The sequence below is a fragment of the Lipophrys pholis genome (assembly GCF_963383615.2).
Source record: "Lipophrys pholis genome assembly, chromosome: 11".
Classification (NCBI taxonomy): Eukaryota; Metazoa; Chordata; class Actinopteri; order Blenniiformes; family Blenniidae; genus Lipophrys; species Lipophrys pholis.
The window spans coordinates 14,904,797-15,048,975 of NC_137631.1; the positions used below are offsets into that span (position 1 = coordinate 14,904,797).

General features: G+C 41.8%; 3 protein-coding genes across 5 annotated transcripts; 2 read left to right on the forward strand and 1 right to left on the reverse strand.

The window, feature by feature from the left end:
- Positions 1-26,700: 26,700 nt before the first annotated feature.
- Positions 26,701-90,015, forward strand: znf469 (zinc finger protein 469). 2 transcript variants are annotated; one of them, XM_080475802.1, is made up of 3 exons: positions 26,701-26,834; positions 49,198-49,401; positions 76,856-90,015. In XM_080475802.1, exon 3 carries the CDS (start codon positions 76,952-76,954, stop codon positions 88,859-88,861), a length of 11,910 nt encoding a protein of 3,969 aa, XP_080331928.1. In that variant the 5' UTR covers positions 26,701-26,834; positions 49,198-49,401; positions 76,856-76,951; the 3' UTR covers positions 88,862-90,015. The 2 variants fall into 2 exon arrangements, with proteins under 2 accessions (XP_080331928.1, XP_080331929.1); XM_080475803.1 differs by lacking the exon at positions 49,198-49,401.
- A 21,114-nt stretch (positions 90,016-111,129) lies between these two features.
- Positions 111,130-120,825, reverse strand: kras (v-Ki-ras2 Kirsten rat sarcoma viral oncogene homolog). Of its 2 annotated transcripts, XM_080475007.1 has the most exons (6): positions 120,153-120,825; positions 118,024-118,141; positions 117,135-117,313; positions 116,591-116,750; positions 114,999-115,123; positions 111,130-112,403 (listed from the first exon to the last, which is right to left on the reverse strand). In XM_080475007.1, exons 2-5 carry the CDS (start codon positions 118,132-118,134, stop codon positions 115,004-115,006), a joined length of 570 nt encoding a protein of 189 aa, XP_080331133.1. In that variant the 5' UTR covers positions 118,135-118,141; positions 120,153-120,825; the 3' UTR covers positions 111,130-112,403; positions 114,999-115,003. The 2 variants fall into 2 exon arrangements, with proteins under 2 accessions (XP_080331133.1, XP_080331134.1); XM_080475008.1 differs by lacking the exon at positions 114,999-115,123.
- A 7,324-nt stretch (positions 120,826-128,149) lies between these two features.
- rassf8a (Ras association domain family member 8a) lies at positions 128,150-143,827 on the forward strand. Its single transcript, XM_080475003.1, has 6 exons — positions 128,150-128,501; positions 133,913-134,114; positions 136,954-137,753; positions 137,913-138,110; positions 138,785-138,929; positions 141,713-143,827. The coding sequence occupies exons 2-6, from the start codon at positions 134,012-134,014 to the stop codon at positions 141,832-141,834; spliced, it is 1,368 nt and encodes a 455-aa protein (XP_080331129.1). The 5' UTR covers positions 128,150-128,501; positions 133,913-134,011; the 3' UTR covers positions 141,835-143,827.
- The last annotated feature ends 352 nt before the right edge of the window (positions 143,828-144,179 follow it).

Consider the following 144,179-nt stretch of genomic DNA (forward strand, 5'->3'; position numbering starts at 1 on the left):
GTACTTTGCTAAAATCATGTAACAGCGTGACGCTTGAAGGCAGTTGCTCTCTCTGTTCCCGTAAATTTTCACGTTGCAGTATGTTTTAGTTTAACATATGACTCATACTCAAAAGATAAACATTAAATACAGTGAAGGAAAGGAATCACCTGTGTTAATGCGACAGGACAGCTTGAAGCGAAGACAAAGAAAACAAAGCTAAACCACTCTCTTCCTTCAGTTCCAGGAATAAATTCAATGGTATGTCATTATAGGTTAGCTTCTCCATATCTCAGCCCGTCTGATGCCAAACTCCTGCGTTAGCAGTGTTTGGAGATACACAGCAATGACAATGGGGGGAAACACTAATGACAACAATTTCTATAGCACAGGGAATTAACCCAGTCACATTCACTATTAGGATGCCTGGCTCTTCTAGCTGTGGCCCATATCGTGCTGGCATTACACTCAGACAGACTGATTGCATTCGACAGCCCTTAAATCATCTTAATTACGACCTGGCCTGGTGCACAGTCGCAAGGCACTGTGAGCTGCATAAAAACTACCCTCATTTGCTTCAGACACACTGCATTGGGAGTCTTGAGCTGTTCAAAATACCGTTGAGTGCTTTCCAGGTCATTTCGTGGCTCTTAATTTCTTGCAGTACATACCTGCTACTGCTACAAATTTGGCAGATCATATAAAGTGAGATAAGATGGTGTGGCTCCTGACACACCTGCTGCTATCGATAGTTTAACCAGAGGCGGTGATGCTATCAGGTGATGTGGTTAAAGAGACTCCACACTTTGGTAGAGGCTAAGAGGATATGTGGCGTGATAACAGCTCGTCCTGTCTCTCTCCCACTTAGACAGAAACACACACACACACACACACACACACACACACACACACACACACACACACACACACACACACCTGCTATTCCCTAAGTTTGTTAAATAAACACACAAGGCCGCACGTGCCCTATTGAGCACTTCCTTATGTGAACACACACACACACGCACGCACACACGCAAAATAATTGCCCAAGACTTGCTTGATTACAGTGTGCCGAATGTAGCAGAGGTAGTAGTTGACAGTCTTTGTCCTACTTTGAGGTAGCGGCTTCGCTGAAGTTGTGGGTGGGCTCTTAGATTGTCATGCTTGGCAGATGGTAATTTGGGGTTGAGTCTGTGGTTAGTATTGGGGTAAGGATATAAGTTATGGCTGTTGCTGGGTTGACTCAACGGAAGTCAGCAGTAGAAAACAGTGGATGTGTCCCGCTCTCTGACCGTCTATTGCAGATTAGAAAGTTTCCTCCGGCTGCCAGTCTTTCCTTTACTCACTCTTCCTGTGTTAGTTTGTGTCTGGATATTCACTGGAAGAAAAGAGAGAAATAAGAAGGATGTAGAAGATATACAGAGGCAGAGAGTGAGACAGGGGGACAGCGAGGAGGGAACAGGACAGGGCAGGAACCAGGGAGAGGCCGTGTTTGAAGTTAAACAAAACTGGTTCGTATCCTGAGGAAGTGGCTGCTGCCAAAGACGGGGATAAAGATGTGACTGTTCCTCATACTCATGATTACATGTGTTGTGTGTGTGTGTGTGTGTGTGTGTGTGTGTGTGTGTGTGTGTGTGTGTGTGTGTGTGTGTGTGTGTGTGTGTTGTTTGTTCGTTCACACACATCCCAGTGTTTCTGGCTGCATTCAGCCGCAGTTCATTTTCACCGCGGTCTCATCGTGCCCTCTGTTTAGCCCTCTCCTCTGCCCCGAGGGTAATAAATTAGGCTAAAGGTTTGCATTCACTGCTTGTCTGTTAAGAGCCCAGAGGAGTGGTTTAGTTTTCGCTAGGTCCATATGTGAGGACTTGATTGGGTGCTAACAAGGAACACTTTATGGATTTCAGATAACATCGCTGTGCCTTAGTACTCGCGGTTCATGGTCTCTAAGGTCGCATTAGTTTGAATCAGATGAGGTGTGAGGTGTATGTGCATGTGAAAGTTAAGACCATGTTTGAGGTCAGAAAAAGGTTCAGGTTAATTTGGGGGGCGTTGGGTTAGGTGTGAAGATTGATGTCAGGGTGTTGGACCAGGGACTGGGCCATGTCTAAGAGTAACCTCACAAGTATAGTGATATGTGTTTGTTTGTGCACGGCAGACTGAGGTCAGGCAGTTCAAGTCTTTGCTTGCTTTGCCGTGCATCCTAACAAGATGAATGAGCTCCAGTATAAATGCCTGGTTGTGGTTTGAGGTGTATTTGCACGTGTGTATGTATACAAATACCTCGGGAAGGATACTGAGGATATGCAGAGTGGCATTAGCTTCGCTGTAAAGACAAACGGTGGTGGAATACCACAGACGCCTTGACAAAACTCGCACAGCATAGCTGCTCGAGGCATAACGCTCCTCCAGATTATACACAAGTGTGAGTGTGGTTGCGGGGTGTGTATGTACTCCCACCTCAGTCTACGGTTGTCTAGACTCTCTAACAGCCCTGCAGTGGAACGGCTAATCAACACAGCTGATGAAGCGGTGGGAATGAAAGAGAGCAGCAAAGATTGCGATCACAGAAGATGGCAAAAGTACACCAAATCCTCACTTCCACAGAAGTACAAATACTTGTGTAAATAAAATCTGGTTCAGGTAGGAGTAATGATTTACTCAAGTACTCAAGTAAATAAAGCACAGCCACTATTTTCCTGAAAGATTTAAAGTAAGCACCCCTTTGAAGGACATTCCTTCCAGCTGTTTCTGTTTTTTGAGTCATCAACTTTAAGCATGTCTCTTAAATTAGGCCATAGATGGGAAATCTCTTGCTGTTCTGACTCTGCTCCTTCATCAATGTTATCTGTTTCATTTTCAGCCATGTGGAAACTTGTTCCTCTTCCACAGACGTCACACTCAAAGGTGCCTTGATTTTGTGGATATCTGCCTTTTATCCACTGCCTTCGGGTTCGACATTTTTCACACATAAAATACTGGGATGGATGCTGCCTTTTCAATCCGATATTTTATTAAGCCATTGAGGTTGTTGAGGCATTCAACGGTGCAACTGAGTAAACATCCTCTTAAGTTGCAGGTTTCATCTAATTTGCAAAGAACAGACTTGGTTTGAGAAATCACGCGTGCATCCACAATGTAAAAATATACTTTATACAGAGATGGAGAGAAAAGGAGAGGGTGAGAGTGAGAGTGAGAGCGAGTGAGTTACAGAACGACCCATGAGGCTGCTCTTGGAAAGATTATTGACTTCCTTGTAGATATTCAAATAAGACTCGGTGCGGTTTGGGTCTGATGCAAGTGGTGAAACCACTCAGATTGTTGTCCAACAGGACGTGACTTTCAAACAACCAGCAAATCAGTTTTCCAGCTAAATTAAAGGCTTTCAGCCCTCTCAGCAGATAGCACAATGAATATGCCCCGGAGGCTGACTGCCAGTCAAGAGTGGCTTCTCCTCCCACTGTTTCGGAAAAGTCCTTTGTTTTCTGGGAGCTGTCAGAACAACTTTATGTAGATCGGACCACATGCTCCACAGGCTGAATAAGAGGAAAATAATTTCTGAAAACCACATCTGATAGCTGAGTGCACATCTGTTTAATAGTAAGACCAGTGAATGTCTTCATAAATACTATATATATATATATATATATATATATATATATATATATATGTGAAAGTATTCTTCTGTCTATTACCACTGTGTGTGTGTGTGTGTGTGTGTGTGTGTGTGTGTGTGTGTGTGTGTGTGTGTGTGTGTGTGTGTGTGTGTGTGTGTGTGTGTGTGTGTGTGTGTGTGTGTGTGTGTGTGTGTGTGTGTGTGTGTGTGTGTGTGTGTGTGTGTGTGTGTGTGTGTGTGTGTGTGTGTGTGTGCAATTATAAGCACTATCTTTGGTCTAACATGTTTTTCCATCACTCCACAGCCTGCTGTGACTCAGAGACTTGGAGAGGGTGATAGATAATGTCCTGTTTGTTTTGTAATTAGGCTGTCCAGCCAACTATTGCTCATTCATTTAAAAGTTACTTCTGCGACAAACTTCTGAGTTAGCATGTTTAAGCATCTGAGGCGCATATTTATGGGCACAGACATTTTCTTTGGCAGTGGAGCACGACAGTGTTTCGAGTGTGTCTGTACTGTTTGTTCAGGAAATAACTTTTCATTCTCATGTGCCCTCTGAGATTCATCTGTTTTGCTGTTTGTCAGACAGACACAAGAGCTCGGCTCAATTCTCTGGCTCATACTGAGGGCTCAGCTGCTCAGGGGTGTAAAGCAGTCTCACACATGACTTGGGAAATGGTTAGTACAGAGATAGTTGGACAGTGGCATTGAGGGACTGACTGGCATCAGTATTTTTTGTTCTGGCCTGAGAGTGGCTGGAGCAGCCACGCAGACTTTTTTACGCTGTGTTTATGATTTCGGCTGTGTGGGTTGTGTGTTTTTGTCTGGATAACAGCAGGACCCACAGGCTTGAGCGTGATAGGGAGGTTAACCGAAGTATAGCCAGAGGGATGGAGTCTGGTTGTGTGGACTAAAATGTTTTGATGGTTTGTGTTATCTGGTCTGAGAGCCCCAAAGCTCACATGATGCGGCCAGCGTTCCTTGGAGGGGGTAGAGCAGTATGTGTGCTGTGGGGCCTGTTTGCTTATGTATGTGGCAAAGGGGAAGTGTCATGGACAGGTGTCGGGAACCTCAGATCCTAAAAACACAGAAAACGTTAGCCAGTGCCCCCCTGGTACTGTTTAGACTTCCGTCTGTTTTTGCTCTGCAAAGTTGTCAGAAACACACAGGACCAGTCATGCAGTGGTGTGGAGTTGTATTTGAAGGCAATGACATCAAACTGCCTGAGTTTAGAGGCGCGATGAGATGAAGCTTTCCAGAGAGAGCGCTGAAACAAATCAATAATGGCACTAGAGGCTCGTGCATTTGATTCTATTGGCCCAGATGGTAGCTAATGCAATGTAAAGGTCATGGCAGGTCCATGCCATGGAAAACCTCCTCATCATAAACAAACAAAAAAAAAAAATGGTGATTGATTTGAAGGCTAACAGAAACATGTCGTCGCGAGACAAACAGACACAATTTTATTTTGGGAAGATTTTTTTGAATGGTATGATTGTGCTCTTGGAAAATTCTGCAGTTGGTGATCGTTTGAAAAAAGGCCTCTTATTACTGTTAGGTGTGAGTCACCATTGCTCACCTTGCTATCAAGTGGACATTTGTTTTTGATGACTGATTAAAAAAGGCAATGACGATAGTGTTTCTTTTGTCCACTTTGAGTGAGAAAACAAAACTTGCAGAGAAAATGTGATGCCAAAACCTCTGGTGTGTGGTTGTTTATTTACACAGTGAGGAAGTGACAAAACTTATTCCTGTCATCTGTTTGTTTTAATAGTTTATTTGTTCCATCAATACTTTAATCCCCCAACCCTTCTCCTTGCACCACTGTTTTCTTTGTTCCATTCCAGTTGGCTTTTTTTATTTGCAGTTAGTCTAAATGCTGAACAGACGGAAACAGTAAATGGTGTCAGACAGTCTTTTGAGACAGTAAAACTCTGGCCAGGCACCTTTTTAATGAATCATTTCTCACAAGAGATGAGTCAAAGAATGTTCTCAATATGGGGGAATACAACTACTGTGTCAGCTGGGACGTATTTGTGAAGCCAAAATTTGTATGTGTATGGGTATCCCCTCTACCTCATTCTCATTAATCCTATATGTGTCTCCTAAGCACATTTCTGGCACTACACATTAGATCCACATGGGTTACCTGCGCTCAAAGACAAATGTCCGTGATGTTCGTGACCAAAGTTGATCTAGTTAATATTTCCAAAGTTGTCAAAAGTACTGATATTCGTATTAAAAAGTACAGGCAGTTGTGTAAAGAAAAACAATAATGATAATTCAGCTGCTTCCTCTGTATAGGGGTTGCCACAGCAACTCATTGTACCTTCAACGGTAGAGTTGACCAGTATACCTGGTGCATCCAGATTTCAAACCTTAGGTCCTCCAACAATCAAGATTAACTGTACTTATGACTCACCCTCCATAGTAATTGTAAGAAGGAACAAGACAATTTTGAGAATGTTATGATTTGAACTTACAGCTATTTGTGTTTAACTGTAGTTACTAACAGTAAAAATTCACATGAAACAATAACAATTCCAAGTACACATACTATACATCAGAAATCTACCAGTAAAATAACAAAGTACACTCACTGTGTTACTTGCACGTCTGAGCACATCACAATGTATATTAAATGACTGAACAGATGCTAATGTCAATTTCAGCTAGGTAAAGCACACGACTGCACAGTTAAAATTCTAATCATGTATAAACGTTATACAAATAATTTATAGAATTTGAAAATATAGGCTCTCTGTCTGTTCAATGTCAATCCTGGCCACACGCCTCTACAATGAGTGTGCAGCAGGAACATGGATATGAATTATTCAGCATCATGATTAGTTGTGCCAAGTTCATAGACGATGCCTTCAAAATTAACTGAATGATAAAAAAAAACACTTTTAAGTCAAACATTGCAGAAATTTAAAAATGATACCTAGGATTAAGATGAAGATTGTGTATTATACAAATTAAGAATTTGAAGCCAGACTAGTGGATCACCAAAGGGAAAATTTCAAGTAAGACAAAGTGACTTTTCAGTTGAAAATCATCAACTTGGTAATCAAGTCAGTGGTTCACGAGCCAATCACAAACCATTCATGTTTGTAACCATCTTGGGACGCTGATATTTTCCCAAACAGACAATGATGTGGACACACATGCGGTTCTGCTTAGGCTACACTGTGCATCTGCGTAGCACTTTTGTGCACTCATAAATTCTGGGCAGCACGTGGACGTCTGCACAGAACTTAACTCGCATGTGGGGATGATAAAAGTTTGTATAATTTTACATTTACCCGTACCCAACTTAGTGTGAAACTTAATAGATAAATTACATTAAAGCAGCATTTCATCCCAGTTAACTATTTGAATTAGATTTTTTTTGACAAAAATCCAGAAGAACTACCATTAGAATTACTCTGTATATTGTGGAATTCACAGAGATTGACATGGATTGATCAGCTGGATTGTTCATTTTTATATGAGCGTAATTGGCCCATTGGTTAGTTCCTTTACCAATGACAGTCACAGCCTGGATATAGCTCTCTGGTTCATGTCCCAGGTTTATTCAGCAATTTAAATAAGTCTGATGTTGTTGCCATTGACAAAGCAGGAGTTGGATGTTTGACCAATCAGTGCATGGTAGCTGGGATAAGAACAGAAAATGATCTGTTTATATGGCAAGATGACAATGTGATCATTAACATTGATTGGAAAGCAGTCGTGTAGAGTCATCACAGTCCAAAATGAAGGGGTGTTTCTAATAATGTAAATGATTTGTCTGATTCATTGTATTGTAACAGCGAGCCACGTGTTTGCAAACATTCATATTTCTGTTGCAGACTTTTCTAAAGTAAGTGTAGCTGGATTACATGTATTGACATATCAGAAGCTGCAAAAACAAAAAACAACAACAAAGTTTCCAGTCATACAATCCCAAAGTGGTGGGGAAAAAGCATGGTTTTGGACTAATGTCCTTCTCTAACATGATGTATTGGTTTTATTCTCTCTGCCTGGTCTCAAACCAAATGAGACCAGACCTGGAAAGTGCACTATAATGCAGTTTGTTTGTTTGTTGGTTGGTTGGTTGGTCAGACGGTTGTTGTTTTTCTCTTCCCATAATTAAAATAACAATTTCTTGTTGATTAAAACCCAGTTCTCCAAAAAAAATAAGTCATTCACGAAACGAAGCAGTCGCGGAAGATTACATAGCACAAGTAGAAGATGTTTTAAAAAGCTGTTTCCACCAGCAGTCAAAAACTGATATGCATGCTTTTTTTAAATGTTGTTAAATACGAAGAAAATATGACACTGAAATAGCCCTCAGTGGCCCTCCGACCCCTGGACTATGCTCTATTCGGTTTCATATTAGTGACTGTGTTAATGCTCACTATTCATACTTATGGTGAACAAAGCAAAGTAATTAGACTCTTCTGAATAATGTTTTTTGACGAATTTCTTTTGCATGATATCAGCGGAGTGAAAATGAGCCCAGCTGCTAAACAGACTGATGCTTTTTTTTTTTTTTTCTTCTTGTATTTTTTCTTGGGTTTCATCTCTCTCGTGCTGGAGTGTGGCCTCTCAGAGTCCCCTGGCTCTCACGTTGACTGTTTAGATTGAGTATAGCACTATTTGGCCTTCATAATGCAGTCGCACTCCAGCAGTGCTTTCCCTTGCCTGAATTCAGTGAGAAATGTTTACCTTCACTCTCTACCATGCTGGGGTGGTCTCAGAGCACAAGGTTAATGGGCATAAATGGCAAGTGCCAGCTGTGTGTATACTCTGATCCAAACACCAAAACACAGACGTGTAGAGGTGTTTTACCGAATTCACAAGCTAAACACTGTACATGTGCAAGAACACAAAACAAAAAAATACAACTGTTCCAAGGCAGCATTTAAAGTCCCCGAATGTGAAATTACCTCCAACTGTAAAGATGGTTATAATTCTTGAGAAAGCCTTTGGTATGTGATACAATATGTAGCGCAGATGTTGAAGTTCTCTTTTCAAACATGTACAAAACCATTTCTTATGTCTTACTGTGTGTGAGTGTTTGGATAGTGTTTCTGAGAATGTGTTTGAGTCTACTTCACTGAATAAATCAACATATTCTACGTTTCACTTTGTTGTAGCCTCGTGATTTACTCTCCTCTTAGGGTAATCCATTTTACATATGATCATTGTAAGTAATATTTTCATCCAATGAATTACGTCAGGGTCCTGCTGCTTCTTTCAGTTGTCATTGTGCTTCATACATTTTTTTATAGACATTGATTTTTGGAGGGATCTAACACCACACTTGCACAACAGGGCACTTCTTCATCACCCCTCTTTGTAGGTTATTTGTTGTCACAGATGTTCCAAAGCACTTTCAAGCTGAAAACAAACAGGCTCATTTCAAAAACGGTATATTTTTTTTTATGTTTTGGATGGCAGTCACTGGATTATCTTACAGTGAGAGTGATGAGAAAGGTCTTTAGATCCAGTTTGATGTCTAGTTGAGACTCGTGGTGTGTTTGATGGGTGGATAGGAGTGGCCTTTTTTAGGGGATGAGTACCTTGTGGCGCTCACTGGCAGTGGTTTGGGTGCATGTTTATGGTAAAGCATGTCTCTGTGTGTTTGCTGATTTAGATGTCAGACTTTTGAAGTTTTCTAAATCTGTCTAAATCCATGTCTCCTGTTTTAATGTTTGGTCTTAGTAAGCGTTCCGCATTGGTTGATGATCAACTCTTGGGTGAGGTTCACAGGGGGTGATGCAGCTGTGTGAGTAATAGGAGTAGCCGCAGTGGTTTCCCAGTCTTATTCAGCAAACAATGACAAAAGAAGCCCATTCCCTGCAGGGTTACTGACCTCACCAACACCCACCATTGAAATGTGAAGTATATTATCCATATAAATACACACACACACACACGCGCGCGCGCCACTGGTAAAAAAAAAAGCAATCTTGCAAGTTCCCAGAGACACAACACCCTCAAGAACATTACTCACAGTCCTTTCTTTGCTCACTGCCTTTGTTCTTTGGGTCTCTTTCTTTTATTCTTCTAAACTCTGTTCAGGTTTATGCCACATGTGGACAGGCTGAGCTTTGAACCTGTGTAGAATTAAGCGTGTCTGTCTGGCTGAACTCATCTGTAACCAGGGCATGGCACTGAGGCAGCATCTGACTTGCTCTTCGGTTAACAGCTGTTTTTCCATCTAGATTGTCTAAAATGATCATGCAAAAGTTAGGTGAACACATAAAAAAGAAAATTCAACAATGTTTCCACATAATAAAGAGATTTTAGTCAATTATCTTTCGTACTTGGTGCTAGTAATGGTGCTGCAGTGCTGTTATGAATTTATAGCGCAAATTGCTCATAATTAGGCATGACTGTTAAAACCAGATCAGCCTGCAACTCATGTACAGGTACCTAAATAACAATTTCCCTGTCGTTTAACTATGTTTTGAGTGTTTTTTTGCACAAAAAAAAAAAAAAAAAGACAAATGCAGTTCAATCTCAAGGATCTATGGTTATTTCTTTCCAGGAGGTGAAAGGAGGCCTGTCATGAGTAACGTCTCATAGTTTCACAAAGAACAAACAGTAAACATTGTGAAGAAATAAATAAAAGTGTAATAAAAGCTCTATAGAGGAAGTTCTAATCATGCACTAGTTGTTATTTTATATTTCCAATTGAAAGTGGAAATCTGCTCAGATATCAAAGACAATCATGCAGGAAAAACAAAAATATAGGGTTTTACAAAATAACCTCAGAAAAATAACCCGATTTCTTTTCCAAGACCACAGAGTGACATTTTACAAACCGTACTTACCATCTGCCTTTGCTTTTGTTTATAGGTGGTATTTCATGTCTCACAGAGGGCTGATGACACAACATGCTGCCAGTGGTGAGTACAACACATTCTTGATCCTTTATTGAGTTTAAAACAAAAAGGGGACTCTCAATAAACCCGGGCTTACCGTGTGACAGCAGACACAATAATGTGACACAGTCCCAATGTGGCCATTGTTTGCCTTTTTCATTTTTCCCTGTGTGGTTGTGAAATCCTGCGTTTGATATAAAAATTTCTCCCATGAGTAAAACTTTGTCTGCATCGCTTCGCCTTCGTCTCCCACACGTTAACGCCCATCCCTGACCACAGCCAATAGGGGATAATGCATGGTTGATGCTTGGCCCCTCCCTGCGAGATGTAAATTTTGTTTTTCTCTGCTGACCGCCACGCTCCCAGGAAAAGACAACAGCCTTCCAAATGACACGGTTGTAGACTTCCGATTACAGCCCTGTCACTTACTCTACCGTGTGTAAACACATGATGGAGAGACAGACAGAGCGAGAGAGACACAGGGAGGGATGTGCCGGGGTGCGTGGGCTGCTTTTTGTTTGCCTCCAGACATAAGACCTTTGGTTGGAAAGGCCAACATAAAACAGTCGAACCGACATGCTGTCTTTAGTTTAGCTGTCTCTCTGCACGAGGTCTTGGGTTTGCAAGGGGCTTTGTGATCATCAAACAGTACACATAACTCACTTGATGACAGTGAACTGTCATCAGACTTTCTCTACATTTCACTTTTACTGTTTTTTTCTCTGCTTCTTTCATTTGCCCCCCTACTAGAAGTAGCTTAGGCAGCAACATCCTAACATTTTGATCCCAGTGAAAGAAATTTTTATTGACATAGTTCTCAATTACAGCCACACAAATTATCATTACGGAAGTTTAAGGCGTCCATGGCATCTTTGTGATCCTGTGGCCGCAGAGAAGACGGTCCAAACTGGCTTCGTCTTGGCCTCCTGACCAAAAGTGTGATAATTTTAGACTAAAGTCTCTCACATGGTCTGGAGCAAGGACGGCATTTGGAAATAAACTTGGAATTTAGCTTAATTGCAGTTTACAGATTTAGGAGGGGCAGCGTTCTCTTCTTTATTTTCTTGCATAAATAGAGAGTGACTCGAGGCCAAAGACATGAGGTTTCAAAGCCACAAAAAGAGGTTGAAGAACGTCAGAGGCAGTGAGGACACTTCTGAGCCTGGCTTCTGAGCTCTCCCCAAGGCTCAGCCATGCTCTGCCCCTTATGTGAGATCCTTGTCCCCACTCTTCAAACTCGTCACGTTTATTGTCCAACCCAAGCCATTAGGTCCCTGCAGTGAAACTCATATGTTACTTTTTAACGGTTTTATGCACAGCCAAGTTACAAGGTCTGCTTATTTCAGATGCTAATTTTTGTTGTAGGAGGTGCAGAAGTTTCAGAACTTTCTCCATTTTCATTCAGCTGGATCTTTTAACAGCAAATGAATCATCCACTGAGAACCTCAAACTTCAACAGCTTCCCATCTCAAACTGTTGCTGTGCAGATATTTCTCATTTCCTCAATACCATTACATTATGTTGCTCGCTGTTATATCACAACCCTCATTAATCTTCTATCAAATTTTTTTCTATTTTACAAAACCCGACTCCGTCACCTGACAAATATTTTCCCTGTTTGCTCATGTTTGTGTGTTGAAATAATAATAAACATAAATAAAATGTTTGCGCCTACATTGAGCAGTTTGACAGCGTTGTGTAATCTGCGACTCTGAAAGTGATATTGTGAATTGCCTTGCCAGGATTTAGAAGCCAGGCAAAGGGAGGAGATATAATAGATGAGTTTCAGGTGGGTCAGCAGTGGACAACACAGCAACAGCAATAGTCTCTTCCCTCCCTCTCCTGCTGTGTGTACATATTGGGGATTCCCTAATGTTTAGGCTGGCCCTTAGACATTAAACACAGATACATTTTCCATTAGAGCACATAGTGCATTTATAGACTGTGCATTTACACTCTTGTTTGAAAGGCTTACAAGTGGCAAACACTCACAAATGCAGTTGGATGTTGCATGCTATGGTATGCAAGCACACTGTGCATGAGGGAGGAAGTGATTCTGCAGATGAGAAAAGAAGCCACATTGGCCTTATGTTGAATGACGAGAATGAATGTTAATGGCTCAAAAGTATGAAAATTGAAAGGACAGCATACCCACACTGAGAACTCATCAACGCCCCCCAGACTTGGAAAAACAGTGACTTCAAAGAGCAGCGAGGCCACAATGAGGAACACCAACCTCGACACGGGACATACATCAGTGTAGAATAGTGGTAGGTAGACAGGAATGGGGGGTGATTAAGATGCTTGCTTGGAAGAATAAGTCAGATTCAAGGCATGAGACTTGAGTCTTGAGTTAGGACAAGCATGTGAAGCTTTTGAATATTCCCAAAGGATAAGCCCATGAGAGGACATGATTTGGGTCTGAGTGATTCAGAGAGGAAATGGGGAGTGACTGCAGCCTATGGAAAATGTGTTTAGTAGAAAAGCAGGAAGAAATGGGAGGAAAGATGGAAAGAATGAATAGCCTGTAGGAGTTATTACATTCAACTGGTGGCCATATCAGGTCAGTGACGACGATGTGTAGATGTGTCAGTTCATGGGGGATTAGTAGGCTTGTTTGTGGGATGTATAAATCTGTGCCTATAAAGTAATATTGTAACACTGTATATGTGAATAAGTTGTTTTAGCTGTACAAATTGTCCTTTGTGGGTGACAGCATTTGCAAGCCATTTTTTAATTGTGCCAGTACTTTAGTGCCTGATTAAAAATGGACTCCTCCACCCAGCACTTCTCCAATTCGAATTTGGCTGAAAATCAAATGGAGGAAGGAGACATTTTATTGACTGTTGTGTTGTATTTATTGCTGTGAAATGTCTTTTTTGTTGCCCAAATATATTAGTGTTAGCCCTCCTCCACCAACCAGTAAAATTGCACTTCACATTAATATCTGTCTCAATGTACATTTATACTGTATTAAAACATGGATAATATATAAATCACAGTGACAGTGAGGTCAAAGATATTCTCAGTTGATTATTAAAGTACTATACATACTCCAACAATAAGAGATACATTTTTGTCACAGGGCTGTGAGAAAATATTAACGTCATTGTTTTCTCACAGTCCTTGTTTGGGAGTTCTTGCGACTCGTTCTCAACACGTTATATGGGCAGAGGATTTTCGCACATTGTCTCCAACAATAATTTGAATTTTGAGGTGGCCTTGGTTAATGTGGAAAAGTCCTAATTGCAGATTTTCACAGGCACAAAGGCTTGTATAGCAATGGGTAGTTTTTGTTGAGGCAGTAAAGAAGTAAGAAAATGAATATATTTAATCTGGGAAGGCATCGAGAGGCATGCAAATGGCTAAGGTTGTAAGTATTTTCCACGAGTTCCTTGAAGTTTCACATCAAGTACAAAATGTTCTGGGCAGAACAATTTTCTTTTCCTGCCACTTAGAGAAAACAAACAAATTTCACTGTTCTAGCAGAGTATGTATCCAGATAGAAATGTTCTTTCTTAAATTCTTACATTTCATGTTGGTTTTTAACCAAGACCCTGATGTTTTTCTGGTCTCAAGGAATCTAAATCCTGACCATAACAAACCCTTCTACGATCAAACAAATGCTTTGTGTCGCGCATATATAGCAGGAACAAATGTGAGGGTACAGTCATGCTAGCGGCATTGAACAAAGTCAACCAATCTACTATATAGCGATTTATTTCAAAGTGGTTTTGTTGGTGGTGGCCGACCAGATGACTGCTGCAGATGATCATCTGACAATATATCACAGGAAGAGCAAATATACATGCATGGCAGGTTAAATAAGCCACAATCCATTTGAATTGATTTTGAACATGTCGTCGTCGTTACATAACACGCCGTATCTATGTATACAGCCGGAGACACTTTTGGATCTTTAAGATCAGCCTCAGTGAAAGTGATGTGCTTCTCTCAATCTCTTCCTATCATTATCTCTTTGTTACACTATTTGTTTGCCATTTATGTTTTAATCCTTTTAACTATTGTTGCATCTGACATCTGTAACTACATACTAAGTATGCTAAGCTGCCACCCGACAGTTTCAACTGGACAGGTTGATGTTTACCAAGGAGGCTCTTTTTAGTAGAATCTTCTTAACCTGTCAGTGTGAATGCCTGCAAAATACACCACATAGAAGATTTGCTGTGAGCTCTTCTTGATATTGTGTTTGGCCTTCCTGCTCACTAAACCCTCCCCTCATTGAGCGCATGCTGGGTGACTGACAGATGAGGGTGTTTTCAAGGGTCATGCGGTGTGCAGACCTGAGGCGAAGAACTGATTTCGTGACCAGACATGCAGGCTAACACTCCAGTCTAATGTTTGCTGGTGACAGACAAGTGCTTTGTTAGTGTAGTAAGGGTGTGGATCTCTGACCCAGATCACTATCTGCAGCACATAAGAAATCAGGATTAATCAGCAATCACAGTTTTCTTTTTCAGAGTTGTAATCAGACATTGCATTGAATGAATTCTGTCATCAATCAGATTTGAACTTTATATACAATACTCATAATCATCTGAAATTTGCATGTATTTTATCTTCACGAGAAAGAAAATTGTCCAAGGCTTATTTTGTATCAACTGTTCACTTTATCCTCAGTGACTTATTTGTTAGACCACAAAATGTGGCTTTAATGTACTGCTCTGTACTTTTGTAATTCACCACGATACAAGCATGACTATTCTTGATCATATATTTCACATCTATGGATGGCACATATAGATAAATGTAGGTCTTTCTTAGAAACATTTCTTAACTAAATATCCTGAACATTTCCATTTCCTGAAATATTTTTCATGCTTTATTGGGATGTGACGGTCTCCTGATACTGGCAGGTCTCAACAGAGCATACTGTAGTATCTTATGCAGCACAGTCAACCTTCCTCAAATCGTCTTTATACTGAAAGCAGACATCTGCCTTGAACTTTAGCTCAGTCAAGGCTGCTCAGGTCATTTTTGTTTCTACAAATGTGCCAACTCTGTAAATCCTTATAAATACAATGAAAAATCCATGAGTCTAGATTTTCCATTGAGTTTATAATGACGACAGTCCAGCTGTCAGATATATGATGAGTGTAAATTACAGACATGACACCAGTGACTCTACTGTCACCGTCAGCTTTACCAAAGCTTCAACAATTTTCAAAAGACCTCCTCTCCATTTCCCAGAACAGAGACCTAACTCATGCATAGGTTTACACCAAGGGTTAACCTTTAGCTATGAAGTTAAACAGGTAAATTATATGTTTGCAAAATTACAGTCTTTATGCAGCTTTGATTTTATGAACTGCAAGATGACCACAGTGAGCAAAAACAACAATGACAGCTGTGTTCTGGAGAGCTGGTTGTAGCTCTGAATATACATTCTAGTACATTTGAAGAGGAAATAATGACTACCTTAATAGTCATTATTGACTTGGTTCCACTCTGTTCTAATATTTGAATGAATACCATTTAGCCAATTCTATATTAAGTCCTCAAACTGAGGAATGATTCAAAGTTCCCACGATTCAATGCAATGCAATGCAATTTGTTTAAAATCAACCTTCACTTCTGAACAATAACTGGTTGATGCACAACTTTAACTTATGAAACTGAAGCTATGCTCACACTGCAGGCACATTTTGCTTAAGTCTGAAATCTGATTTGTTATTTCATGACCAAGGGCCGCTTTCCTGTGTGGTCTCAAATAAGAGACAAATGTATCTGATGGATTTCAAACTATCCTCAGTCAAAATGGTTATGTTGAAATTCTGTATCCATACATATCTCCTGTACATTTAGTTCCAGCCATTTGCTTCATAAAAGCCACTTGTGCTCTAAGTTCTTTTTTGACCTTCCACTTCAGTTCATCACTTTGTATTTGAGCAGAAACTCAGAATAAAGTACAAAGGTCTTCAGGATGAATGAAGCCTAAATATCTCTTTGCTTGAACTCCATTGTACAAGAGAATTTGCTCACTTTTGTAATGTTTGATTTGCCACGAGCTTATTACTAGCTGTAAAGAATGAATCTCTGCTGGTGTATACAGTAATACAATGGACCTATGTGTCAACAAACTCAAAAAAGGGTTAAAATACCATAAACCAATACCATATAAATCATTTAAATGCCTAAAGACCTAGAAGTAGTCTTCACGCTTAAATGTGTGCATCACATTGTGAGAGAATGTACATAGCTTCAGTACAGCATGACCCTGCTTCACCGCTCCCAACTGCAAAGATTGAACAAGAAAGAGAAGAAAAAACCTGCAGCACATCTCTACATTTATTTTATGTGATTTTGTCAGCTCTGCTGGTGAAGCAGCTACAAAAACCTCTGATGGCGGAACCGTTTTGTCCCCACGGGTGATGAGAATTATAGTTTTAGACAGGGATACATCGACTGGGAGGATTATCAGGACATAATCATGCTTCTCGACTTTTGTTTATCATGCAGACTGATATTCTACAGGACACCATGTACTCTAATGTTTTAAAACAGATTTATTATCTTTAGTTTTACAGCTCACTGGCAATTAAATCCAGTCACCATTCCCTATAATATGTATTTATCCATCTTGAACATGATTATGTACTGATTATTGCACTAACATTTGAAACTTATGTGATTATAAGGTGCAACTTTTCATATGGAAGTTCTGTCACGGTCTCAATTGCCTCCTCATTATGCATTTCTGGCTTCTTTTCCACCTTTTTCTACTGGTGTCATTTACATCATCAGATGACAGGCTATCAATGACACCATCAGTACCAAGCTTGGGCTTGTTGCGATATCCCTGTCTAACACAGAGTTTCACCTCTTCTAACTTCTTATCGCTCATAGCCACAGGCGGGATTTTAACCCTTTTTTAACATGCTTCTTTGAGATCGTTATATAGCCTGGCCACAGTTATAACAGTACACATTCACAGGGTTATTGTACTTTACTCCTAAATACAAAAGAACCTGAATGTAGCATTTGTGAGAGCATTTGCTCATGAAGTGTCAAACAAAGCATTCACATGTCATGTTTCACCATAACCCTCTTCTCTGTTTCCCCCCAGGTGTTGTAATGATGGTACGTTATATGACCTATACAACCCACATGACAGCTGGAGATAAAACTTGCTTTTATTGCCAAAGGTGATGAACCTGACTGAAATTATGACACAATATATGTTAAGACTGGAGCTAATATTCACTGAGAATTTCAGGGTCTTTACTCAATCTCCTATTTTTCACATATTTTCTGTATGCAACAGTTTTCCCAAGCTCAGAGAAGAAAATATTTTATTTTGCTTTCCAGACGTGCACAACACGTGTCAAAACAGTCTGGCACGTCAGATTAACTGCAGCTGGGCTCAGTCACTCATACCCCACAAAATAAAAAATAAAAAAAAGCAGAGGTTAATATTTTGACCCGTTGATGACAGAAGAGGAAAAGCCAGAGCATCATGAAAGTCCTCTTACAAACATCATCTGTGGTGGTTTCTGAAGTACAAAGATCAAATGAACTTGTATCACATCCACAAAGTTCTGTCAGAAATACAAATGTTGACATCACTCATAAACCTAATATCCTCCATGTGGAGAGCACATCTCTATAACGTTGTATGATTTTCATCAAGCATTATGCCAGCACATTTTCACAAACATGTTTTTCCCGACTCATACTCGTTTCTGCTGGACAATTGAATTCTAAACTATATTTTTCACAGCTACTTCAGAGTGCTTTTTAACAATTAAACCACAAATAGCAATCTTCACTCAAATGAGACAAGTGTGTGTCATTTCTGTATTCTCCTTGCGTAGCGTTGCATTTTGAACTCGGTACCATTATATAACCCCAGATGGTTGTCTGGCGCCTCAGCTCATCTGTAACATGTTCAGGGGTCCAGCCAGCGTACACACCAGTGAATGCTGACAGACCTTTGATCTTTCTCCCCTTCTGGGCCTCCACAAAAGGGTGAGCCTCCTCAAGCTTGTCCAGCCTGGATGCATCTAGCAGGATGTCCTCCAGGTCTGATTGGGGAATGGAACGCTTCAGATCTAATTCATTGCATCTATACAATGAATATTGCACTCGTAATGCACACTTACAGGTAGGAAAACACCTGTGCACAATACCAGTGGCTGCGTGCTCCATTTGACCTTCAGCAGTAACTCTGAAAAGTCACATTGATCATCTCTGATACATCAATGCTTGGACTTCACAAGCTCCTGAAGTTGTGCTGAAGATGTTATCAGCAGATATTTTAAGATGTGGAATTTGCGAGATGGGGCCACGGATCAGATGTGTTTGTCTCCCACAGATGTATGATAGGGAAGTTAACACTTAAAGTCATTGCTGTGTTCTTCAACCTATTATCAAGACCCAAGGAAATCCAGTAGAATTCTATCAACAGCGTCACACTAGCTCCACTGGCTTGCCTTCTTCCCATAGTAAAGCCCCAAGCCATATGTCCTGCAGATAAGCAACATACACACACCAGCTTCCCATGTGATCAAAGAAAATATTATTTGTTGGACCCAGACAGTTTTTATTGCATTTATTTGCGTTTCACTTCAGTGGCTCATCCTGTGTTGCTACATTTGGTGGTGGGTAGAGGCACCCTGACTGCTGTATAGCCATGAAATCCTATATACACTGTGTATTTTGACAATTTAATGTCAGAACCAGCATTAAAATCTGCAGCCCTCTGAACTACTGTAGCTTGTTTGTTTGAACGCCCCCCACAAGACCGGCAGTTTTGGAGATGCTCTGATCCGGTCTTCTCGCCATCACAATGTGGTCTTTGTCAAAGTCAGTCAAAGCCTTATACTTTGCTTTTTTTCCATTATTCTGACACATGAACTCTTTAAAAAAGTTGACTTGTCTCCTCATACATTCAACCCACAAACAAGTGCCATGAGGAAGAGCTAATAGGTGTTATGCAGGTTATTCCTGAGCATATGCTACACAGTGGATCGTCAATGCTCTGATATTTATATACAGTGTTTGCCTAAGGTGACCTTTAATAAGAAAATATTTGTGACATTGGTTTATCTATGTTGATGGATGTTTGCATCAAAATTTTGATAGGCACTCTAAGGAAAAATCGATGTTTATATGGAGGTATTTCCCTGCAATGTGGCACCACGTCAACTCAAAAAATATGCAGTGGATTATCTTTTGTGTACATGTTGCCCTGTCTGTTTTATGTATGTATCTTTGTGATCCAGGGGATAAAGGACAGTAAAATATTGTGTTGGCTTTACTCTGCTCTGCTTTCTTAGTGAGAGGAGGTTGGCTTGACTCTCTTGTTTTGGATAATTGTACACTGCCGAGGTCTGTGGTCCCCTTCTCTGTCTCCCTGTGGCCAAGGCTGCAAGAGCCATATTTAGGTTGCACGTCCTCTTCATCCTATCCTGTCTCATCCCCATCCTGTCTGACACACCCCCAGAACACAGTAGGGGGCAGATAAAGATACAGAAAAGCATCCAATAATAAAACTGCAGGTAACTGTGAGGCTTGTACCGACCCCTCAACAGTGCCAACGTTTTGGTTTTGGATGTGTTTTGAGGACATGAAACTACATGCATTGGTTATATAAATGCTTTTTAGGGAATTTATGTAACCAGACATATTTTAAACTAAGATAGCTATACTGGTTTTATTTCATTTTAGCAGGTTGTGCTTGGCTTTTCTGTGGGACTGTGGTGTGTTTATGAAATGAGAGTAAGTTGTGCTTTGGATGATGCAACTTGAGGGCAAGTTATGGTCTGCTGCTGTTACATGTATTTAGCATTACCATTTTAATGGAAAACGTAAACTGAGATCGTCACACAGAGTAGATTTGTGTTTCCAGCACTTTAAGAGACTTTTTCAAGAATTTCCCTCCGAGATTAATTAAATATTTCTATTGTATTGTATTTACAATGACTTAGATTCCATTTTACTGTAGACTTACTTCGCTCACAACCATCACTGCTACTTAACAAAACCCAAAACTTTGTTTTGTGTGTCCCTCAGGGACAGTGCCTCAACTTTCATTCACTTGTTTCAGATTGTTAAAATATGAATTCACCTTAAAAGTCAACATTTATCTTTGATTACAAGTTTCTTTTTTCCTCACAGGGCCAACAACTCCCCATGATGTGACTGTGTATACCAAACTTGTGTATTGTATTCCTCACAGACCACATGTTGTCCTTTGGTTGTCCCTGCATGAGAAGTCACTGACAAATTATGAATGAAAGAAAAGGTTAATTGGTGAGTCTTGCAATACTAATACTTTGAATTGTGTTTTGAAGATAGAGGCTTTATTTTTACAATGCAAAACAAATGGAATCAGATCAACTTGATTGGTTCACTTTGAAGACATTTCTCCAGTTGTCTGTCTTATTTAGCTCATGAACTGTTTAAGCGATCCTCAAAATGGTGCTGGAACTCAAAAACACAGCTCAGAAATGTAGTGATTTTAGAAGCCATTTGCAATTTTAACTTGTCCAGTTGATCTTATTGAAATTGCTTTGCGATGCCTGATACCTGAATGGATGAGGCTCATTTGCATGCTTATTTTAATCATGTATAAAGAATTTCCCTGTGGGATTAATAGGGTTTTCTATTCTATTCTAATGCTTGTGGGATTACTAATGCAGCGCGGGTAGGTCATAAAAACTATTTGACATACTGTACATTTTGTCAAGGGATATATTAATATTAAATTGAGTAGAAGTTACAGCATCAACCTCTACAATATTCCCTGTTCATGTGGCCACGTTGAGGAAAAATGTATTGCTTACACTTGATATAAATGCATGTAGCACACACATGTGTAAATGTGTGTTCTTTTAATGTTTCAATGAGACTAAACTAACATAACAAATTCAAGTGGCGAGGGGCCATAGTTCGATCCACCAGGCTACCCCGAACCAGTTTCCTAAAGCAGACTTTGTCCCAATAGGCTGTCAATTGACTTTCTGTCGGTTGTCATTAAAAACAGTGACATTCATTGTCTCCGTGGTTTGCAGAAACATCTCATGTCAACATTTTTCCTCTGTTGACAAGCATGAGGAAGATGGATGTTTCCCTGTCTTTGATGAAAGCCAATAAGGTACTGCTCCAGAAGCTGAATGCTGTAGCTTCAGGGAACGTGACAGAGCAAAGAAAAAATATTACAGTCCATAGGTTTTTTTGCTGCTGGCATTACAGGACTTTTTAGGCCAAGTTGTTGAGATGAATGTCAATGTCACGATTCTTATCATCAATCATGTGAAGTCATGGCTAAACTGGGTTCCTCGACTAAATTCCAAATCCATACATGATGTACATTGATCCTCACAGGGCGTCATTGTGTTCTGTGCTGTAGTGTCATTGTGTGTTCATCTCAAGCGCCACTACCTGCATCAACTTGCATGCTTATCTCCTGCGGCAAATGAAAGCAGGAGCAGGTGTGTAATGCACATGGAAGGATTTTTGATTTCGCTGCCTGAAATCTCACTCCTTCTCATCACACTCGCATTATTTCTGTCTCACGTGTATGCCTCTACACGAACACTTCACTCTCTCTTCGCCTTTCAAAGAAGACACCCAGTGAAGAATTTATCACCACTGGGCTTGGATTCCTGTCATTTTCTGCTGAAATCGCCCGTGTAACATATAGCCAGAGGGATACATTTGTTTTTTCCATTGCTTTTGTCATGGGTTTTTGAAAATGTTCTGTCTTTAAGCATTTTTTTTTGTAAAAAGAGAGAGCTATATGTTTCCCTAATTGTGGCGAGCCTGTCAAATGTACCTTAAAGTGGCAGGGTGATACTTGAACTGATGGTTCATTGTGAGTGTGGGGCATGATAAGGTCAGAATCATTATGTAACCTGCTGACTTGATATTTGGACTGTGAAGAATGATGGGGCAGGTGTTCAAAAGACTGGAGGACATGCTGCCAGGCAAATCAGCACTCAGGACAGCATGGGAAAACAAAGACCCTTATACGATGTGAGGTTTCGGTGGCTGATGCCTGGTAGAGACAGTAGGACTTTAGCAATCCTATAACCTCTTTCCCTGCTCATAAACTTTGTTATGACATCAGTTTTGCCTGCATGATGGGAATCTTGGTTTAATTGCATGTGTATACTAATACACAAGTCGTCTGGTACTGGTGCTGTCAAAAGATAAAAAAGCAAGCTGAATATATCTTTCTTGTGTTGAGACAGAAAATGTGAAGACAATCTTGCATTTTGACTCCCAGGGCAAATCACAGTTATTTTGGGGATAGCACCGGTGTCTTCGTATTGGTTGAAAAGTATATAAAAAGAAAAATATATCAGGCTATCTCAACTGTGGACCCCTCACACTCTGCATCATAAGATCACTGTTTTTTAAGGGGTCATATTATTCAGAATTCACTTTCTAATGGTTTTCCAATAGTAATATGCATCCCCATACCTGGGAATGATGTCCCAGAAGTGAAGAGAGTCTGTCATCCCTCTCCCTGGCTTGTTTAATTTTTTTTTAAAGTGTGTGATCCAATGAGCAAATCACAAATCATCGGGGGTTTAGCCAATCCCAATCAAGGTAGGCCCTCCCTTTGACACTTCCACAATTAGGCAGCTCTTCTCTGGCACATGGCACCACAGAGGAAGTACTTCCTCCTCTTCCCAAGATGGGCATGTGTTGGCAGAGACAGTCCAGCTCACAAAGACACAGCAGATTCTCAATGCAGCTCATATGATCATCATTCAAATGGATGAAAATCAAGGAAAAGCTGGATTTGGGGCCATAAATTTGAATACAACATTTTTGGACCAACAGGACCCATGTGAAATTGTTGAAAGGCTGTATGATAGGACCCTTTTAAGCTACAATGAAGGATGTCACCACATATGTTCATGTTCCCTAATGTTCATAGAGCCTAAAATCCCACCGCGTATACAAATCTTAAGTCGATATATATTTGGTGAAATAGAATGAGTGACTTAAGTTTTGTCACGGCTGGATCAAGTAAGTGACAGTAAGCAAGGCGCTTGCAGTGAAGGTGATGAGTGAACACTGTCTATTTACAATATGCAGTAGTAAAGGACAAATAAAGGCTTCGGTGGTAGTGGAGTCTGAACACAGGCAGGCAGCAAGCAGTAAACAGTCAGCAGCAGCTCTCAGTAGTTCTCAGTGGCCTTCATTAGCTTCCCCACGGCTGAATCCACTTGGCCTTTATCAGCCAGCCTGAGTGAGGCATGGGGTGGATCCAAACCATGGGCGTGACCTGCACACATAGGAAGAGAGGGAGGAGTAACTGCAGGTACACAAACCCCACCTTTCCAGCCAGGCACACAGGCCTGGAGATCCAGGGCCGTGACAGTTGTACTAGGAAGCTATTTCGTATTTCATGAGTCACTTAGAAATGCCTTTCTAGCAAATGTTTGATAGTTTTGGGAAAGGGGATAGTCTGTTTTATTGCCCTTAAAAAAAAAAACTTTCTGACCCTTGCTTCTGAGAAGTAAACTCCTACTGATGATGACGAAATGATTCCTGTGCTTGAGAATTTTTCCAAAACCTCAAGTTCCCAAATGAAAAACCCTCTATTTCCGTCTTTACCCAATCATGACTATCTTATTATCTTCTTTTACATTCCTTGTCGAACCACGCTGTTGATACCCGTAAACCCTACTCTGAACTGGAATCATGAAACAGACTTTCCATTAGATATTGTTTGAGAAATTAGTCCATCATAGTACCTATTCTGGCAACAGAGTCTCTGAGTGAAGCTCTTCATGGATACAAACAGCAGAGGAGTTCATCCTGATGTACTTTTCAGGTTGATTATTATAATGGGAAGCTTATTTCTGATTAACCCCCTCTACCCTGGAACACGATCCATTTGTGTCTATGATAAAATCAAAATGGCTCAATTTCATGAAGATTATCATGAAGCCACCCAGTATGTTTGAAACTGAAGTGGATCGTGTGGTGATTCAGTATAAGGTTGTTTTGTTTGTTTGTTTGTTTTTTGAATAAAACACAATTAATAAAAGATGTATAAAGGATGTTGCACAAATTTACCACAGTAATATAGGGGAACACTCGTACATAAATAAATAGTTGTCTGACCACATTATGGCATATTTTCAAAATATAAATAAATAATAAAACATCTTACACAACTTACATATGTTTAATATACGTAGCTGAGCTAGATTCAGAAATAATGTATTAAATAACCCTGGGATTTATGGTTGTCAATTTCCCAAATTAAGATTAAGTAGTTACTAAGAAAAACTGCCTATAGTGCACAACATGCAGACATTCGGGGTGCCAGCCAAAAAATGTGAGCAGTTAGTTGTTAGGTCTTAGCGCATTACAATCTTGAACAGAAAATGAGTCCTTACTCAGAAATGTAGAATGATGGATGGAGAAGTAGGAATGTTATAAAACAAGACAAGTGGGATTTGGGGGAGTTAGGGACCATTTAGAAGAAAGGATACTCTCCCAGATTCTCAAAAACTACACTGTGACTCATAGGTCAAGGCCCCCATGACTGTAAACAGGATTTTTGTCATAATTGGAGCACTGAATCATGTGTTGCACTCATACATTCTACTTTGATTCACACAGTACTCTCTGGGAGCCATGACAAGCGAGGGAAAGCAAGGGATAGTAAGCCAGGTTCTCGCCGCAGTCGGGAGAAGGAGAGAACAACCTTAAGCATTTAGAGCAGGGGTGTCCAAACTCGGTCCTGGAGGGCCGGCGTCCTGCATGTTTTAGTTCTCTCCCTACTTCAGCATCCCTGAATCTAATGATGATGTCATCACCAAGGTTGTGGAAAAAGCCCAATAACGAGCCCCTCATTGCAATCAGGTGTGCTGCAACTGGGAGAGAGCTCAAACATGCAGGACGCCGGCCCTCCCGGACCGATCTTGGACAACCCTGATTTAGAGGATGCATTTGATGATCTCTGTAGTGTTGCCTTAAGTGTGAGGATAAACCTCTGGCTCCGAACTGTAATCACTCATCTTTTGCCGGACTGGGTGTGTTGGGAAAGCTGCTGTATGTAAAGGTCATGGTGAGAGTGTCACCACTGCTCTGGTTCATCTCTTCATCAGGTTACAAGATGACTAAAGATGGTAGACTGGAAATACTCTCTTCCTCCTAACCCTGTCAGTTTTTTGTAAATTACATGTAATCACAATGATATATCGATGAGGCTAGAACTTAACTTTTTCTTTTCTTTTTTTTTTCAGTCTCCTCTTTCCCTTCAACAAGGTCATGACCCCTGATGAGACTCCTGGTAGGTTTGCCTTTTATCGTACGCACTTGCCTCCCAATAAGCATATAGCATTCCTCACATTCTGGAAACATGGTGCCAAGCCTCGTGAAACCATAAAGTGAAAGGTGTATATGTGCGCATATGTGCAAGTGTGTTGCAGCTGGAGCGGTTAAATTACACAACGTCACATGAAGCGGTCCAGCGTTCATGAACTGACTGTGCCATTCTCAGAATCAACTATTAAATACCTTCAGTAGACCATAGATTTATGGTCTCGTTTTAACAGTTCCTGAAACCAGACGACAGTTGAAACAGTATAGACTGAAAACTCCAAAAGGTTTCCTTGTGTTCTTTTACAGTGAATTCCCTACCACATGCACCCAGGCGCACACACACGCATGCACGCGCACACACACACACTTCAAAAATAGCAGGTGTGTCTCCCTCATCCCACAGCTGCACACCAGAGTTTGAGAGTTGGGTGAAGCTGTACAGATAGAAAGACACATCCTGCACGAGCATAGTTTGTATGTTAGCGAGCAACACACAGAAAACGTTCAGACATGTTTAGATAAACAGTTACAGACTACAGCAGGAAAAGAGGGAACTTTAGAACAATATCTTTGTGAGTGACAGAAGGGCAAAAAGAAAGAAGGAACTATTTTAATGAGAGAGTGAGCAGTTTTCTGGTTTACTGATTGGCACAACATCAAGTGGGCAAAAGTGGTTTTAGGGAAACTTTGAAGCTGGCGGAGAGGAAAGAATGGAAGAGAAACCAGGCTGGTAAAAACAAATCAATGGAAACAACATTGCAATGAGAAAGTAAAAGTTATAACGGCGCAAAGTTCTAATCTTTTCTCTCCTGAGGGCGTTTTTAAAGCTTCACTGATCAGTCTGGGCAGGACTCATTTGTCCCTCTATCCCTCCCATCCCTCCTCCTTTATCCCGCTGCCTTAGCTCACTGCAGTAGAGTGTAACTAGCACCACGCGATGGCTACAGGTTGAGAAGTGGGTGAGGGAAAGGGAGGCAGAGATCAAGCAAAGGAGAGACTGACACACACCAGACACGTTGGAGTTTGGAGTCATTGTGCAGCTGAGAAAGGTGAGCTAGAAGTGGAAAATGTTGGCAGTTTTTGAGCTTTCCCTGTGCATGTGTGAGTGTGAGCATGTACATTTGTGGTTTTTTTGTCTCTCGGTGAGAATGTGATCATGATTATGATTGAATTAGAGCATTGAGAGAGCAGTGGATCTGTTTGAGAAGTACTTTCTTTGAATGCACCTCAGTGAAGGCTGCTATTCATATTTCGGTCTGTAAACCACCAGTAACGTCAGTGATCAGACTTTGAAGTGTGTATGACAGGTTTGCCTTCCCAAGCTCACAGTTTGGTGTTTGCATGAATCACTCCATCAAACAGGGCAAAAGACACTCTGTGAAAGCCAATGCAAATGTGTGCACATGTACATTTCTGCACGCACATTTCTTTTTTTCTGATTAGGCATCAGTTTTTCATTCAAAGAAAATGTCAAACAGCGAGGTATTGTCCAAATGTATCAGCAGTGTAGGCAGTGGCGGATAGACAGACCGTAGGCAGTCAAGACCTCATATGGCCGCAACATGGGGCTGCTTGCGCATTTTGCTGTCACACTTGAAATTGCTGGATTCCTTTTGAAAAAGATTTGCACAGACAACAGATGCTATGACAATGATGAGAAACAGATAGCATCTGTAGCAGATTGAGCAGAGCCCATCTCTTTAAAATCTGCAAGCATGCACCCATTACAATGTATTTGTTGATGCTAAGACGTAGCTGCAGAGGTGGTCTATTTCATGCCTATCTGGAATAATACTGTTTACACTTTGTTTGAACAATGCCCTTTCTTCATGCTCCAAAAGTATTATTTTTCTTTTTTTTTCTTTTTGTCTCACCCCTCAGATCTCTGTATTGTAGTTCCCTTGCTTTACTTTCATCTCACTGCTGACAACTTAAAACCTCCAGGGTGTGGCCAGGGATGATAATGTTGAGGCTCAGGTGGAGCGGATTGAAAGGTCACTGAGGAATGTTTGAGATTCCTTTGCCGTGCTCCTTCCGCCGACAGTTCATCCACCACCCCACCCACCCACACATCAACTTAGATGTCTCTGACCAACCGGTATTCCCTCAGCTCCCACCAGGCATTTCACTTCCCCTCTGTGCCCTTCCCACACCCGCCTTATCCTCCCTGCACTGAAAGTGGAACCTGCTCAGTCATGCCAGCCTTCCTCCTTGTGCCAGCCTAACTACCACACTTATTTAAAAGGTGGAAAATCATCCTCACCGCTGCCAGGTGTGGCATTCCCCCTGGAAGTGTAATGCTGTATTTTGCCAGGTGTGCCATCAGCATGTCTGAAGGAAGGAGACAACAGTATTATGGTATGCGAGTGTTTCCTGGACTGAGGAGGCTTTGTTTAAGTGACGAAGAACATATATGGAGCAGTTGCCATCATTTATCTGATCTTTTTCATCTTTCACACTTTAAGGAAATTAGTGTTGGTTGCTATGTTCAAGGGAATAAGGAAGGGTATGTGTGTGAAAGAGACAAACTGAGCTGCAGTGACCTTGTTAACCTTGCTTATACTTTTACGACCATGATATAAAAAAACAAAACAAGTTCCTGCATGCATACAAGGAAATGCTGTGGACAGCACAGTAGACTGTTATTATTTTATTAGTGCATTTCTGCTTTCAGTATCGGTATACATTTATAGACCATGCTTATATCACCCACACTGAATTAAAAAGAATAGCAATGAGAGCACAATACTAGCAAGCTGCTAAATGTGTCGACATGTGTCAGTCAGCATTTCAAAGCATAGGGTGGGGAAGTGAAATGCCTATTACAACAGACTAACACAGTGTTCCTTCCAAACCTTTATTAGGGAATTGATTGAGCTGTGAGATTTGAGGCAGTAGTGACATCGGGAATCCAGGTGTACCAAAATGCTGAACCCACTGAGAACAAAAGAGGGCAGAAGGATGTTTGACGTAAAGTAAGTGTGCATGGAAAACCTTGGCTGAGTGAAATAAAAATCTGGAGGTGTCATTGATAGCCAAGGGAATTAAACCTCAGGCAGAGAGTGAAAGGAGTGGGACAGATGGGAAGACAAGGGTGTGTCAGAAGAGGGAGACAGCACAGGAATGAGACTGACAGAGAGTCTCTGTACAGCTGTATGACAGCAGCTTTGGACTGGTGCAGTGGGCCTTTCAGTGGCCCAGGAAAATCTACAGGAATGAAAAGCATATCATCACTGAATATTTACCTCACATTACCTCTCCCATTCCTGCTCCTCCGCCTCTATTCTATACCTTTTCATCCTGGCCTTATATCCTCTGTGGGTCTGGTCTGGCAACTGTATGGTTTTCATTAGTCAGTTATAACCTCTGGAGCATGCTACATTTCTAAAACACTCTTCTTTCCTAATTTTTTTTTCTCTTTTTTTTCCTTTCTGAAGTCTCCTTTCACTCTGCTTAGTACTGCCTTCCTCTCATTTTTTTCTCTCTGTAATTTCACTCAGTACCAAAACTTAGCCAATGACTCAATGCAGTATGCAATGAACTCAGTGTTCCTTTATATACATTCAGTCACTGTGGCAACCTGTTGTCAAACTGCCAGTCTAAATTTGAAGGCTTTTTAATTTGAAAGGCAAGTCACTTTTAGAAAATAACTTGGCACATACCGACATCTTGCATTTGTATGTGCATGTAGAAATGTATGCACAAAGCAAAACCCTCACTGCATTCTCGCATGTAAGAAATGCCAACACGTGCAAGCCCTTACTTGCTCCACAGCATTTATCAATGCAGGCACTGATGTGTTACCTCTGTGTGCTCCCACAGATTACAATTTTTAAACACTACCTATAACCTTCATATGGGAAGCCGTGACATACTAAACGTTTTTAAAAAACCCACTGTGGATTTATATCTCAGAGTCAAAGTGAACAATGTCAGCACTGTATTGTTGTCAGGCCATTGTGAGCTCAAGGAACAAGAGATAAAGGTAATGCAGAATAAATGAAAAGTTTGCCTTGTATGTAGTTATTGATTAGAAATACATTTTCTTAAGGCGTCGTGGTGCACGAAGATGCCAACAGTTTAGAAAAACTTCCTTCTACAACACCATGAACAACATGGTGAGACTAGAGTTTTACAGGATAAACTCCCTAAAGCCAGCTTTAGCTTACTCTGTGTATTCACTGTGGCATGTAATGCTCTGGCTGAGTTGGTGAAGGATTCTGCCAGTGGATGTTTGTTCCTTTTCCTGATTCTCCAGATTTTGTGTTAGCCGGCTGCTTTGCAGAAAATAACTGGATTGCAGTGACACCAAAGCTACTCTGTTTGAACATAAGCCAAGGCCTTTCCTCATTGACAGGGTGCATTCAGTCATCTCAATATTGTAGCCAATCTTGTAAACCATGGATCACACCTGAAGACAGCTGTTGGAAGCCAATATTTCACTTTTGAAAATAGCTTGGCAACACATCTGATCTGCTGATTAGATGCACGTTCCCCCATGATAGCGGCAGGTTGCAATTTGCTCAAAAGCAATGGGGAAAACACATCAATTTAATATAGAATACAATCTAAGTAAAGCAGAGCTGCCACTTCTAACACATTGACAGTGACACTTTAGTGACAGTGAGACATTTAACTCACTCATGGCACACACCATTCACTTTGAAAACTGGATTTTCCGTATTTTCAAGCTAAAATATGTTGTCAACAGCTGATCCATAGGGTAATAATGACTTTTCTTGTTCTGTGCTATTTAGAGATCATTTTGAAAGTAAAAGCTTTATGAAGTCTCTGTCACTGACACACTTGGAACATGTATCCGGGTCTTGCATTACATTTTGGCGGTGATAGCAACCTTTACTATTACGTTTAAAGTTATTAAGTCCTTGACCTATGAATTATGCTTAGATTCAGAGTCACTATGCAAAATGAGCATGTGTTAAAGTGAATTACTAAAATGGCCACTGATCTGTGTTTCTAAAAGAAAATATTCAAAATCAAAACTTTCAAATGTAAATATACTTAAATCATTAATATTACACTCATTATTCAATATTGAAGAGCCCTGCTCTTGGCTCCGGTTTGTTCTTAACGATTCTTCAACACTTTGCTCTTCAGCACATCTGCTTTCTGCGTTAAACTACAAATCTCTTTTGCTGTTGTTTTGACAACGTATGGTTGCCTTATTGCCGACTGTTTGTAACATGACGTCACACAAATCAGTTGTGCAAAGACACGCTCACACCTTTTCCCAATGCTGCAGGAGGGTGCTGTGTTACCAGATTTGGTGTGAACATAGCTGAAGTGTTTCATCTGCTCTGCCAGAGCAAAGCGTTTCCAGCTGTACATTCAGTTTATTCAACAACAGTTCAATGCCCTAATTCTTTATTTGCTTTTGATACCAACCTCAGCTTTTATCAGTTCACATTTCAACTTGAATGGGCTGCTGTCCTTAAAAGTGTATGAAGAGCATAGATGTTTTTTGCTTTCCATTTACTCTTGTGAACTTTCTCATTCTCTAGCTATAAATCACCCCCAGTAATCTTTGTTTAGTTATTTCATGTCTTACTGCTTTGATTTAGAGTAAGGATGTCTCAGATTTTATCATGTGAGATTGCCCGTGAGTCAACAACCCCAGATTACCTAGCATTAAAAATTATATATATATATATATATGTATACAAGTTAGATTTATTTATTTTTGTTTTCCACCATAAATATTACAACGTTTTTGGATGGATGGCATGGGTTACTTAATTGGACCTTGGGTTGTGAATGGCCAAAGGGACCAGACTTTTAACATGCCTGCTTTCTATCTGTGGTATTGCTGGAGATCTGGCACAGAGGTTCAATCGGTCCATTTTTATTTCGGACACTTAACGTCTGATGATGTAAAACTGTTGATTAACAGTTGAATGTCCACCGAAAAGGAAAAGGCCGCTCTAATTTCAGGGATGTTTTTAGTATTCAGAGGATGTCCTTGTGACCTCAAAGTATAAATAATGATTTACCACACAGCCTTTCAAATGGTGTGATAAATGTATTATTCGCAGTCACAAAATTCTAATTGGTTGATGAGATACACTTTATGTAAAAATATGATGCATGGTATAAAAAAATTTTAAAATATGTTGACACCTCTGCCTTTCAGCCTGAGGCACCAAAACTATGAATTGTGACCTCTACCCCACTGCAGGACTTTCTTTGAGATATTTGTGGTGAACCAGGGGCGTGGGCGTGGGGATAATAATGCCCTGACAAGTGCAATGATTTTTAGCTCTGTTTAAAGGCACTTAACTTAATGAACCAAATTCCTGCTTGAAACCTGAACCTCCTTCTCTTGTATCAGTTTTGTGTTTATTTTCTCAGGTTGAAATGTACAATCCTCTTCCAGCTCTTTGTCAAAAAGAGTAATTTGCAAGCTCAGCTCCAGATTTCATCCACCACCTCATCTTGCTGGGATCCAGCACCTCTTGGAGATCGTAAAGCCTCCCAGGCAGGAATACCATGACGGTGGACCAGAGTTAACACAGGCCAGGAGTAAAACACCCACACACGCGTATAAACAGACACATAATCATATAGTACATCGACACATTAAATTGGTGCAAGAACAGAATCATACTCTTTCTGAGAATACTCCCGATATATTGTCACCTCAACGCTGTCAGTCACCCCACTGAGAAGGTTAGCTTCCCTCGGAGCTCATAACCGCTGCTGCATCAAAGTTCGTTCTTTATGAAACATCTTCTGTGACAACATGCCACGTTGATGTGGCAGCAGAAATTTTGACAGTCACTTAATGACTGAGGCAGGTAAAACTCCTCTGGGTGGAGGAGCATGTTGTCTGTGTGAGCTTATTTTTCTATTGTCAAAGCGTCTACAAGAAAATGATTCAATCACAGTCTGTGCCTGACATGCCTTTGTGTGACAGAATGCAGGCCATCATTTGTCTGACAAATCACTGTAAAGTCATCTGAGTGGAATAGCTCAATCCAGTTTTGGATGAATCAATACCAAAAGAATTGATAAAGAGCGATCTATCTCTATCATTTTCTGCACTCCTTTATCAACTCAGGCTACACACTGGACTAGTCATCGGTTGATATCAGGGCAAACAGAGAAACAGACAACAACACACTCACACTCACATCTATGGGCAATTTAGGGTCTTCAATTAACCTCACATGCAAGGTTTTGAACTGTGGGAGAAAATTGGACTACTGTGAGAAAATCCATGCACACACAAGGAGAGCATCATTATAAAAAGGACAAAAAACCGATCCCAGACTCGAACTGGGAACGTTGTCACGATGAGAGAGCGTTCCAACCACTGCACCACTGTGTGGAAGCTGAGAATACTTCTTTCAGACTTGGGAACTTTCTCTTTGTTCTTTACGTTTTATTTTTCCAATTTTTATTTTCATCTTAACAGAAAATGGGAAAATGTCTCTATGTGGGTCAAACTTGGGGAAAGCCTTCCCAGCAATGTGGTCACACTTTGAGTGTGCTTACTAAGCAAAGATACAGCGTGAAGAAAGATGGGGAAAACCACAAATTTCATCTCTGGGACACCATTGACGTGCCAAGTGTTTATTTAAGCGTTTACCTCAGAGATGAAGTAATAATGAGACCTTTTGTTCTGTACATGTGTTCAGTTTCTAAATGTGAAGGAGGAGAGGAGAGGCCTAAACAGAGCAGGCCTTGGTATGTCATTACTCGCTCCAGGGACTGATATGACTTAAGTTTCCTTCCGTGCATATATGAGTGCGCCTAAATGTGTGGGTGTGTGCAAGCGAGGATTTGTGGTTGCACGTGTGCGGCTGCGTCTGTGTGTCTGCGTGCATGTTTTCGTCACAACAGTAAAAGCCCTTAACTCCGTGGTAACAGCTCTGTGGTCTCATGCACTAGATGAACTTGAGTGTTGGACACACACACACACACACACACACACACACACACACACACACACACACACACACACACACACACACACACACACACACACACACACACACACACACACACACACACACACACACACACACACACACACACACACACACACACACAATTCAGAGCACCTCGAGGTGATTCCTCATGGCAGGGTACCGAGTGTGTCACAAAACCACACAGCTGTACATTCCCAGACTCTGAGAGTAGGATTAGATTTGCAAAGTGGAACACTTGCATCTGTAGGCGGAGGCTGTGTACTGATTGCATCTGTGTGTTTTTCTGTGTCTGCACAGAAATATTGTCTTGGGGAACTCGTGCCAGCTCAAGGTGCCTAAGTGTGCTGGAAGCAATACTCAGTGTTGGCCTCGCTTTTTATGTGAATATTCATGAGTGAACTCTAATAGATGGAGACTTTGTACCACATGCCCATTTCAGCTGGTGTTCAATTTGATTTCTTACACTGATTGGTTTCTTTGATCATCTCACAGCCTTGACTACTGTTTCCTCCATTACCACAGACTAGAAATGGTGAACATTTAATTCAAAGTTTTACATTGTTTACATTTACATCCAATCCTACAAACAGCTTTCTGTGTTGATGTTTTGTAAAACCAAATTTCTCAACAGGAGTTTTGTCGTGCAAGTATTTATTAAGTGTTTCATAATTTTTCACAATACTTGGCTCCACAAAATGTTTTCATCTCGGGTATTTGCCTGCCATGATGCCACAGTGTTGCAAGCAAATGGAAAGTGAACTTTTATTTTATACAATCAGATATTTTTTTACAAAAGTAGATTGTTGTCATTGTTGGGACGTATATATAGTAGAAGTCTGTCTCTAGTCCAACTGCTTCAGAGTTCATGCACGAGACCTCCAACTATCCTCAAGAAGAGTAAATCAGCTAGAAGGGGCAATATGAGAGTTCAGATGCACATGTTTTAAAAAGCAAAATAAATCATTGGAAGACTATCTCTATAATGCTCAGATCATGAAGTGATTTCCTTCTATGAGATGCATCATACATATGCAGCAAGATCTAAATGGACACCTGTGCAGTATGGGGATGGTTTCATATCTTCTCTACAGCATGATATGCATGTGTGCCAGCTTTTCTGCCCTTGGCATCAGATGTGAAAACTAAATAGGAGTCAGCAAGTTCTCTTTTGTTCTTCAGGCCTATACTGCCTGATGTGAGGGATTTGATATGAAGGCAAAACAGATGGGGAGTGTCATCAGAGTGTGTGTTGCTGTGTCACTGCTTGGTATCAATTTGTCTCATAAAGTAAACGTGGAGCAGTCAGTGGTTTCTGCATAAAGGCTCTAGATTTAGAAATTAGACCACAGTTGCTTCCAGTGACACTGTGATTGCTGTCGCTGTGATTGTGGTTGGCACTTTAATGGGTCCCAGTATCTCCCATAGCTTCAGGCTGAGCAGGGAGAGCCACTGTGCAACTTATATGCACCGTATTCATCCACACATGTTGGCATTGAAATGCACTGAGTTTATACTGCAGATGGGCAGCAGAGATGTGGATAATGTGGATGTCTGTGAAGATTCTTAGTAATTTGGATCATTATATGTCTAATTGCATCACAAAGGCCATTGGACTTGCTTGAAGTCTTGAAAACATTTTTGATGTCCTCTAGAATGATGGGTGGACAAAAGGAAGCTTTTCTGTCGAGAGTTCGACCATCAACAAATCGTAAAGCAAGTCCAGTTGCCTTCTTTAGAATCATACCATTAGATATAATTAGGTATCAGTCAGCCTGAGTTGACGGATGCCTTTTTAAGTGTTGTAGATGATTGTGGTTTTGGGTAATGTTGATTATTAGGTGCCAATCCATTAGGCAATTACAGATTTATACAAGCTACCAACTACTTTTAAATTCAGGTTTGTCGCATCTACGTGTCGAAGAAGTAATTAAAGAAAAAGAAAAACTGTTGATGTGGGACTGGCTCATAGAGTGTGCAAGGAGTGATGTGCTAAAGGGAGGAAAAGAGGAGCATGATGCCACCATCTGTTAGCCACATGCACGCCCCACAGCAGTAACATAAATCTCAACCACGCTCAACAATGCAAGGCTACATTCCGCCAGGCTAAACGTGCACTGGCTAGCTGCATCAACAGAAATGTGCATCCTGCGGACCAAGATCACAGTTTCATTACACTTTTCAAACCGAATGCATTGGCCAAGACTTGAGTTGGTAGCAGTACCCTGGGGAGTTGATAGACCGTTCTAATTCTAAGCATCAACTTGCTTGCATATAGAAAATGGAATGGGACTTAGAAAGCCTATTATTTCAAATTGTGCCACTGTCACAGTGGACGAAAAACATTAGAACTCATTTTTATTGGCTTGAAATATTTAAGAAAATACTGCAGCTAGAAGATGGTTGATTCATTGTTTATAAAAGAAAAGTTCCTCTGTTCTTCTGGTGTGGTCTCTTGGCCTTCCGCTACACTAGCAACAGTAGATGTGCAAATACACAGGGCACACTCACACAAACACACACAGTTACAGGTCACCAGGGTTAACGGCGAGCTCAAGCAGGGGAATGTGTGGATGCGTTGGGTGTTACTTTGCTGTTCAGATGTGCTGGACACTTGCAAAGTTGATTCTTCCCAGCGTTTGTGTTTTTGAGCAGTTGCTACGCAATAATGCCGACATGCGTGCTTGTGTTGTCCACTACTGAGTCGGGGCGACACTAGTAGGTTTTCATTTGAAAGGTCAAAAGTGCATGACTAGTGCAGTTTCAGATACAGGTAGAATAATCTGGAAAATACGTTTCTGACTAGTTGCCTTCTCTTCTCTTCTCTTCTCTTCTCTTCTCTTCTCTTCTCTTCTCTTCTCTTCTCTTCTCTTCTCTTCTCTTCTCTTCATCCTAAGATCTCTAAAGTGACTTGTAGATGTGGCTTTTGAACTTCAGCTGCTCTCTGATGGTTCATCATTCAAAGAAATCCTCTCTCTCCATCTCAGTAAAACCAAACTGTGTTGTAAAACCAGTAGTTTCCACATTATTTTTCACTTGTCAGTAACTATGAAATTTCCTCGTCATGTCTCTGATGATACTTCATTACAACAACGACACGACACAAAAATTACAGTGCTGTGGAAATAATGCATTGATAGTGGAAAAGGTTCTTGCGTTCTGGTTGTAATATGAAGTGATATTTCATTCTGTCAAATATCTTTCATGTATGCAGTTTTGTATCTGTATTCAACCTTTCTACCCCCATTTAAAGATCTATAGAACATGAAAGACTTGGAAATAACAAAAAACAAATCATTTTTTCCTTCAAAAGGACAGAGACACATAGTTTTGGCTTTTCGGTCTGATTTCATGGAACTTTAGATCGATTGAAATCGCTGCTGGTGAAGAAATGATATAATAACATAGTGGCCAGAGATGAGTCACCACTAATTTCACGTTCCCTTTCAAACCCGCTGTTCAAATTTACCATTCAAGCACTGCGGGTGAACGGAGCCCAACCAATGAGAAAGCCCAGTTCTGACATCACAGTCATGCAGCGCGGCAGATGGATGGGGGCGAACGCTCCAGAAAAAACACCAGAAAACACAGCAGCAGAATCAGGACTGAAAGTCTTATTTTATTATTCATGCAGCAACCATCAGCAGACTTGGTTAGAGTGTGGCATCCAGCTAAAAGATCTTGCTTACGAGGCAGGAAAGCATCAGTACTGTACGGATAGTTTAGGATAAAGAAACCATAAAGTAATCACAGCCCTATGCAGTGTTGTTGCTGTACGTCCATCATCAGGCCTTCATCAGCGTGCTTCTGCTATGAGACCATGAGAACCACGGCCAAAGTGGCAGCTTGCCGTATCCCTGCATATGAAATAAATGAATAAAGCCCCTTCAGTATATAATTGAAGACTATGGGGAACATTGCATGGGGACTATGGATCTGAGAAATTGTTCCAGCATTTTTTGGGAGAGACATGATTAATCTCCAATATTCCTAGTACATTAACAAAATGGCCAGCTGATGCAAGTATTGGCATGCACAACTACTAATCATTCAGCTGGCTGTGCTCCAGTAACAAATGCGCCAGCTGCCCAGTGGGCAAATAAACCAGAGGTGTGCAGTTTAATAAACAGTGCAAGAAAAAAAAACCAAAGCATACAGATTTCATGCCTTCAACAAAGACACTCATCGCCTAAGAAAAACAACAACACACAAATGATTCCACTTTTGAGAAAGGGAAAGTGAAGTAAGCTGCATACTGGCGAGAGTTGTGTACTTGTCATCAGCCAAATCAGGACAAACCCCACTGAACTGCTGCATCAGTGAGTAAATAGACCATCAAACAATTTTAACCAGGCTCATCTCTCACTTTACCAGCTCTCGGAGTGTGCCTGTTATTCAGGGTTTTTATAAAAGAGAAAACAAAGCAATCTTACACAGCAACTTCAGGTTACTCCTATAACACAGTGTTTATTTTCAAGTTTTGTGATTCAGACTGTTGTTGCCCATGCAGAAGCCATTCTCCATTTTTGGGGGGAATTTATTCTGGTTTAATAGTTGAAGGATGTAATTACATTTTACTGCATTTTTGGACAAGCCAGTTGAAACACACTCCCTCTGAAATGCTCAAATCACTGGCTTACAGTCTCTGTAATGGGCTAGATCTTCAGAAACCAGAGTACAAAGCCAGGAGAAGGTACAGAAGTAAAATTTTGGAACCACGTGTTGCAATATGATGATTCGTTTTGCAAATTTACCCAATGAAACATAAGCTAAAAAATATATATATATAAAAAAAAAAAAAACATTGCTGGTATTGAAAACTTGCCACTAACTCAGACATGCTTTGCTTTTCTTGTTAGAAATATACATTCTTCTCTGTGATATTTGCAGTGATTAATAGTGTTATGGATCTCATCCTGATGCTACAGCCACATGCTCAGTCAGCTGCAGCAGGACAGCAACAGCTGTGATTTCCTGAATCTTAACTACTGGCACTGTTGCCAAACCGGACTAATCACAGCTGGAGCAATGTTCCTCCAAAAAGATGTGATGAACCTTACATGTATTTCTTTAGAAACTCAGACATTGTAAAATCAGGAATGATATCTTTAAAAGGGTTAAAGGTTCATCATGCTCCATTTAAACCAAAACATGATGTACTTTTAATAATGTAATTTAGATTATTTTCTCTGTACATAACATAGATTAACCACACAAGGAGGAAATGAAAGAACATTAAGTAGTGAGGCATTTTTAGCAGATAATTGAAGAACCCTTAATGAAAGAAATGCTAGCGTCTGTCTCACAAAGCATAAAACTTGTTCATCTTCCCTCTTTTTTTGTTCTCTCCTCTACTTCTTCCTTTTATCTTCAGCCAGACTTTTCTGGACATGTAAGATGTAAAAAAAAAAAAAGAAATGCAGGAAGGAGAAGAAGAAAGGACAGTTCAGAAGGAATATGGCTCGTATTAATCTGGAAATATTGCTTTACCTCATCTGAATTAAATTACTAGTTTGAACCGACTGTCCTCAGAGAGCAGGCAGAGCGCCACTGGCGGCCCAGATGGGCAAGGAGTGGTCCGCAGATCTGTCACCGTGACCACAGAGAGCACTTGAACCCCTGGTCTGTTGAGCTCTGTAGCCATCTTTTTATGCAGCGGATCAAAAGTGGCTCTTTGTTTTTGTTGGGCTAGGAGTTTGTACTCAGAGGCAGCGAGCAGCTCTTGAAGGAGAACATTGCATTTCTGACACTCTTTCTCTCTCTCTCACTGTCTTTGTCCTACTTCCTGCTGTCATAGCAACTTAGTGAATGCATATTATTGAGAGCCAAAGACACTTTGAACAGGGATGTGACGGTAAAAAGACCTGAGCTGTTTTTGACAATTATTAAACGTCTTCCTTGAGTTTATGACAGAATTAATAAAATACAGATGATTTTAGGCCTAAACTATTGCCTGGTTGTTGTGTGAGATCCCAGAGTACATTGCTGAAGGCCATGTATTCTGTAGTTAGAAGATTAAAGCTGACTTATAGCGTTGCTAAAGCTTGCCAAGGCTCGTGGTTTCCAGCGGGAAGGAACAGAGGCAGGCCTAAGTGAGCATCTACTCGAAGGAATTTAAAGGTGTGATTCCTCACGCTACGAGTGAACACTAGCCCATATGCTATATCTCATCCGTGACTGAAGAGGGCTGCCACAAAAAAAACACTCACTACTCTTTACAGTGAGAGTGTACCCTCGGAGAGGGTGACAGAGAGGGTCATCATTAAACTGTTATAATGCATCAACTGCCAGTCGAACAGAGCGAAGCAGCACTTCTGGCGTGCTGTGACGCCACCAAATGTCATTTGTGTGCGACAAGAGCCACTCTGTTTTGATTAGTCTAGTGCATAACAGTTTGAAGAAATGCTCAAAAGATGTGCTCTCAGGCAGAAGCAGAGCGGTATTCTTTTACAGTGTGTCTGTCAGACAGACGGGGTCAATCCGGGAGGAATATCAGACTGTTTTTGTTCTTGCATCAATTCCAGTTTTCAGTTTTAAAAAATTTACAAGACAGAAGAAAGCTGTGATTTATCCCCAAGGATGATCTTTCATGAAAGAAACCATAAATTACCTTGCAGATGCCTCTGACAATAGTTTCTAACAGAAACCAGCAGGAATGTTACATATGAGTAACAACAAACCGTTTCAAAGGCTTAAATGCTTTTCTTTTTCATTTTAAACGCACATCTTCATAATCAGCACAAGCAACAAACAGCACATGTTTTCTAACACATCACAGTTGTGTCCAACTGATATATAGATTGAATTAAAATGAGTAAGAATAACTATTTGCACTAAAGACATAATGGGAACTTGTAAGATAACAAAATTAATGCTTGATCGAGCAAGGGAGCTCAACTCGCTAAACCTGGGGGGGCTTGTGAAAAAGCTGCAAAGTGGGAGGGGACCACATACCCCTCCATCTTCTACACCACTCTATCCTATTGAGGGTCGTGGGGCGCTGGAGCCAATCCCATCCTATCATATTGCATTTATTTGATACCATTAACCGTTTTTTGTTTATTGACATTCTCTCTAAGGTGTGCACACTGAGCACAAACAACTGTTTATTATGGCCATGTGTAACTGACAAAGGAATATGAACTGATCAAATAAAACCACCTGAAATCATATTGCCTACTCAAGTGTGAGGGCTGTCATGACCTCTGCTGTGCAATCTGACTGAACAATAGTCCCCATGATGTCAAAGTGATGTGTTTGCACTCATGGTGGAGAAGCTTGACTCACAAATATAACTAGAAACAGACATTGAATCAAACCAGAAATGACCCTAATAAGTATTTCCTCACTGACTGTGGGGGCTAATTAAAATTGCTTTTGGGGTCAAATGTATACCACAGGACAGAGTATCACTGCATTACAGTTTTGGAAGAGTATTAGAGCATTAGAACCAAGTTAGCAAATTGCTGTATGTATTATTGATGTCGAGGTCAAAGCAAATTACCCCTGATGCCATACTGAGTCTCTTTATATCATGTTGATAGTATATACTTATGTGAAGTTAATATTTTGTTAAAGTTGCACATTGCAGCTGTGGCCAAAAGGTAAGCAATGAATCTATTTATGTTTGTTTGATACTAGAAAATCTGTTCATTATGAATAGAAAGCCAAATTCCTGCTTCTTTAAAGAGTTTTCATGCATTTCATTATATGTATTTTGATACAGGAAAATTTAGACAACATGTGGACAACATCATTAAAAGGATTTGGTAGTAAATATAGATTATATAGATGCAGTGGAAATGGTTCTTTGGGACGTGATGAGGACATTCCTTCTGAATATTTCACAAATAGAATATTGCACACATATTTATACTTTATCACGTACCATATGCACAGAAATTCCAGATGTATATTGCCAACAAGTTATGCCATACAAATATGACAGATACTTGCACACCCTTCTTCAGAAAAAAGGTGTCGATTTCAATCTATTTGTCTCATAGGTTCATCTACAGTGAATTTCATATAGCTGACCTGTGACCTGGGGAAGGTCATCCCCGTGGGACAGGGAAATGTACCCGTGAGAGGCCTACTCATGGGCGGCAGAGTGGTTTTATACACAGACTGGCATTATGTGTATCTCCTGCTCAACTCAAAGGACAGGGCCACTAAATATACCCTGTGAGGCCTTCCCAGGCTCCTCTGGGCTGGGGAGATGCAGCCGCTGCTTGGGCCTAAGGCCAATGTCATGGCAGCCGACCTCCACGGAAAGTATTTTTAAGGTCAATTACAGGGTACAGTGCCTTTAGATGGCTCACTGGTGCTGAGGAGGCCTCATATTAAAGGTTTATGTGGAGAAGGACCCGCGAACTGTGCCTTAGCTCACCCCGGCATCCATTGTTACTGCACACCCACTGAGACTGTGCCCCCAGAAGAATGGCTGTGGTAATATGTGCCTTGCATGCATGTGCATGTACTAAAAGAAAGAGGAAAATGTACATCCTCATGCTTACAATGTATTTCTTTAATCATTTATTAGTTATGAGAAAAGTTTTTTGGTGTATTTTTTTCATAGAATTTTGTCCAACAATACAAGAAGAAACTTTGTAATAGCTACAAATTAGCTAAAAATTTGCAATACTTAAATTAAACACACATCTTCATTTAAGGCTTGGTTAATATTTTTACATCTTGTATGAAAATTAAATGTTAACAGCAACACACTAGTACCTTTTAAAAGCACAAATGGATATTTTTCTAGGGACAGACTTAACTCTGTCTATTAATTTATTTATATTAATTATGCTGACTTATAGTGAAACTATAAAACAGCGTTCTTCATGTCGCACAGAAACACAGGCTCAACAGAGACAACAAAAAAAAATGTAGATCAGTCATCCATACAGACACAGACAGATAATAAACACAGACACACAAATACACTTTGTTCCTCATTAGGGGGCTTATCATAATCTTTCACGCCCACACATACACATACACACTCTCAAACAAGCCCCATTCTCTGTAAATGGGCCACACACGCAGAGCCGCACAGCTGACCAACACTCCATATAAATGAACATCCAGCGAGATGATTTTGGTCCTTTTCATGATTCATTCCAACACGACTCCGGCCGGCCATAAATACAGGCCTGTCAAAATGTGTGCTACCCCACAGAGAGGGGAGTGGTGTAAGGTACAGTAGACACCATTCACTTTTCTGTGTGTTTGGAGGGGGCAAAAGGAAGGTTGGAGTTGGTGGCTTTGGTCTCCCTGAAGAGTAAAGGTATTGATGGGACAAAAGTGAGGGGGAAGATTGAAAGGCCCGTTTGTGCAGATGAGGTCCAGGCATCTCTGTGTTTGCTGTGCTGTGGCTCTGCTCCAGGTCAACAGGAGCACTATTCACCCATCTCTATTTCAAATCCAGATACTTCAATTTAACAAAATGAAGACATCAGAACCGAATATGCAATATACCGGTTTGAGTTGTAGCATTTTCCTAAATCACTTCATCATTTTGTTGCAGACATAAATGACGTTATGAAACAGTCACCCTTTAATTAGCATATGTTTATCCTGTCTGGCAAGTTGCGGCATAGTGATTATCCTGTTTTTACTGCATGAACATTATTAGAAAATGAATTGAATTTACTATTGATCTTTAGATAAAAAGAAATTCTGGTTCATTTATGGCTAATTAAATATTTTTGATTTTATTTTTGAGTTGAATACACCAGGAGTCTATGTTGCAGAGTGTATACACACTTTGAATCTCGGAGTAATCCTGGATTCCACGGAAGCCACAAGATATTTGTGGTATCAACCTGAGCCAAGTGTTTTAGTAATCTAAGGTGATTATACCATACCTTTTCAATATTTGTGCAAATTTTCACTGCAGGCTATCCTTCCAGTTTTATCAGCACAAAAACTTTGTTTTCATATGACCTAAACTCAGAAAAGTTTATCCTTAAGTTTGCTGTAATTGCAGAGAAAGTATTCCTTCAAACTGTCAAATGCACTGTTGTTGAGGTACTCATACAAACATAGAAAAGTAAAATTGATGCTTCTTTTATATGCCCAACTGACCAAATGTCACCAAACATCATTTCGCTTGCAAAGTAATTTATCCATCTATCCAGTCATACCTTTTTCATCCAAGTTAGTTAGTCAGTTATTCCTGCTGACTGTGGTTAAAAAAGCTTGGTACATCCTGGACAGCTCACCAGTTTGTTACTAATACTTTCTGACAAGTCACCAATCACTCTACCACACTTGTCTTTGGATTGTGGAAGGAAGCTGTAATAACTGAAATCCATTGTGCATCCAGTGAAAACAGAAACAAAAGCTCTGTTCTGGAATTGAACAATGGTCTTCTTGCTAATACGTAAGAGTGCCAAACACTGTGTGGTGCTTGTCATCCAATATGATCCAAATACACAGTTCCTGCATGCTACTAACTTTCCAGATGACATTAAATTATTTCATTATTTCAAGGGATGACTAAATCTGTCTTTGCTTTAATGACATAAGTAACTTAGGGGGGAAATTTCCTTACAGCTTCATTTTTCACCCCAGTCCCACTCCACGTGCCCCCAGTTCAAAACCCCCAGACATGGTCTTCCTGGGAACATCATCACTCCTGGTCCACAGGACATGGCGAGTACACATCGCCAAGCTGCTAAGTCCACACGGACTGGGGTGCCCCGTGTTTGCCCTGGGGGAGAGCGTGCGTTCGTGCCTGTTGGGCTCTCTGGGTCAGAAATGGCACACCAGGGTGTGATGGGATCTACCCGTCGCTGGTCATGGCCACGCGAGGTGTGAAATTCCCAGAGGTTAGGCCGGCCACTCAGCCGAGTAACTCCAGAGCCTGAAACGCTGCACAGACAGAGGCAGGGGATGGATATGTGTGGTTATTCACCATCACCTGTGTCTGAGTTGAAAACCCACAGTCCTTATTTGTGCTGGGGCCTTTTCTAGTCTCAGTACCCAAACACACCATGTGCTCATAGAATTGAGCCCTTGTGTTTGAAAAATACTGTCTATTTCTGGTGTTAAGTGTGTCACAGTGTAACTTTTTATTGGATATTTCAGGTGAGTAACAGTCAATGACTCATGGAATATGGTCAATGCCTGCACTCGGTGCCTTTAATTGACAGTTACTGGAGCACTGGTGTTAGTGGTGATGGGGAGGCCTTTCATTGGTGCTCTGGGTGTGTCACCAGCACGACCTGGAATAACCCTGTTACAATAAATCATTGATGCAACTGTGGCAAAATTGGGTTGCAGATATTATTTTACAACTTGGAAGCGAAGCAAGTTCCTCTAATCTTGACTTAAAAGCTTTGGGCACGTCACTTTCTCTGTTAAATAAAACACAGACTTGAGGCTTCATCTCTTCTTTGTCAAGTCTTGTGCAAGAAACACTATATTAATTGTGTGCATCCAAAGGACCGTGGCACACTGCCAGGGTACAGAACTTGACTCCACAGTCATTTTCTTGTACCAATTCACCCTTCTTTCATTGAAAGCCAGAGGACAAAGGGTGAGGATAAAGATTTAAGCAAGGCGACAAAACACATTTCTCAAGAGCTATATTTAGCTTTATGGAAAGATTTCAGTAGCTACCTGTACAGTAGGTCAATAAATGTTTGCATACATATTACTTCCAAAAGGTCACAGTTTAATTAGTTTTTTGCCCCAGGTGTTACTCCCTCAGGGAAGGTTAGAATATTCTGAGCCCTTTAAAACCTTTTATAAGTTTAGCAGTGGTGTTTTATGTGATTTTTTTCCCGGCAGCATAGAGAGAAAGAAGGACTATTTAGACGTCCCAGACGACTGGCAGCGGGTCGATATGTATTTAGGAGGTAGGCATGAAATAATCCCCTGTATGGACCAACAATAGTTGTTCAGACTAGAAAATCTCGAGCAGTTCTGATGTGCTAAAGCCCTGGGACAAGTTTCAGACAATCTCCATATTCATCCTGAAAATGTTGACAAGTCGATCTCAGACTTTCATACACAGATACAGCTCACAAAGGGTTTCTGTGTTGAGAACACTGAGAGTCCCCTCTCTTTCTGCTTTCAATTTAGACTATTGAGAAGGGAAATTTCAATTTCACAACATCCTAGGATTGACTCTTGAAATCCGATATAATTTTATGTGGCATCCAAAGGCATAAGCTTTAAATCCTATTCAGTATTTTTCTTCCATTTATCAAGATTATCTCATTAGCATGTGCACGTGATGTCACCACAAACTCTTTTCTTTCAGTCAAACAAGTTAAATAATTTTGTTTCTCATCTATAATTTTCTTGTCCCTTTGACTCATCCCAGCCTGGTGTTTTGCCAGATTTAAGTGATGCCTGACAGTTTGACATTTGGCTTTTGTAATAGTAATCATGGTGGCTGGCTGTTTTTAGCTTTGCTGTAACCTGAGAGTCCTATGATATTACATTGTTATTCATCTTGCTCTACCTGAGGATTTTTTTCAAGGTAATGGTTTCTCTAGATTCTGAATTACCTGATATTTAGTAAGTATGCAATATTCAATGTTTTTTTTGGTGAATTCTTTTCAAGCTTGAAAGTCTCATATTTTTGTTTCAAGTGGACTTTACATCAAGTAGCTCATAGTAATTTATTCCTAGATTCAGTCTGTGCATTCTGGTTCCCTGCAAAAGGTTTGGTTACATAACAAAACAATTCTTAATATCCCTAATGAGTGCTTGGACTTTTTTTGTGCTGCACCAGATTAAATAAATGAATACCATAAGTGTGGGAGGGATTATGATTAGCACTAACTTTAGTATTCGCTTAAGTTATCCATCAAGAGAAACAAAAGTAAATCTTCAGCCCAAAAAACTAAAGATAAATATGTGAATGGATTACAGCCAAACGTTGACTTGTGAATGCCAGTAAAAGGACTATACTGTATTTACATTACAGCCTTGTTCAGCCCCTAGTGGCTGCATAGTATATTGAATCTTTTAAGTACATTTGACCACAGTCTTCAATGACACATTGAGGTTGTATCTTTCTGTTGCAAAGTGTGATTGAGAGCCAGTCATTATGCTTTGAATTTTCCTGATTATATGACCACTTTGTGCAACTTTTATCAATTTTCTATGGTTATGGTAATAACAATACTTGATTATATGGTAGACTGTAAACAAACAACAAGCTTTCAGATGCTGGATTAGGCTTTTCTCTGTCACTAAAGCCTCTGATTAAAGACACAAAACATCACAAAAGGGCTTCCCGTGGCTGGCTTGGAAAGATTACTGGTTCTCAGTAATAAAGCACATTAAAATGAGTTAGTCGCTCATTTCTCCGTCATTCTTCTGTCAACCAGCTCCAAATGTTTCAAACCCCAACCCCAGGCCTGGGCTTTCACAACCTACAATGAAGGCAGCCCATCGCCTTAAGTACTGTTTTGTGGACCTGTGTAAATTTGGCACCATTATGCAACAGAGAGGGTCTGTGTAGGTGTTAATGGTAGTGTGGGAGATTGCCAGAGATCTGTATAATCCCTCGTTACCTAATCATGGGCTGCCCAAAAATGCTGCTTTTTACTACATCATGGAGACAGTTTGGTCCCTCATTTCCTCTTCAGGTTTTTCCACCTGTCAGTTCCTTTTTGATATCTACCTTGACTCTTGACTGTTGTGGCATTGGCCTCTTGTGTTTGTGTAAGAAACTGCATAAAAACGACTTTCATTTGAAGTCAGTACTGTCACATTTTGTAAATGCATATTTAATTCAAATCCATATGCAGTATTGGAAGATCTGGTGGCTAATTTTCAGCACGATGAAGGTTTAACCCGCATGCAGCAAAAGAGCTCTTTCACATTTTTGTAAATTACACTTTGACCTTTCATTTTTTGACATTTTATGTCAAGGAATGTCTTGTATACTTAGACTTCCAGTGTGGCCGCAACTGTAAAGTTGTTTGAATACACTGTGCTGTGTGTTTCTTCGTAACTTAATTTCTGCCAGCACATTTTCCTCATTATAAGTTGACTTGAAATATAGCTTGCTTATGGTCTTCTTTTTCTTTCCGTGTCTGTGTCATAGCCCAGTTTCAGCTGGCAGACTTGGTAGCGCTGCGTTTGTGTGTGGTGGCACTGGGGGCAGGGTGCAGAGCTTGCCTGGGCTGACTGTACCCAACCCCTCATAATTACAGACAGTAAACAGCTAGTGCTTTTAGGTCTATTTTCCCTGTCTGATGAGGAGAGAGTTCACTTTGGCAGAAGAAGAAGAAGTCTGAGAGGATGATCGAGGGAAAGACAGTGAAGATGGACAAAACCTGTCATCCAAATTCTGGGTGTTGACAGTGGAAGCAGCTTGCGAAGACTGTTGAGACTTAGAGTCAGGTTTATAGACACACAAACATTCAGAGACAGACGTCGTCCCAACCCCCAAAGTGCAACACACACCCACAGTCTTTCTTGAACGACAGTCTTTTGAAGTGATCTTACTTACAGTAACGCTTAATTAGAACTTCAAGGAAACCCCTGATTAAATACTGTATGTCTCTATGGTTTTTACTTTTTTGACTGTGACTGTCAAATTGATCACCCACTTTCTGTCTCACTGAGTGTGTCTGTGTTTTTCTTTCTGTCGGCCTGCCTGTCTGTCTCTTTCCCGATGCCTCTTTCAAGCCTTCTCTGAATCTGAAGTGAGTCTCCACTGCCTCACACACTTCCAGTTTCCTCTCTCTGTCTCTCTTTCTCTCTCTTTCGTTCACCTTGCGCTCTTCTTCCATTCTTGTCACCACTTCATAGTCACTCTCGTCGTCTTTTTTTGATGGATTTTGAGGAATCTTGAGGATCTTAACTCTCAATAAAATCCCTCTGCAGCCTTGTTAAAACTGTAACGGCCTGTACCATTTGAGTAAAATAAAGCTGAAGCTTTCACCTCGTAATTTTTGCACTGAGACTATGTCTATCTTGTTCCTGGGCACCTGCTATACACTCTTTCCGAGTGGCTATTCTATTGGCAGAAGACCTTTGGAGAAATTGTGTGCCAGGGTCTGGTGCAGAGCTCAAGATGAAGAAGTAAAGTTTCCTTGACTCTTTTAGCCTCATAAGTGCCCAAATAACAGAACTGTTGGGCCTAAACATTATATCGGAACCTCAAAACAAATATCAATTTGATTCAAACATATGATATGTGCCATTTTTCTGCTTCTTCATTTCTCCCCTCATCTGTGCCTGTCTCTCTCTGTCTGTGCACTGCATGGCAATGGCAGGCAGTGGGATGGGAGGTTTTCTTTGGCAGTCTGCTCCCCCTCTTTTGGCTGGGACAGGCCTGCATGCTACTGGCTGGGAGAGTAGCAGGGAAGCAGGGAGGCCGCAAGGCTGGAGGGGGGGTGGGAGGGAGAGAGGACTCAAGAGGAGGGCGACTGAAGCAGCGGAGGCGTGGTTTGCAGCTGGTAATGAAGTCTTCTCTTTTCATCCTCAGTAGGCAGAGTGTGAGCGGACGGGCCCGGGGTCTGCGCAGCTCCACAGCCGTCTCTGCCTGTAAAGTGTGGCTGAGTGCCGCTCCACTCTCCGCTGCCTGCGCTTCTCAGCTCCCCGACTCCCACAGCTGCGAGATTTAAAGAGACCGAGCCCGAGACAACCATGAGGTTTTCCCCTGTGTCGGCTCCACAGCATTTCTCTTGAGGTGAGACTTGACTGTCTCTTCCTTATGTGCTCGTTCTGCCTCCTGCCTCTCTCTCTCTCTCTCTCTCTCTCTCTCTCTCTCTCTCTCTCTCTCTCTCTCTCTCTCTCTCTCTCTCTCTCTCTCTCGCTCTCTCAGTCTCGCTCTCTCAGTCTCGCTCTCTCTCTCATCTCTCTCTCTCTCTCTCTCTCTCTCTCTCTCTCTCTCTCTCTCTCTCTTTCTCACTGTTTATCAGTCTGTGGTGATTGTTGTGGTGGGAGAAGGTGGAAGGTGGGGGTGTAACTAAGGAACTAAGGGGGGTGTCCAGGTTAGGTCACTCCCACTTTTGAAATTTGTGTCTGAGTTTGTTCATGTGAATGTGACTACACATACAGTGTGTGCAATAGTGGGCAGTTGTATTTTTTGCGGCTGTAGGAGCACGTGAATATTCGTCTGTCTGTGTGTTTTTGTCTTTGCATACATAAGACCTCTGTTTATGTGGCACGCTAAGTCTGCAGTGAAACATTTAAGTTACTGGTGATATATGCCTTCAGCTGGCCAGGTAAGAAAAGGAAAGACATTGTTGATATGAGACAAGTTAGTAATTTTGTTGTGGTATCTTTGATAAACAGTTGTTTCAAATATGGTGTTCTGTGGCGTTAGTGCACCTGAAAGTGTACATATGTGGATTTATTTATTTATTTGCACTGCTGATCTCTGGTGAAGGCAGAAGGATGCAACAGGCTATTTGGGCTCATCTCTGTAAATAAAGAAGGACAGAAGGGAGTCTGTACTCATCTGCAGCCCAGTGACACTGAGCTTTGAAGTGATTTCAGTGGATCTTTCCTCCTCCCCGCTGGGCAATTCAGATCCGGCCTGGAACTCACTCACTTTCATCCACATTCCCATGGAAATCCATCCATCTGTATTCTCTCACTCACCTCTTTCCTGATCTCAATCACTCCATGAGTTTTTGCACCATGATACCACATGGTGAGGGCTTTCACCTTCTCTCAGCACGTCCTGCTTTCTCAAAAAAAAGTATTCCTACCGTTTTATTTTCTATCCCCACTAGTCTGACATGCTGCTAGGGAGCGGGTCTTTCCGATACCTCTCCCAGAAAAAAAAGAAAAACTAAGTGACTTTCCATTAGTTTTTGCTGGGCCATGAGAATTATGGTTTCCCAAATGAATAGTGTACAGGAGCCCGGCTTAATTGAAAAAACACAAGCGTAGTCTGCCATGAAGGAGACGGTCCTTGTGTCACTGTTGAACTGTGCGAATGTACTTTCCAGAGCTGGCGAGGAGGAGAGAAACAGAGAGAAAAATCCCAAAAAGAGCTTGAGATGGAGGACAGACTGAGGAAAATAAAATTATGAAAAAGAAAGCTTGGAGCATCAAAAGGAGTCATTAAAAACATTGTTGGTCTCATAGAGTGGGGATGTGGTGGCAAAAATAAAGGAACCACCACTGGACACAGAAAATTACATTAAAACCCATTTTAAAGGAACCCATGAGACAGTACATCAGTGTGTGCAAGCCTCCAGTTTGGCCTCATCTGGTCACTACGTCAGGACTGCTTGTATAAATTGAGACTCGTGGGGATAGAATGGCAAAAGGAGGCCATCATGAGACTGTTTGCCTGTTATTAAGCTCCAAAGGGCAACAATAGGGCCTAGGTAGGTAAAACCTACTTGATTGCAGTCTAACAGCAGCATGTCTCCCATGATTTTCCCAACAGGGAGTCCTCGTAACATTTAACTCTGTGGAAGCAGGCTGCTCAGCTGTGTGAGTTTGCATTATAATCAGCCAACCAGTTAAAGAAAAGTTTGTTATTTTCTGTGTTACTTATTTGACCTAATTAACGATACTTGAAATACCCAACCCAAACTTGGGTCTTTATCTTTTATTGTGTCTACTGTCCCCGTACTAATCTCCTATTGTCTATCTCCTGCTCTTTCTATTGTGTTTGTTTGGTAACCTCATATGGTGATGATGGAGACCCTGTCATTGGTTCAGATAGCACATTTGTCACACACATGTTTGCCAGCAGCTGGTGTTGCTAAGGCTTGATGGGCTTCAGGGAATATCATCTCTTGTTGACTTCCTTGCTGGGTGGCTCATTTGTTTGTCAGGGCACTGCGACCTCTGACCCCACCACCACCTCCCAGCTCTCTCACGCTGGCACTGATGTTACTTTAGACTTCTTGCTGGGGAGCTGCTCCCACTGACACCTATGCACAGTTGAGAAAAATGAATATATTTGCACTTCAACACTGGATAAATATTTCTAGATTACATCTATGAGTCCTGTAATAAAACATGCATGCTGGCAAATTTCCATATAAGCAATTTGAATTGGCAAGCTAATATAAGCCACTATTACTAAATATGATTTAACACTCTAAAGAGGCTCTATACATAACTCCCTGATTAATGTCTTTTGATAATTTATCTTTTCCTAGGATCATCAGTCACAATTTTACAATCCAATACAGAGACCACATTAGCGCTACGCCTTAGATTTAGAGTCTAAGAGGCTTGATAATGGCTTCTAGGTTTGTTTACTGTTAACTCAGCTGATACAATTCTGACTAGTTGAAATTGTTACATGTCGCGGCCATTAATCATCCTTTGATTCCTATGTTGAGTGATAGAGTCATGACGTTAGGACAGGGTTTAGCTGATCTCCATTAGACGCTGATGATCAAAGCTGAACAGTGATTAGGAATTCCTCCTATGGACTAATTGAGGCTTCTTCTCTAGCATTACAGTGTTGAACAAGTGGTTATTTTTAAGGTATGACAAGTAGCAGAAAACACATATTCTGGGTTGTATTATCTTATTTCAAGCCTTCTGTGTCTGACTTCTGATGGTACTTGAACCAGTTGGACTTTAACAGTGTATAAATGTCATATTATAGGTACAAAAACTAGGGACGTCTCCAAATAGGATTATAGACAAACCAACATTTCAAAGACTTCTTGCTGGGGTTTATTTTTTGTCATTCTCCCTACATTATGCACTGCTGTACTCAATGACAAACAATCACCTCTCTCATAAGTGATTAGTAGACGCAAACTTGTGTCATCTTGCCATAATATTGAAAGTAACAAGACCTTCTCCTCAGACTGATTATACAATGTTCAACAACTCTGTCAACAATCAATACTGTGCTGTCTCTCTTCAAATTTTACCTGCTGCTCTAAAGTGTGACTTGATAAGTAACCACTGGGTATGAAAATCTTCCTTTATATGAGGGAAAAAAACCTATCAAGGAGTGCTCATAAGAGGTTTGCACATATTAATGTTTCATGGTTTATGCCATAGGGCCATAAGTTTAAGAGACTGTTGGCCTAGACGTTTAAGAAATGAACTTGGGATCAGAGGTTCGCAGGTTCAAATCCCACAACAGACATGTTCCCATTGTGGGTCCCTGAGCAAGACCCTTGACCCTCCGCTGCTCCCCAGGTGCTACACAGTAGGTGACCACTGCTCCTTAGGGATCGGTTAAGTACAGAGAACAAATTCTGCTGTGCAGTCAATGTGTGTCAGATAAAATAAACCCTTCTTTGCATATGATTGAAGTAAGATTTGACTTTAGAGACTCTCCTGGTATTCTTGCATCGTATCTCAGTTATGAATACATTGATCTCTGAGCCAAAACTTAAATAAACATTTGAATAGAAATCTTCATATTTAAAACTCTACAACTTGTGTGTTTGTGAATCATTCATCCATTGTCCGTACCACTTTATTCAATGCACGGTATGGGCTGCTGGAGCCAGCTGGCTATGAGCGAAGGCAAGGTGCACCTTCTACTATCGATTACAAGACAAACATTCCATTAATATGTGGTCATTTGTTGACCAGTGTAACTGAAAATATAGGCCCGTTTCAACTTGTGATTGATGCTATTAGCAATGGTTGACTATATGACAGGTCAATGAGGTGGGGAGAAGAAATGCTTGCAGTTCATTATGTGGCCACTGTTCAGGTTCGGTTGTAAGAGTCACATATAGAATTGACCTTTTCAATCTCACCAGGCCTGTTGCCACCACTTCTGTCTGTAAACTTTAAAGGCAGCCATTACTTAGCTCTCAGCCGATTCTCACTTAAAATAACTTCTCTAATGAGGTGTGTGCCATATCAGAGTAATCAACTACGTCATCCTCCATCGCTTGTGGTGCTCTCTTTCAGCTGGTGGCGTTTTTATTGACTGAGTAGCTTGCCCACACCTAGAGTCAGCCCTTTAAACAGTATTTTAGGGCAAAGGCTTATAAAATTGAACAGGCTCTGCGCAGTGCAGATGTGAAACAAATGACTTGCAGAGAGTCAAATCTCCCAGGTTCCATCATTTTATCTGTTTTCCCCTCCTCTTTCTGCTCCTCCCACTCTGTGTCCTCATCTTCAAACAGGACACATTAGGCATATTTTCCATGGTCTCTGTTCATCAGGTCTCACCTCCAATCTTAAGGACTCCCAGAGCTCCCACACAAATCTTCTGGTAGACCAATATGTGTGTGCGGTGCTGTGTGAAAGCGTGTGTATTTGTGTGTTATGCTGAGCATTTCATATAGTCTTGACTCTAAAGACAAATATCTGTGTCAGACTGGAGGCTGTATACTTCATGTCAACAGATGAATAACCTCTGTATCAGCCGTCATGTGTTTATTAGACACTTTATCCAACAGGCAGAAAATTGGCCTGAATTTTTTACTTGCACCTTTGCACCTTGTGTTGTGTGGAAGTAAACCCAGCAGTTCTGATTGCTTCTGACACTGACAACAAGAACAGGCTTCCTGAGAAGAGTTTCAAAAGAACGCCTCTTTCATTTGGACTGAAAAGTAAGAGGAAGTCTAACACAAAATAAGCCTTTTCTGCAAACTTAATTTGACATTTCCTTAAAAATAAAGGTCATGCAGCGAGTTAACACCTTACAATTAGAGTAATGGTTGTCAGGTTTTTCGTGTGAGCAGGTAGTCATAGTGGACATTCCATTGTGCAGAGGATACATAGAATATGAAAACAGACACAACTGTATTCCACTACAAAGACAGCAGCACTTAATTTTCTCTTATGCTCCGTGACGTGTGGATCTGTGGTGGTGACATCACATCTTTTGGGGGCGGCGTGGGGGGCCATACAGGGAATCACCAATAAATTAAAGCTCAGGCGCATCCTCAGACAACTTGGACAGAGTCCTAGGGCTAAACAACTTTAGGAGCACTTTCCATTTTCAACCTCTTTTCCGCTACATTCCTCCTTTTCCCTTTTCACTCCTGCGTTTCGCTCCAGATGTAGCATTGTTTGGACACATTTGTTTTGGGCTTAGGCCGGTAGACCTGCACATGGTCTGATGTCATGCTCTATTTAAAGGGAAAGCCATGAGGAATGGGTGGAAAGGAGTACACTGTGGTTTCACTTCAAAGCATTTGTCTGGGACTACTGATGACTGTCATCCGCAGCACAGTAATCTGTGTCATGGACAGATGACCACATTCATTTTAAGTGTCAACAGACATGTCATTTTGAAAAGGTTCATAGAGGAGACACAATCTTTTTAAAAGTCAAGGAGGTGATTTTTTTCCCCCTTTGTCTCACATCATCCGACTTTTACCAGAGTTATCTCACTGTCGAGAAATAGTAGGATTCATTGAATCAATTGAAGCTTTGGCTCTTCTACTGAATACTATACTGGGATGAAGTGAAATAAGGATGCATTTAAATCAGCCAATAAACATGATGTTTTTTGTTTTTTTTTAATGGGTCAGAGCAATCACATGCTGCTTAAACTTTCATGCCTCTCCAATTAGCTGTGTCAGTCAGTGAGAATCACACCCCATGTCGTCAAGGAATGGGATAATGAATCTCACTCTCACTATGTTGAAAAAGCATTGTACAACCCTGAGAACAAAAGCAGAAAAATCTGAAGCAACTTACTTTCTTACTTAATTAGAGAGAGGAAGATTTCTTTCCTCGATGACTGAGTTGATTGTGCCTTCTTATTTAAACTCCCAGCATTGTGGTCGAGCCAGCATCACACGACTATCAGGCTTTACTGTCAGATTCCCCATGGGAGCTCTGCCTTCAACACTGTTTGACCTTCAAACACACATATATTTGCCAGGTCCTCTCTAGCGTCCCTGGTTCAAACAGCCATAAGTTCTAACCCTGCTGAATATTTCCGGTTCAAACGGGCATGTTTGCTGGGTCTCCATCCCTCATTCCTCCCTTTTCTTGCTCCTCGGTGTTTGCTTAAGGAGTTCACAGTGGCTTCTTGGTTGAAAGTTGGGATGAATGACATGAAGTGCTAACAGGTTAGCAGACGATGGGTATATTTCCATTCAGTCATGCACATACAGATAGACACTCCGAAAGGAAAAGCATTTTAGTGACTTAGCCGTCACACTGTCTGTCTCTGTGTATGGCCTCTTAGTGACCCACTTCACCTTGCATCTGTTTAAGAGGTCGACATATTGACAAAACTTAGCATTACACACGCTAATTTCAAACAGTTGCCCTTAGACACAAGCATTTTAACGGTTTAGATTCTTCAGGTTAGAAGGCAAAATTCATCCAATGAAAACAGGGTCATCAATAAAATCAACATACAAGGGTTGAAAAGCATTGCGTGCCTCAGCTGTGTGGTATGACAGCTGAGGCAACCAGGTGAGCTGTTCATCTGTGCTGTCACATGTATAGTCGTAACACTTGCAGTTTTATTCCACGGATATTTATGAAGCTTCTTTCCAAAGATGTTGGCAACACAGATGGAGTTTTCCCATTTATGCAGCACACATATAATTCTTCCCTTGTATTTTCAGAGATGTTATATATAAATGCAAATGGTTTTGACACAAAAATGTGTGTCTCTGTGGGTCTTTCACTCTCTCACTTTTAAATTCACTACAGCGCACCGCCACTGTGGTCAACATCAAAGACTTGGATGCAGACATGTTTACACACTTTCATGCACAGACATGCAAACAGACTTTCAGATAATTTATACTGTATTTAGTTCCATAACAGAACATAAACAATAAAGATGAAATCAGGAAAATTCTCGAGCATGTGTAGCCTTCTCAGATCCCCCCACCCACCACCACCACACACACACACACACACACACACACACACACACACACACACACACACACACACACACACACACACACACACACACACACACACACACACACACACACACACACACACACACACACACACACACACACACGCACGCACACACACAATTCCTCTGGCTGTAGTCCAGTACAGCACTAGTGTTTCCTGCAGCCGTAGAGGCCAAATATTACATAGTGAAAGGATAACAGCGCAGCCTCCAGGTCATAAGGTCAAGCACATCTAGGTGATCAGAGCTTCCGCTTCAAATTTTGTTTATGACTATGTGTATACACACCATGCAGTCTGTTAGACAATTGTATACACCCCACACCCAGCCTCAAGCTCACACAGCTGGCATAGCCAAACATTCACAGAGTGTTTTATAGAAGAGGGAAGACGTGTGTGTGTATATGTATGTGTGCGTGCGTGCGTGCGTGCGTGCGTGCGTGCGTGCGTGCGTGCGTGCGTGCGTGCGTGCGTGCGTGCGTGCGTGCGTGCGTGCGTGCGTGCGTGCGCGTGTCCACTTGTACTCCTGGTGTTGTGGAGACATTAACCTGTTTTCACTTGCATACCGCTGAGGCCGAAAAGCAAGTCCCCACAACATAAATCATTATATTTCAGAATGAAGACTTGAGTTTAAAGTCAGGGTGAGGTTAGGTTAAGGTCAAGGTAGAGTTAAGTTAGTAGATCATTATGGTTAGCTTTGCGTAAGTCTTAAAGAAATGACTTAGATGTGTTGTGTTCTGAAGAAAGAGTAACCCAAGTGTGTGCGTGCATGTGTTTGTGAGCATTCCTTCTACTTAAATGATCTTCCCTTGCCACCCACACATCAGAACTAGAGCATGCAAATATACACACATTCACCAGCCTGCCCAAATGTCAACATGAAGGCTAGCACTGCATTGGGCAGTTTTTTCAGGAAGTGCCAAAAGAAAATCACCCCCAAATTTTGCATTCTCCTCTTTCTTGATCAGTGGCCGTCTGTATCTCTTTAAAAGGCTCCTGCATTCTCTACAGGTTCGGCCCATTTCCTTTCACATGATTGATATTTTGTCCGTTTTTTTGCATTTATGCTGCAAATTCTCCGTAAACAGTGGCCTCATGCTACAAGACTTCATTTCTTCACACAGAAAGAGAAAAGCTCAGTTTGACCGCATTGACTCCTCTAGTGCTTAACACTGACTTTTCAAGGGTAATACACTCCACACTTTATAGGTCTAAAACAGGTGGCTGGGCTGCAGAAATGGGAGGTACAGATGGATGAAGTGACAGGGTGGAGTAATGACAAAGTTCAGTGGAAATTAGAGTTAAACATTGTCATTTGATGGGAGTGTCAGGCTGGTTGAATTGTACCTTAATTTGCTCGCTTCTTTCTTTTTTTTTTTTTTATTCTTTCCTGTTGTTGCTATCCCAGGAACACTATATGCTTTTATATTCAGGTTGTACATCCAGAGAGCTTTGAAAAGCAGTGTATTAAATTGTGCTATTCATGTGAATCTTTGTGAGTAAACATTCACATCAACCAGAATATAAATAAACATTTCACCAATCTCAAAAGCAGCATTCAGTTTTTAAAAAAGATGGGTAGAAAAAACAAACCCTAATTCAAGGATTTAAAAATGCCAAAGATGAAAGTTTGCTTGTTGCAGCTTGCAGTGATGCATGCAGCAAAGACAGAGGGGTCATCTTTGTGAACTCAGCTGATTAACTAAGCCTGTGTGTTTGTGGGAAGGTTTGTCGATATTCTTATGTGTGGGTTTATTTATCTTTGCCTGTCTGTACATGTGTCTTTGTTCAAATGGCCATGGTTTGTCATGGTTATCTATTGGTCATATCTCAGCAGTAGAAAGTTGGTGCCCATCCCTCAAGATTCAACCCTAACACAGTAGTGTATATCTCATTTCCGTGTTTGCATGTAGCCCTAAACTGCCAAGGAGAAGAAAGAGGTTTGTTATGTGAACCATGTGTGGCTGCTGACGCAGATGGTAAAGGTTAAAGCAGCGGGGAACTCAAAGAGTGTGGCTTCATCTGCCAATCTGTTTCTAACCCACGTGATGTCAGACATGTGACTGACAGTCTATGTGATGCTATCAGCTCCTCAACAGCCACCGAGGCTGAAAATGACCACTGATACTAGAGATAAGAACATTTTTAATCTGTACTAGCCCTGTAGGGTCTCCTTAAGGCCAGAAGAAAAACACATCAACTTCACGATTGAACAAATACAAGTCAGTGGTGGACATTATTTCATCCTGCACATTCTTGTTTGCTCAATAGATTGAAGGAAACCGTTTCTCTTTTTTTCGCTATTGGGGACATTCCTTTCTAAAGCATCCATCTTCGTTCATATTGAGTGAGTGGGCTTTTGCAGCTGGGATAAACTAACAGAGCTTCTCCCTGTGAGCCGCAGTGGAATTACAAGTAAATACAACAGATACAGATAGTGTACTGTGGAGGCGGATGTATTAACAGCTTATGGGAGTGATCCTCTCGCAGTGAGCTAACAATGGCCTCGTCAGTGTGAGGTGCAGTGGGTTGGTGCTGCTTTGAGCTTTGTGGTGTTTTTTGTAACCATGGGAAGGCTGACCCGCTATTGCACAGCATACATCCTGTTGAGCAGTGTTCATCACTGCTGTTTTTAAGCAGACCAAGACACTTTACCAGCCGTTGTGAGTAACCCAACTCATTGAAGGAATACTTGAGCCTGTCATTCTCAATGACCCCAGACTACACAAGAATGTCTTCTGTGGAGAGCCCTGATAACATAAATGCTCTGCAGCCCTGCAGTAATAAAGGATTTTCTTGTTGCACATCTGAAAAAGGAAACCTTGGGATTTCAGATTTCTTCAAACAATAGAAAGCATAATAGGCAGATCATCACCTGAACCACAGATGGCTCTTTCAATCAGCTGCTTTTATCTGAGAGGCTTAAACACTTCCAAGAGGCTTAGTTGTCTTGCAGACACAAGCATACACCTGGGAGCAGGGTGAGGGAATTCCCTACACTGTCTTACAATCAGCAGAGTGCACCAATGTTATCTTCTTTACTGTCCCATTTTCTGAACAACTCCCTTTTTGTCTCCTTTCCATCTCTGCCACTCTCTGTTGTTCCTCGACATAAACACAGACCTACAGTCTCTGATGTAGCAGGGAAAGCCGCCTCAGTCTTCCCTTTCAAATCCTCGTGGCTCTATGAGATGCTCGACTGCTGCTGTGGTCGAAGCACCTCCTGCAATGAGAATGACAGACCAAAAAGAAAGTCGCTTGAAAAAAAGTCTAGAGCGGTATTACTATCAGGTTTCCTTCTAACTACAGCAAAGATGGGGTCTGAGCCAGCACTGCCACCAGGCTCTTCATATTTCCAGAAGCACTCATGTACATTCTACTTATGAAATGATATGCTCGGCCTCAGCTATTCTATTTCACAGAAGAACTTTGCTATTATTGCTGACATTTTGTTTTCCAGGACTTTCTTGTGAGTGAGATGAAGAGAAGGATAAAAAGAAGTGGGGGTGGCAGTGTTCTGGCAAAGCAGCTGGATATATCCATTTCTTTTCGAGAGCGTCTTCTCACAGTTGCATATGTTTTGGATAAAGTAGCATATCCCACACAGATATTTTTACGTGTAATTGACAATTAACTCAAATGTGTTCCTTGTTTTCTGTCTTGGGCTTTGCAACACATCAATAAAACATCTTAAAAAGGAGCAATTTGAAATGCTTTGATGCAGTGTAACTCATCAGAGTGCTCTGTGATTAGATCTAATTTTCTCTTTTGGCTTCTTTATCACTTTCCCTTCTTATTTTTCAATCATCTTTTACAATGCCTCGCTCATACTCTCTTTGTGTTTTTTGTTGATGCTTTGGTGCGAGACTGCTGTGAAAGCCTTTGATTTTGCACACATACGCACTGAAAATTTCAAGCACAGTTGTCAGTCAGAACTTTCTCATTTCCGGGTTTAAGCTGTGATTTATCTAGATGGTTGGTTTTAAGCTGACGTCCCTGGGCTCCCTGGTGAGGCCCTGATGCAGGGCATTACAAACCCTTCAACAGAACTGCTCTGTGTCACTTACTTATTATTCAATATCAAGCACAGAGCTTCAAGTCATGATGGACCTTGAGTGGGTTTTAATGAAAGATTTCCTGCTTGGTCCCTGCCAGGCCGACTACCACGCAATATCACCCGCGCCTTAAGATGTCACGCCTTTCAAATTAAAGTTGAGGAAAAGCAGCAATTCTAAAAACGGATTTTTTTAAAAGCAACATGCCCTTTTGCAGGAAAGAAACAGGAGCTGCGTCCAGCTTTAGACCTCAATATGGGTCAACGACAGTAGAACTAGTAAAACTCAAACAGCCGTGTTTCCCCTTTTTCACTCCAATTCAGGCCAGTGCGTGCGTGCGTGCGTGCGTGCGTGCGTGCGTGCGTGCGTGCGTGCGTGCGTGCGTGCGTGCGTGCGTGCGTGCGTGCGTGCGTGCGTGCGTGCGTGCGTGCGTGCGTGCAGAGTGGAGAGAGACAGGAGGAAAAAGTCAGACTCTTGTTTTGGTCCAACACAGGAAAGCGCTGAAGTAAGCTCACGCGTCACCTCCCAGACTCCTGGATATAACACTGGCCTCATTACACCTAAATGCAGTTATGTGATTTATTCTTTTGGCACCCTTTTAACAGTGTGTGCGTATGAGTGTGTGCGTGTGTGTGTATTTGTGTGTATGCACACTTGTGCCCATGCATGCAAGTGTGTGTGTCAAAGCCATCACAGTTCTAATATGGTAGTGTTGCTATGGAAAAAGGTCATGTGAGGAGAACTGTACTGAGGATGTAATGATGTATCAGGATTGTTTCCTGTAGCCCATGTACATTTGGTGACAGCTCGTTGTCCTCCCCCAGTTGCTTGATTTGTGTCAGGAGTTGAAACTCACCAATTCCATGCTGTTCAGACAGGAGAGAACAGCCCCCACAGGCACAGGAAAGAGTTCAGTCTGTCGAATGATGTCAGTGTTTGGAGAAGATGAGTGTGATGGTGGTGGGGGGGAGGTTAGATGAGTCTGGGTAGAGAAGAGTTTATATGGGGGAGGTAACATGAGATCCCCCACGGAGATGCTAAACTCCATTACAGACTGAAAGAGGGAGAAGAGGACTCTTTACAAGTATGAAGAAAAACGTTCCACTTTTAATCTGCACACTCTAAAAATAACCTCCCCTCTCTGTCTACTGCCCACTGGGCCAAGCTTGTTAAAGAGTCTGTCTCCAAAGAGAGAGAGTCAATGTGCTGAAGACGACCTAACAGAAAGAGAAGCAAAAAAGGACATGAAAAGTGAGACGGACTTTAGATGGAAAATGGAGGGCAAGTGAGAGGGAAGATACGAGGTAACAGTGAAAAATGCAGTGACGGGAGAGTGTGGGGAAGGATATGGGACAGATGACTTTTCTAAAATGTGAGTTCATGAAGCTTTAGCAACTGCTGTAGTCCGACTCATCGTCAACTGTTCCCTCGCACCATGCCAGTCAGCAGGCTGCAGCGCTATTACACACCTTCAGTATTTGGCCCCTGGACTTTTGTGAGTGTTGATGCTGCAATAAAAACACCTAGTGCTTGGAAATGTGGAATAACAGACAAACGTTTACAGGGCCCGGTGGCATGGCCCTTCTCCGAGAGGCTTGCCACACACACACTGAATCACACACATGCTGGATAGTCACCCATTCTTCAAATGCTTCCCTGCTTTCCAGTCTCACTGTCTGACTCACGACTCAATACTGTACCTAGTGTGTCATCCTCATCTGTTACGTTATTTCGAGTTCCCTGGTTTCCAGGAAACTGAATGGAACAGGACAGTGTTTGTTTTAAGATGAATTTAGTGATTTGTACCAAAAACACATCACAAGCACCCAGAAAAAAAAGGAGTATTTCTTTTTAATATATTAGACATTCTCAACAGGACGTTCCTACCCCCACCCTCGGAAACTTAAACGATCTGTGACCTAATTCACTAACATCCAGCTGTTCAAGAGGAAACTTCGTGAGCTTTACTACACCCATATCTTCCCAGTTGATTCACTGTTCTCATCAACTCTAGTAGCTCCTTCTCTCTGACCAGAGAGACATCTCGTCATTATTAAAACAACCCCAGTCTTCTGACACTGTGGATGCTAGCGATTAGATATTGCTCAGATACTTACTTAGATGGCACAAAGAACTGCGCTGGCTGCCAAATACATGATCACAATGGAACAATTACCTCGTATTGCTGATGAACAACATATGAATCTCTGGAGTTCAGAAAAAGATCACACTAATATATCCTACAGTTCCGTACCTTATCAGCGGTGGCCTTTTTATCACTATGATGTCATTTTCCCATTTAAAACCCGTCCACCAGTACACTTTTCCTCTTCTTTTTTTTTAACAATGGAACATCAGCTGGCCGTCTGTGGAGAGATTGCATCACTGAGGTTATTCAAGTGAGCAGCAGTCTGGGAAGTGAAACAGCACAGAACTAAGTGAGCCCCTGACCAGACCAACCAAACACCATTCATAAATTCCTCCGACAACGTAGCCAAGAGTGTAAGACCCGCTGGTGTCTGATCTGCTTGAGTGTGTAAGTTGCTCTCAGTGCTGGTTGGAAGGAATTGTGGCTGGCTGCTTCACCATAGAAAGGAAAGTATTCATAATGTAAGATAAGAGCGTGTCCTTGGACAGATTTTCAGTCTCCACGGTTAGTTTTCTTCAGCCCTTCACAACATCACAACTGAGATTTGTGCCTCAGCTCTTTGAGGTTGGTAAGAGCTTTTAACATTTGCAATCTTGCAAAACTTATGACTTCATACTTTATTTTAATTACCCTGTGCTACTCTGTCTGCATGGATGATAGAAAGGTGGATAAAGGATGCAGGCAATCTATTCTTGAAGATATTCAAAATACACTGATGAGAATATGTTCATTTGTTATTCTCTCCTGGAACTGATGCTACTCCTACACATAGTTTTCAGTGCATGAACTTCAAAAGACTCTTCTTAATAAAAACAAAAAGAAGTTGTGATAACTTTTAGTCTTCATGTTAATTTTCTAGCAAGGCAAAGTGCATGACATAACAGTGTGGGAATATCTCCATGCAAAAGCAAGATAAGCAATGCATTTTCAACATACATGTGGTATCGTCCGAAAGATGCAACTGAACAGAAAACAAGAACAAAGTCGTTTTCACTAATCACACCTCTGACTTTATTTAGCCTTCTTGCGATTCACATATTTACACATATTTGTTTATTCTTCAAACATCATAGCTCCTTCTCAGAAAATCTTTGCCCAAGATCAGGTTCTGTTTCAGAGACCACTGCTCCTCACACGGCCCCTAAAGACCCACTAACTCCAGATTAATGGCTTTCCTGCTGCCCTGAGATGCAAGCTGTGCCAACACAAATGGCTGGGCATGCGATGCTGCCATGACAAATTGAAGTGAGGGCAAAAGGGCAGAAGGGGAGACCACAGCCTGGACTGACAGTTTCTCTAGTGTTGCTGCAGGAAAATGGTGATAGAACTACAATGCCGGCCTAAAAGCTAAAGTGGGGTTACAGACCTTAGCTTGTCGTTCTGTCTGAGTCTTTTAATGGACTGTGACAGGGCTTCCGATCCCAACAGCCTGACCAAATGGTTTATTCATCAGAGCCGCTCACGGGCGCAACCTTAGCACATTTGGTGTGTTTTGAAGTTTGACACATAAATTACAGCGTGCTATCCCTACTTCAGCATGTGCGACTGGAAATGCCAGGAAAACAAAGAAAGGCTGGCAAACTTTGCAATAACACTCACAGTAGTTTAGAGTGAGTTGTTGTTTGTGAGTTTACAATATGTCAGAAATCCAATCGTCTTATCATACCAGTCTGTGGAAAATATGAATATAGATGAAAAAGACAGGATTCAAAACTTGACTTCATTACAGCTTTCTCTTTTTAGTGTCTTCCATTCTTATTGATTCCAGGCTCTGGTGAGACACACTGGATCTTGTATCCTGTCTCACTGACACTGCTCATTGTCAACAATAGTTCAGTGTTTGTAGTGTTCAAAGTCAGTGGAATAAGTTGAAGTGGAAAAACAGAGTCTGTAGATAATTTTTCCTTAGCAGATAAGGTTTTTGCGAAATGCATGAGCATGGCACATTATGTTCACACGAGCATGTTTGTGGGCATGAACACTTGGCATGTGTTTTAAAGTCAAGAGGGGATCACTGGTGGTTGAATGACTGCGAGAGCCTGAATCGTGAACACTCTGGATTTCTTGTCTTTTTGAGTCACCGAGGAGTAAAGTATTTTAGCAGATCTCATTGCACAGCAGCTGTAAAAATAGGAAGCAGAGGGAAAGTATGATTCATGAGATGGAGGACAAAATTACTGCAGCTTCCATATATTGTTTTTATGTACTGTGAAAATCTAATTGATGTTCCTGTGTCTGGCTTCAACACTCACTTTTTCTTTTTCTGTTTTTTAAAAAGGGACATTTGAGGCTGTGATGGAACATGTGTAGTGTTAATAAGCTTTTATCGTGATGACTAATGTAAAAGGTTTTGCCCATGATATTGTACTGAGGGTTGACAGATATCTGGGTAAACTCTTGCTGGAATCCAAGGGATTTTGGAATTGCTTGACTTGTGCTTTTCACACTCGGCCACTCTTGTTTCCGAAAGACTTTTTCACATTGAATTTTTTGGTCTCTGGTGAAGCTCTGTCAGACAGGCTTGGAATAAATCTCTCATTCATGCTGAAGAGCAATGTCACTGTAGGGGGAAAAAGCTGTGTTATCTTTGTCAATTTTACATAAATATTCTATTAAATGCTTCTAAGCTGATATGTTTTCCACAAGACATGCATAGAGAAAAATATTCATAAGTAGACAGCATTCTCATTGGTTGCTCATAGGCTTTGCACAGCCGCCAGCCTCAAACACAGGCATGTGAAGCCAGAGAGGTTGGGGATGGTCGATGCACAGAAGGTACTTTCTCTATCCCAGCCTCCAGCGATGGTCTCCTGTGAGCCTGAACAGGTCTGAAGGGAACAAGGCGAGCTCTGCCAGGACCTTTTGGTTTGTTCCACAGCCTCCAGTCAGCCACTGACCTATAATAAGGCCTCCTGTTCAGCATGGCAAAGGCAATGCGGAGACTGCAAAAGAATTTACAGTAGTGTGACATGACTGAGTTTGTTGATCAACCAGAGATTAGTCCTCTAAACACACGTTTGGTTCCGTTATATACACTGCTATGCCTTCATCAGGGATCAGTCAGTAATTGCAATGTTTTTGACAGGCTGTAGTGATTCAGGCTGGGAGAGAGTCAAGTATCTTGACGTACCTTCTCATCCAGACTGATGTTGAGCCAACAGAGCACAATGCTGCTGAGTCTGTCCTTCCACTTAAATCTGTGGTGGCGTTGTCTTCCTCGGTGAGATCCAGCTGTGATTATTCCGAGCCAGTGGACATGAAGTCCTATACGTGCTGCACTGTCCAGCATGGAGTAGATCAATACTGAGTGTTGTGTGGTGTTGGGACAGCGGGGACTGGATCAGTACTGATTCTGTTCTAGCCACTATGGGTCAATGCTACACACTTGCTATGGTCAGGTTGTGGCTGTATGAATGGCCTCTTGCAGTGGCTGTACAGAGCATCATTCTTCTCACCCTCACTGAGGTTGACATCCAAGGGGGAAGCCCAGGGAGCCGGCAAGCTAAATGTTTTTCTATCCCTCTGGTAGGAATGGACGTATCGGGTGCTGTTTTAATGCGTGTAAAGTAGATAAACAAGGCAGTGTCCAACGACTGAGAGTAAAAATGACAAGGACAGTAGTGAAAAGTGACTGTGTCTCAGGCTGTTTGCCCTCTCATTGCAATATGCAGTGTGAAAAGCAAAAACATCCAGTCCAGTGACAGACTCATCATTAATGCTCTGGGTTTGTTTGTGTTAAAAGTTACCTGCCCACTTTGCTATTTCCCCAAGAATCTTAAATACCCCTGGCCGTTTGGCTTCTTGTTCAAACAGACCAAATCAGGTGGACTCCACCATTCCTAAACTCCCGTCGTACCCATGCTTTGCCAGGTCTGGATGGGATAAGGTCAGCATTCCAGGAATAGCAGCACAACTCCAAAACCCAAACCCACCTGCTGCCATCCCCCTCCACCAGTTTTTTTTTTTTTCACCCTGCACCTTCTCCACCGATGTGGGGGTTCCCGTCAAATACTCTTGTAGCATTATGTTTATTTCTTTTTCTTTGCTCAAAATGGTCACGTTTTCTATTACTTTCATTCACTTTTTAATTTACTTCTCGGGTCAACAGACAGGTGTGACTTTGGGAGAGAGACAGCCATCATACAAATACTTGACAGTGGTGCATATCACCTCTCTGGTCCAGGAGCAGCTCTGACACAGCTCTTCTGTCAAGCGCCAATGAAAAGACAGAATGAGCGGTCAGTTTATCGCAGTGTCTCGAAGGAGGAATATTTGTAAATTTTTAAATAAAATTATCCTGAGGTTGGTTGGGAAGAAGCAGGGAGGAGCAATGGGGATAGGATGAATAGGGTCCTGTGCTCGGCCCCTGGGTGGACTGAACCCCTCTGTTTGAGCTTTTTTCGTCCTTGGCACACAGGGTTGCCTGTGAGGAGTGGGTCGGAAGCAGGAAGTGGTCGTGTAAGGCGATCTGCAGTTGCAGTACAGAGCTCCTTTTCAACAGCAGACCCCTTGGTCCCATGCTACACAGCGACACATCAGGTAGTCCTCCTACTTCAACCACAGAAAGACAGAGGCCACGCCCACACACGACCAAACGAGGGGAAGATGAATTGGAAAGATAGTAAAAGGAGACAGAAAAAAAGTTGGGAGGATGCAGTAAAAGAGCACTTGGAAGAATTACAGTATGAGCATTAGTTGTCTTGGTGCCTTCCTTTCACAAAAACATGTTGAGAGCTTATGTGATGGCTACTGCACCATTACAGAGCCTCAGGTACTTGTGTAATTGATAAGCTATTGACCTGAGTTGTGCCGCAGCTCGTGCCATAATTTGACATGGCTGGACAATAGTCTAAATTGTTATCCATCCTCTTGCAAAGAAGTAAATGTAGTTACTGTTGTAACTGTTCAGTTATGTGAGTTGGATGATCAAGCTACAGGTGTACAGCAGGTTCATTTTCATGGGACATGCATGGAGGACCCTGTTCAACTGCATGTGTTTGTTGAAAAAACAAAAGCTACTTTATTATCCTATTCTGGATCTGAAGCTGATTGGCAGCCTGCACCCAGCCTGCACCTCTCTACTCAACTTCCTTTCCTCTTTCTTGGATCTCCCCTCCCTCATGCGCCCCATTGTGACTTTTGGATTTCTCAGGGAACGAACATAATTGCTGTTGGTGAATTGCTGAACTGTATTATATCTGATTTCAGATCTTGTAACTGCCCAAGGTCATCACCCCCCTTGCTCAGTATTTATAGATAGTTTTTGCAGCTGCAAATAAAACAGGCCTCGCTCACAAAGGTGGCCCATTGAAGAAACACTTAGTTAAAATGCTTTTCAGGAATGTGAGGCGCTCTAACCAGTCCATCACGTTCCCCTTCATTTTGCTTTAATTATCATGGCTTTTCCAAACCATTACTATAAAGTGGTTTTAAACAGAATGCATACCACCTTGTCTCCCACAGCTCCAAACAAACACAATAAAAAGATATAGTTAGAATCCTGAATTAGAACTTATAGACAGCTCAACTGAGCTCCACTTAGTGTGAATTAGGCTTTTGTTCAAACAAAATTCATTGCCATTGTTTCTAGTTTTGGGTGCCACTGAAGCTGCCTAAAGTGGACCTCAGAATAGACCAATTTTTAGTGGTGCTTGTTCGGGCAGTGCAGATTTCGTATATGAGAGTCCCATCGGTGCTTCAGTCCAGTAGTAGTTTGAGCAGTTGGTAATGCAAAAGATATGACTGAAACAGAGTTTGTGGTTTGTACTATTGTGACACAGATTAAAGAGTTATGAAGTGGTCTGGTCATGGCTCTGGCAGATCGTTTATCTGCAGTGAGCTTTTGATCGTTTGCCCTGACCAACGAAAGCCTTGAGAATTGAGACACAACAGAAGAGAGACGCAGACACAAACAGAGTCCAGCTCACTCATCCTCCACACTGCTAATAAAACCGGATTGAAGAAAAGCATACTCCGCTCCCACCAAGGTCCTACCGTTTGTGGCTGTGTATATTTTTGAATACCCTGTCATGCATTGACACAGGCTACTTAGGAAAGCCTGAGTCGTAATTAGGTCATTTGGACATTTCCTTGGGCTATTTAAAGAGAGGCAGGCAGAGTGAATTTGGAAAATGCTGGTACTGACTCACGCACACTGTGGCTGGAATTCCCTCTTTACAATTGGCCAGGGGACTACTGATTTTGGCATCGGTACAAATTGGACAGAAGAATAAAAAGAGAGAGAAAAATATTACTCTGTGTTTTGTTTTTTTCTTTTGCTCCGTTTCCACCCGTCTCTCACCATACCTTTCAGAATTGAGCTGAAGAAAGAGGCACTCAGGTTTGCCCCAAAACACTTAACTCTAAGTAACCTCGGCCCATGATCTTATTCTCTTAGTTAGCTGTGTTGCCTCGAGCATTTAGCTATGGCTGTCAATCATGCACCCGCTCTTCTAACGTTAACCCTAAATCTTCCACAAATCTTTTTGTTTCCTCTCAGCACAAACCCCCCCTACCTGCCCCACAGTTCCTGTGGCCTGATGCTAATCTGAAGTGATTTGCTTTCTTGTGGGTGTTGTTTGGAAAAAGAGGGTCTAAATGAAGACAACAAAACAGATGTGATGACCGGCAAAAGAAACAACGCTTGAAAGTACATACCCTCTTGTTAGAAGCAGGGGAATTTAGGATGGAAATGAACTGATGTTGGGGTTTTTTTAAGCCCTGCTCGTGTCTCTCTGCCTCTGAGCTGATTTACATCTGACTCCCTCTCTGTGCATACGTCACATTTTACCTGCTGCCATCGGCAAAGAAACTGAATCACGTCCTGTCAAAGAACTGTTCTCACTTTGATTTAAAAGCCTGTGTGCCAGCCTGTGACCCCTACAAGACAGCGTTAAATTTGCCTTCACCATGATTTCTGTGCTGGGTTCTATACTACCACTCTATAAAAACCCTCCGCCAAACTGTGCGTGTCAAGTGACAGGGTGTATGCTGAAATTATACATGAAAGCACTTGCATGCTTGAGCGCAGCACAAACCCACTCACAGAACTACACATATGTACAATTATATCCTTTTTAATGTGCATATGTACTCACACACGCACAGTGCTTTCATGTTAAACCTTGAATGATTCTCCTTTTCTAATCACTGCCATGAACTAGGACCAAAGGCTCATTGACAGATTCAGCTCTTGTGGTTGTCTCTCAGCTCTGTCGTCTCACATGAAAATTAGCATGTTTTAATTTAGCATTGACATGTGACACATTTATGGTGTTCACTTTTCAGAGAGTTAAGGGGGAAACCCCTTTTCACGGTTATGTGTTGGAACTCGACTCTGCTTTCTTGTCTGGAGATACATGCAAAGAAAATGCTGTCCGAGTCTTACAAGCTAAAGTCTTAACAGAAAGTGAAAGGTTATCAGCATGGCCTGCAGGCACATTGTGGTCTCTGCTTATATTTTCCATGGATTTATGTTGTTCCTAACATGCACACATCACATTTTATTAGAGCTCTTTCCTAAATGTCAATCCAAACACAAAGAGCCTATCAGTGCAGGGTTATGTGTGAGGGATTCACAGGCGATCTAAAAGTGAAACATATCTAGAAAGTAACAGTATTTTCAAGTGTTCAATTCCAGATCATGGTGGGTTTGCATGTATTTCCTTTACCGAAAATTAAGCTTTTTCCTGCCTGGAAAAATTCTTATTTATCTTTTGGGATGTTTTCCAAATATTGACATGTGTAGTGCAAAATGATCACATTAATGCATTTTTGCAAAGTACATAGAAGCTTCTCTGCAAACTTAGTCATGAGGACGGAGTTATCTTCAGTCCTGCTTGCCAGTGCACGCTTGTCTTAGGTGATTGATTCATAGACGGGAGGGTGTCGGGTCAGTAAGGAAAGGTTGAGTCCCCAGAGGCCACTGACACTTAGGTTGTAACTCTGCCTCTGCAGGCCCAGTCTCATCTCTGGACTTTCACCTATGTGGTAGCAGCCCCTCTGGCTTCCTTGAGGTGGAGGATGTGCATTGGGTAATGAAGCAGTACATACAGTTCCCACATGAATAAGGTCTTTGGCTCTTTGTCAAGGAGCATTAATCACACGGACTCTCTTCAATAATGCTAATTAAGATTTGTGAATGATTGTGGAACCGCAATAATAGTGACACTGAATAGTGAACTGCATCTGACTGTGGGTTTGTCCACAAGGTTCGAGTTTAAACAACGAAGATGACAGAACGAGGAAATGTTATTATCATGTTTCCCTCATTTCATTGTAAAAGATTTTTAGGATTAACACTTCAATAGCTGTGCATTTAAGAAGAGCTTCACCTTTCTTTGTCTGGTGTAGCTGATTAGTTGTACACTTTGAATTGTGAGAACGGGAGAAATGTTGCACTTCTTTGTTGTTGTTTTATGGTTCGTTTCTTTTCAGCAATTTAAAGGTCAATTAAAGCAACAGATTTATGATTTCCTTGTAGTGTGTGGCTTTCCCCATTCAAGTTGAGGTTGTCGTATTTCATCCTTTCCATCTTGTTTACATCTGTGGGGGGTCCACTCCCCACATCCAGACTGAATTGTTTGCACTCCTTGACCAATTTGAAACGGCACTCTCCCTGGTTCCTTTTTAATCTCTGGTGAACTGTTGAAGTGTCGCTTGGTTACATTACATGTGCCGCCAATACCGGTTAGATTTTTATTGCCAATCTGCCAAGGGTGTGCCGTTATATTAACCGTCTCCTCGTTTAATTTTCCCATTAAAATGCAAGAGAGCTGTCCCAGACATGAGAGCAATAATTGCATTTGAGGTTACAGGAGAAGGTTGTTGATGAATCCTTATCCCACCCCATCGCAGTTTCTTTTACATTTAATCAAACCTCAATGATTTTCAGAGGCAACCAAATACTTTGACCCAGGCAGAAGAAAGAACAAGCAAATATTGATATGCGAAAAAAGGAATGTAGGAGGAATAACACCCCAAAGAGGGATTTTGTCCATTAAGGATAAGGTTATCGTGGTCATAAGTAGAGAGTCAGGAAGTTTTGTCTAGTTTGCCCTTTCATTAATATCCTCTTCTACTTAGTCATGTTTTGCAGTCTGTCACACACAAACACACACGCATGCTATGCTGGTTTGTTTCATAGCCCCACAAGTAATATTCCATTGATATGCAGAAATATAGAAAACTGTGTCAAAAAAGAGGAAAAAGAAAACAACTTTCAAATGCTCTAAAACAAAGATTCCATCATGTTTGTGGAATGTTGTGGTTTGCAATATGGAAACAGGCTGAGTCCAAAATCCAGTGGTTAGAAAAAATAAATAAATAAAAGGAAAAAAATCGTCTGAGAAAGAGGAAAAACTTTGGAGGGGGTAAGCGGAGCCTCTGGAATTACACACCAAGACCCAGTGGACATTTACACACACACACACACACACACACACACACACACACACACACACACATGCTCCTTCTATCTTCCCCACTGAGCAGTTAACCACACTGGGTGAAGGGTGGGGTTAGGGGTGGTGGTGGTTAGGAGGCACAAGTATAACAAGCCTCCTTTAGTGCTGAGCTCACTGTTTCATCCTAAGCACTCATACAGTACCTTTCAAATATTCTTCAACCCAAATGTCACAAAAGTTTAAAAAAAACTAAAAGTTTAATATTTGTTGTATACCCTAGACAGAAAGATTAAGGTTGTGACAGGCCAGAGCTGTTCACACATTAGGAACCCGAGCTTTTGTTTTAATAACAGTGTGATGGGAGAGTTGTTGGTGCATGCCGCACATCACTGACATATCTCTCCTCCTCACCTGCCTTTAAACAGACATAGGCGTTGAGATCTTAAAGGCAAATTGCTTGCATAATGGATGTTTCCAAAAATACAGTAGAGAAGGCAGGCACGCTGGCTGAGGTTTTGGCGGTGCGCCCCGGCGTGGGCCCTGGGCCAGCCGTTCTCACTGTGCATTCCCCTCGCTGGACCGGTCATGCTGGGAGAGGTGTGAGGAGAGCAGTCAGACAGCATTTATTCTGCCACCTGATCCTCTCGCCCCGCGTCCCTTTGATTACACAGCCTACTGGGCTACACGCCGCACTGAATATCCTCTCTCCTCGATCCCTGACGTCTCCTTCTTTGTTTCTCCCTCTTCTGTAATGGCATTCCCTGCCTCTGCAGTTCTTTCCTCTCCATCACCTTTGACCCCATCATCTCTCATCTTAATACGTCCCCATGATCTAGAAGACTGTGAGATGATATTTCAGTGCACAAGCATCTGGAAAAGATGAACAAGTTAGGAAATTCCTTTTAATGGCAGTTATTGATTTACTTATTATAATGGGAGTCATTGTTTGTAAAATGGCTTGCTTGACCTGCTGCTGCCCCTTTCTTGGTTCTTATGGTGTTTCGCGTCTCTGAGGAGTCATAGTCTTCAGGATATAACTGTTTTGTGTGGTATCTTACACAAATGTGGAATTGCTGCACTGTTGGGATCACCTATCTTGGTAGCTATGGTCTGGTTTTATCATCGGCTGCTCTCCTATTACTGAACACACATCAGAAGAAATGTTGAGTAGCAAAGGAAAAAAGAGATGCTGAGGCTTTAAACCTTCAAGTTTACGTACTATGAGAGATATGAAGCTTATTGGAAAAGAGAATGGCAAAAGCAGCATTAATGTGATGAGTTGACTGAGAGTGCTACTACTGTATAGTCACTCAAGCCAACACCACATTCATCCTGCACCAAAGTGACAGGCAAAATACTTTCAGGAAATTGAGTTTTCATTCAAGCACCTTTTTACACATTCTCTCAGTCCTGCGAGAAACCCGCACAGTAATTAAAAAAAAGGGGTTTCACTTTTGTTTTAGTTGTGGACCTCCACACTCACAAAAACACACATGGACTCATACCACAAAGGCACCAGATCTTAAATACTCAGCAGTATCCAGCATCAGGGTGGTGTTGTGGTGAAACCATATGGAGCACCACAGCTTCAGAAGCTTGGTTCATCTGACAGAAGCCCACATGAACACTCAATTTTGGAGAAACACGCATGTGGACAGAGTCACACACAAATCTCCCACTTGTGGGGCCCACTTATCAAATTAAGATGTTTGCTGGTCCTTTCCTTTACCTTAATTATCCCAAATACAAAGTCCAATATCTGAAGCATTGTGAAAGGTTGTGTGTTCCAGTCAGACCCATTAAGTATAATGTACTCCCAAATACTGACCTCTCAAAGATAGTGTGTATACACACACACACACACACCCACACACACACACACACACACACACACACACACACACACACACACACACGCAAAATCTTAATTGACTTGTAAAACTGAACTTTATGGAACAAATTTTATACCCACCACACAAGATTTGATATGAAATTGTGCTAGCTTGCAATCCAGTCACCACCGCAGAATCTTTATGCAAAGTCCAATGGCAATTTATACTTTTAAACTTTTAAACCATACCAAAAACACTACCAAAATGGCTCATTAATATTTATAATGTCTGTATACAAAGTAAGCCTGACTTCTTTAGAAGAGACCGATCCAATGAAAGCATTACCGAGCCTCAAAAGGCTGTAGAGGAAGTGGACAAGGCATTTGTTAAGGTATAAATAACTCCTTATTCTTTGTAAACTGACAGCTCAGGCATTGGTGCTACTTCTGTAAAGTCCCTGTGATCCTCAGGCTGCTCTTTTAGTTGCTGGAGGCATTCATTCTCAGCCCAAACCGCAACAGCCAGTCGAGGCAAATACAATTGGGGCTATGATGTATGATTGTGACTGTTTACTCTACAGAGCTGGCTCAAGTGCTGCCTGGTGCAGATGCTGGCAAGGGCTATTGACTCCAGCTTCCCCAACCAGCAGCAGAGATATCTGCAAACAATCCAGCGTTCAAATTCTTTGGAGCTGTAAAGTGGATGTGATTTTTCACAACCAGGCCAAAACTCAGCCAAGTCTCCAGTTCAAGCCTCCCTTTCTAACCTGTTAAATACCTCTGGGAGATTTACCAATGAATGATATGAGGAAACACACAGAAGTGAGTGATGCTTTTGGTCGAAATTAAGTCTAAAACTTCATTAACTTATTTGTCAGGTTGCATCTACTCTACCTCAACTTGCCATGCTGAAGGCCAATCCATTTTATCTGATGTCCTCATGTGTGCCAATACTTTGTAGGACCTGTCTCAGTGTGAACCCTCATTCACACCACAAAGCACTCAGCATATCATCTATTGGCTGTACTTTTATTTGGCTGCACCTCAACCTTCTGAAAAGGATTATTGTAGGTAGCTTTTTTTTGACCAGGTTCACAAATAATTGACTTGTGTGCAAATCTGCCATCATCCTTGAGATAATCTGTATGAATGTTATGTCAAGCAGTCTTATTGTGGCCTCACTGCTCAGATGATCAGATAAGCTCTCTACAAAGGCAACTCAGGTATTGCTGCTGAGGAAAAAAAAAACTCTTTTATCCATGCACCCTTGATTGTAGAACTAGCAGCACGTTCTGTAGACATACTCTAGTTGTATATCACACACAGATTCCATAGCTGCCTGCAAAAGTGGTTTGATTATAAGTAGTGCCATGTTTTGTTTTGATACTTTGAACAAACAATGTTATAAAGGATCAGTTAATGACAAAAGGTCACAGGTAAAACATAATCTCCTAGACTGATAAAGAGGCATTTAAGATCTAAACACAATCAGGTGCTGTTTAGAAAATATTCTTAGAATTTTCTCTCCACTGAGAGATTCATGATGATAGGAATATTTACACAATCTCTTTCATCTCGGTGCATTTGACAAGCCCTCCCAGCTGGTTGGAAAATTTATGATGTAGAAGGCCAAATGCATCTTGCTCAAGGTGTGTTCAACAAAATTCTTGGTAGTCCTGGCCATTGCCCCAGGTCAAGGCTCCCCACAATAATACTCACATGCCCAGCAATACTTGGATAAGTTTTTAAGTACTCCTCACAGGGTAACACCATTCCAAGTAAAAACACAAGAAGACCCCTACAACTGTTAGGAATGTGACTTTCTCAAGAGCATTCGCCAGAAGAGAGAACCGACTGGGCTCTCTCTTTTGAACCCAGTCGACTCTCGAACCATCGGCCATTTCAAGTTTTGGTTGCAGACAAGAAGAAGGAATGGAGATCGGTTACGAGGTCTTGGAATTTCATTTCAATGCTACCTCCAGGTTTCATCTGGTCTGACCTCAAAGAAAGCAGATTGAGTGTGGGAGCCAAAACAAACTAGGACCTGAGAAGCGGTGTCTGAAATGCCAGCGGAAGGGCAAGAAACGTCAGTGTGCCCACAGTTCTCACTGTCCAAAGTCTGGCTGAGTAATCCTCGATATTCCTCCATGATCTAAACCCGAAGCCCTCTGTAGCAATAGAACACTGTGGCATTGTGTCCCCGCTCTTAAGGAGTCTGTGATTCATTTACTGGCAGTTGCTTTTTGGATCCACGTACTATATTTTTCTCATCTTAAGTACTGTAGTGAGCTTCATCACTTCAAGATCCAGCTGTTCTCTGAGTTTTTATTCAGGATTGTAACTGTGATATGCCATCCACCCACCGTTGTCAAGCAGCGATCAAACACACAGATACAACTGCACTTATTTGTTTGCAATGTCTTTCAATCGACTGTTTTACGTGGGTTGTTGTATATATGACTCTTAAATGACTTTGGAAGTTTTTTGAGGGTCCCTGTTGATCATACTGTCTCTCTGTGCATTGACAGCACTGATAGCTCATGCTGCAACAGTGCCCTCTGCTGGCAGAAATAGGGACGATTGTAATTGTCCTTCATGTTTTGTGAATAGTTTGATTCTTTAGTTAGATTGTATGTTTTAAAGTTCTTTTACAAAGGTGTATTGTTTAATAACTTTGATTTATGTTTAAAATGTTGATATATCTATTCCCAATGCAAAAAAAAAAAGATTTAAATCAACATTTCTAAAGATGAGTCATTCTCTTATTAATGTATTCTTCAATGGTTTGCTTGCACTTTTAACTGTTTGGGTTAAGTTTTATTTTGACAATATGATTGACTTTTTATTTGTTTTAGTTAGTCTGTAAAACTTTCCAGCTGATCCACTCTATCTTGGTTTTTTTTCAGGTCCTCCTTTTTCTGGTGCCAGATCTGTGGTTCACAATGAGGGTGAAGAGATGAGTTTGCGGCGAACAGACCTGTTCCTGCAGTTCCTGCCAATGGATGTTTACTGATTCCTACAGCCTGGATGACGATGTCCCTGTTTCCCAGAGAGCAGTTCTGAAGACCAGGTCTTCGCAGCACGCATTGTGCATCATGGCAGGAGAGACTCAGCGAATGCATGCACTGAAAGAGGTGGACGCTGAATCCAAGCTGCAGGATGAGGGGACGTCGCTGGAAAGGCAGAGTGACAAAACCAAAAAGGAGTCTTCAGAGCACTTTTCAAGCACCAGCACTGAGACCAGAGCCAACAGCAAAGGGGCCAAAGCTGAAAAAGTAGAGAAGGAGCGGGACTGTCCACAGCAGCGTGAGGCTGTCATACGGCCACAGCAGGCGGGCAAGATTGACTTCAGATCACTGCAGAACAGATCAAAATTTTCCACTGATCGGACTTGGTCAAGTGGTAAAGGAAGTCCCCAATCCCCGAGTGGAAAAGGCCGTAGTCGAGAGAAGGGGAAGCGGTCAGGAAAGACAGAGCGTGGCAACCCGCAGCAGCTGTACAGACTAAGCATCGCAAATCCACGCACTGTTGGTATTGCCTATCCACAGCAGAAGGTTTTGCCACCCAAGAAGTTGGAAACCAGTCGTGGCCCAGTTTCGGGCAGCTACAGATTCCACGTTCCCAGTTTACCGGAGAGGGAGGTCGAGCTACAACAAGAAGAGTTTAACTATAGCCGCTGCTTCCAGGAGGCTTCCTCTAACCTTACCTCCCCAAGCTTTACCTCACAGGCACTGGGTTCCTCGAGTGGAACATCCTCCCACCCACATCCACCCCTGTCACAGCAGCAGCAGCCAGCATCAATGGAGAGCAACAGTGCACAGCCTAGCAGCCAGCTGATTCTGGCTGACTATCAGCTGAGTGGCTCTAATGCATGGCAGTCTCCTGAAAGGACTTTTAATGGTGCTAACTATGGTGTTTCATCACAGAAATCAACTGCTCTTTCAGAAGCCAGTAAGGCAGGTGCTTTTGTACCCAGTCCATATCAGTATGGATACTATTTAATGGAAGAATCAGCCTCTGACTCTTTTTCATGTGAACAGAACCCCCAATCACAAGACTTCACAAACTCTTCTCTAAGTTCTGTTCATGTGAGCCACAACTCTTCCTTCATTCACGGAGAAGGGCAAAACATCACTCAGAACAGCACTCAGTTCAGTAATGAACAGCAGCCAGAGAACCAAAGCTCTTATCCTCACCCCCCACAGTCACAGTTTATTCAAGGCATGGCACCGCCCATTCAGTGTCCTCGGAATCTGAGTGAGGATTCAGCCAGCAGTGACAGCTCTGGCTCCAGCTCACAGCAGTCAGAACAGTCGAAGACCACGCTGGCTGAGAATGCAGACACTGTTGGACAGACAGACAGTAGAGATGCAGCCGTCACCTCGGGAAGTAAGAGAAACTGTCACCCAAAAGACTCTACTGCCAACCAAAGGACACTCATTCAGGGAAGTGTGCATGCAAGAAATATTTCACAAGGTCCAGGCTCTCCAATGCACTTTTCCAACAAAACATTCAACAACTCTGCAGTCAGTAACATCCGCACAGTCTCGATGCCTTTTGAGAAAAATCCAAACAATAAGGTTTTACATAGGTTACCCCATTCATGGGAGGGGCCAAATAAGACATATTCAACTGTGGATCCAAACTCAATTCAATATACTGATCTGAATGATAAGTTTCAGTTTCAGAATCAGACAGCACTTGAGCAAGGGCCAAACGTATCTAAAAATAGCAGAATGGCCTGGCAGCAGACGCATCCAAACTCCTTGACAAACCAAAGCAGAGTTGAGCTGTCGAGGCCAATAAGCAATCAAAAATTGGCTTTCTTAGTATCCCCCTCTGACTGGCAGGATGATAGTAAATCACATAAACATAGCTCACTAAAAAACCCCAACTCGTTTCAGAATGGCAGGACACCAAACCAAAGACAGGAGACTGTAAAACACAATGGTAATACAGTATCCACTTTTAAAGTGGAGATGAGCCACCCCCAAGCATGTGAGACCAAAAATAAGGCAGTGTATTTTGGACTCAACCAGCCTGTTTCAGCAACATCCACAAGAAACTATAACTATCCACCATTGCAAGTGCCACCTATGGGACTCATGATGGTGTCACCCTATGAGTCTCCGTTGCCCTCCCCAGTTCATAACCCTGCATCAAGCAGCTGCTCTTCCCTCTCCCCTGCATCTACCAGCCCCGTCAACATCAGCTCAGACGATAGTCAGATGTCAAAGTCGACTCAACCGCACCCATTTTATCACCAACCACAAGGAAAAAGTCAGTTATCCACTGATCAGCTGGGCACTCACACCCACCAGTTTCACTCGGATGCTCCAAGAACTCATCCCTATGCACCTGAGAGACCCAAAAATGATATGATGAGCTACCTGCAAAACAGTACACATCCAAAGACAGCTATGGATGGCAGCAAAGGCTACATGGATAGTTTTGGGGTGGAGCATCACCAGCCTCCACCACCTTACTCAGCACATCAGCTGTTAGCCAGCTCATTAGCGACCGCAAACCTTGACCAGTTAGATGTGCTTCTGACATGCAAGCAGTGTGACCAGAATTTCAACAATCTTGCTTCATTTTTAGGCCATAAGCAATACTGTGCACAGCATGCATTTGCACAAAATGATCACAAAGACATATCAAAGGTCGAGGATGGCGTAAAGTTCCATGCAGAACCAGCAAAGGTAGTTTCATCTGTGTCTAATGTTTCAATGCCAAGGTGTACAACGGACCTTCACCTGTCTTTGCTGGGCCTCAATAAGAATGGAGAACTCATTCCTGAGAGTGAAACCAAAGGAGACACTAAAGATGATCCAATGAAACTGAACTTGTTCTCGGGTCAAGTAAACCTCCCTGCCCCTCTCCCTGAGCTGGAAATGGAGGATGCCAAACTAGACAGCCTAATCACGGAAGCTTTGAATGGACTGGGATATCAATCAGACAATGCAGAGATAGACAGCAGCTTTATTGATGCATTTGCTGACGATGAACTCACCACTGTCAAAACATCATCAAACAAACAATGTGTGAAAACGAAAGAATCCCTGGTCTGTGAAAGCAAAAATAAACAAGCAGTTGATGACAGGTCTTTCACACAGGGAAAGTATTTTTATGACTCTGATGTTGAGAGCCCTGAGAAAATGTCTCTGACTGCAGAACAAGATGAGAAAATTAACATAAAAAAAGAAGTCTCACATAAAAATTCAACAATCGCCTCAAGGGAGAAGATGTGGGAACAAGACAGCAAAGGGAAAGAGGCAAGAATACTGTGCAAGAGTGAAGAACAAAACACAAGCACACAAAGGTTTCTTCTATCCAGCAGGTTTTCTGAGCGTTGTGGTGTTAAAAGCTTTCAAGAAAACTCTGTACTTCGAGGGTCAGCACTCTCCCAGGCCTCCTCATCTCCAACCTCAAAAACTACAGTGAAAGAAAGCAAGAGGAAAAGCACTGGAGGAGGCACGTGGAGCAAAGAACTTATTCACAAAATAGTTCAGCAGAAAAATAAGCTCCAAAAGCTCCACGTTAAAGGTACCAAAAACCTTCAGTTTTCCTTGGTGATGGAGAGACTAACTCCGACTGTGCAGAACCCTGCGTTTGGGGAATACGACTATGTCTCAGACTCAGATGATGAATGTGAGCCCGTAAAAATAGCAAGTCAAGGCCGGCTGAATCAAAGTAGCCGATGTAAATACACATACACCAAAGAGTGCAAATGGCGAGCAAGAAGCGAGAGGGACCAGGCAGCGTGGAGACATGAGTCAAAGGAGTGTTTTGAGTTGAAAAAAAGTGAAGAAGTCTCTCTTTCACCAGAGAAACATAGCTCTTACCAGAAACTCAGACGGAGAGGTAGCAGATCGTCCACAAGCAGTGAACTCAGCACATCCGTCAGTGTTTCAAGTGATAGTAACAACAGCCCCAAAAGCACTGACCGCACTGACTCAGACAGTGAGAAATATATAGACAAAAAGGAGTCGCCCGAGCAGAAAACCCATGAAATGTCCTCCCCACATAAGTTATTTAAAGAGTCCAGCACACTAGCATTGATGTTCACGAAGTCTGTCAAGAGATGCAACACTGACAAAACCATTCATTCTGATAACAAAGACAGTACAGAGGATCCGAAGAAGTACTATTCAAATCCAGAAGTTTCTGATCCACTATCATCCTTGCAAAAAGGAAAAGACACAATGAAACACTTTGAAAAAACCCGAAGCTCTCACACAAAATCAAGAGAGAAAGTTATGTCTCACAGAAAAGAAACTGGCACGACAGCGACTGCAGACAGAAACACCCTGCAGAGAACCGACAATCTATGCCCGAAAGAAGAACCAACACAATGCAGCATGACAGATAACAAGAGACTACAGTTTAATTCACACTCTCCCACCATCACCAAAGCACCTGATTTCAATATTGACAGAAACACAAAGGGCAAAAGAAGAGAGCCGCCCCAAGCCACACTGCCAGAGCTATCGGACAGCAGCACATTTGAAAAACAGAGTGACCGTGTCTGCATGGTGAAAGAGGCTATTACTTTAGTCAATGACCTAGACACACACAAGCCTGCTTCTCTCTGCACCTCTTTGATGGATGAGGTGTGCCTATCTCCGACTGAAAGCCACAGCCCGTTAATACAGAAAGACACTCTCAACCTCATGCCCTACCCTCTGGATCAGGAGCAGGGGCTCATGAAATCCCCACTCTCATTTGACACCTCATCAATGTTTGGGGACCTCACAGGATTTGATAGTGGCCTTTACCCGGAGATGCCAATACAGAAAGAAGGTTTCCATTCAATAGAGAACACATCCGATAAAAAGGAAGAGTTTGTGTCTTCTTTCTCTCCATTTCTGGAACAAAGAGACTGGAATCTCATAGTTAGCCCAGTGCTACCAGATGAGATATCTCAGTACAAAAGCCACTCTGAGAAATCAAATGAAAAGAAACCAGATTACAATCACGTTCCTTTGTCTCTGCCAGAAAAAATAATTGACTACAGTGCAAATCTCAACAGCTGTGCATCAGAGGATGAGCTAGAGATAAAGAGAATAGTGAACGAGCTTGAAAACCAGCTGCAGACGACTAAGTTGGAAAGCCCACCATTGCTTTCTCAGGATGTTCCCAAGCAGCTGCAGATGAGCAAATTTTCACCTTTACGTCTGGATGATGAATCAGAGAGTGAAGGCAGTGGTTTGAGAATCAAGTGCCCTGTGCAAACAATAGATGTACCCGTCTCAAATATACCTGCAGAGCCTTTCAGTGAACCGGGGCTCCCATGGTCCACTACATTTCAGTTTGCGCTAATGGGTGAACACCACAGTCCCCACACTCCAATTGATAGTGAATCAAAAGCACTTGAAAATCTTTCTGAAAAAAATGATCATGCACAGAAATTGATCTCACCAGCCTCTCATGCTGAACATCCTCAGCTCCAGCATGACAACAAATCAAGGGAGAGAAGCACTGAAAAAGAGTCTGCTGTGAAAACAAAGGAAGAGATTTTAGAACAGAAGAGATACAACGAAAATCTCATGAAAAGCCTGGAGGTGATTTCAGACTCTATATTCAAAAAAGAACCCATTATATCAGTACACAAGAAGCCGAATGTTAACTCTTTCTCGAGTCAACAACATCAAGAAATTGAATGTCAGGTAACTGAGAGAAAAGATCACAGTGAAAAGGAAGCAATTACCAGAAAGGAGAATATATTATCACCTCCAAATATCAGCGAGCGGAAGGATGAAATTGAATTCATTCTGAATGAGTCACAGTCATCTCTCTCCAACACGACTGACCCCACAGTCAATGGCAACCAGCCAATTTCATCGCAGCCAAGTGAGCCCACAGAAAACAAGGATTACAAGGCGAAGACTAAAATCACATCAAACGAGGCTATCACTGAGAATAGTAATTTCACTCACAGCTCAAGTGTGGTGACACATGACACACATGTGGTTGAGGAATCCTGCGAGAACAGTAACGTGGAAGACATTGGGAATCTGTTGCCTCAAAACAACGGCGACAACCAAGAATATTTAATCACAGGTGGTACAGAGGAAGCAGAGTCAATGACCACCAATCAGTCCAATGGTCAGCTTTTATCACTAACAGCTGAGCTCAACTTTGTCGAAAAGAGGGCAGAAGTGATTAAATCAGCACTGCAATCTGCAGAGAGCCATGATGATCCTGAAGAAATCAGTGCATTACATGCTGATCAGCTAAAGGTTGAAAGCTCAAATAGTGTAAGTGACCAAACAACTTTAGAAACATCCACAAGTGATCCTTTACTTGCCCTTTCTCCTGCAAAAAGCTCTCCGAAGAGTTACAGTGAAACTGAAATGTCAGTGGAGATAGTCATCACCGACAAACCATACAGTTCAATACTGGTGGAAGCTATTTCAGAGAGTACCAGCCACCATTCACCCTTCCATGACGCTGCGCCCATAGAGGGACAAAGCAATCTGTTGATGCTCTCACAGTCTGATGACATCATTACCAGTGATCCCTGCAAAATTACACAATTCAACAACTCTCTAGAAGCTGCAACAGATCTGGCGTTCGAGCGGATTCAAAAACAAGAAGAAATTTTAAACGTTCAAGACATCAAAGAGCATCTTCCAGTTGATTTCATGGCAAGTCAACAAAACTCACCATGTAGAGAAGAACTGGAAGAAAGCCACTGTGCCTTCTTAGATACATCTCCTGCGAGTCTTCTTCTATCAACTTCTCCTCAGAGTACAGCACAGGACCTCCACATAGAAGACAATTCCTCAACATCACAAAATAAATGCAATAATAAATCCACTGATGAAGACTTGATTCAAAATGCAAAACCCCCTTCGAACAAAACTGGAAGCCCAAATGTTGAAGAGGCTTCAAACAGCTCTGACTTAAACACAAGTCCGATGGAATATTCTCTGATAAGCCCACCTCACCTGGACTTGGGGATCACGGAGTGTAAAATCCCCAACTCTGAAACTACCATCTCTTCTCCACTCCCTGTGAGCAGCACAGCAGAGCCATCAGAGGTGTCTCTTGAAAAAAGACATCCAATGTATGATTTCAAGCTCAGCCCTCTCAGCTACAACAGCATTTCAGATGAACCACCACAACTGAATCAGTATGACTATATACCGATATCGTCAGCCAACAAACCCGGGGAGAATCTAGACATCAAGCAGGGACCCAGAGATGACTGTGAATCGTGTGACCTGAGCGTTAATCCTGCACTGATTTTTAACAAAACTGAAACAGATACAATAGTATCCCTGAACTCAGACCATGCAGCTAAACTCCATCCATCAGATGAGCCACTCCAGCAGAGTATGAAATTTACATGCCTCAAAGATGAAATCAAAACAAGTGATACTTTGGCTGGTGGAGTTAAAACAAACCTGGAAGTTTTCCATGATCCTGTTGAACCTGTTGAGCACTTGCATATGGATACTGACCTTGTGGGCAAAGCTAAATCAGAGGATTTAGATTCTTGTGATACTCCTGTTGAGAAAAGTACACTTCTTAAAAAAGACTTATCAGATGGTCCGCCCACTCCTAAGCCACTCATCATCTGTGAAAGTGATCGGATGCCGCTTCCATCAGACCCATCGGAGAGTCAACCCACAATAGAGGCTGGCCAGTGTTCAACAATGCAGCCGAGTCTAAAGGAGACGACACAAAAGAAAAATCAGTGCAGCACTCAACAGGGCAAAGTGCTCTGTGAAATCTGCTTCATGTGTTTCAGGACTGTGCCAGGCTTAAAGAGACATAAAGCCATGAAGCATTTGGTCAGGACTGAAAAATGCACTGGCCAACAGAGCACAACGTCAAGCCATCAGGGAACTACGCTTATTTATGAAGCATCACAAACTACAGAGAAAAAACATAAAGATGATTCACTGACCTGCTGCCCAACAAAAATAGATGGGCTTCCTGAGATAAGTAGCGCTCTCATATCTAAAGCTGCAGAGACTGAGTCAGTCCTGGAGGAAATGGCAACTGAGACAAGTACAGTGGCTGCGGATAAAATAAGCCATCAAAACCTTCGGCTGCCAGCAAAAGCAAGGAAGAACAACAAAGCCAAAAAGAACAAGAACAGTGAAGTAAACATAAAGCCTGACCCTTTCTCTGATGAGTTTCTGAATATATTAAAAACAGACATACTTCAAGCCATAACTCCTGAGTTCAAAAGCAGTGCACTAAAAGAGCACAGCAAATCTCCGGAGGACCAAGTGAAAATCAATGACAGAGCTGTTCCTGCAAGAGAGTCGCTCTCTCACCATGTTACTTCAGACCATGGTAGTGACAGTACTTCACAGTCACCAAAAAAAGAGGCAAAGGCACCCAGTGAAACTGTGGAGGTAAACCAAATAACTGATACGGATGATATGAAATGTGCAAGCATTACAGAGATGGCAAAGTCAGAAGTTTGCTCAGATAATAATGTGGAAAGTGCTATTTCAATAGACAAAGAGATTATCGGAGAAAGTGTTGAGTCCAGAAAGACATTGAGTCCTGTGGCGGAGACGTGTGAACAGAAAGGATCAGAAGTGAATCTTGCCCAGGAGATTCTCAGTAAAGTGGCGGTGGAGATGAAAAGTGAGAATAACAGTGGTTCCTCAGAAGAAGCGCGTCCTCTCTCCTGTTTGAATTCCTCCCCTCTCAGTCCTCCCAGCATTAGTGCTGATCTGAAGGCCTTACTCGAAGATGACACCACATTCTCACAACTGTTCCCTAGAGATGAGGAGGCAAAAAGGAAAAAGTGCCCCAGGGTATACAGCAAAAAGAACAAAAGACAAAAGCTCTCACCCCACACAAACGGAACTCCGGACTACCCTCTCAATGACACCTTGTCGCAAAATAAAGATCAGTACACGGAGAGCCAATCCGAGCAGAAGTTCACTGACAATCAAAGCAACCACGGTGGCTATGAGACAATATCTATCGATGATGCAATCATGTTAAATATGTGCCACAACGGCACAATGACGGTGGAGAGCAAACCGTTAATGGATGCCAATCAAAGTAATGAGGAGGCGAAAATGAGAGAGCCGGGCAACAACATCTTGAAACCTCTGGAGACTACAATTGACACGTCATCCATTGAATGGAGTGACCCCAGCGACTTAACTGGGTTTAATGCTGGCGCAGAAGTCACTTCAGACCTCAACACTTGTAAACCAGAACTGCCAAGCAAACCCTGTGCTCTGCCTCTTCCAGCTGCTCCCTACCCTGCAGAGCCGTGCACCACAGAGGGTGGGCAAACGTTCCACAGCATAGATATTCAGAACATCAACACCACATTTCAGCTCCCTGAGATTCAGTTCTTTGACTCTAATAAAGACATCTCAGTCGTTCCTCCTATTGCAGCCGTGGACACAGAGAAAACAGAGGAGGAAAAGTCAAAGAAAGTAACGGAGCGACGTGGCCGGAAACGACAAGATGGTGGAATGAAGGTCAAGGACAAGCAGTACAAGTGCAAAGTGTGTTTCACTTGGTTCCTCACCCTCGGTGAACTGAACTTTCACAAACTCTCACACAATCCCTCTCCACCTCCGACCTGTTACATGTGTGTGCAGCGCAAATTTAGCTCCAGGGAGCAGCTGAGAGATCATCTAAGAGAGAAGCACGCCAAGAACAAGACCGGTATCTGGACCTGTGGAATGTGCTTGAAGGAGATATCAGACGTGTGGATGTACAACGAACACCTGCGCGAGCATGCCACTCAATTTGCGAGGAGAGGTCAGACACAGGGCTCCATGTTGGGAATTTCAGGCTGCTTCATGCAGGAGACGGCAGTGAAGAACTTCATCTCCTCAATCATGCAGCATCGCTCCGGCAAAACAAACAGAGAGTCCAGCAAAGGTGCTAAAGTTTACGAGAAAGCTACCGACAGTACGGCAGCAGAGGGGAATACCTTGGAGGGTGCAGAGCCGAAAATGAACAAATCAAAAGGCAGTGGATCAGGAGGGAAGCAGAGCGCGTTGACTCCACTCGAGGTTCTCCACAAAGCAGACACTCCTAAAAGTGTGGAGATGCATCCGAACTGCAAAGACCCTTCAAGAGACTGCCACCACTGTGGGAAGCAGTTTCCCAAACCATTCAAGCTCCAAAGGCATTTGGTGGTTCACAATTTGGAGCGTATTTTCCTGTGTCACAAATGCCCCGTCTCCTATCAGGAAGCCCAGGAGCTTAAGGACCACCTAAAGAGAGCTCATGAGGAAGTGCACGAGCTCGATTCAAAGCACACCACCCTTTACACCTGCGAGCTTTGTGCTGATGTCATGCACGTGATTAAAAAATCCTTCATCTGCAGCACCTGTAACTACACCTTCTCCAAGAAAGAACAGTTTGATCGTCACATGGAAAAGCACCTTTCCGGGGGAAACAAAATCTTCAAATTCCGAGGCGTTCTCAGACCTGCCAAAGTGTCCGCTTCCAAGGAAGATGAATGTGATTCACCCCCAAGCAAGAAGAGGAGAATTCTCTCTGACGCTCTGCAAGAAAACAGCTCGGACAGTGGCATTGCCAGTGTTAGTTCACTACACTTGAATCAGAACTCAGACACGCAGTCGAAGCCCTCAGTGTCCACAGCAGACGACTCCACACAGACCATCGCAAATGAATACCACAGTGACACAAACCGTACAAGTGTTAAGACCGAGGACATTGCCGAGGACTATTCTGAGCTACTTGTGGAGCTGGAGAAATGTATTCACATGAGCTCGTCGGAGTCGGCGACACCAAAGAAAGAGGAAATTGACCCGACTCTCTCACCTAATCTTGATAAAGAGGGTAATGGAAAATCAATTACTGAACCATGTGATGTGAAAGAAGAGAATGAGTCAATCTGCATTAGAGCAGAGACAACTTCATGGCCAGCATCTAAAGAGAGTAGTAGTGCGGGGGAGGAGATTGTTAAAGCTAAGAAAGGCTCTGCTCAAGGTGACACTTCAGAGACAGAAGGAAAAACAGATCCACTTCCACCCAGCGAGAACTCTTTTGTCAGCTTAAGAGAAAATCAGGTCACTTTAGATACACCTGAGGCTGAAAAGCACGAATTAGCTGTTGATGTGATGAACCAACAGAGGGATGATGAGCAGTGGCATCACACATCCACAGCTTCAAATGCTGACAGCAAACAGCAGCTATTATCTCATGGTGCTTTGCAGGAAGGTAGCAGTCAGATGAAAGACAAAGTTTCCCCAGCCAAAACAAGTGACAACACGAAAGACGGCACTCCAGCTAGCGGCACAAAGGCCACAGAATCCACTCCAGCGATGCACTCCAAGGTTCTCCTCAACCCTTCGGCTCCTAATGAGGACAAAGAATGTGTGAGACCACAGAAAAAGAGGAAGGACATGAAATCCCCTCACAGCCTGCAAAGGGTTTCCTCTCCAGTCACACAGGAAAACTTTGGTTTTGATTCCCGAGCCAAAAAGAAATATCGCCCTTACAAGTGTGCAAATTCCTCCCTGCAGAGAAAGTCAGACGGACCTAACGAGTATCCTGTGCTGTCTTCAGTACGGGATGATGTTGTTAGCAACAAAATTGTTTCCAAGTGCAAGACCTCCAACTTGGGTTTGCAGTCAAAAAGGAGTTTGCTTGATAACTGCACACACAAGAAAGCTGAGGCTGTTGCCCCGCAAAATGGGGAATATAAAACCAAAAAGGGACCTCTGGGAAGATCTTTTCATCCTCCTAAATCTAAAGTCTCTTCAGTTCCCATGAACAATTCTTTGAACAAATCCAGGCCAAAGATGGGGGTGAGGTCGATGGAGAGTCATTCATACCGGACAGCAGAGTCCCAGAACAACCTCCTCAGCCAGCTGTTCGGCCAAAAACTCACTAGCTTTAAGATTCCTTTAAGAAAGGACACATCAGAATCTATTAACTGAAGGGTTGAGGGGGGGAGGGGGGGGGAGGGGGGGGGGGGTTTCTGTGAATAAGAGACTGTACATTTCCACAGTTATAAATGTTTAAAGACAATTCATTATGGTGAATGAGATTGCACAGCTCTTTTCTGTGAAATGCTATCTTTAAATACTTTACATAGTCACTTTATGTCTTCCTTGTACATATGTTTTTATTACACAAATGTGAGGACGAACGGCGGATATGAATTTTGGGTCAAAAATGAATATGCTAGTGGGATAAATCATTGAACTTTCTAGAGATTATTTTTCATTTACCTAAAGCAGAGAAAAAATAATAATACTTGAAAATACAGTAAAATATTTTCTTCTAAAGAAATGCATGTTCGTTTTGCATTCGTATGATCGTTTAGTTTTTTTTTCTTCTCATTGTAAGTCTTCCTGCAAAAGGACCAAATGACGTCATAACTGACTTGGACTATTGTCTGTGCACCTTTCATACATGCTTCCAACATATTCATTTTGTATCTTTTTTTAACTTTACTGTACTGCATTGACATTCATCATATTAGCTTTTTATATAGACATTACCTGGTGCTACATTATGTTTAATTGTAATGTGAACGCTAATGTCCTCAGAAGGGAACATGAGATCTGTAGCAATTACAGTACATACATCCAACTGTTGTTTTGGTTTTTTTTTTCTTTCTTTTTACTGGCTCTCTGTAGTTTATTCGAGATACTGTGTAAACCATCTAAGCAATACATATGTAGGCTGACAGAACACAAAATTAGGAAAGCTTCCATTGTATAAACTCAGGTGCATAAAAGGACATCACAGTCCCAAGACCTGTATTTGGAGTTCTTCCCATGCACTGATACTACCACACACAAAGTACAAACTCATCGTGTCTGTAACTCCAAATGTTTTAATTATGAATAGTATTTACAAGGACAACAAAGGTGCTTTATCTTGTTTATACTGTATGTATCTTATATTGTATAATATTGTAGGTAGATAATTGTTTGATGTAATGCTTCATGTCAAAGTTTTATTTTAATAATGTGCAAAATGAATCAGATTGAGGAAAAAAAGGGAAATGCAGTGCCTCTTGCAAGATGTAAAGTGGTTCACTAAGTGCCTCTTTTATCGTTGGTTAATAAAGATCTGTATTGGTCTCTCCTTGCACTTTCCATTCTTTGTTCACTGCATGTTTTGCACATTTTTTTTGCTTCCATCCCTGTGGACTGCAGCTGTCACCACATGCATCAAACACTGCAAGTAGTGGAAGCTACCTGCGCCTGGAGGCAAAAACAGGTGCACACACAACAAATTCTGACTTGTATTATTTTTTTTTTTTTTTGTCTTCAGATCAGTACTTCAATGAGTTCAGTCGTCATCTATCTTAATCGCAGCAAAAACAATCAACAGAAGACAAATTTCCTTTATCCAGTCATCCGCTGGTCAGTCGAACAGGTTGTGAGGACGTCTGGCTCATGTCTTGCTCGGGTCATGTTGCTTTCTCACCCCATGTAAAATGGCTTCTTTTCCTACATGAACACGTTTCATCATCACATAGGAATAAAAAGCCATACTACACAATGGCAAACGTGAGGAGAAACAGACGGGTGTAGGATTCTCATATCGTCCACTGAATTACTCTGAGACCTGGGGAGGGAAAGCAGGAGGGATAGAGGTGAAAGACAGAGATGAGGTGATTTTTTTTTTTTTTTTTGAACAGGTTCTCCACTGAAGCACAGATAAAGTTCACATGTTATCTTTATAGCTCGTGTCGAAACTGGCAGTGACATCAGCTCCTCAGAATTCATTTCATCATTTACCGGTGTTCATTCAGGCAGATACAATAGGTCCACACAGAGGTGTCATGATTCTCCCATTGCAGAGCTCCAGTAATATGTAAATATTTCAGTATGTGGTGTCATCAGGTTTGATCTATAGCAGAACTGCAAACCCATTCGCAAAGTCACATAAGGGTACATCACAAGGTCATAGTCGCCTCACACATATTTAATGAAGGTTTATAAGGTGTTAGCAACACACTGGTGTTTTCTGTAAACACAGAGAGTAGCCAGGAGTCTGTGTGCTGATTCAGAGGAAGTGTGGAAAAATAGAGCCACAGTGTTGTTGAAACAACTTCTCTAATTAATTTAGAGGGAATACTGGTTTGGCAGCCTCTGCAAGCACCATATTTCTGGACTCACTGGTGAAAATAAAGCGAGTGGAACTGTGATGGAATCACAGACTTCAATCGCTGCTCGCTTGGCTATTCCGCTCCACTCGGTATCAAAGTTTCTCCTGCAGGAGTGAATATAAATTCATGAAGGTGTGCTGGCAGATGTCTTACAGCTCGACCTTTGTTTCGGTACAGTTAAAAGTCATGAACGGCATCTTAAAGATTTAAATTTGCTCGGTTTCCTTGAAGGAGACCCAGAGATATCATAAAGGCTTTTTGCCGACTCAATAACTCTTACAGGAATCCCCTTGTGATCGGAAAATGTTTTAATCTCCTGTTCAAATTGCTTAAAGATATTCGCTGCATGGGTGACACTCAGGAGGCTTTTCAGATAAATTAAAACATTTCAGATGCAGACTTCATTTACAGATGAAGTTTCCTGATGCAACGGCATTAAATTTACTCAATAAATATCTTTCATACCTAATATTAAATGGTAGATGTTTTAAGAGGGACATCGTTAGAACTGTTCTAATTGATGGAAGTGATAAACAGACTGTTTTAACAGTTCATTCAAAGTTTTGACATTAAAATTACACAAAAATAACTTTTGATTCAGTTATACAGCACTCTAACTGGTAATATGAACAAAAGTCACACTGAATAAAGAAAAGTCAAAATTCGGACATCTTTGGATTTGCTAGATATCTTTATGAAAATCTGTATTTGAACAGATGAGTGAGCCTCTTTGCTCTCGACATTTAACCCGTGTCTCTTTCAGTGATGCCCTCACATAATTACCATAATATGAACAAAATAATTAGCATTGCTAACGACTTCTCAATCACCTGCAAAGCTCACATGCTCTTTTAATAGGTAAATAAATCTTTAACCATACAATAACACGTTTTCTGGTGGGAATCCCACTTTTCAGTAAAAACCATCTGCATCTTTTCACATTTGTAATTCAAATGAAATTGTTCAGAGTGAGCGGATGTAAGACCATCTGTTAAAGTGTATCTTCCGGCTGTAAATAAATGCCATTGATGCAGTGGTGTTAGTATAAACACAGAGCAGAAAAGAATGGCCGGAAATCTAAATATGCTTCAGTTTGGAAACACAAATATTCCTTTTAATATAACTATATATTGTAAAGTGCTTCAACTTGAATTTGAATTTGTGGCCAAAGTAATGGACAGAAGTCAGATTTGATCAGATTGTTTAAGTCCTGCCAAAGACTGCACAATGCTGCCAGAGTTGTGGTGTGAATATAACCAGATTACATGTTGTTAAGTATGTGTTAAGCAGTAAATGTTTGCTTCAATTACTGAAATGGGATCATATCCATTAGGCTGCAGGATTTTTGGCCGGTAACAAATCATGTTGGATGAAGGGAGCATGAGTGATGATGCAGCGATGTCTGAGCCATCAAAGCTTGTAAGTAAAATGCCTGTAATTAACATGTCGAACGGAACAATTAGGCTCTAAAAGCTGAATAACTGTGATATTTCTTTTAATTATTTAAAAGTTTTCTCCTCCTCACTTTGCTCATTAACATTAACTTGTGCTGCTAAATCACTGGAAAATGTATATTATCCCCATCCTAAATCATTCCTCCATGCTTGGATTTCACCAGAACCTCACCTCATTCATGGTCTCTCTGCACCAGTAAATCTCCATCAGGACTTCCAGCCAGGAGCTGTTGATGGTTTAGACAAAATTAAACAGTTTAGCCCAGAACATGTCATACAGAAGGAGTAGGAACCCCACACACCCCACTGTGAGGGATCCTTTTATCATCTGATCTATGAGGAAATTCTCCAGAGGCACAGTCACGCAGGAGCATGACAGGAATGCTTTGCACTTTGAAGTAGAGTGACATTATCAGTAAGTATGGTCTGGAAATAGCATCTCTTCTCTCTCCCTCTCACTCCGTTTTCTGTGTCTCCCTTCTCGCCTCATCTGATCTCCTGACTTTCTTGCCTCCATCTATTTTCCTCCGCCACCACCCTCATTTTCCTGCTCTTCCCTTTCTCCTGTTTTTTTCCATCTCTCTTCGCCATAAAGTTTCGGTTCAGCATTTCACACCCTCTTCCTTTTTTTTTGCTTTTGCCTATCCCTAGTTTTTTCCTTCATTCTTTATCTCAATCATTCCCCTGCTTTTTCTAACATGTTCCCCCTTTTGTACACCTTACCCCATAGCCCTCCTTTTTCTGTTCCTTGTGCCTTTCTGTCGCCTGCTTGCCTTTCCAACCACTCTTCTTGTTTGTTTTCCCTTCCTTTCTATCGCTGCACTCTCTCTATGCTCCTATCTGGAATCACCCGTTGCTCCGCCATCCTTCACGGTGGTTGCATACTGCTGTCTGCCTCTCAGGGAGGTCATGAGATCAGGGGCAGATAGAGATGGGCTACTGGTCAGCAGTAATGACACACAGGCTGAGGGGCCACTCAGGTCACCTCTGTTGGGAATGTGAGCTTTCAGCCATCACAGACAGATAAATAGATGGATGGGATGGAATTTATTGCACGAAAAGGGAAGAAATGACGGAGCATCCCTCTCGGCACAGACGGTTTGGAGATGGTGATGAATTTCCGCTGGGATGATATCTGAAATCATTTGTGTTCGACAGCGAGAATGTGTATGAATAATTCAATATAAACATGTTTCCCCGGTGTGAACAAAGAGGACAAAGAAATCTTTGAAATCAAAACATCAATCCAATTTTTCCCGACAACCATCAAAACACCGCCGATCCTTTAAAATCCTCAAATGGCAGTGAGGAAACGTCGCAGGAAAGCTACAACCCCCACTAGACTGGGACCTGAAATAGGAGTCAAAGGAACTGGGGCAGTAGTAACAACAACAAAATGAATCACAAAGCAAATGAGCAGATAAAAAAAAAATGATATCATGGCAGTGAAAAGTTAATGAGAGAAGACAAAACAGAGTAACACTTTGGATTTCCTAATTAATGGCTTCTCACTAGGAAGTCGTGGTCCCTCATTGCCAATGTAGTCTTTATCTACTCAACCATTTGTCATTCCAGGCAGCACCAGAGAGGGAACGGTCTGTACACAATGGCTAAAAGTACCTGTTTGATGTTCCAGGTTCACAGAAATAAATGGGGCTGCTCTGTAGGGGCTACACAAACAAATGAAAGCCTGTTGGTGTGAGTCTGCAGTGGCTGGAACAATGCAGCCTACAGCAGGTGTCTCCTGAGCAGCTGGCTTTGCAGACACACACAATTCCTTTACCAGACTAAACTTTAAGTGGCTTGTTTGCTGACTGAACTGTTCATAGTGTGTTAAACTCAAATTAGATAACCCATATAGATTCTATTTATGCATCTTTTCCTGTGTTTCCAAGTCCTATCGCTGGGGTTTGATCAAAAACACATCTTTCAATGTCAAATTGAATTTCCTGGTGATTTTATATTGAGTAAAAAGTAATAGAAATAACCCTTTATAACACAAAGCTGCAATGCGTGGCTTATAGGGATTCCCCACATACCTCAGAGACTTTTCCACTATAACCTTCCTCTCCTCCCCTCCTCCTCCTCCGCTGTGAACTTCAGAAGCCTCTCCTCCTGCTGTCTTTGTGGTTATCACAGAGAATCTGAAGGATCTGCCCTGACATTTGATGTGGCACAAAATTGGATTTCCACTGTGATTCTCTCCCCAAGCCCCTCATGGAGTGTAATCCACGCTGTGACTAATTGAGTGACATGCCAACAGCCTGAGTGGGTAAATGGATGGTTGCTGGTGAAATGTGTCAGTGACCTGCTCTTTTTTATCTGATGGCCTGCGAGTTCATTAGCCCGGGAGAGAAAATGACACAGACTCACACATGGACACACACACACACACACACACACACACACACACACACACACACACACACACACACACACACACACACACACACACACACACACACACACACACACACACACGTCCTGGGTGTGTAGGATTCTCCAACACAAAGATACAATTCATCTTATGTCAATGTCATTGTTGAATGTGACCCTGCACGCATTGTCGTCCAGCCGCCTGTGATATTCAGAACTGATCTCATCCACAAGAAAATACATTTTTCTTGTACGATAAACAATGACTGACCGCAAATATACTGGCTGAACTTCAACAATGGTGAAGCGTGACTTACGAGGTTTGATAATGAGATTCTCCTTTGTGCATGAGAAAATCTGTAACCCAAAGTGAGAAGAATGGGTGTCAGTGACAGATGTTGTAGGATGACTCACCACGGCGAAGTCACCTGTCTGACCACCAGTATCCCAGAAGGCACTGCTTTAACCTGGCAATTCGCTTATGCAGACAGGGAAGAGCTTGATAACAATGACGCAACAGACTACAATAGAAGAAGCTATTTTTGCATAGTGTCAGGTTATCTTCACACAAAATCCCTCCACCGCTCTAATCTCAAATCTCTGTCATGCCCTCTGCTCTGGGGACCCTGCATCTGATTTGGATTTGAATAATTGAAGCTGTTTTCCTCCCGAGAGGGCTGGATAAAGCAGTTTCCTCTTCATTAAAAACTTTCCCCTAATACCTGTGTGCTGATGTCCTCTCGTGCAGTCAGCTCTCTCCTTCCACACCCCCACTGTAATACACACACCCACAAAGATTCACACGGACAGGCTGGGATGTAAAGGTGTATATGCTCACACTCCCAATGTTTGCAGTGACACACTGTGAAAACATGATAATTACTTTGAACAAGTGAATTGCTGGCAGTAATTTAAAGCGTGATGGCAGACAAAAGACTAATGAATGAACTCGTAGATGGATGTTAATGTGGCATACGTACCTGCAGGATTTCATTCACCAGACTCCTCCTGCTTCTACCCTCAGTTTGTCCCTCACCCCTGCCTCCCTGCTTGTGGATGTGATGTGTCTGCCCGTCTGTTTCTGGAGGAGAGAGCCTCATCGAGTCGGGGACCGGGGCTCAGCTGCAGAGACTGACATCATCCCTTTCAGAGAGGAGGTTTTCCCCTCCCGCTATCTGCACCCTCTCTCTCTCTCGCTCTCTCTCTCTCTCTCGCTCTCTCTCTCTCTCTCGCTCTCTTGCTCTCTCTCTCTGTGTTTGTCTCACTCTCCCTATCTCTCGCTCACTCTGTACAGTAGTATACTCCTCCTATCTCGCCTCCTCCCCTTCTCCACTCTTTTTTTTTTAATCTCTCCTTATCTCTTTTTTGCTTCTTAATTTGGTGCTATTTTCCAAAGCCACTACAGGTTAATGATCCTGACACTGAAACTGTTGCACTGTACACTGTCAAAATGGACAATCTTTATCTCCGCTGCATTTTACAAGTTATATTCAGGCATTGGAATCTGCCTTCAAAGGGGAAAACCTATCCTGTAGGAGTTATATATTAAAGATTTTATAAATATATGTGAGCCTGGGGGTCTCTCAAAGCTAGCTCCCCATCTTTTCCTCGAATCCGTTCCATTCCTGTTCAAGATCAAGGAGTACATCAAGACTGAAGCCTAATTGGCAGCCTGCTTTCACCTATACCATTCTTTCAGATCAGCAGGATTGATAAAGGAAAGGAGCTAAGCACGGGGAGCCTCCTTGAGTGTATTGAGATGGATGCCTGCTGTGGGTGCTTGCAATGGTTGCGATCGGTGTTGCTGTCCATGGTGCTGATTGCACTTGAAGGAGACATCACTGAGGACAGCAGTGACCCTGCAGACCCACAGAAAATAGCCTTCAGCAGAGCACAGAGGAAAAACCTGTTTCAGCCACTGCAGAAGCCTTAATGAATACACATGCACAGGTTCACACACGCACACCATGCACACACACACACACACACACACACACACACACACACACACACACACACACACACACACACACACACACACACACACACACACACACACACATAAGCCCACAAGCCCACAAGAGCACACATCAACAAAGACAAACACACACATATAGAGACTTAAATCTACCTCTCAGCCTCCTCCTCTGTCTCCCGCGGGCATTTCTCTGCGTCTCAACTCATTTAGGCTTACATTCATCATTGTAAGGTAACTGTGGCAGGTGGGATTAAAATGGATTAGCCCTATTAAAGAAATGCGTGGTGCATATTACACCCGAGCCCCCCACACACACACACACACACACACACACACACACACACACACACACACACACACACACACACACACACACACACACACACACACACACACACACACACACACACACACACACACACACACACGCACACACACACACAGCTAGGTACATTAAACTGAAGGCACAGCATTGGACTATTAGACTCACATAGCGCATGAATGCAGGCAGGTACATGCGAGTACACAGTCAGAGACGTATAGTGTCTGGTGAAGGCACAAACTGTGGGATGACGGTAAAGGGCTGACAAGGCAGCTTGATAATGACATCCACGGCAGCAGAACAGGAGGGAGAAGTATAGATGTTGTGTATATTGCTGCTTTTCTGCCACTCACACAGTGGACTCCTTTTTGTTGTCTTAACTCCCGTCTCAAGAGGTAGCTTTTAGAATCTCGCCTCCTTGTTTCCATAGTGACACTTTCCCTCCTTTGTGCAAGAGAGTATGTGTGTATTTCAGAGACACACAGAGAGGAGAAAGACCGGCGTAGGGAGGGAGCGAGAGAGAGGAGGGGGATGACAGCAAGATAACTTGGTTCACTTACATTTATTCACTACAAAAAGGAGGAAAAATCCAAAAAGAAAAAATATCTTATCTGCAATTTTCATTGGGCAATCTAAAAGAAGTTACTAAATTTCTACCACTAGTGGGTTTTTTTTTAAAGTTAATCGAAAATAAGCCCATTGTTGCTTTAACTATGATACCAACAATAGCACATGCTGAATCCTCAGAATATTTCTACAGGGATTACTCGCATGCTAAACACTTATTTTGGTGTACTGCAAGTTCTTTCAGAACTACACCGCTGGGAGGGAGAGAAAGCTCTCCTTTTTTTTTTCTTTTTTTTTTTTTTACCCCAAATTTGATTTCTTGCTTATCTTTCAACTGAAGCTTCTCTTTCTGCCATGTGCGGTTGCATTCTTTATCATATTGTAAAATACGATACACTAAAATGTGTTTAAATAGTGTGGGGGCATAATGTATTTGAAAAGATGATATAATTAGACAAATCCATAGTAAACAAATATCACAGTTCTGCAAAAGAGCATTATTGCATTTAATTGTACCCAGTAGTGTCATTAAGTCACATTAGAGACAAGTTCCTGAATAAATATACTGACATTACCTCAGAAAGGCTAATGTAAAACATTAAGTATGACCTTGAAGGATACAACTATTAACTAGATAAAATACTACCTAATCTAAAACTGTGGCGAGCTGCATGTTATAAATTATTAATTATGGATATTAAATGGCTGAATTTATCACTTTCAAAACAACCTAGGTGGAGTTGGGAGATTGATGGCAGGAAACAGATGTGTGTGTGTGTGTGTGTGTGTGTGTGTGTGTGTGTGTGTGTGTGTGTGTGTGTGTGTGTGTGTGTGTGTGTGTGTGTGTGTGTGTGTGTGTGTGTGTGTGTGTGTGTGTGTGTGTGTGTGTGTGTGTGTGTGTGTGTGTGTGTGTGTGTGTGCGTGTGTGTGTGTGTTCAAGCCTATTTGAAAGTGTGTATATGAGAGCTTAAATCTCCTCTCGTGGCCCAGTAGGAATCTGCACAGAGAAACGACTTATCCGAGGAGCAAATCCCTTCTCCCCATGCCCTCCAGCATCTCAGCCAACTGCGTTCCACATCAATGAGTCTGATTCAGGAGCAAGGACACTGGAGGCTCGGCTGGAGACGCAGGGTTGACTACACATAAGGGGATTGTCTAAACTGAGACGTCTGCCATCTTGAGCTGTCACAACTTCTATGTATAAACACAGAGACATGTGACAAAGCTAATGCAATGACAGGGAAGGTAAATGGATCCTTTAAGTGAAGCTGAAAATCTGATTTACCTTTCAGTTCTTCAGAAGCACATTTAAAGCTGAGCCTAAAAAAGCGCCTTAAAACTTTTCAAGAACTATTATTCACACAATATCTCTACAGTTTCACTGGGAGCATCTCCCCACAGTCTCTGAATGCTTAATGATGAGATTTGCAGCATTACCTGGCAGTACAGTGTCATGTAAGTGCAATGACAGGTTGGTATTATATAAACTGGAACTGTTCCCCCCGAGCAGTCGGAGGTAAGTGGTAGTTCTTGACACACATGCCTGTTTAGTATGAGAGACGGGGAGAGAGGGGAAAGAACCAAAAGAGCAGAAAGGAAAATGCACAAGTGGTGACATGAGACTGTTCATGTCAGCCATGTTGACTGATGCTTGAGCGGCTCTGAAATGCACTCAGCAGCAGGTTGGAGTTGTCGTAAAACCGGCTTTGCTCAGCTGCTTCATCAACCCGCAGTCATCTCCATGAAAAGAAGGTCTATCACCCCGACAGTGAAGCCGAGGCGGAGGTGCAGCACTCGATCCCTCACCATTTCAAATTACTGTAACCCACCTGCCAGACACTTTCCACTGTAGACAGAAGCGAGGCCGTGTTACCTTGTAAGGATTTGTTATCACTGAGATATTGAAGTTGCTCGTCCATGTGATTCTGAATTTGTGTGTGTAAGTAAAAGGGCCTGTGTGACTCCAAGCAAGTGGCGCGTGGCCATAGATGACTGTGTAGTCTTCTTTCACTTTTCTATTTTGTCTTGAATCAATCCCCAGAGCGTAACAATACCTATTTCTCTCTGTATAATTGGACTGGATGACAGGCACATCTGAAGTCAGCGGATGAAAGCCCCTCCTGACAATGGAGTGTCTGGCCTGTGACATGACTTGAATGAGGAAGAGATAACGCTGTCACATGCATGCACGTGCACGCACGCACGCACGCATGCGTGCGCACGCACACACACACACACACACACACACACTGTAAACGACACAGGCTTAGATAAGCAAAACGGCACAGAAACAATGCGCACGCTTTCATTTACCCCCTCATTCGTCACACAAATGAGGGGGTAAATGTGATCACCAGAACAGCCAGTGATCACAAAGAAAAGGCAGATAAGAAATGAGATGATGTAATTTGTGTCATGATCTTCAATCTACTTTGCCATCAATCTTTTCCCTGTGAGAGAAAAAAAACAATATCAGATTGAATTTATTGCAGTACACACCAAATATTTGCGAGGAGATTCTGCGTTCTGCTTGCGCTGCATAACTCGACAGACTGTAAGTTTGAATGGATGGCAGTGAAGCAAATTATTATTCAGTTTTCCCTGTATTGAGGCTTGCCTATTTATATCTCCGTGTGAGGGTGTGAATGTAATATGCTACATCCTGATGCCTACAAACCCCCCCCCCCTCCCCCCCCCCCCCCCACACACACACACACACACACACACACACACACACACACACACACACACACACACACACACACACGTTGAAGCGAACAGATTGTCAACAAAACACTGTGAATGCATCTCAATAAAGAACTCAAGGAGGCGTTTGTTATACCAGAATCTCAACTTGTGCCATCAGAAGCACAAAGTGTGTCTCTCTTGGTGTGTTTGCTGTTCGCTTTGTCACTAGGGAAACCACCACCGCCCAAACACCCCAGCACTGACAGACACTTACAAAATCCTCCACCCTTCATGTACCCTCACTCTCTGTTAAGCCCCTTACTTTTTTCAACCCTCTCATCACTGCCTTCCCCCATCATCATGTGATCCTCAAAAAAGTAAACGTCCCTGAAATATTCAGTCGTCCAAACATCCAATATTTTTTTTCTGTTCCGAGCGCTAAAACCTACAAAAGTACCTAAAGCTCACCCGCAAAATCCCCCCAAAAAGATCTCACAGTAAGTGTTTTTTTTTTCTTTTTTTAATAAATTGAATCCATTACTGGAACTCAGTGTGATGCATAAATCAATACCTTCACTCAGAGTCTGAAAGTGAAATGTTTCTTGTGGCAGAACCTTTGTTTATCTCCCCCAAGTAGCTTATATTCATATGTTCTAATGTCACCCAATGTACCACATTGTATGCTGTGACAAAGGTCTGTGTACATACACAGAAGGTAGAAAAGGAGTGTGTAATAGCCGCCATGAATCAATATGACACAATGTTGAAAAGTGGCTGGATCTCTTTGGTTTTATTTCTGTCTTCGAGTATGTAGTACTGTAGCAAAAGTGTATAATGCAACAGTAATTCCACAATGATTTATCTAAGATCGAATGTTTTACTGCTAAAGTGCAGACTTGAACAACATTTGCGAATAAATAAAAACAAAGTATTAATCATGGGATAATTTGATAATATAAATACAGAAAAACAACATAAACAAACAAAATAGTTTGTTCTTCTAAAAAGTCTGAACCAAGCTCCACTTGAAATTGTTTAAAACCTTGGGTTTAGTTAGGTACCATGCAGCACAGTTTATATTCTAGTACTACTCTTGTACTCTAGTACTCTAATACTATACTGTAGTACTTTTTGTTACAGTTAATTGAGTCATTGTGGAACAGATTATGTGTAGTTTTATACCCACAATTAGCACCGTACTGCACTTCCTATGAACACAGAATACTGGTGAGTCTATTGATGCTCACTGCAGTAATTATCATAAAGTATCTAGCAGCTCAATGAAGAGTTTTGATTTTCTAATTTCATGAACATATTCAATCGATAAAAAGAGAAGTATGGATGGAGACCTGTGATGGACTGAAAGCTTGTACGTCTTGTAACCCTGTCTTCACCTTCATCTATGGTCACCTAGATGGATGGATGGATGGATGGATGGATGGATGGATGGGGAATTTGTTTATCAAGTTCATACTGCTGTAACAGTTCCATATGATAAAGAAGGGTCATTCCATGTTTGTTTTTTTGTTTTTTTAATGCACGCATTAGGAAACCAGACATTTTTTGTGTGTTCTCAGAATCCAAACTTACTATCGTCAGTGATAAACAGCCCTGTTACTATTTCAATAAACTCCTGCTCACTGGACGAGAGGGAGTGCCTCATTCCCACTGAACTAAAAATTCAGCCAATAAGGTACATCATCATTAGACTGGTGCAATAGCTTAATAAAGTATGAACTCAGTATATGTTCGCTCATGTCACTATATTTGCAGTTTGTCTCAGCTGCTTTGCTGCTGTTGCTTCTCATCGTCATCAGTTCATTAATCCATTTCTTTACAGATCAGCTAACATCAAATTATGGAGCATCTCAGAAGGTTGATCTGAATTTACTGAAATGAATCAAACTGACCTACAGAGTTAACAGTGAAGCTATGTGTCACAGAAAACTACAATATTACAGTGGTGTGCATTTTACTAAGACTGTCTAAATAATGGACACGATTGAAAGTAAGAGAAATATTACCCTCCCGTGTAATAAGGTAGCTTTATTATTTGCAATAACTATTATTGTGACAGGGTGGCTGAAGATCAGTTGGTAGATCGGGTTGTCTTTCTGTGACCGGAAGGGCGTCTCAATCCTCCATCTTTCCCTGACCATGTGTCAGAGTATCCTTCGGTAAGACACACACCCTAAAGTTTCTCCCACTGGTGTGTGAGAACCTTGCATAGCAGCCATTGACATTGGTTTGTGAAGGTATTGAATTATTTCATACACAAATGGGTGAATGTGACTGATAATATAAAGCATGTTAACACTGCTGAGGGGTGAAAATGTCCTCTACAACTGAAGTCCATTTACCATTTACTCTAGTGGGAATCGATCCAAAAGTAATCAATTATTACTTTTCAGTAACTTGGCCAATACTGACCGTAGCCGCGGAAAAATAACTCCCATCTTTCTTAACCTTTCTCCCAACTCCAAGGTAGTACTAGTTATGGAATTCTAATACCGGGTACATTAGATTGCAGAAGTGAAGTGAGCGGCTCAAAGAGACTCCGGTCTTGTGTTATATAAGTACGGGCGAGTTGGGACGTTAATTTAATGGTGGGAGCAGAGGGAATGATTTAATGAATTCTCCAGCAGCTTAGTGTATCCATCATGATATGCCTCTCTGACACACTGGTCAGCAGCAGCAGGTGGTATGATGTGGCTGAAGTGTAAGTGGCTTTCACAATGCAGGATAGCCTGTCAGCCGGAGGCCCTTAGGGGAACAGCTTCACACCATGCAGAATGGCCTTTACACTCTCTCTCTTTCTGAACCTCTCTGTGCGTGTGTGAGTGCATATGTGTGTATGAGAGAGAGAGAGAGAGAGGGAGAGAGAGAGAGAGAGAGAGAGAGAGAGAGAGAGAGAGAGAGAGAGAGAAAACATGCCTGGATGTCTAAAGTTGACATAGAAGCTCGTATCTCTTGTTTCGTGTGTGTGTGTGTGTGTGTGTGTGTGTGTGTGTGTGTGTGTGTGTGTGTGTGTGTGTGTGTGTGTGTGTGTGTGTGTGTGTGTGTGTGTGTGTGTGTGTGTGTGTTAGTGGGTGGGTGTAAATCTCTGTCCAGCAGCACGTTGGGATGGGTGTTTAGGGACTGGTTGGAGAGCTGGCTCACAGAAGCTCAGATTGATGAAGTGATGGTGATGGATGGAGGTAATAAAGGCCTGGATGTCCTGTCTGTTGCCAGTGATGAAGCTGGTATGAATCACCCGTCTGGGGCTGCAGAACATGACGCTGCTCAATCCCCAGGCCCTCCACCCTGCTACCCAACTCTGCCTGTGTCCTTCTATCCCTTTATCTCTCCGCCTTGTGACTTTACCATCATTATGAGGAGAATGCTGCCTGAATGCAACAAAGCATAAGCATTCAACATAAAGTCATTACTGTATCAATCTATGCTGATACATACTCTGAAAGATATTATGAGGCTTGTTTATCCATCTCAGAACACAGCATGCACGCAGTTCAAAGCATTGCACGCTGTTCATTAATTTTGTGTCCAAACATCACTTGTTGAGTGATTGCGAGGCGTGCAGGAAAAAAAAAAATCCAATCAACTGAGTCAGCCACTCCTCATGAATAGGGTCATTTGAATAAAGAGGGGCATCTGAAATTGCAGTGTTTGTGTCAACATAAAAAGTTAATGATCTCAGATGATAATTGGTAGCTGGATGCTGGAGCGCTGTGTTTTGGCCCGTGAGGTTCAGTGCCAAGGACCTCCTGTGATAAAAGAAGCAGCATGAGGGCTTTCAAAGTGGCACGATGCTGTAGGCAACACAATTCATCACCGCTCCATGAATATTCATCCAGCTCTCCGGTTCCTCCAGGGCTGGTGAAAACACGCCTGTATTAAGTCTCATCTATGTGCTGCGGTTTGAAGACACCTAAACCTTCTGGCCTCTCATTACCAGACTGTGCTCTTGCTGCCCTGCACTCAGCAGCCTGCCAGGAAGGGAAGACACGCTTCATTAAAATAAAAAGGAAATTCTCTCGTTCTGTGCACTAACAAGGCAGAGGTCAGATTGTCGGATGATTGTGAATTCACCTCTCTGCACTTGTTCATTGGAGTTCAGGACTAGTGATTGTCACTGAGCAATCACCATATTGTGTGCAGCGGGTGAGTGAGCAGATCTATTAGCCGGTCCGCGTTGCATGCTTTGGGTGTGATCGCAGTCTGCGTCTTGTTGGTAGCAATTTGATAATATTAGCTTTGTCTGTTTCCCCTTCGACCTCGTCACTGACAGGACCGTGGATTGCCATGGATTGGTTTCAGGGGCATCTTTTCAGCGTTTTTATCAGACCTGCAGGCTTCTCAATGCTGTCCCCAGATTATAGTTTGGGAAGAGGGTGTTTGACTGACAGGCTTTGGCCTTGGTGGTCCCTGGGGGGAAGGGGTGCGGGATTTGTGATGGCTGCACTGACTCTTACTTCTCTTACAATTTTCTCTAGGCTGGTTTCAGACTGTCAGGCTGAGAGAAAGCTCTCTCTGCATAATTCATTAGATCTCCTCTCTTTTTCACTCTTGGCTGCTATGTGGCAGGAACTGTAGCCCCATTGTTTAGGAAGACAGAGTAATGGAGCTTGTCACAATATGTTAACATAGTTTATTGTTCACAGCCACAGTTTTGAAACAACTTAACTTCCTTTGAAACAAGCTATTCGGCACATCTAACGGAGTATAATTATGGAGGAACCAGAAAATTCAAATGGGCTATGAGGACAAAACAACAGAAAAACACTTGCCTCTTTTAATTTATAATTGGCTAACAGCATAAAAATGATTCATTAATGATAATTATAGTCTCAATGTCAAAAACAGCTTTGCCTGCGAGACTGTAATCCAGCACAGGATATAGCTGTACAGGTTGCCTCTGCACCAAGCATTGTTTTGCAGCCAATTACCCCAGCATCGCCTGCATATGACACATACACAGGCCTGTCCTTTTGAAGCTTGTATACTGTCTATGGTCATGATCTAGTTGGCATTTATTTCATGGAAATCTGCAAGGGAAAATATCTCATCTTTGATGCTACATGACATCCCCCTTCACTGAATATGACTAAACAAGCAAATCTTCCAACACATAATCCTGCATGTTGAAGCCAGAGGACAACTTCTGTCAGCGTGGCTATAAAAGCGGGTAGGGAGCAATTTTTTATGAAACTGTACCGATACAGAGATATGTTGACCTCTAAAACACCCTGCCTGAATGTAAAGTACCAGAAACTCCAGAAATATGTTAGTGGAGATGCTGTTTTACAATATGCCGGCATGTGTTGGTATGGGTTTGCAGATGAAATAACAGAAAACTTGTTCAAACTTGCGTTGACATTCGGATTTTCTCGACCGCCTCACGACACGTGGGTTGGATTAAGTGGTGGACGAAGGGATACAACTGCCTATTTGTTTCAGGAGGACAAAAGCTTGATTTTGAAATGTGTTTGATATAGATTCACTTATGAGTTCAACACTTAAAAACGCACACATAAACCAAGATCCTGCAATAATGGCCATGTTGTGATATTGAACAGACTAAAGCTCACAACAGGCGGGCATGTCTACACCCATGGCATAACATTATGACAGGTAAAGGGAATACCAGCTATCATTCACTGCACCTGTTAGTGGCAGTGGTAACAGAGAAGTGAGCTCGTGTTTGCAGGTTCAAATCAGACAAGTTACTATGGTACGTCTCTGAACAAACACCTTGCAAGACCCCAAGCAGCTCCCCGGCACTCCCACTCCTCCCAGTATGTGTACAGTCTACCAGTCGCAACACACCTGATTGCAATGAGGGGCTCGTTATTGAGCTTTTTCACAACCTTGGTGATGACATCATCATTAGATTCAGGTACGCCGAAGCAGGGAGAGAACTGAAACATGCGGGACAGGGGCCCTCGAGGACGGCGGTTGGAGACCTTTGTGCTAGAGGCAGGAAGACTGGGTGAGTGCAATGATTTGAGTGAGTTTGACAAGAGCCAAATTGTGATGGCGAGATGACTGGGTGAGAGCAGCTCCGAAATTGTGGTTCTTTTGAGATGTTCAGAGAAAGAAAGGGGAAAGACGAGTGCAGAGTCCAAACGTACCTCATTGCTGTTTGTTGTTATTATTTAAATCTTCTCACAGTAAATTAAATTTTCTCTTCACTCCAGTTTTCCTTTGAGGTACGTGTTTTTGAAAACACCCCTCTAAATATCACCTGCTCGGCCTGTAAAGATTCATTTCATTGACCACGGATCTTGTTTTTCTCAGTATAAAGGTCATAGAGTAGCCGCAGCAAAATGCTGAGCTTTTTGTTTTTTAAAGGGAACACATGAGTTGAAGAAAACATGCCCCAGGGGTTAGCTCCAAAGTCGTACAAGAATTTGCACATTAATATGAAAGTGAAGAGAATTACTTTCAAGTTTGTAGCCTGGTATTAGTATTCTGGTGCTACAGTGAAAAACACCCTTGGCTTCTCATTCAAAGTTATGGATTACCTTTGTTGGCTGAATCAAACATGTGGAGTTGTTTTCTGTGGTGTTTACTGCTGAATACAACTTGTGTTTTGTTCAGCTCATTTACTTACGTTACATAAGCAAATGAGACGGGGAGTTTCTGCACAGTGGATTCAAACCAACTCAACATCTCTTATAAACAGAATTAAAAGAGTGGAGGGAAGAAAAGCTAGAAAATAATGAATCCAAATTATCCTTGAGACGCCTTTTATGTTCGCAACAAGACAACACGGAGATTTCTTCAGAAGGAACACACTCCCTGAATGGCCTTACATGCAGACGTTTGAGTCTCGAATCCTTCACGGCGTCATAAACACAGGTCATGTGTTTCACAGTGGTCCGTTATTTCTGACAGTTCTGCATGAGACCAGGGTCACGTCACTGACTAATGAGGGTGTCACTCACAAGCCTTAACACAGTGCTTTGAGCACAGTATACTATCACTGCAACTTAGATTTAGTTATTTCATTTCTCTATACAAAACCTAAGAATTACTTGTTTTTTTTAATTACTGAAAACAGATGCAGTATGTGGTTTAGCGTTGGCTTATTGACATATAAACCTTCCTTTATAGTTATTTTGTCTGGATGGGAGCAGTTGTTTGCCAACAGCTGTTTACTTTATAGCATTTTTAGCGCTTTTACAAATGTAAAGCTGCCCACGCTCCCGGGACTCATACGGTCCCATATCATGAGGAACGCAGCCTTTTGAGCCGTGCTTTGATAATTGCAACGATTCGTCTCTTCTTTAGCCGACTGGTTATGACCCATTTGGTTCCTGAAAAGAATTTAAAATCCTGATTCACCTTACCACAGACATGTTTTTTTTTTTTTATATTTTCCATGAATTTGTTTTGAATTAACTTTGCTTCTTAAAAGACAGTATTGTTTGTATTATAGTTACATATGACTCCTTCTAAATGTTATTGTTTACAGTCCCACCCAACCGCTCAAACATCACAAGGAATCAATATTGGACCTTTTTCTTGTCTCTTATCCACAGAGATTTCTCCACATACTCTAAATCATCTGTTGGCATTACGTACTGTAGATGGTGGGATCTTCAAATCTTGTGCATTTTTTGGTTGACAATAGTCTTTCTGAAATTGTTCCACACATTTTCTACAGATCTTTATGAATTGATGAAGTTCTTCCCTTCACTACTTCAGAAAAAGCCTGCCTCTTTAAAATACTGTTTTTATACAAAACCTACTGATCTGATCTGAATCAAACTTTGTCGCGAAACGCTTCACTTACTGTTGTACCTCGTTTGAGTGTGTCACTGCCGTTACATTTAAAAGGAGGTAATATTCGGCACGAAAGGCCTTAAGTTCAACATCTCATTTGTTGTTTGTTATTTTGTAAATGTAATATGGGTTTGTGAGTACAGTGACCCATTGTATCCAGTTTTCATCATCACAGTGTTTTTGTAATTGAGGCTGTAACATCATACAAAATGCTAAAACCTACCAATTTACACTTGTATTGATTAATAATACGATGACTTCATCCGGTTAGTGCGCTCGCCTCGTAGCAAGAAGGTCTGCCAATACTGCCTGTCTGTGTGGAGTTTACATGTTCTCCCCGAGTGGGCGTAGGTTTCCTTTGCGTACTCTGGCCAGAAAAATGGAAAAGTCCCATTTTGAAAGAGAGGGATCCTCACAGATCAGCTCTCTCAGATTTGAAATAGATTCTGTGCTGATTTTGTTTGGATTCATCTGTAGACTCAGTCTCAGTTACCAATTATCATGTGGAGCATTGTGAGCATTAGATTTTCCGCATTAGCTGATGGAAATGATGTTTGATCTGATCATGAACCTTTCTTGAGTCTATTCTAACACTGGAATACACAGTGTGTGTTTGACTTTTTATTCACATACTTCATTGTAGGAACTATAGATCCTATATTACACACACACTTTCATGGAATTACTGTGTATTTCAGAAATGTACAATGACTATAACATTAGTTGCAATGTATGTCACACAAAATTGTTCATGGAGACGTGGAGATCAAAATGTATTAGTTAATTCAGCTTGATTAGTACAAACTGTACAAAAAGTATTCATTCGAGGTATTCTCACCTAATTTTTGTTGAGTTTCAAGAAAAACAGCAAATGATTTCAGCAACAATTGAATAGATGGAAATAGCATCAACTTTTAAAAGTTACTGTAACAAATTACTTGGGTGACATTTAGTTACACAATTTAACAATTAATGTGTTTTGTTTTGGTAAGTTGCCTTAAGACCTGAAGCTGCTGAAGCATCAGACGAAGCAGTAAAGCGGTATGCCTCTGAATGAACCTCACAATAAAGCGTTTTTCAAAAGGTTTAGAAAACTAGAATGAAACCTGATTAATGACTAATTTCATTGCAGTTCATCGGTTGAGTCACTTTCATCAGATCTGATAACAAATCAGTCAAATGCTCTTTGAATTACGTGAATTAGAGAAGAGAAACGGGGTCATGTCTTTAGCTTATTTAAACAAATTCCCATATCTTTGCTTTTGTGAAATTAGTTTATTTTGGAAAATGTGTATATTTAATCTAATTTAAACACCCAAGATAATCAGTTTAAAGCATGAAGTGCTTCCCATGTCCGTTCTAACCACTGGGAGCCTTTAAGCTCAGCAAACAAAATGTTTCCCCTCATATAAATATTTTTAGTACTTGTTTATTTTTAAAATATAGACACACACACACACACAACTTGTAAAAACTAAAACTGGGCGCACTCTGTCTGGTGGAGTGGGCGGTGGAAGAAAAGCCCCTTTATGGATTTTGTGGTCCAGAAGAAAGAGTCTGACCAATGTGAGTGAAGAGTGCCACCTGCTGGGGAACATTGACGTGATCTTCAAAACATCAGAGAAAGAAAACTGTAAAAATCTATGTCTCCTTTAGAAAAATGACTTCAGGCATTTCTGCTACCAAGCACTGTCAATAAAAAGATTGTGCTCCCACTTACCGCCGAGGCTTAAAGTGCCGGGATGGACCCGGTGTGCAATTAGCTCATGCAAGTTTAATAAAGGCGGGCAATAAATGAGAAACAAAAACGAGGGTCCTCTTTACTTTGTTCTTTATTACACATTAAATAGGAGTGGTGAGATTCATGGCAAAAAATAGACTCATTTGAGATCAGATCACCACTCTACACTGCCCACAACAGGTACGTTGTAAAGTGGTCATTCATTCACTTCCCTAGACCTGGACACAGTCACACTCTCTAGTCACATACACAGAGCGGAGTGAAACTCCATTAAAGCAACATTCATTAAGACACACCAACAAATGAAGCACAATTTACAAAATATGCACCTTTCAGTATCACAACTATACAAAGGTTGTTAAAATACGATCCAGGTATAAATGATACATTTCAGAAATCAGCTGTTGGCACGCAATAAAAGGAAGAGGAACATTTCAAACATTACAGTAAAACTACTTTTGCAACAGTATTGTTAACAGGAGGGTTCCTTAATTAAAAATTGCATTAACAGTTATTATCTACTTCATGAAAAAAGAGGTAATAATAAAGTGGGTCAAAATCCATTAATCCCGAAAACAAAACGCATCATGTCTGGATTCTCTGTGTGAATAATATTGCTCCCTCTCTCTTAACAGTGTTTGTGTATCTCTCGTGAGCACATGGGACAAAGTAAATGTGGGCTCAGCTCTCCCTACCGTCTAAATTTAGCACCTAATGCAAAGATAAAAGGCAAACAAAAATCCCCCAGGCAAACGGTTTGTGAATACAATGAGAAAGGGTGAATAATGGGCTGACCCAAGGAAGAAACTAGGACTTCTTTAAATAATTTGACGATTTTGTCTAAGAAACCAATTTGATGGCAATTATTGCCTCATTTACAAACATCCGTTCCAGTTACATCACAATGATACACTGGTGTGGTGGGAGAAAATGACAAATTATTTTTTTGCTGGACAATCATCTCTGTTGAAAGGCAGGCCACTGAGCAATTTCAACACTTTAGCAAATGAATCGAAAAAAACTTTGAAAGGCTCTGAAAGGGAAAGTCTGAAAATCCATTTGGACGACATTTTGAACAACCTCTGTGACTCCACAGCAAGACAAATATTCCTGACAGCTGCTTAAAGGACGCATTCTGCTTTCTGACCAAACACAAGCATGACTAGGTGACAGCTTTTTTTTTTTTTTTTTTTGGGTGGGGGGTGTCTGCAAAGGCCAGTGACTGGGTAGTTAAATTTAGCATTTAGCCAAACAAACTGCTCCAATATGAAGTTTTGTAGGAGGAACAAGTTCACAGCTCTTCTGCAACACAGAGCAGTGAAATGATTACCTGTCGGGATGAATGAAAACAGTCCTACAGTCGAGCCTTGGCCGAGAGAGACGCTGGAAATTTTCTAACTCAAGTTCTAAGAAGCAGAAATCTCTGCAACACAGAACGACCAGCATGACTCCTGTCCGTTATTCCAAATCGTTATTACAAAACGGGTCACTACGAAGTGAATACTTTTTCTAAACCTGAAAAACTAGACCGTACGACATCCATTTGAGTCAAACACCCCCATTGCCGGCGCCATTCACTGTATCAACCAGAGGCAATTTGCAATAAGCATGTCATGTAGGACACAATGCATGCAAAAAAAACAAAAACATCTCGTCTCATGTAGGCAAGAAATCACTCCCCACACAGTACAAAGCATTGACAAACTGCAAATTAATTAATGGCTAATTAGGGTGCTAAAACATTGGGAGAAGAGTAGAAGTTTGCATGCATACTTATCAGTGACAAAACTAAGTCTTATCTAAAGGGGGACGGGGACATTACACTGTGGCTGGGACATTTGGATCTCGTCTGGCTGAATCTTGGTCCTTTTCTTCGTGTCCATTTTTCTACGCGAGCGGGATGAAAACTCGTTCTTTGGCATCCCAGAGGGCATTACATAATGTTTTGCAGGTCGCAACCATTTAAGCTAAAGGGAAAAATTAACATACATTTTTAATGAGTAATTTGTCAAAATATGACTTGGGACGCTGTTGGCTCCCAGCGCTGCAGCTAAATATAAAATCATCCAAATCTTCACAATCTTACAACATCAAAGTCATCAGGCTGCTGGACCAATACGCATCGGCAAACTGGCACTAAACTGGAAATTAAGCTTATTGGTGTCCAAGTAGCAAATAACAGAAAGGCAGAAAATTCAGGTCAGGTTTAGTATTGTGGGTATTGAACAAGAAGCTAATAATTTAGTGTAATGTACAAAATGTATTACTTGAACTGTTGAAGAAAGTTTCTTTTTTTAGTCTGTCTTGAAAAGGGGCGTATATTCACATCAGTGTACACTTTGTCTTGGACTTCTTTTTCTTCTTTTTGCCCTCCTTGCTCATTTTCTCCTTATGCTTCCGGATTTCTCGCACTAATGTGTAAAAGGCATCATCAACTCCCTGGAAAAGAAAAGAGAGACAAACTAGTAAAAAGAGAGTACAGTCAGAATGGAGGGGTTTAGCAGATATCATCAGGTGAGAATTAGAAATACAGACTTAAGTCCAAATCTCCAAAAAGAAATCATGTTGACATCATACAGTGTGACACACATTAGAGGCGGATCCAATAGAGGCGTCGCTCCGACACCGCTGATTAAAAACACAATCCAGAGTAAAAATCAGACAGTCGCTGCAGTTACATGAGCCGGTATGTTTCCCCTTCTGGAGGCAATCAATAACCACTGGCAACTAAAATGAGAGTTATCCTGTTTGCATTTTCCATCTCTGTGCATTCCACCAAGGCACAAACTGTTCAATGTGCTTGGCACCACAGCAGGTTTGGCTCTAAAGCAACAGGTCTGCGAATAACTTGTTGTGCCAACAGAGGGCAACTCTGCTAATTGGCCTAAAAGTAGTAAAACCAGATAGAGTCTTGTCTGGAAAGATGCACCTCGGAGAGAAATGATCCCAAAAGAGAAGCAAACGCAAGGAGCGACAGCTGGGATTTTATTGAGCGAGCGAGCGCTGCTCTGACGATAACCCTGAGACAGTTTATCAAATAAATAAATACAAAAATTCAAATCTCTCGCAAAACTGGAGTTTTTTTTTTTTTGAGTGCACCAATTTATTCAGGCTGAAGTGTTGAGACGAGACTCTGATTCGCTCCCTGGCCTCTTATTGGGATTATTGATGAATAACAGGCTTCATGGAAACGCAGCTTGTGTCTGTTGATGCGACACTGATGCAAGTATAAGAGCACCCCAATGGTTCACGTAGTGCAATAAATGTGACAATAATCAGCAAGACGCTGTGGAGTAAAAGTGCCCGGCGTCACTTCAGGCTGTGACAGAGAGAGCGGGGAAATGAAGAAGATGAAGAGATTGGGAACCGCGAGGAAACCGTTCTCACCAACAGACACGCCGCTGATATTGGCGACGTGTCAGCGGGTTTCTGAGCAGGCGTTCTCCACGGCAACATTCCAAAATCTGATTTAATCCCAAGTTCACCAGAATTTTCCTTTGAATCACACACGGTGGCGCAGCAGCTCAAAGATGATTTCAGCACATTAGGACACTTTCACACTGGCAGTTGGTCTGAAATGTTTCACAATGGCATGAACACTCGTGCTTTGGAACGCGAGTGCAGACCGAAGCATCTCGTACCGAGTCGACCCGACAGCGCCGGTGTGTTTGGAGCAATTCTTCCACATTTCAGCAGGGTTCTTTTTTAGCACTAAATCAGGAGATAAATACGTCTCTCTGAAGTAGAAACAGAAAGAACAAACCCCAATTAAAGTTTTTTTTTTTTTTTTTAATGGTTCCAGTTAAGAAGGGAAACGGAGGCACTGGGTTGTTTTTGTTTGTTTGTTTTTTTATTGTGTAACCGTTACCTCAATTGTCCTTGTTTGTATTCATCTATTTGCACATGTACATCTTTTCGGTATATATATATATAAACAATAATCAATGAAAGATTATTTCAAACCTCACTACAAACTAAACGGTTTCATTTATTTCTGATCATTATGCCCTCTGGCTTGCAAAAAACTAAACAGCGATCATGAAAGGCATGTATAAATTTTTTCTGTATTATGTGTAAGTTAAAATTAAAGAAAAATAAAAAAAGACTTGAAATATTTCAGTTCATGTGTAGTTAATAGAATAGCTATATTAAGTTACAGGTGATCCTCCCTTGTTTATGGAGATAAGTTTAGTGAAAACAGCAGTAATAATAGTTAAGTTACCAAGCATAAATACACACATTTTTTCCATTTAATCACACAGGCAATAAGATAAATATAAAAAGGGAGATGTTGAACCAAGAGTTTTATAGATTAACTGCACACGCTGTTACATGTTAATATTTAATCTAAGTTGTAAGGAAGTTGTTTTAATTAAATTGTGGAAAAGAATGTTTTTGTTTAGTTTTTTTTTTTAAATGCGGTTGTCAATGTGCACTAAAGTGCGAAAGAATATTGCATTTATTTCCACTGAAGCGGCTTTTTATCCGATCTGCTACTATTGGTCGATCCTTTTTCTTTCACTTCGATTACTTTCATTTCAAACATACTTTGCATTAAGAGAACAAGAGTTCGGTGGAGAGTGACGTGTACAATCACAAACTAATGAAACGTGCAACATCATCCTTTATTCAAGAAAACAACGACGTCGGTCTACATTTATGGGAAGGAAAATATCTACAACCCTGGGGGGGGGGGGGGGGGGGGGGGGGGCAATGCAGTGTGTGAATGCAGTGAGGTTCAAAGTTATGCTGAGACTAAATAAATGGATCCAGTGTGAAAGCAACCTTCCATAATAATCAACCACAAAACAAAACACAGACACCGAAAAGGGAAGAAGTGGTCAGTTGTTCCAGCCTGTTAGAGCCTCACCACAGCCCCAGTAGAAACCAGCAGGTTAGCTCTGAAAACATTTGAAGTACCAGCTCTCACTCTCTGAGTCTTCTCCCACCGCCTTTGTCACAATTCCCACCGACAACACGCACACGCACACACACACACACAGAGCTGGTGGGTGCACGGCTGCATACACTTACCCCTTTCACATCACAACACACTTTTTAAGCTTGACACAGCGCGGAGTCTTTTCTTCCTTGCTGAGCTTATTGAGCCGGTAGAGCCTGATCTCCCGTACCAGAGTGTAAAAGGCATCTTCCACTCTCTGCAGTATGAGACACAACTTTCCTCAATGCTGAGGAACACAGGGAGGGGGACAAACTGCATGGACGCACGTGTTTGCAAGCTACAAATGCAAAAAGAGCAAAGCAGATGGACGGACTGAGGTGGGCCTGCTTTCAGTGTGTGGCTTCACTCCTCAACACCCCCCCCCCCCCCGAGACTCCTGAGATCAATCATGTGAATACTGAACACTCACCTCCTGTAGGCTTAGAAAGAGTGAACTGCAATAGGCACACGTTTAAAAACACCAATAGGAAGAAGAAGAAAAAAAAAACTAACTTCCGACCATTTAGTGTCCTACCTATAGACAGGAGTGGTGTTTTTAACTGTACAAGAGCAAAGCGACAGCAACAGATCAGGTGGAGATAAGAATTCATTAGGGTGCAAGAGAAAATCTGCAATATTTAATATTTAAATGAAAGATATTTATCTTTGAGTGTTTACCAGGCAAGCCTTCAGAGAGTGAGTGACACTAGGGTTTAAGGTTAAAGAATCATTTTTAACCATTTAGAGTACATAGATAAAAGAAATTATCATTCAAAATTGCATGAAAATCTTTTTGTTTGGGGGGAAAAAATCCATGAGATTGGACAAAGAATGAGAAGCAATGACAGCTGCTAGTCCGGCACCAGTGAATTACTGGGCCGCCCTCGCATCGGTGAATGAAGCTGTAAGAAATTGTCATTAATTCCCAGCACACCAGAAGGAGCCCTGATTCACCGCAGCGCGCACAGAAAGATTTGTGTACAGATCACGCCATCAGTCAGACAGCAACCAAAGGCCATGCTCCCAACACACACCGTCATTTGTGACACCGCGGCAAATCGTCCAGCACCCGGTCGCAGTAACCAGGAAGCACCGTCATTAACCCGCTTGAGCAATTACCGACAGTTTGTCCTTTCATGCAGACTCCTCGCCACAAATCTACTGATTATTTATAATGCAGGATCCTTTGCAGGTGGCCCTAATGAGGATATAATTTCACATAACCATGACAGAGTAGCATGCAATGATTACATTATCACCCATTATTTAAAAAAAAAAAAAAAAATCAATTAACCAGGGAGGATTTAATGATGCACAAGTCATTGCCAGAGAAATTTCCGAGCAACCTTATTCTAAAAAAAAAAGAGACCGTTAGAGACAGTGAATGTGAAACAAATCAACAAAACCACAGGAGTCGCCCGTGCTTCTTGTGATCCATGTAGCTGAATTATTAAGGCTGAGCGCAGACATTGGCCAAAATTACTACAAGCTAAATTTCCCAGAAGTAATTAAATTCCAAATTAAAGTGAAATTTATCAAATGACTTCCAGTATCTTTGTGGCCACGTGCGCCGCCGTCCTCCTCGCCATTCAACATGTCAGAGCTGCTCTGGAATACTAAAGCGGTTGTGACAAATGGGACACGTCATGGTGGAGGGCGTGGTCGTCCCCGGCTGAACTCTCACCTGTCTGGTTTTGGCTGAGGTCTCGATAAAGGGAATGCCGTAGCTGCGTGCTAAGTCCTGAGCCTGCTTGGTGTCCACAGTCCGGGACGGGAGGTCACACTTGTTTCCCACCAACACCATGGGGACGTCCTCGGAGTCCTTCACACGCTTAATCTGTTCTCTGGACATACGCACACATGGCAGACACGTCAACGCGTCAAAAAGTGATGATGCTGCTTAAAAGTAAAGTTTAAAAGAAAAAACGATTCCGACTTTCAAATCGGTGCTACGAAAGATTGTGATGATTTTATAAACACAAATTGGAAATAATGCATTTTTAAAAGACTATACATTCAGACTTAAAAGCATTTGGGGTTTTTTTTTATACGACAGAGAATAAAATGACATTATTAATCAGCTATAATTTCCACTGAACTCAACCCCAGATGCTGCAGGTCATTAATCCTTCACAATCCAGAAGGCGGTCAGCCATGAACAACGTGGGCAAGAAGCATCCTTCACAATAGACCTCCAGGCTGCAGTGACCTTTTGTCACTTCGCTCACCTATAGTGGTGAATGTCCTCGAAGGACTTGGTGTTGTTGATGGCAAAGACACACAGGAAGCCCTCTCCTGTCCTCATGTACTGATCCCTCATGGCGCTGTACTCCTCCTGACCTGCAGTGTCCAGGATGTCCAGCAGACATGTCTCCCCGTCGATTACTACCTGCTTTCTGTAGGAGTCCTGCAAGAGGAGGAGGCAAGAGAGAGATTAGAACGCTGGGATTCATAGGTTCAGTATTAAAGAAAGGTTTCATGAGTTTTAAAATGGCACAAATTCAGAATTCCCCAACGTTAATACACATGATGTCGCTGTACAGGTGTTGATAGACACCTCAGTTATATCAATGGGGACGATGCATGACTTTATAATCATGCATAGTGATTTTAACCCGATTTCAACATTGTTCCATAAAAATGTTAATTGCATAATTCTCAAGGGCTCTGTATAATTATGGAGTGTCTCACGTTGCAGAAGGACAATGACGTGCTCATTTCTAAAAGGCACTTCAGGTTTTCCCTCACACTGATTCAATCTGCTCCAACACAAACACTGTCCAGTCCAGTGAGCACTCATAACTTCACATTTTACAATAAAACAAACTACGACTTCACTCTATTCTGCAGCAACAACTATAAATAAACAAAACCATGACAGGACATTTCCCTCTGCATATTTTGGCCCACTGAGAAAGTAGACAGGCAAACACAGAAAGTTATTAGAAACCTGTTTGGTGTCTCTTTAAAGCCTGAACCTGTAGAACCTGCTGTAACTCCTTTTACAGAGCAGTTTCTCCTTGGTTCCGTCGTGTCGTCTCGTCACCCCCCCCAACATAAACACAATATCCACTGAGACAATAAGAGATACACCAGAGTGCACACAATATACATTACCTCAATGGTGGGGTCATATTCATCCACAAAGTGATTCTGGATGAGCTGAATAGTAAGTGCGCTCTTGCCAACGCCACCAGCTCCCACCACAACCAGCTTATATTCTGTCATGATTCACCTGTGGGACCAAAGGAAAAGCATTTAATGTGCGATATTTACATCGTCAGCTGAATGGAAAGGCGACGGTTCATCCAGTGCATACTGATCAAAAGAAGTAGCTCAGATGTGTCTTTGAACATGGAAACATTTATTTAAAAATAATTAGACATTTAGCTCCATTTACTTACTGCCTGTGTGGCAATCTGATTCAGATTTGATTGATCAAGATTTAACAAGAGATTTGTAGAAGAGAAGACAATCACAAAATTGCAGTATAAACGGTTAACGTGCATGACAATGAGTGCAAATGAAGGATTATAAACACTGAATTCAGGATAGGATTACAAGAATCCAACTAATTAACAGCCTTGAAAATATAGATGAAATGTGAAAGAAACAGTTTTCAATCAAACAGTTTTCAATCAAAAGTGAATTGTAAGACTAAATGATCCGGCTTCATATCAGCTCTAATCAGACACTGAGGTAAGACTAATAAAGATAAAACCGTCCATTTATCTAACGTCTAAATCCAGCCACCCAGGCAGTGTTACAGAGTCGCAGCCACTAACCCCAGGCAGAAATCCATGACGTTACATTAAGGCTCCAAAATTGACAAGCAGCTGGGAGGCTCTGTGCTGTCTGGCCGCTTTGTGCAGCAGCTCCCATCAACAGTGGCAGCTGGCCTTTTCAGGAGTTACAGCACATGGTGCTCAGAACTACAGGGAGGAGTTCTCGAATCAGATTGCCATGTCAGGACAAAAACCAGAATGTGGTTTAAAAAAAAAAAAAAAAAGTATCTGCTTGTTTGTGTTCACAACACTTTCTCCAACCCTCCCTGAGATGATCAGTTGTGTGTTTCATACCATGTCCTGACAGTCTACGATTTATACTCGTAATCTGGCCCTTCAGTCTCGTAGGGACCTGTTGTGTCTTTACCTGAACGAGTCCGTCTCAGATTGCTTCTATAACGTCGTCTGCCAAATGCTTCTCTTGCTTTACAGCTTGTGTTAAAGTGGAAATTGAATTACAGACCGTAGTAAATGTTAAATCTGTGGTGTCTGGTGGTTTCTGTCAAAGTAGATTCGATTTTCTGACTGTGAACCTATCCACAGTGCACAATACAGTGTGGTAGAATCAAACTTTGGGAAAGTTATGACTGTGGCATCTGATTGTTAGAGGGGGGGGGGGGCAATAAAAGCATGTCAAGTCAGTTTTCTTTAAAGGTGACACCCGTTTTTAGACACAACTACACCCACTTTTTTTTATTAATCACATGGGAAATAAGGCTATACGCGCACACAAATATACAATTGATATGATGTCATTAAACTGAAACACACATTCTTAATATGGCTCACATGTCATGACAAATATATCATTTAATGAGATCACATGTTCTTCTTTGTGGAACCTGACCATCATGATCACAAAATGAACTTTCCAATGACGTTTCTTTCAGATGCACCTGCATATCTGGCTGCTGTGTAACATTTTCCATCTCGGTGAATCCACAAAATGAAAGTAGGAGCATGTGAAGCCTCCAGACCGTGTCTGCCTGCAGGTCTGGGGGAGTTTGGTGGTGGATCCTCGGCTCTGTGGCCGCAGGCTCGCCTCAAGGTGCAAACTGCTGCTGCTAGCTGTAGCTTAGCACTGGAGCTCGCCCGGGAGCCTCCAAACTGCTCTCCCCGAGCCCCTGCGCCTCGAACCGGGCGCGTGTCCCCCGCAGTGGCCGGTTAACGCCGTGTGGTCCCGCACGGAGCGCCGGGACACCGGCCATTCATTCAAAAGGGGAAGGGTGCAGCTTTTGAAGCCGCCATTGGCAGGCTAGCTCCCTGCTCCGCAGTGCAGGGCCAGACTCCACTTTACCACTGGGCGTAGTTTTACACCAACAAGCACAATCAACATGGAAGCGGCTTGTTTAAGTGTGTGAACGCGGTTCACCCGCCTGCCGCACGAGAGGAGACAGCAAAGCGCAGACAACAGAGACTGAACGCGATCCGTGTGTTTTTTTTGTTTGTTTTTTGTTTTACCTTTTAAGCGAGTGGAGTTCCGCGTCCGAAGTAGCGACCAAACAAGTCAAGCTGATAATCCTCTCGCCTCGCACGATCTCTGCATTTCCTTCTTCCTCACCAGAACGCCCGCATTTGACTCAGTCTGCCGTCGTTTCGGGAGCGCGAGCAAGTTTTTTCAAAAAAAGACACATACAGTGGCCAAATTTAATCGATTGAACTTTCCATTTGATCCAGCGTCCGGGCCTAGCTGCGTTTGGCCTCCTTTTACGCGAATATGGGCGGATACCAGCAGGGCGCACTTTACCCACAAAGCATAGCTGGGGATTTCAGCCGGTCCACTCTGGGGCAAGTCACTCCTGTCACTCCTCTCACCCCTGTCACTTCTCTCTGAGTGTCGCAACACACACTGCCACCACCTCTCTGCCTGATTTATAAGCCCTTACTGGGGGGGTTTACATAATGCACAAATATATATTGGTCTGCATGAAGATAATAAACTTAAATTAATTCAATCAACACTCGAAATGTGCAAATACCGCTTATTTTTATTTCATTAATAAACATTCATCTGAGATTAAACAGAGCAGCACATGAATTTATATCCATGTGTGATGGGGTAGAATGTTGGAACAGGTCACACACAGCGTCAGTGCGAGGACGTCTCCATCCTGCTGCTGCCTGCTGCAGAGTCAACAAAGCCTAGGGGGCGACTCCACTTTATAAAGGCTCTAAATATAACTGGAATGTGCTGGAGGGACGTCATTCCCAGGCAAGGAAATGATTTGGCAATCCCTTGTCAGTTTTTCTACGCGTTCACGCGGGTGCGTCCTGCGCGCCACATGCGCATACAACGGAAATCAATGTAAGAAAACCACCATGAAAATAGAAATAAAAAGATTCATAGCTTAGGAATTCGCTTTTAAAAAAAGAAAAAGAGTGGATACATGAATAATACATATATTCACATGATTACACATGAGAGATTGGATCTCGCAAAAATAGATACACATAAGCAACATAGCATTTTATACACTAAAGCTTTTTTAAATTATTCCGGAAATATAATCAAGCATTAAATACGAAAAGGCCTTCTTTACGCGATTTTTATTTAAAAATGTAAAAAAAAATTTTTTTTTACAACAGACACACTAGAGGTCACTGTTGACCTCTTGTCTGGCAGCCCTCCAAGCTGCAAAGTCTCTTTTAGACCACTAGTCTGTGTAATTTTAGAAGCTATTACAGCCAGAGAGGGAGAGATCTAACTTCACTGAAGAGCACTTTCACACATGTTAAGAAGTCAGTCTGAAGAGAAAAGCCATTACAATGTGATGAGCCATTCAAACACCTTTCACAAGAGACTAGAGCGTTTTTAACTGAACAAACTCGACAGTTGTTTTCGTTTGTGAAAAGAAATTGACAGAAACAAATGCTCTCTCTATAATGCTACTCTGCACTGACTATACAAAAGAAAGGAAGAGATTGCATATAAATGAGCACATGAATGTACTACATTTAATCATTTCACACCCAGATGCTTTATTTTGTTTTATGTGGCTGAAGGATTTTCAGAAGCGAGTTTGCTTTTGTTTATTCACACATACTATAAATTCACTACAGAAACAATTTGCAGAGCATTTTACAAAACATACAGTAGTTTATATATTTTTCACAGGGGTTGGGCGTGTGAAGGAGTCACTCCAGTGAAGCTATTTCATGCTTTTAGGTCCAGTTTCTCACAAGCACAGTGGCAACAGACACGATTGACCAGATGTTTGAATACACTGCGTTGAAGTGAACACATCACTAACTTTCTCTGCATTGTGGTTAATTAAGATTTATAAATCCAGAAAAAGATTTGATTTTAGCTCTATTGATTATTAAGAATGTAAAGAAAAAAAGTTACTCTGAGATAGAAACATTGGAGCAACAATCAACTCAACCATAAAAACAATTGTTTATATAATCATTAAGTCATACATAGATTGATATAAGACTGGAACTTTCAGTGTTCGAAAGGGAGATGGAATGGGATAGTTTTTTATTTGTTCGCCAAGCTCATCCAGATCTGCAGTCTTCTGCATACAGTACTAAAGCTTTCACTTTTTAAACCTTTATTTCTTCCCTTTAATTCATTTATTATTCCTGGTGGTATAAGTGTGCATAAGAAGAAACATTGGAATGGGGGTCAGAATGTTTTTGGTTGAGTTTGTGGACAGCCTGGTACAATATACAAGCTTTCTGTGGGTGACTGTACTCAGAAAGACTCAGAAGATTATAATGGTTGAACAAGTATTTGTGTAAGTTACTCTGTTTCTCTTTCCAAGGCAACTTCAACTTATTACTTCCTTCAATATCTGCCAGTTCTTTAGTTGTACTGTGTTTTTCATGGTGCTGAGAAGCTTGCGTTACAAATGTGTGACGCACTGGTGACTCATGACCATGACTGGATGGGACGGTGACACTGTAGAAGTCATCAGAGCCGCCATAATTATACAGTATGTCTGAAAAGTTCAATTTCTGTGCTTTCTAAGAGAGTCATGGTTTAGAGAAATGTGCATGCTATCAGCACAACAGTGACAGGATAGGAATAAAAGGGCTAAATCGATTCTATTGTTATGCTCATGCCGTGTTGAATAACTCTTCAGGGTGTGAAAGATTTGCTGAAAACAAAGTGCCTTTCTGTCTACAATGACTTTACCTTTACCATTACAGCTCCAGATTATATCACAATCAAGATTCACCATGAATATTGTCCAATATTCTGCAGATATGAAAAGTAACCCTGAGCCGGAGGCCTTTGTTTCACAACAATGGGGCTGATTTCTCTGCCTGAAAAAAATGCAAGAAAATACCCACAAATAAAATATATAAGAACTAATAAAAAAAAAAAAGACAATGGTGACCTTGTCAGCTGAAGTCAAACCAGCTTCCTCAAACAGATAGAGAGATGCTTCCTGCTGAGTTGTCTTCACAAAATCACTTCAGTGTTACTGTCAAAGGTTGATTTACGGACTATTACGGAGCTCACGGCTCTCCTGGGTGGGCCGAGGCCATCTAAACTCGATACACACATCCATTCAACACAGAGGTTCAGTTAAATGATCATCTAAAGTGAGACTGTAAGGATAAATGATTTCATGCCATCCTTTTGAAGATGATTCATCAAAAACTGAAACGGTGATAGTGAAAATAACTTCTTCATTTTGTGTATCATTTACAAATAAGTCTTTCTATGAAGCAACACCATTTAAGATAAGATAAGATATCCCTTTATTTATCTCGCATGTGGAGAAATTTGTAGTGGTACAGCAGGATAGTACAGAGAAAGAAGCACACATAGCAGGAACTAAAAAAAGCAGATAAAAATACAATATAATAGGAAAATATGCACACTGTGCCTATAAGTGTGGACATGTACAGAGTATGGGGGTGGATGTATTGCACAAAAAAGCAGGTAAAAATACAATATAACAGAAGAATATGCACACAGTGCCTATAAGTGTGGACATGTACACATATGTATACAATATGGGAGTGGATGTATTGCACAAATAGCAGATAAAAGCAGATAAAAATACAATATGATAAAAGAATATGCACACGGTGCCTATAAGTGTGGACATGTACAGAATATGGGGGTGGATGTATTTTACATAGTAAATACGTTCTTATAGATTATTATTGTTATTGCACCACTTCTTGTCCAGCTGGAGTGGAGTGATATTGTCCGGTTGTGGTGTGCAGTGGTCTACTGGGAGCAGGCTTGGTTGAAGAGTCTGACTGCAGCAGGGAGGAAGGACCGGCGGTATCTCTCCTTCAGACACCGCGGGTGGCGAAGCCTGTCACTGAAGGAGCTGCCCAGTGATGTGACGGTACCATGTAGGGGGTGGGAGACGGTCTCCATCAGGGATGAAAGCTTCTTCAACATCCTCCTGTCTCCCACCACCTCCACAGGATCCAGGGGGCAGCCCAGGACAGAGCTGGCCTTCCTCACCAGTTTGTTCAGTTTGTTCCTGTCTGCAGCCGTAGTGCTGCTGCTCCAGCAGACCACTCCATAGAAAATGGCTGATGCCACCACTGAGTCATAAAAGGTCCTCAGGAGCGCTCCCTGCACTCCAAAGGACCTGAGTCTCCGCAGTAGATGGAGTCTTCTCTGGCCCTTCTTGTAGAGAGCTTGTGTGTTGTCAGACCAGTCCAGTTTATTGTTCAGGTGAACACCCAGGTACTTATAAGAGTCCACTATCTCAATGTCCTTTCCCTGGATGTTCACCGGTGTGGGGAGGGTGGGTCTCCGCCTGCGGAAGTCCACCACCAGCTCTTTGGTTTTACCCGCATTGATCTGGAGGTGGTTCCGCTGGCACCAGTCCACAAAGTCCAGGTTGAGTTCTCTGTACTCCGCCTCGTCGTCGTTGGTGATGAGGCCGACGATGGCGGAGTCATCAGAGAACTTCTGCAGGTGACAGGTGGATGTGTTGTGGGAGAAGTCTGCAGTGTAGAGGGTGAAGAGGAAGGGAGCCAGGACCGTCCCCCGTGGAGCCCCCGTACTGCAGATGACCAGCTCAGACACACAGTCCCGTGTCCTCACAAACTGTGGCCGGTTGGTCAGGTAGTCCAGGAGCCAGGATGTGAGGTGCGGGTCGAGTCCAGTGTGCTGCAGCTTGTCCCCCAGAAGCGTGGGCTGGATGGTGTTGAAAGCACTGGAGAAATCATAGAACATGATCCTCACAGTGCTCCCAGCCCTCTCCAGGTGAGAAAGAAATCTCTCCATGAGGTAGAGGATGGCGTCCTCCACCCCGATGCCTGGCTGGTAGGCAAACTGCAGCTGGTCCATCGATGAGATTTACTGCTCTTCTCTCAAGAATCACTTAAACTCGCCAATTACTGAACGAGTCTGGGCGTCTGAGTAAACACAAATATTTACTCATTACAATTTCAGCTGACAATTTTACCTCTTGTAAGCTTTGTCACAAGAGGGCAGCAGGTTTCCATTGAGGCATGGCTGCGCCTCCACAGACGCAGGCTGCATTGGCGCTTTGCATGGAATACGTGCATTTATAAACTCTAATAACCTGGAAATGTCTTTTTTCACACCATTTAGTACATGGCTGCTGTATTCCATTAACAATTTACAAAAAAAAAAGTCAAGGGCTTAAGATTAAATGGTGCAAAAAATCTAAAGACATTCAGCTTAAATATTCAATGACTGTAACTGTTGCCTTCTCCATGGAGAGAAGCATCAGTATACATTCAATCTATTATGAACAACCTGAAATTTCACAATAAAAAAATAGTAATACCTCACATCCTCCTTGTCACAGTGATGTTGGCAAAAGCCTCTTACTTCTCAGGTGGCACACTCATTACAGTCTCTCTGCTTTCACAACCACCTTCACAGTATGCTTCAGATGCTACTGTAATGTTGATGGAAAAGCACAGCCAGCTTTCACTGCTGCAACTTGGTGCAATCTGCTCTTCACTTCTTGGCCTCAGTGTTGCATCATGTCTGCTAATCCTACTGGCTCACAATGGAAAAAAACAGAAATAGCATTTACTTTAATGGGAAGATTGTGGCTTTTGTGTTGTTGTTTGTTTTGTTTTTTTAGAAATGTCAATATCATTATAGCCCGCATTATATCTTCCCTGGTCTGAATCTGTTTGGTGTGGAGCTGCAGGTTAAATGAAAGTGTGTCTTTCTCTGTTTTCCTGTGATGGATTGGCAACCTGTCTAGTCTGCCTTGCCTGCACGCAAAGAAACATTGATCTCTTGCACCCGTTGAAGAAAACCAAAACATTTATAAAATATGTACCTAATATTGAGTAGATATGGTACTAGAATTGTGCAACATTTGCCAGAATGTGAAATGCTTAAATTAAAATTTGGTGAAAAGTTATGATTTGTGAGAATATGTCATTTTTGTGAGTTTTATGTCTTATAAATGTTCAGTGTATTCAACTTGCATATGATGAAGGTATAACTAAGTCTAATTAATCTTCATGTATTTAAATGAGTTACCTTCAACGGGTTAAAAGTTGCATGGTTTTAAAATTGGTGTTGTTTTCTTTAAAGTTATACTAATATATATTTATTACTAGTATTGTAACAGATATTAGAATTCTTATACTGAATTTTTGATAATGGACTCATACCTCTCAACAAAGAAATACATGTGGTTTGCCCTTTTTTTAAAGGTTATTATGCTGGATGTAGCCAGTGAACTAAATCGAGTTTGACACTACAGCACAGACAAGTTCTGTTTCTTTAGGACAAGTTTCTCTCTGAGGCTGTCGCAATGTTGTCAAACCCTAATTGAATTAGTCTGACTGTCACCTATACCGCTGTACTGCAGATGAATAAATGAATGGATGGCTGTCAGTTAGAAGACAGTCTTTAGATTCAGTTAGTGTTAGAATCAGAGGGACTATTTGCAAAATTTTCCACAATAATAAAAACCCTCTTAAAGCGATTTGATTGAGTAAACCAAGTAAGACCACAATAGCTGCTGATTGAAGTGAAGAATAATTAGTTTTTTTCTGGATAAGTGCTGTTAAATGTTAAATCGGAATAAAAGACGAAAATGAAACCTGAAAATGGACACAGGGCTTGAAGCAGCAATTCCCACTGAAACTATTCAAAATAGTTGTACTTCCATGGGAACGTTTCAGTTATGTTTTCTTTTCAATTATTACATTTTATAAGATCACCCTGCAGGCCGTATGCATGTTTGACACTCATAGCTGCTGCAATGTGAGCCCATTAAAAAATGATATTACTTTGTGAAAGCCTTGTGCTTGTGTGTCACACAAGCTTCAAAATGTAGTGACCACCAGGAGCCACCTGTGAAAAAGACTCAAGATACATTTATGAGGGAGTGGTGTGGCGCAGGTTAGAGAAGCAAGCTTGTGATTGGAGGTTTGCAGGTTTGAATCCCTCAGCTGATGTGGGTCCCTGACCCTTGACCTCCAACTGCTCCCTGCATAGTAGCTCCTCACTGATTCCAGGGAGTGGTTCAATGCAGAGACAAAATGTTGCTATGCACGAGTTGTATTTAAGAGCGTTAAAGTATTTTTCTTCTTCTATTGTTAGAATTATAGCGCCCACTCTCTACATTTGAGGACATTAGACACTAATGCTCCTGATTGAACTGAAGAATATTCTTACTTTTACAGACTTCATATAGATACAGAAAACTCCCCCGATTGAAATATTGAGACTTCTAACCGAGGAGGCAATTAAAATTTCAAGTACAAAGGTATTTTGCTTTCTTCTTTTCAGGCAGGTGTTTTACTACATTGACATGTTTCAACAGTTTTCGTCTGTTGTCATCAAAAACATGTACTCCTTCAGTATGTTTCATATAGGGACGTTCTTTTAGTCTATACACACTCACTCAACCTCTTCATCCCATTGGGGACATGGTCGCTCGAATTTGAACAATAAATGAAGAAAATTGCTTTATTGGTCACATACATAAGTCATGTACAGCAACATTTGGTCTCTGCATTTAAACCATCCGCAGCCATTATGCAGGGAGCTATTGGGGGTCAAGGGTCTTGCTCAGGGACCTCCAGGCACGTGTGGGATTCAAACCTGTAAACCTTCGATCACATGAACAGACTCAATGCATGATTAACTTAATTGAACTGATTGCAAGTGAGCAATCAGGAAAAATGCCTTAAAAGAAACTTAAATTTTTTTTTAAGTATTAAAATAAAACGCAAAATAGGCAAAAACTAGAGTTGTGTGAAAAATATATGTTCCACTTTTATACATGGATCTGGAATGAAAAACAACAATAACGTCCATCACAACTTTGGGTCAAAGTGCTTTTTTCCTCAGACCATGGCCAAGCTTTTTTCTGTTTCCAGAATAGACGTGTGTGTGTGTTTATTTGCTGTCTCTGCGTCCTGGTGTGTGATTGTTGAAGGTGTCCTCCGCCTGTGTGAGCGTGTTGCAGCTTTAAAGAGTCCACAATGCCTTGCGGTGTCCCAGTTCCAGAGCCGCGTATTTACCAGAGGAGTCCTGAAACAGGAGAAACAGGGAGAGAGGGGCTTTTTCCGCAGCTCCCTGCTCAAACCGCAGAAAGACGAGCTTTCTACACGGGGTATGCAAAGTTTCCGACAGCGGATTGTCACGTCAAATCTCTGCGTTTCCTTCATTAACGTGGACGCGTCGGTAGCCTTTTTTTTTTTTTTTTTTTTTTTACTCTGTTACCGAAACGTGACTTTGTCGCAGTTGGTTGGAAGTGATTTACTGGGCAATGCTGAAGAAGGACACATTTTGCGGAATTTGTGCCCCTGCCTGTGTCTCCCTGCTAAACTTCAGTCTGGATAAAGAGTGCTGATCTGAACCCGCTCCTTGTCGTGCAGGTAAATAAAAAATCAAACAACCTTTTCACAGACCCGATCGGAGCTGCTTGTAGTTGTGAGATAACGGAAACACTATTGTATTGGGAGAAGAGTTGGTCCACTCTGGATGAACCCACCACAGCTCTTTATCGCCATTTCTCGTCCCGGTCGACAGCAACCAGGAGCTGGAGCTGCTTGGTGAGGTCTTCATGTTTTTGTCCTGTTTCTGCTGATCTTCCAGGGGACGTCCGACTTCTCCATGTTGCAGTGCTCCACACAGATCTCTAATCCTATAGAAATGCACCATCTTACCAGGTTGCTCCTTTATCTGTTAATGTTTTAACTTCCCCATCTTCTCTAAAGTCTTTATGCATCATCTCCTGCAGAAATGATGGCCCCTTCATGCTATTTAAAGCTCCATGCCTCTTTTACAAGATCTGATCACTTGTAGAGTTGCTGCACTCATGGAAGGTGTTTTGGTTTTTTTTCCTTCTGTGATTTTTCAGGTTTGCTCTGTGCTCAGAGAAAAGAGTTGTGCAATTTGTTGTTTTTACACTGCCTTCACATCAAAACAACACCAAGACCAGGCTGGAAAAAAAACAACCACCCACAGACTGGAAGAAAAACTTGGATTTTAAATTTTTTTTTTCCTCCTTTTGACTGCAACCCCAGCTGCTCCTGTAAAATCCATTTCAGTTCTAAAAGTGCTCATGAGCAAGAGTGTGATTCAGCAGCAGATGATGTTTTACAAACCACAGTAATACGTAAAAGAAGAATTGGCCGGAGGCCCTCTGGTTGCCCCGCTGGGTTGCTGCCCTCCTGCAGGAGCCTGCTGACTGCCCTGCTGGCTCTTCAGTGCTGGCGAGTGAGCAGAGAATATGGCAAGGGAACAAAGGCGGCATTATTGCTGGATGAACGTGCCGTCCAGATGTTCCAGATTCTGCCAGTGCTGACCTCCCGAATGGGGGAGGTTGCTTCAGCGGCTAATAGTTTAATATCAACCAGACAGAGGGAGAAAGCCGTCCAGTTCCAGGGCTGGGGCCACTGGAGAGGCCGCGGGAGCTGTGGATGTTGTGTGTAGCGTGTCTGGAAAACGGGTTTAACATTTAGTTAAGAGTGGAAACAAAAACTGTTTAAGTGCTGGAAAATCTTCCTTCCTCTATTTACTTGCATAAAAAATTTGAATTCTTTATATCAAACAAAGTTCACTATTGAAAGAGCCTGATTTCATTTAGTGAGCTGTGGTAGCTGATCCAGAACTCTGATGCTGATACAAAACTTGATCATTAGACAAACAATCACGTGCAGCGATGAATCAGTTTATGAAGTTCAGTTAATTTGTTTGGTGTGTGGTCACAACAAAGCCTTCGTGTGCACCAAAGTATATGATCTTGGAGCCAAAGATGCCATTTCTTTCACACATACTGTATCATCACCTGCAGCTCCAAAAAGATCTGCGCAGTGTTTGAAATGTAAATAAAAACTGATGGAAGGAATTGAAAATCTTGTAAACTGAAATTTCTTAACGATGAAATGTAAACAACTTTTCAAATGTTAAAAGTGAGTCATTTTACTATTTTGAAAGTGTTGTAAAGATTGAATTTGATGAAAGCAGCAAGTTTTCATAAAAGTAAGAGTGAAAAGGCTGGAGATGTAAGTGGTTCTGATAAAATCACAGCTGGACAAATGTTTTGCAACTAGTTTTTAACATCCCTGCAAGAAAAAGCATTTGAGGTTGGGTTTTTTTTGTGGAGACGAGACCTGCTACCTGTTTTTATGTTTTTCTATATCGGGCAAATTTTGTAGATTTTGGTGTAAAGCAGATCTTGGACATTGCAATCGTGTCTGAGCCAATGCAGCTGTGATACAAGTTTGGTTTTGAAAGGAAGTAAAGGTTATAGGAAACACTGGTTCACCTCTTTTGATTATGTTCTTTTTCTTGAAATATCAACTCAAGGGTTCCACATTGCATCCAAATCAAACTGTTGCATGCACACAGTTTTTGATATTCTAGTGATTATCCAGCTTACACGTACATGCTCTCACTGGGTTTACTCCGAAGTCTCCCTGCACGATCGCTGCATGCTGCAAAGCCACCAAGACCACTGAGCAGAGGGACCCGTAGCTGTTCTTATCTCGTAGTCATGGCCCGTTGCATTCTCACAGCCCAGGAATGCATGTTATCAGTTTCCGCGCTACAGGATCAAGGCTTGCCCCTGGTCTTTACCATACCCCGTCATGTTTACGTTTGCAGAAGGCATTGTATACACACTCGGCTGGCATTTTTGTCATGAGAAACTTTTTTTCTCATCACTACTGCAAGACTCTTAACTTTCAGCCTGAATGTTTTTTATCCCGTCAGCAAATCTTGCGTCAATAAGAAACTCTTGGCTCTTTAAAGTTATTCCGACCCAGGAAGTGTACTTTATTTGTAGTACTTGATGACTATCAGGAACAGCTGAAATTGGAGGGTAAAAGCTATTTTTCCAGCTTGCCCTGACCCAGTCTCCACCAGTGCCTCCTCCATTAACCAGCGTCTGTCTCGGGCCCCGCACAGAATCCATTTCACAACAGATCTGTTACCAATTACAGCAGAGTATAAATTGCTAGTAATTACATGCTACTCTGCAGGGTGTACAATTTGAATTAAAGTCTGGAAAGCAGTGGGTAAAAGACTTTAAGCAGTGGAAAAGACTGATGTCGCTCTACTGTGAGTGCTTGATTAACAGCAGTGTGGCAGAGTTTTGCATGATGTTAACCGTTTCAATGTAGTTATTTGGATTTCTGTTCATAATGGTAGCTAAGTTTCTCGCTCAGTGAAACGGCAGCATTGTTTTTCTCCTTGGTGAAGAGTAGTCGGCATTTGAACAAGAGACCATTTCTCTGTTCATGTCGGTGGTGTGTGTGAAACTTCTGTCTTTTTGTGTGGGGTCATTTTTATCAACATGGTTCAGTTCCTGCCCCTTCAGGCTTTTCTTTGAATCAAGCTCATTCTTGGTTTTGTTTTTATGTAATGAATGCCCATTTTGTTTTTTTCCTCAAAAATCCCCGTGTTTGCTCTCTATGATACTTGAGCTTGCATGAGACGCTTCATCCACAAGAGGCAGGGCCACATTTTCCTTCTCATGTGACACACTTTTACAGTATTCCTGTATGATAGATACATACCGAAGTGCATCGGTCGTGTTTAAACACCCACATGAGCATATGGTAGCGTGTTTACACCAGAAGCCGGTTGAAATCCTTTTCCCTGCCAGCTTGGTGTGCTTGTATGGGCCTGGAGAATTGTCATCATCAGCCGGGCCGGCAGCCTGCTCAGAGCGGCTTACACACCTCGCTGCTCAGAGAGAGGCATACATCTTGTGTCAATGTTGCTCGGCCAATAAAAGACTGAGGCAAATGTGAGCAGGCGCTAAACTCATCTGGTTTTGAGGGGTCTTTTTGCTGCCGTTGATCATCTCTCAAGTGAGCTTGAATAGAATTCACAGAAATTCAGGCCCTTCACTGTCTCATGAAATGCTCCTCTGGCAGAGAACCAGCTGCACAAATCAGGAGGCGGGCATCTCCCCAGGCCATGGCTTTGACCGGCCAGAGGAATAGAGCCTGCTGGGCCCAGGATGGCACTCTGCCCCGCGCTGCTGTGCCTGTATCATCAGTTAGGTTTTCTGGGTTAATGTTAATGAATACAAATGTTACGAATCTGGACCAAAGGCGGTGGCATTTGTAAATGCCCCACTGAGTCTTTCTGAGCTGTTGCAATGAAGAGCCACCGAATCAGCCTGGAACTACTTTTATCCCATAGAATTCCGTGCGGTGGTCTTCAAAAATCCCTCAGCCACGGAGGCCATTAGTTTTAAAGGAATTGCTTCAGTTTTCCCCCTTTCCTCTCAGCCAAACGCCTTCCCTCCGGCTGATCCGCCGTGCCTGCTTTGCATCATGAAGTGCTCACTTTCCACATCCCTCAGGAAACAGGGGTTAAATGAAATGGTGACAGTGGTGTGGGTCACTGCAGAAAAATCTGTCTGTGTGTGTGTGTCACTGTTTTTCTATTCCTCTCCATCCTCCAGCTCTTTAATGCCATTTAAGGGCAGTCTGCAGGAATGACAAAAGCGCTTTCTAGCCAACTGTGAATATGCCAAGAATAGGGTGATCAGAGCTGCCGACATAGGTGACGCTTGTGTACATGCAAGCGCCCAGACTGCAGCTCCAGGTCCACATAAGAGGTACACACTCCTCGGACATTGAATGGCAACACCTAAGATTTGGTTTTTGATAATAGAGCAGTAACACAGTTGACTTTAAAAAAAATAACAGGCAGTGTGCTCTTGATCTTTTAAGAGAATTGTCATGAAGGGATGTGCTAACAGAAGAGCGGTGATGCTACCTTGAAATTGATAGTGAGCGTTTATCAATGTTTTTATTATAGACAGTTTCTTCATAAGAAATGGGTTGAGTAACCAGTATTAGCAATATCTTGAAGCAGGTTGATCTTTCTGTCATGTCTTTGCCATATTTAGAAAGTAAATGAAAGGATAGGACAGCCTGCTGCAGATGACTTTGTGGAAAAAGTAGATAGGGGAGTGTGTGTGTGTGGTGGTGGGGGGTAATTGGTGGGGGGTTGGCAATACAAAAGGACCTTTTGACTGAGTAAGTGTAGGTGCAGAGAAGGTTAGAATCACGGGGAGCGATAGAGATCAGCAGAGATGCCGTTCATTCTGCTCCTGCTCGCTGTCCTTGAAGGACATTTTGACGGTCTTCCCTGAAGGTGCGTTTTCACTATTAGGCTCGGAGTTATTTTACTTTAAAGTGCAAATCGGCTCATGTAACTGGTTGACTTTTTCATGTTTATTTTACGGAGATTTGAAAAGAAAAATGCCTCTTTTGTGAGTTGCTTTTTCAAACAAACTTCGTGAAGACATTCCAGTTTTGTTATTTTAGCTGCATCTGTGCACAGTTGCACGCCATAACAATAGTAAATGTGTCACAGAAGAGGGAAAATGAGTGCTACATCAAAAATAAATTGTCCTCTGCTCCCCGGTGTTATGATTCCTTCACTTCTCTTTCTCTGTTTGGTTAGTCCTTCTCTGTGTAACCATGTTTCGGTCATCCCTGCTTCCATGTAATTCTCTGTACAAAAGCAGGAACTGGGCTTGGGAATGTCTGCTGGCAGATTTCTTCCTGCCCGCGCCCCCAGCAGACATGTACCTATTCATAGAGAAGAACAAAACAACAGTGTTGTGGCCAGCTGGTCCTGGCATGCCTCGCTCTATGAGGTCATTCTCCCCTGGATTATCCTTTACCTTAAGATATTGTTGAAATAGGCGGTCTGCAAGTTGTACGGTTTTGTTTCCTTGCATTAGGAGACTTATGACTTTGGCCTTGAGCACATCCTGACTGACCGCTTCCTGTTTTCCTTCGTGTTTCCTCCACAGTGCATCATCCAGAGTGTCTTCGGCTGTCCTGCACTGTCACAGCCTTCAATAATGTTGAGGCCAAAACATCACAATCGTCCCCCTTGTTTCTGACCCAACATGGAGCTGAAGGTCTGGGTGGATGGAGTCCAGAGGGTTGTCTGTGGGGTCACTGAGGTAACCACCTGCCAGGAAGTCGTGATTGCTCTGGCCCAGGCCATTGGTAAGTATATTTCTTTGTATAAAAGCTTCACAAGCAGACTTCTGATCAACGCTACAAGGGAGCCTGTAACAGGAGTATCAGGGCCGTACACAGCCCCATTCAATCTGAAGTGGGTCTGACTAGTAAAATGATGGCATAATAACTACGGATGCCTCCATAAGAATTTTGGGCATTTCTATCCTGATACGCTTCATTTTATTTCTCGTTTTATTTTTTTAATTATTCACTGATTCCAGTTCTTTCCCAGTACTTTACATTTTCTTGGTATATTGACCTGCAAAGTGGTTTTATGGTATACAATACGACCTGAAACTGTACTTTGGGCATTGCTCACGTTCTGGCTGGCCTCTCTCACAGGCTGTGCTGTATAAGTCACAAATGAACTGAAAAGTGTCCGAATCAATCCAGCGCTCAGCGAGGCTCAGCAGTGACATGTGGCACACGTCAGAGCTCCAGATGTCTGGAGTCAATCTAATAGCGGTCACCTCTTGTTTTAAATGACCTTGTACGTTGTCACAGACTTTGTTATATGGATCCTGTTGGATGGATGGCACTATTCAAGACAGATGCAAAAACTTTAAAAGTACCATAATCACTTTGTTATAGACCAGATATTTATTTATTAACTGATTGCTTTTATGTTATATTGTCATATATAGTGATTAAAGCCCCTCTTGATGAGACATTTACTGAACACGGTTAATCAAAGTTGCAGTCAATATATATTTTGTTATTCATACACGCTGCAGCTTAATCCATTAACCAGGTTGAACTTTCTGACTGCTCAGTTTTGGGACATATTCCACATGTTTGACACTTCTGGTTTAACACATTATTGATATCTCAATTTCTTTTGTGGAAACTTTGGCTGCATTCACACTTGCAGTACAATTTCTTTATCTGATCTATAAAAGAAAGAGAGAAACTGCCTGGTTTGGTGCATTTTCACATTTACAAAAAATAACAAACAAGGCAAAATTGACTTTTATAATTCTGATATACCTGCACAATTTCCACAGCAGTGCTGTATGGTAATGCATGTGGAGTTGATGCTCTTATCATGAACTGACAACTCAACAGACACACAAATGCACACATGAGTTTAGGCATCGATTGTGCATGTTGTGTTTCTGCATAAGTCAAACCACTACAGAGTTTCTTTGGAAGCAAATCAGTTTTCTACACATTAGTTTTCAAACTAAATTACACTCGTACAAGTCGAACACAAAACAGGCCGTCTCAATTAGTCCTTACATACTTCTGCAGTACTTTAAAACTCTTGACCTTGCACACTCAATAATGTCTTGTTTGTAGTGCATGTAATATAAAATCTAATGTAATCTATCATCTAATATAATCTGATGGATTTGGGTGTACTGACCACTGCTGCTTGAAGAAGGTGTTAGTAGACTTGTAACTAGAACCTCGCAATTTATTTAAACCTGAGACATGTGATAATATTTTTTAGTATTCTCACTGTAATAAGACTTACTATACATTTACTTAAGTATTTCATGCTGATGTATTTCTACTTTGGGATTTCTGCTTACAAAAAACTGTGCCCTTTATTCTTCGTGGACCCTGTTTTAACCAGACACAACTGCTCCATGTTTGTTTGGTTGTTTTGTTTTTTTTCACAGTCGTGCCAGCAGAGATTCAGAAGCAGAGCAGTTGTTGACTTTGTTGTTTTTAGTAAAAAAAAATTCTATTAGTTTTGGATTCTTTGTTGCTTCTGGCTTGTTGCACCAGATGTAATGAAGTGAGATACTGTACAATCTAGTGCAGTAGGTGTAGGGCTCTGTCAGATTTCCCAGATCTGCTGACATTGCAGAGCATGTGTGTGTATTGATATATTGTGCAGCCCTTTTTTTTTTTATATTTGTGTGAAATTAGTTTTTATGCACCGTCGCCCAACGTGTACTTCTCACATTGAAGTCTCACACCACGGCCTTTTAACAGTTTTAAAACCTTGCAAACCAAAGTATTTTTATTTGAAGTACTGTTATGCATTCGCCAACCCACAAGTGTAATCTGGGTTTAAAGTCTCTCCAAAATACCAAGCTGCCATTTGTTCACTGAAGAAAAGTCCTTATGAAGTAAACAAGTGCCTACTTGCTAAGCTCCTACCGAGATACAGTGGGTCATAGGCTTTATTGGTACTTTCTTTGGATATAAGCTCCCCTTCTTTCCCATATGGCTCCTTCAGGAACGGGGGCACTTGAGCATGCTGTATTGACATCACTTCCCACAAAGCAGGAGGGAAGGAGGAGGGAAAGTCTGACTCATTCCTCGTTCTCCTGCCAAGCTGAGAAAGCAGTGCTTCTAAGCCCCCTTTCCTCCGCCCTTTGATAATAGAAGCGTATACATCCAGTTAAGCGATCAGACGTCTGTATTGATTTGGTGCTTTCATATTATACAAGTGTTTCTGTCGTTGCATTACAGTGAGTGTTGTGTCTGGGCTTTCTCTCAAACGGCACAAAGCAATGTGATATTGCTGTAGAATCAAACGCAGTATGGAAAGGGCTGCTTGTGGGGCTTAAACAATTGAATAACACTCCTACACTGCAGATCGGTGCATCCTCTTTTGTCCTATTGTTTTGTACTGTAGCCTGCGTTGGTCCTGTTTGCTCCAGACTCTGGTTATGAGAATGTAATCTTTGTCTATTCAAGGTAAATTGACGTATTTCTCGAAAACATATTATCCTAACCGTATTAGGTGCTGATTAACTAATATCTTTTACAGGTCTTTTTATTCACATTAGTGGTTGAAATGCTTAGAAATCATTAACTAAAAATCCTCAAATCCTGCAACAGTGTCTTTCATGTGTGTTCTTTCCAGGCCGCACAGGGAGATATACTCTGGTAGAGAAATGGCGGGATACTGAGCGTCACCTTGCCCCTCATGAGAGCCCTGTGGCCTCTCTGAACACCTGGGGCCAGTATGCTGGAGATGTCCAGCTGATCCTGCATCGCACAGGCCCCTCGCTGACCGAACGACCCCCCTCAGAAGGCCCCCCGCTCAGGGGACCTGAACGTGGGCTGTATCGGCAAAGCCTCCCTCCGCTTGCGAAGCTTCGCCACCCGAATGACCGCTCACTCCGCCGCCGCGAACCCCGCCGCAAGTCTCTCACATTCACTGGTGCGCCCAGAAGCCTTAGGGAGATACTGAGCGGCGGCCGAATCGGTGAAGCCGAGGCCAAACGCAGACTCCTTCTCGGAAATGGTGGGAATAATCACCACGCTGTACATGCCATGGGGACCGCATCTCCTGGCCTCTGGGCTTGTCGCATGGAAGATCTGGTACGACTGGTCGGTCTACAGAGAGAGACTCTGAATGTGCTGGAGAAGAAGCTGGAGGCCTATGAGGCGGAGCTCCAAGCCTGGGCTGAAGGACGAGTGTTGCGAGGTGGAGGATGCAGCGGGGACCCAGGTCGAGGCGGGAGCTTGATAGAGGAGATCCTGAGGCTCGAGAACCACTTGAGGAAGAATGACGTGGAAATGGAGGAGGAAGAGTTTTGGGCCACAGAGCTGCAAATTGAACTTGAGAGTGAGAGGCAGCTGGAGGAGAGGCTGCAGGAGCTACGTGGGCGTCTGCAGAGCTGCGAACTGGAAATTGAAGAAAAGCTGGCAGTGGTACAGGTAATCTGTGAGAGATCTTCATGATTTTAGAAAATACAAAAGGTGTTGCTCATCCTGCTTGTTGAAGTTTTATAATCTCTCCAGTGATGTTTACATATTATGGTAGGTGTTTTGTTCTTTTCTCTCCAACCTTTTTTGACTTTTTCTGTTTTGCATCAGGGTGTGGAGGCAGGCCTGGAGGAGGAAAAGCTGCAGAGAGAGCGGCAGGAGACCCAGTGGGTCAGTGAGGCAGAGGCTCGGTCTCAGGTTCTCAGGGTCAAAGCAGAACTGAAGGCTCAAGAGAGACAAGCTGTCCAGCTGGAGAGCAGCTGCAGGGCTGTGGACAGGTCACTTGGACAAAGTGGCAAGAAACTGCAGGTAAGATATATGCATGCACTGGAGTATTTTTCTCTCCCCTGAATTGTTTTGTCAAACAAAATGATGCTGCTCTGTGATGTAGTAATAATGAAGACCATCCGTCAGCAAGAATGCATTGAACCATCTGTCCACCTGAATCACTCCCACTGTGTTGCCGGACTGTTTGGCAAAATCTCTGGAGCTTTTGTTTAAACATCCACGTCTGTTCACAGCTCTTATCATGCAATCTGCTTGAAAAAATGAAAAAGAAAAGAGCACCATTATTATTAAATACAAACTGATTTTGTTGGATGAATAAATCAATAAACATTATGGAACAAAATCATGTTTGTTATATTAACTTCTTCTGGCAGCAATTGTGTATTTCTTAGGTAGAATTGTAATGTTGCCCCCAGTGTCTGTGCTTTACATGTTTAGCATTGAGCTGATACAGAAGACTTGAATTACTTTGGTGATATGTATATTTCTTTCATGTATTAAAAAAAATGGCCAGTAATAACTTTATTGAAAGATTTGAGTAGCCATGAGAAGTCCTGTTAATGCTTGGACAATTGCGTAATTGAAAACTGTTGTGAAATGTCTACATGCGGGTGGGTGTCGGTCGCTTTCTGGCGGCTGCCGATACATTGCTCTTCTTCTGAAGATTCATTTCTTTTGTTGCCGTTTTATTGAAGGACATGCAGCACGAGCTGGAGCAGCTCACCAAAGAGCTGAGGCAGGTCAACCTGCAGCAGTTCATCAAGCAGACTGGTACCAAGGTCACCGTGCTGCCGGCTGAACCCTCTGAGGATGAGAGCGCTCACAATAATCCCGGCATAGGTAACAATGTTTTATTTTCTGTATCAAATATATGAATTTTTAATGTGTTTTCAGCAATATTTGTGAGTTAATATATGGAGCCAATGCCACAGAGCACAGCGCGTCCTATGTATGCTGAGGCCTTTACTTAAATACAATTTAATTTTGTGGGCGGCATACCTTGGTTGGTAGAGCGGTCGTCTCCAAATCGGAATGTTGCAGGTTCGATTACCATCTCTGCCTGCCTACATGCCGAAGTGTCCTTGGGCAATAAACTGAACCCCAAACTGCCCCCATTGGAGTGACAGCGCCTTGCATGGCTGCAGCCTCCAATGGTGTGTGAATGGGTGAATGTGATGACCCATGTAAAGCGCTTTGGGGCTGCTGTCAGCGAAAAGGCGCTATATAACTGAGTCCATTTCCCATTTAATATGTCATCTTCTGTAGGAAAGTCTTTTAAAAAGTTTCAGGAAGTGTTTTAAAAGAAGAAATTAATTGTGCAAGGCCTTATCTCCTCAGGCAGGCTCTCCCAAAGCCAACAGGCCCTGACAGCAGAAGCGAGGTCACCTGTCTCCTTAACTTTCAGACTTAAGAACCAGGAGGGAGCCATCAGAGGATCTATGAGTGCTCACTGGCTCATACGGGGTCAGAGTTCCTGCAGTGCATAGAGGGGAGGCAAACGCCATTAGCTTTATAAAAATAAAAAGATAAATCTGTACTGAAGTGGAATCCTAAAATTGATTCTACGATATACAGTGAAGTTGTTTTGGCCATTTGGGTCATTGGTGTCTTGCTGTTCTGAACTAGTCTGACTCAAGACAGGAGTTAATGACACCTCAAAGTGGAGCCTCCATGAGAATAATTTCTGTTCTTTGGTTGTCAATCATGTTAAAGAATTTTACTTGTTTTCATTAATGTGCAGAAGGAGAGGGGCTGGTGTTTGTGTTCGTCTGTGCATTAGTGAAGTCATTCTGCTCCATCAAGGCACTTATTATTTGTCTCATGTCTTGACAGCCTGCTGAGAGAAAATGACTCGCTTCTGTTGTCAAGTGTGTGCGTGTGAGAGGGAGACGCTGTGATAGAGAAAATGGTGTGAGGGGGGTAGTTAAAAATCTTGAATCGGTTCTTGCCTCCTTCAGTGGCAGGTATAATCACCATGCTAACAGTTGCCTGGATACAGACTGACCTGCCGTCATTGATTCACCCTACTTCCTTTGTTGATCCCTCACTCCTTCAATCATGCTGTCGCTCTGTCACAAGCTCAGCAGTTTTTGTGTTGGGCTCACTGGACCAAAGCTCTGTGATCCTGCGGCAAACCAGCAGAGGAGATGACACTTCCAACCCGGAGCAGTAACTCTTTGAATGTAGAAAGTGATGTAAACACAGCCTGTGTATTTCCAGTGCATCCATAGCCCACAGTGAGTGATGGGAAATGTGTCATAAATGAACATTCTTGAAACACAGGCATAAATGTTAGCTGAGGCTGTTTTAATGGTTACTATTCAACTATACTTCTATTTCCTGGAGGAGGGGCAGCTTTTTAATCCTTAACGCAATCATCTTGACAGCAGCAAGAAAGACGGTGGACTGTTATATCAACATTAGTCTGTACCTGTGGTGCTTTAGCAGCGTTGCATAAATGCAGGTAATCTCCGATATGTTCTTGCAGCTTCCTGTCATTGCTGTTTGTTCATAAATCTCTTTAGTCATTTAGAAATTGCAAACATTTAGATTATTGTGCATGCTTCTCTAAATAACTGATGCAACTTCAGCTGAACTTAATGCGTGAGTCATTCGTTTCCTCAGGGATCAATAAAATGTTTATCCATTGATCCGTGCCGTCATTAATCTAACCCACACATGAGCTGATGATTCAGTTAATGTGTCACAGCAACTCTACAATAATGTAGCGAGCTTATGTGCACAATATTTGGGAATCTGATTAAATACAGTATTTATTACTGCACTAGTATGTTATATGTGGCAGTGGAGTATTTTGGATTCTTTTCCATTTACCTGCATTAAAAGCTTTTAACATGGCAATTAGAACCCTTTTCTTGTTAATAGCTCAGCAGATATTTCTTACTACATGACATGTGCTTCATTATCAGATCATTTAGCGCATTGATCCCCTTAATTGCGTTTCATGATGATGGTTTTTAATTATGAAATCGTGATAACAGGGCACTGATGATCTTCTGGTAACCTTCCAATATATGTGTGAACATCAGCATAAGCTTTTGTGACTGAGCATCAAATTCACTTCCAATGGCTGGCTCTCTGTACGGCTCAGAGGCGCCCCCTGGTGGTCGTATTGTGGAAATGCGTCACTTTGTGGTCAGGTGCGTCTAAAAAAACAAACTAGAATACAAGTTTAAATTAAAAAAAATAATAATAATAATTTCATAACATCAATTGAGCATTGTGCCTTATTTTGTAGGACCTTATTTTTTATTACAAATTTAACTGGGATATCTTTTTAATTAGAATTTTACTTTCTTAATCCTCCAAATCAATGTTTGTTTGTCCTAAGATTTTATTTTTTGAGCTCAGACGTGCAGCCCGAGTTTCTACGTTGAGTGTAGAAATAACAAATCAATTGATGTTAAATGTAATGATTTTGTGTGGAAAAATAAAAATTTATTATTTATATTTCAAGTATTCTTTGTCACTTTCTAATTACATTTTATCTTTGAACGGTTCACCTAAACAAAAAAGATAGATAGCTGAACGCTTTTCTTTCTACAACTACAATTTATAATAGAATACTCTTGCATTAATATTTCTTTTCATTTTTATTTCAGATCTGGTCCCACTGACAGGCTCTTTGAAGCGCCCTGTGTCATCCCACCAGAAGTCTAGTCATCTGCGGGTCCTCCAGGGCCCTCTGAGCTCTGCCCTGAACCCAGAGGGGATCTATGTGTGAAACTCTTCCCTGTCAAGAGCCCAAGAGTTTCTTTCCAGGGTTGATTTTTAGGCCTCTAACTTAGTAAAGGATGCCTCTGTAGCACACTACTATGCACTGTTTTGTTTTTTGAGTTACTCAAAGGCAACATTTAGTGTGAAGAAACAATCTTTGAAGGGAGTCGTGGGGAGCTCGGAGTAAATGAAGCATGGTTAAAAGCTAAAAACAAACCGAGCTAATCATCAGGCTTCTGTGGACCTACTTTATAAACATATCCACCTAATGTACTTTTACTATCACTTTAGTACCTGCTGAATGATTTGTATTATTTTCTCCCTAGCATCGTGATTTAAAAGTATTGCCTTTTGAACAGTATTCTTGAGAACCTTGGTATGTGAATCTATGAACTGTATCTCTGAAACTATGTGTATTTTCTCCAGCATTATGACTGGCTCTTAAGTGAAGGATCCACTCGTGTTTGTAGTAAAACCATGAAGAATCTATCATTTTAAATAGTGGAAACTATACATGTGCTCTGCCTGTTGAAGTTAAAACTATGCACAAATGGTTTGAAGTTTTGTTACTGAAGAATGTTACTGTCTATACTACCAAAACGATGGCTTACTGTAAATACATTTTCTTACTTTTCAGCTTTATTTAGTGAATTAGTCTATTTTATTACAAAGCGGTGCATATATACATATACGAAGATGCAGTCCCTCATTCATGCAGCGATACCTGCATATTGAAACAGTGTTAATTATCCTCCTAAGCTGTTTATTGTTATTTTTTTTTATCTGTAGTTGATTGACTACATAGTCTATTTTTGCCAAATGTATTGTGCTTTTTTTTCCCTCAAAGATCAGGTGGCCAAAGATCAGCAGGTCTTGTTGCATGATTGTGCTGTCCATTTATGAATGTGCAGAGCATCTACAGTCCAGTAAGTCACTTAGTTAAATCTAAAAATGATGGCATGTAATAGTACAATGAATAGCTGCAGCTATGGTATTCGAATGTAAGTGAGTGGTTGGAGTGGCTTGTGTGTGTGTGTGTGTGTGGATGTTTGTCAGCATGCGAAGCATTTACGGAGTCAGATTAATCAAGGTATGATGCCCCTCTTTTGCCATAGGTCAACTATGTTTGTATATGATTGAAATGTGCATGTGTGTATCAGTGCGAGTGTGCAGTCTGAATAGCCAAGGTACAGTGCTGTGCAAAGGTTTTAAGCAGGTGGGCAAAGCTTCCAAGTAAAAAGGGTTTGAAGGAATAGAAGTTTCACTTCATTTTCATTTTACACTAGGAAGTGAATGAACAGAAAAATCAAAGTTCGATCACTATTTGCTATTTTTGAAAACATTTACTTTCTCTTTTTTTTTTCTTTTTTTTGCTTTGCAACATTTGTTCATACCTGCCTAAAACATCTGCACAGTGTTGTATGATTTCCCTCTGAGGTTGTAGAGTCGCTGCTAATCACATCAAAGTGCCTTATACCCATTTCACAGTTGGCGTATTACAATGATATCCAGTGAAGCTTTAGTACTGACCTTGAAAGATGGATTGTAGCCAGGTTAGAGCAAATGTTGGTAGATATTAGTGCTGAAATAAGATACATGGCAATAGCACAGCAACAAGGCAGAAGCTATAGGTATGGGGTTTTTTGCCCATCGGTGTTTTGTACACATCAATGAAAAGTATATTTTACTGCTTGCTGATTTGCTGCTGTGTTGTTGCCAACATAATACTATGTGCTGTAAAATGTATTGACGTTTACTTTGATTTGTTTCTTCTCAAGCAACACATGTATACTGTAGTTCAGATCAGTACTGTCACATAGGTATGGTCACTGTTTACAACTGCATATCTTCTATAGAACTGTAAGATGTCGACTGTACGTAAACTTGTTTTTATGTTTTCTTGCCTTAATATACTGCAAAGTGATGACAGGGGTATGGCTGTAACAGGCTGCTGACATGACGTGGGTTGCATGGTTCAATAAACCATCTGATAATCATTGAATGTGTCGTAGCTGCCGGTTAAAATGGCTTTTTAGGAATGTCTAATGTGTAAACGGGTTTGCCGACATGGTGCCCATGGCCCTTGTTCGCTTGCAGGGATGTTAGGAGTAACACACAGTGCATTTCCTCAAAATGCATAATCTGAAAAATGTTAGCAATGATAATTGAACGTTTTCTCACACTAGAATGCGGAAACAAATTAAGATGAACAGAACTAATCTTGTAAGTTTCTAACTGGTTCCCACAATGGTAAAGATTTGTACGTACATTTCCCAGCCTCTTAATATTCAATGTCATTATGCGTGATCCATGCAAATCTAGGAAGATCTTCGCATTGTTCAGTTTTTTGGA

Excerpts from the sequence above, each read along its gene's own strand:
- znf469 (XM_080475802.1), top strand. The coding sequence starts at position 76,952 with ATGTTTACTGATTCCTACAGCCTGGATGACGATGTCCCTGTTTCCCAG.
- kras (XM_080475007.1), bottom strand. The coding sequence starts at position 118,134 with ATGACAGAATATAAGCTGGTTGTGGTGGGAGCTGGTGGCGTTGGCAAG. Across the intron at positions 117,314-118,023 it reads AATATGACCCCACCATTGAG|GACTCCTACAGAAAGCAGGT; the intron begins GTAATGTATATT and ends CTCCTCTTGCAG. Across the intron at positions 115,124-116,590 it reads CCTCAGCCAAAACCAGACAG|AGAGTGGAAGATGCCTTTTA; the intron begins GTGAGAGTTCAG and ends CTCATACTGCAG.
- rassf8a (XM_080475003.1), top strand. The coding sequence starts at position 134,012 with ATGGAGCTGAAGGTCTGGGTGGATGGAGTCCAGAGGGTTGTCTGTGGG. Across the intron at positions 137,754-137,912 it reads AAAAGCTGGCAGTGGTACAG|GGTGTGGAGGCAGGCCTGGA; the intron begins GTAATCTGTGAG and ends GTTTTGCATCAG. Across the intron at positions 138,111-138,784 it reads AAAGTGGCAAGAAACTGCAG|GACATGCAGCACGAGCTGGA; the intron begins GTAAGATATATG and ends GTTTTATTGAAG.